We start from the raw sequence: 144,179 nt of genomic DNA on the forward strand, positions 1-144,179 counted from the left end.
GCCCCTGAGGACAACGAGGGCCAGATGCTTATGGTCTCCACGGAGGACGTATGGAAGTCATTCAAGGGTGTTAACCCTCGCAAGGCTGCCGGCTCAGACGGCATCCCTAGCCGTGCCCTCGCAGCATGTGCAGACCAGCTAGCTGTTGTATTTTCAGACATTTTCATATCCCCACCTGCTTCAAGATGTCCACTATCATCCCCGTGACCAAGAAAGGGAAAGTAACTGAACTGAATTACTACCGACCCGTAGCACTCACTTCCATCATCAACAAGTACTTCGAGAGGCTAGTCAAAGACCACATCACCTCCTCCCTCTCCGACACACTCGACCATCTCCAATTCGCCTACCGCCCCGACACATCCACGGACGACGCCATTACACACTGCCTTCACCCACCAGGAGAAAGGGAATGGCCTCATCTTCACTAGAGGCTGTTTGTTTACTAATCTCACTGCAACCCCCTCTCCGTGTCTCTGTTCGCTTACTAATCTCACTGCAACCCCCTCTCCGTGTCTCTGTTCTCTTACTAATCTCACTGCAACCCCCTCTCCGTGTCTCTGTTCTCTTACTAATCTCACTGCAACCCCCTCTCCGTGTCTCTGTTCTCCTACTAATCTCACTGCAACCCCCTCTCCGTGTCTCTGTTCTCTTACTAATCTCACTGCAACCCCCTCTCCGTGTCTCTGTTCTCTTACTAATCTCACTGCAACCCCCTCTCCGTGTCTCTGTTCTCTTACTAATCTCACTGCAACCTCCCTCCAGGTCTCTGTTCTCTTACTAATCTCACTGCAACCCCCTCTCCGTGTCTCTGTTCTCTTACTAATCTCACTACAAACCCCTCTCCGTGTCTCTGTTCTCCCACTAATCTCACCGCAACCCCCTCTCTGTGTCTCTGATCACTACTTTGTTTCCCTTTCTATCCATCTTCAATACCCTGGTGCTTGTCTACAGAGCAGTAAGGGGAACTGCACCTCCTTATCTTATTATCTTCTCATCACTAAAGGGTAAAAAAAAATATGTTTTGAGCAAAATAGTGTTTTTTAGACAAACTTCAAGGAGTATAGGGCATTCAAGGAGTTCTGAGGAAGTTTGAAGGTCAGAAGTGATGGCATCAGCCTCCTCCCTTGCTTGAGGAACAGTAGAGGACCAATAGAGAACAAAAGAGGAAAGTTCCACCCTTCCACTTGTGCAATGTCATGTCATGCCTGGACAACCTATTGAGATGTGCCTTTTGCTAAGTAAATAATTTGTTAAATGAGGTGAAAAGGAGGCTGGAGGAGGACTTTAACAATTCGGTGGCGTAAGGGAGACACTTCAGGCTACATTGTGATAATGTGCTACATTCACCCTTTAAACTTGCTCAACAGTTGAGCTGAGCGCAACTGTAGATCCAAGTCACTAGGTAAAACGGAGTCTGGTACTCTTTAATGTGTGGATAGGCCACTGGGAGTAAACTGATACCTGACTGCACTCTGGTCAAAGAGTGATGACAGACACAGAAGACCAGTCTGAGTTCAATGATGAACCAGAGTATACATGTGTTACTTGGTCAAAAACGCACAAATATCTCAGCAAATGAAAATGGTCTGATCTCCACGAAAGCCAACCAAACTGAGAAATACGTTTTGTTTTTATACTAACAAATGGTTGCCATGGTGAATAATCCAATAATAATTGGTAGGATGAATGAAAGGAAACATCAAAGAGTTGACCAGAATCTCAAAATGGAAATACTGGCAGATCAATAAAACGGCCTTGTAGATCTAATTGTAAATGGATATCTAAAGGGCTTTCACACACTAGGCACCATTATTCATCTCACCCCAAGGCGCAAACCCAGGACCTCTGCATCTTACCAGTCGGGTCATTCCTACAATGCTGTTGGCTCATTCAATTGGCTCATTCATCCACCCTCCTATCCCCTGTAACTACTCCACAGGTCGTTGCAGTAAATGAGAATGTGTTCTCAGTCAACTTACCTTGTAAAGTAAGGGAATAATTTAAATTAAAAAATCTGGTGCCTTTTCTGTCCCGAGGAAATATCATCTCATATTTAATGTAAAATGTGGATTCAAAAGGGCTTTAAATATAAAGTTAGGTGTCCCTTTACCATAAAAACTCAAAGATATGGATCTCAAAGTTAATTTTAGGCATTTTGTTTTCAGTGGATGTAGGCGTTTTTGCCATGTACCCCGGGTTATATTCATCAAATATAAGCCATTAAGACGTCTTGACTTTTTCCACATTTTGTTACGTTACAGCCTTATTCTAAAATTGATTAAATTGTTTTTTTCCCCTCATTAATCTGCACACAATACCCCATAATGACAAAGAAAAAACTGATTTTTGAAATGTATTTTGCAAATGTATACGTATATAAAAAGAATAAACTGAAATATTACATTTACATAAGTGTTAAGACTCTTTACTCAGAACTTTGTTGAAGCACCTTTGGCAGTGATTACTGCCTTGAGTCTTCTTGGGTATGACGCTACAAGCTTGGCACACCTGTATTTGGGGAGTTTCTCCCATTCTTCTCTGCAGATCCTCTTAAGCTCTGTCCGGTTGGATGGGGAGTGTCACTGATACTGCCACCCCCATGCTTTATCGTAGGGATGGTGCCAGGTTTCCTCCAGATGTGACGCTTGTCACAGATCTGGGGAAGGGTACCAAAACATTTCTGCAGCATTGAAGGTCCCCAAGAACACAGTGGCCTCCATCATTCTTAAATGGAAAAGGTTTGGAACCACCAAGATTCTTCCTAGAGCTGGCTGCCCAGCCAAACTGAGCAATCAAGGGAGGAGGGCCTTGGTCAGGGAGGTGACCAAGAACCCAATGGTCACTCTGACAGAGCTACAGAGTTCCTCTGTGGAGATGGAAGAACCTTCCAGAAGGACAACCATCTCTGCAGCACTCCACCAATCAGGCCTTTATGGTAGAGTGGCCACTCCTCAGTAAAAGGCACGACAGCCCGCTTGGAGTTTTCCAAAAGGCACCTACAGACTCTCAGACCACGAGAAACAAATATTCTCTGGTCTGATGAAACCAAGGTTGAACTCTTTGGCCTGAATGCCAAGCGTCATTTCTGGAGGAAACCTGGCACCATCCCTACAGTGGAACATGGAGGTAGCAGCATCATGCTGTGGAGATGTTTTTCAGCAGCAGGGACTGGGAGACTAGTCAGGATCAAGGGAAAAATGAACGAAGCAAAGTACAGAGAGATCCCTGTTGTAAACCTGCTCCAGAGCGCTCAGGACCTCAGACTGGCGCGAAAGTTCGTCTTCCAACAGGACAACGACCACTGAAAATAACATACGTTGCACTCAATAATCATTGTTTTATAATTATTTGAAGAAATAAATTAACCTTTGATGTCTTAGAAAATCTAAATCTAGCTATGTACATCTATTGTTAACACTTTGAGATAGTTATGTGTATGTCTCTAACAGGGTGGAAATATCTCATGGTCCATGTGTGAATAATCTGCCTATAATTATTAGGATTTAAGTCAGGGCCGGCTCCAGGCAGAGGTGACATAAGCGGTTACTTAGTACCCCCGGCCGCTAGGGTCTCAACTTACTGTTGAGAGTTAGAATAGTAGAATACACAAGGTGCCATTTCAAAATGTGGTTGGGCATCAGCAGTTTTTTCAATTAGCCATGTCAGCTAACAATTTTTGGATTGGAAAATTAGTCAAGCCAGCTATCTAAACTTGTAGTAATCATGGCCGAATACCGACCAGGCACGCAGGGCACGTGGCCAGGGGCACTGACCTCCAGGAAGCCCCCATTGATTTTGTAATTCACTCTCACTCAGATATCTTTAACCCCCTTTAGAGTCGATTGACGCACCGGTGTGTCAATCTACAATAAATTATATAACAAAAAATCCCCATCACAATGTATCAATTTAAGCTAGAAGTACTGTATCTTTGTTTTGTAATGATAATGGTGTTTAATCAGCTTCTTGATATGCCACACCTGTCAGGTGGATGTATCATCTTGGCAAAGGAGAAATGCTCACTAACGGGGATGAAAATACATTTCTGCACAAAATTGGCTAGAAATAAGATTTGTGTGTGTATGGAACATTTCTGGGATTTTATATTTTAGTTCATGAAACATGGGACCAACACTTTACATGTATATATATATATATAGATAGATATATACACACACATACAGTCGTGGCCAAAAGTTTTGAGAATGACACAAATATTAATTTTCACAAAGTCTGCTGCCTCAGTTTGTATGATGGCAATTTGCAGATACTTCAGAATGTTATGAAGACTGATCAGATGAATTGCAATTAATTGCAAAGTTCCTCTTTGCCATACAAATGAACTGAATCCCCAAAAAACATTTCCACTGCATTTCAGCCCTGCCACAAAAGGACCAGCTGACATCATGTCAGTGATTTTCTCATTAACACAGGTGTGAGTGTTGACAAGGACAAGGCTGGAGATCACTCTGTCATGCTGATTGAGTTCAAATAACAGACTGGAAGCTTCAAAAGGAGGGTGGTGCTTGGAATCATTGTTTTTCCTCTGTAAGCCATTGTTACCTGCAAGGAGAAACGTGCTGTCATCATTGCTTTGCACAAAAAAGGGCTTCACAGGCAAGGATATTGCTGCCCGTAAGATTGCACCTAAATCAACCATTTATCGGATCATCAAGAACTTCCAAGGAGAGCGGTTCAATTGTTGTAAAGAAGGCTTCAGGGCGCCCAAGAAAGTCCAGCAAGCGCCAGAACTGTCTCCTAAAGTTGGTTCAGCTGCGGGATTGGGGCACCACCAGTACAGAACTTGCTCAGGAATGGCAGCAGGCAGGTGTGAGTGCATCTGCACGCAAAGTGAGGCGAAGACTTTTGGAGATGTTCTGGTGTCAAGAAGGGCAGCAAAGAAGCCACTTCTCTCCAGGAAAAACATCAGGGACAGACTGATATTCTGCAAAAGGTACAGGGATTGGACTGCTGAGGACTGGGGTGAAGTCATTTTCTCTGATGAATCCCCTTTCCGATTGTTTGGGGCATCCGGAAAAAAGCTTGTCCGGAGAAGACAAGGTGAGCGCTACCATCAGTCCTGTGTCATGCCAACAGTAAAGCATCCTGAGACCATTCATGTGTGGGGTTGCTTCTCAGCCAAAGGAGTGGGCTCACTCACAATTTTGCCTAAGAACACAGACATGAATAAAGAATGGTACCAACACATCCTCCGAGAGCAACTTCTCCCAACCATCCAGGAACAGTTTGGTGACGAACAATGCCTTTTCCAGCATTATGGAGCACCTTGCCATAAGGCAAAAGTGATAACTAAGTGGCTCGGGGAACAAAACATCAATATTTTGGGTCTATGGCCAGGAAACTCTCCAGACCTTAATCCCGTTGAGAACTTGTGGTCAATCCTCAAGAGGCGGGTGGACAAACAAAAACCCACATTCTGACAAACTCCAAGCATTGATTATGCAAGAATGGGCTGCCATCAGTCAGGATGTGAACCAGAAGTTAATTGACAGCATACCAGGGCGGATTGCAGAGGTCTTGAAAAAGAAGGGTCAACACTGCAAATATTGACTCTGCATCAACTTCATGTAATTGTCGATAAAAGCCTTTGACACTCATGAAATGCTTGTAATTATACTTCAGTATCCCACAGTAACACCTGACAAAAATATCTAAAGATACTGAAGCAGCAAACTTTGTGGAAATTAATATGTGTCATTCTCAAAACTTTTGGCTACGACTGTATATATTCAGGTTTTTGTTATCCCCTAGATTTACTACAGACACTTAAAAACCTTGTTTCTTTTTTTTTTTTTTTTACTGTCCTTTTTTCCATGTATGAATGTGCTATTCAATGCATTTCTATAGGTTTAGTAGTAAAGGCCCCCTCCCCCAATGTCTTAGACTCTAAAGAATTAACATGGCATAAGTCATGGCAAACTGTGTAGAATTTAGGGCTGTCCCCGACTAAAAACAATCTTGGTCGTCCGAAAGTCGTCTGTTCTTTCGATCAATCTTGAAATGTCAAACGTGTATTTTTCCATATATAGACACACCCTATGTGTTTTAATAAAATTAACTATATGCATTGAGCTTGTCTGATTCTTAAAGCTTATGGTTTGATGAAATAAGACAATTGCCTCAGGATGGCGCCAGAGATCTAGATAACCAGAAGAAAAAAACCTTAAGCTGACCCAACTATTCTCCTCCCGCTCCTGTCCTCGTGTAACATATTACCGGCAACTTCAGGAGCGTAATGGCAGAATGGCAGCTCTAAATGAACTGCTCATAGTTGATACAATGTTTCAAGTTCGTTAAGAGCTGGCTTTCGCAGATTCTGCCATTACTCTCCTGAAGTTGCCGGTAATATGTTACAAGAGGAGTCAGCAATCTTTCTCATGTTGAATGCCAATGTATCTTACAATTTCTACCGATTTGCGTGCCAGTAATGGTTTTCATATGCACGTTTTCGTGAAACAGTTTCATTTAATTTATAATAACGTATTCGTATCTGAAAATCACTGTCATGTGGTTAGTCAAAATTCTATCCAAATCTAAATGAAAACGATAGAAACCTAAAAAGGAACTTCTATTGCCATTACCAACTATGTAAAAATAGCCTACATAAAGACAACACATCAAAACATTGCAGTTTGCATGTATAAAATATCCGGATAAAAATAAATATCCTATAAATCACATTGGCAAGCCCCATGTTCTTGCAACGACCTTGAAACATTGTGTCAACTATTAAATTGGGTCCAGCCCCGAGTTTGCGCTAGCGAACTTCCAACATTGCATAAAATGTTCTGGACACAGAGTTCCCACGCCAGTGAGGACCGGACAGACACAGCTGTAGCCTATTTGTGCAAGGGATAAGGAGCAGTGTTCGATTTGGGCAGGAGCTCACCGGAGCTGAGTGCCGGTCCTTCAAATGTTCTACTGCTTGAGTTCCTGTTCCTCTTCAGTGCTGGAAAGATTTTTCAGGTAGCCTATTATATAGGCCTACTTCTATGCGTGCGCGTCCTTACTCAACATTGACAGGAGCGCTCCACACAAAAGACAATGACTAAATTGACAAAACTCATAAATTGAATTAAATAAACCAAAACGTATTTCTCACAAGCGTAGCATAGGTTGTGCACTCTGCCAACAATGTGTCCACTCAGACAATGAGTACGGGAAGACAGGAATAATAATATTGAATGCATTAAAATAATTACCACAACTAAACGTTAGAGTATAGAAATTATAGGAATTAACGGTAAATGTAGCCTACTACTGGTGATATAAGTAATGGGAAATTGATATACACTAACAATTCACACAATGAAGTTATGAAACAATGAATGCGCACACATTGGCGGGAGAGAGCATATTTTGGAGAGAGAAGTGCATTGTGCATCTGGGACATGTTCAATCCGACTTCTGCATTGGTCATGTAGCATTTACCGTGATATGAGAAGTCTGGGTATTCTTACTCTTTGCGATTTTCCGAGCAGTGCAGAGCTGTTGTCAAGGAAGTGAGTTCGCGTTTGTACAGGATGTACCGCCCCCACCTACCGTCAACCAATCATGTCAATGAAGAGCCCTCCGCATTGTTACAACATTTGGGAGGCGCATGGCGATATGGAACGGAGCTCGATTTGGCCTCTGGAGGCTCCGCAATTGCTTCACCCCTTCATATGGAGCCTCCGACCACATTTTCGGATAAAGCATAAATTATCTTTTAGTCCAGGCCTCCGCAATGGATGAATTAGTTCACTGAGATGGGCGCAAAAATATATGATTCCATATGTGTTATTTCATAGTGTTGATGTCTTCACTATTATTCTACAATGTAGAAAATAGTAAAAATAAAGAAAAACCCTTGAATGAGTAGGTGTGTCCAAACCTTTTGACTGGTACTGTATATATATTTGTAACTGCTTGACTAAATAAATCTTTGTCGACCAACAGCCTAACGACCAAACAATCCACCAGTCGACTAATTGGGGTCTGTTTCTCAAACTAGACACTCTAATGTACTTGTCCTCTTGCTCAGTTGTGCACCGGGACTTCCCACTCCTCTTTCTATTCTGGTTCGAGACAGTTTGTGCTGTTCTGTGAAGGGAGTGGTACGCAGCATTTACGAGATCTTCAGTTTCTTGGCAATTTCTCGCATGGAATAGCATTCATTTCTCAGAACAAGAATAGACTGACGAGTTTCAGAAGAAAGTTCTTTGTTTCTAGCCATTTTGAGCCTGTAATCAAAAACCACAAATGCTGATGCTCCAGATACTAAACTAGTCTAAAGAAGGCCAGTTGTATGGCTTCGTTAAGCAGGACAACAGTTTTCAGCTGTGCTAACATAATTGCAAAAGGGTTTTCTAATGTTTAATTAGCCTTTTAAAATGATAAACTTGGATTAGCTAACACAACGTGCCATTGGTACACAGGAGGGATGGTTGCTGTATGTAGATATTCCATAAATAATTTGCCATTTCCAGCTACAATAGTCATTTACAACATTAACAATGTCTACATTGTATTTCGGATCAATTTCATGTTATTTTAATGGACAAAAAAAATGTTCTTTTTTTTTTGTTTCTTTCAAAAACAAGGACATTTTCAAGTCACCCCAAACTTTTGAACGGTAGTGTATATATATATCTCTGCCCCATGGCAGTACGAGTAGAATTGCATGAAATGTGTTAGAAAAGTGCTACATTTTCTCTCCACCCATGGCAAAGTGTGTAGATTTGCAGAACACGGCTTTAAAACAGCAACAATTTCTCTAAGCCCCATGGCAAAATGTGTAGAATTGCAGGAAATGTACTTAAAAACTCTCCACCATCAAGAGGGGGACCACAAAAATGTTTTGACTGTGAGGTGCTTAGGGCCCCCAAAAGGCTAGGACCGGCCCTGATTTAAGTGCCTGAACTTGACCAATATGTTCTTCTGAAAGTCAATAATGTCCTTTTTCTGATAGAATACAAAAATATATATACATTTCCTCAAAAAAGTTATGAGGTCCAAAAGGCACCACATTGTAGGAATGACCCAGTTGTTCGGCCAACGGTGCAAGTGGCGACACTTCAGGCTGACGAGTAAATTGCACACTTCCCGATGACCATAGACTGCTTACTGAGTAAGGAAACCAACACAACATTTTGTAATGTTGATGAAATATCCCTTTAATGTATCCTGTAAAAGCGTGTCATTTGCCTAGACACGCCCCCACATCTTTCTCCTGAAAACAAGTTGGCATTAAGTCAAGCAGCTCGAAAAAATATTTATTGACAAGATAAACAAAAACGATGTGAGTACTTACAGTAGCAAACTTCGGTAACTGCCTGTGAGAAAAATAAACTTGCTCGTCAACTTTATTGCCTTGCTGTGGTTTATAATATAAGCCAGGTTGCTAGCCAGCTAAAATGACATCGCTAACGTTAGCTAGCTAGCTCTGGCTAGCTCCTCTCAGTTTTTCCTCAGATGGCTGGAGAGCCGAAACACAGCAACCAGCTCGAGCAGTTCATGTTGCTGGCCAAAAATACTAAAGGGCCCGCTTTGATTGCCCTCATAAAACAATTACTGGAAGCTCCGGGGGTATATCTCTTCGGAGAATTCCTAGGACTTCCCTGCATTCAAGAGGTAACTTAGCTAGCTAACCAGAATTTATTTTCCTCTAAAGTGGAGTGACTTGTGTATGAATGTGGAGTGCATTCATTTTTCACTCAAATGTAATGGCTAACCCCACCGCTAGATGTCACTGTTTTCAAGGTATGTGATTGCGTACAATGTTGTCAATTTTTCCTAACTCACTGCCCTCCCTTTGTAGATGTCAAAAGGTCCCAATGAAGGCTACAGTCAACTGCTCAACATGTTTGCCTATGGCACATACCATGATTATAAAGGTAGTTGATCCTTTCATGCTTTTTTCTGTTTGTGTTATTCATGTTACACGGTAATGGTGCTATAGTATCCACAGGCTGATTTACATTTTTACATTTTTAGTCAATTTAGCAGACACTTATCCAGAGGGAATAACAATTAGATAGCGCATTCATCTTAAAATCCTTAAAGCTGCAATATGTGACTTTTTGGGCGACTGACCAAATTCACTTAGAAATGTTTTGAATAGTCTATAGATCTGTTATTCTCATTGAAATCAAGTCAAAGAAGAGGTAGATCTGTATAATGTGCGCTATTTCTATGCTTCCTGTTCATAAGTTTGGTTTTTGCATCTTTTTCATTTCTGTATTGTGTGCCAGCTTAAAACAGCTGAAAATGAAATATTTTAGCTTATGAAAAATATTTCACAGCAGTTTAGATGGTACAATTATTATCTACTCCAGAGGTCTCCAACCTTTTCTAGCATGAGAGCTACATTTTTGAGCTACTCATTTTTTTCTAGCTTTCAAATAGACACAATCTTCTCTCCCCTGCGACTCTTCCCCAGGTCCTTAGTGTACAATAGAAAGTAGTGCACAATATTTTCTGGAATATATTTTACCAGGTTGTTTTCTCAGTAAAAAAAATCCTGGTTTTAGTTTTTGGTTTTTTCAGTCTCAATCACAATTGTTCATAGAGAAACAACGAAATTGGATGTTCTGAGTGCATTTTTTTAAAATATTTTTTATTAGGTCTGGTAGAAAACATTTTGTTGCGTAATTCCCCGTTAGTTGTGCATCTGGCCCTTTAATTATGCATCTAGCAAGCAAGGAATATGCCATCAAATGTGGGTGTCTAGTGATGGTTCTGTACTGCTGTTGCTCATTTTACAGCAAAGTTTGCAGTAACAAATAATAGATACAAATGACATACTTATTCATTATATACTTCTGCCAGGTAAGCCTTCTCAGTTACCATTTAATTGAGAAGATTTTGGGGAAAGTATTTCTGTCAACCCACAAGATGGTTATTGCATCAACTGGCTACACACGGAGTGATAGAAAAACGCATGCACCACACAGGCAGACGGGCAATATTGCTGGAAGTTAATTAGCAGATATTGTGTTAGGTTTGGCTTTTTGAGCCAATAGTGGCTAACCAGGGGTGGGATAATGTCAATGTTGCATTGATTAGATAGTATCTTGGAGCTTGCGGTATCTAATACTTGGCAAATTGCATGTACATTCAGAATTGTTTAGAGATTTACTCGTATGTGAACCTACGAGCCACTGGTAGCTCGCGATCAACCTGCTGAAGACCCCTGCTCTACACTATACTTGCTTGTTTTACCGCATAAACTGAAATGATGCAAACTATTAGAATTTTAGCAAGCAGGAAATCGCAGAGCGATTTCTGCATAGTGCATCTTTAAGTCTATTGCTTCAATCTAAGTAACATTATTTAAAAAATCCCCATCAAAATCCATCAGTTTAACCTCTACAGGATCGGTGCCAATTAGGCACATTTGGGCAGTCTTGATACAGATATCTTGTATTTCAAAGATGATGGTACAAAACAAACACAAAAAACATGTTTTTTTTTCTTGGTATTATCTTTTACCAGATCTCATGTATTATATTCTCCTACATTAATTTCACATTTCCACAAACTTCAGTGTTTCCTTTCAAATGGTATCAAGAATATGCATATCCTCGCTTCAGGTCCTGAGCTAAAGGCAGTTAGATTTGGGTGTTGAAAAAAGGAGCAGATCCTTATTAAGCTAGTTGACAGTCTTTTTTTTTTGCCATTTCTATGGGCTATAGTAGTAATGGCCAAATTCAATATTTTATCACTTTTTTTATATTTGCTTTTTTTTATTCCTAAAGGGGTCCTACAATTCACAGTTGTAGCAAGTACATTGTCCCTCAATAATTAGTTATCAGCTAAATCTATGCTAGTAGGAAAATACAATTATTTTTGGTCCTATTTGTCCTTTCAGCATTCAAGGATACTCTACCCCCCTTGACTGAGACCCAGAAGAACAAACTAAGGCATCTGACCATTGTCAACCTGGCTGCAAACATGCAGGTCCGTACAGGACTGTCTACTGCAACAGACCCGAAGCAGCCCTAAATATTGTTTGTGTATTGTGGTGCAGTCAGTTTGATCAAAGAAACCAAGAGCAGTAGGCTTTCTTCCTATTCATTATTGGTCCAGCACCAGTTTGCAAATGTGTAATGTGCAGCATCACCCTCACACACTTCTGTTCATTATTATGGTGACTGCAGGTGATCCCGTACTCAGTGCTGCTGAAGGACCTGGAGCTGGACAGTGTGCGTGAGCTAGAGGACTTGGTGATAGAGGCTGTGTATGCTGACGTGATCCGGGGGAAGCTGGACCAGTGCAGGCAGCAACTGGAGGTGGACGCCTGCATCGGCCGGGACATCCGCTCCCAGGACATGGGCCGCATCGCCAGCATACTGGCACAGTGGTGAGGGGGGGGTGGTGTGTCTACGTATAGAACAGTTATGCATATTAATGTTTGAGATTATAGACCCGGTTATGTGTAGTTTTTTTTCCCAACAAAAGTAATGTTAGAATGTCATTGTCTGTATCTGATGAATCATTAATCATTGTATCATTAGTCCTGCTTTTCTACTGTATGTTTTATGCCTGTTTCTCTGTCCACATATAGATTCTGCTGATCTTTCTATTGTATGCGTGTCCACAGGTGTAGTGGCTGTGAAAGCATCTCTGTGTCCGTAGAGCAGGAGGTGGGCAGGGTGAGCCATTGCAGAGAGAGCCACCTCAAAGCTCTGCAGCACATCGAGACCGAGGTGAGGGAAACATTCAGAGAGGGTTGAGGTGGGTGGTAAGAAAGATGAGGGAAACATTCAGAGAGGGTTGAGGTGGGTGGTAAGAAAGGTGAGGGAAACATTCAGAGAGGGTTGAGGTGGGTGGTAAGAAAGGTGAGGGAAACATTCAGAGAGGGTTGAGGTGGATGGAAAGAAAGATGAGGGAAACATTCAGAGGGTTGAGGTGGGTGGTAAGAAAGAATAAGTGCTCCATTTTCAAGTGTGCTCTGTGGTGCATGCTTTTTAGTGTTGTCTCCCTGTCACTTTTCTGTCCTTCCTCCTCTCTCTTTCAATTTCAATTTAAGGGGCTTTATTGGCATGGGAAACATGTTTACATTGCCAAAGCAAGTGAAATAGATAAAAACATAATTTAAAAAAAATCACAAATGTTATGTTATTATGTCTATATACAGTGTTGTAACTATGTGAAAATAGTTAAAACACAAAAGGGAAAATAAATATTGGTTGTATTTACAATGGTTGCCCTTTTCTTGCGGCAACAGGTCACAAATCTTGCTGCTGTGATTGTACACTGTGGTGTTTCACCCAATAGATATGGGAGTTCATCAAAATTGGATTTGTTTTTCGAGTTCTTTGTGGGTCTGTGTAATCTGAGGAAAATATGTGTCTATAATATGGTCTCTGTCTCTCTCCTGTCTCGGTCAGGTGGGTAACATCCGTAGGATGATGTCAGCAACCACGTCTATGTCCACTCAGGACATGGACCCTCTGGGGGAGCAGGAGGGGGAAGGGGCCATGGCAGGCTCCGGGGCCGAGCGCAGGCAGACCCCCTTACAGATGATCTCCAAGGCCAAGAGCCTCAACAACCAGAGACACTGACCACTGTAGCCTGAGACGGGCATGCACTGTTTTATCAAGACATAGGCTGCTCAATGGTCTGAAGGGGCTTCCACGCCTTGTCTCCTTCCCTCAGTCTGCACTGCCTTTAAACAACTGAAAGGGAGGAGACAAGGAGAGTAAGACACTTTTGAGATTTATTCCATTGGTTTGTGACCTGGACTAGGAATCTTTTGTTTAAGGCACTATCCCCCTGTTTATAAAAAGGAGATGTAAAAGGTTGTTTCTAATTTGTCTTAAAAAAAAATTGGGATAAAGAGAGAATGTATTTCCTGTTAAATGTGCCGATTTTTGTCATTTTATTTGCTAATAACAAATATTAAAAGCTATGTTTTCAGATTCTGAACTGAACTTCATTATCACAAATCACTTGAATAAGCAAACAACTTTCATCAGCATACTGCTATGTAGTTTAGGAAATGTTGCTGATCAGTTCTATCCTGTCCCCCATCTAAATCTGTGATTATTCAAATGGAAACATTTTCCGCTTAAGTTTAAGCGTCCTACTAAATGTTCAAGAATGAAAGACCCGCTCCAGCCCTACACAGACCAGATGCTTTTGCTTGAGTTATTGTCTGGGGGCTGAAGTGTGTGTTTTTAGGTCTGTCTGTGCTGCCATGTTGGGAACCCCTTCTCTCCCCTGCCCAGCCCTGCGTACCCCGCTGACCTAGTTTTCAATTGTTTTCTGCCTGAGACAATGGGAGAAAATGGTTTCATAACCACACACAATACCTGGGTGTTATTCAACACGATTGTTGTTAAGGGTTCTCGTTGTGGCGTGATTGTGTGTAGAGCGTTGTGCGCTTTCTTTATGTAACCAACTTTATGCAGCCCCCCCCCCCCCCAGCGAGGAGTTTCAGTACCCAACGCCCTTTCCACACACACACACACTTTGTCCTCACCCTAGGGTCTCAAAGTAATTCTTATAGAGAGATCTCAAATGTCCCCGTTGACAGCCTTTACAAAACCTTTCCTTTCTCACGCCACTTACTAACTCATTCACGTTGTTGGTCTTTTTTCCAAAATCCAGCATGCGTTGTTTAGCAGAAAGGTTATGACCATTATTAGATCCTTGCCCACTGTAGTGTCTTTGTAGGGCTTGTGTGTGTTATGTCAGCACCATGTGTAACCTCCGCTGACCCCTAGGGCAGGAATCACGAAACCCAATTCTCCAAACACTGGGTTTCTTGTCTCAATGGAGATATGAACTGGCAAAAGCAAATCCTGTTTAGGCTTCTGCAATGCACTTCTTGTGGCAGTGAGATGTAACCCTTGATTGAGACTGCTGAAGTGGCCGGCTAGAGGAGATGGCTCTGGTAAGTGCGCCTCCAAAACCTCTCCATACGATGTCAGTCATGCCATGATTTAACAGTACATTAATGCACTTTCAAGTTAAGCTTTCTATGGATTTGTGTGTTTTCAATTTTAAGCGTATGGCTTTGGCTTGATTTAATGTTCTCTGATGTATTTCAGGTCTAGAGCAGCGGGGGTGCTGTCACAGCAAGAAGAGGCGAGAGAGGTGAGATGCCTGAAAACCACTTGTTTGTCTAGCTGTCCGCTCTCATTTTCCATTTATCTCTCACTTTTCCTTCTAAGACTGCTGACCTCTCCCTTCTTCAACCTTGCTTGCTGGTCTAGCTCTGTGTGGTCAGTGCCACTGACACTGGTAAAAGAGGTGTAAAGCTGAGCGATAGACTGGCAAAAAGAAAGGGGGGGGGAAGAGGAGGAGAAGGCTACATACAGTACAGTATGCCCACTCTAGCTAGCTGAGGGGGAGGGATGGGAGGAGCGAGTGAGTGGAGGCCAGATTAATCAAAGGACATCAAAGGGGGATGTAGGGATAGGATGAAAGCGTGCCGACCGTTTGTCCCATGCCATCCCGCTCTGCCTGAGCTGGCTTACAGATCTCAGGGCCATTGTGCCGCGCGGGTACATGGAGGGGGCTGGGACACGACAACACACATACACACTACCAACACAACACTACAAACTTATAAGCAACACAGACTCACACCATACCAGGACTGCTAATTAGCAGGGACCTCACGACACGATATTAGATTTGTGTATGTTGGGAAATTGTTAGATAGAAACAAGCATCTCGCTACTCCCGCAATAACATCTGCTTAACACGTGTATGTGACCAATAACGTTTGATTTGATTTATCACGATACTTAGGTGCCAATACTATATTTATAGCGATTCTCACTATTCTATTTGATATTGCGATTTGATGTTCCAAACATATTGCTCACTATATGTCTGCTGCAGAGAGGGAGATGAGAGAGAATGAGTTTTGATCAGTCATAATATCGTCCAAAATAATATTGCAAAATGTATTCTGTTTCGATTTCCCCCCCCAATCACTCCACACACACACACACACACACACACACACACACACACACACACACACACACAAAGTACTCAGAGAGCGGAAATTAGCGCTTTCCCCTCTTACACTTACTTACTGTCTCTCCTTTTTTCCTCCTTTTTCTCTTTCCATCCCCCAATGTGTGTCTCTCTCACACACCCATTCTCTCTGTTATGCCGCAACTTCATAGCACAGCCCTCTGATGTTGCCAAAGTCGGCCACTCACTCAAACTGCGGCACTGCCACTCATACACACAGTCACACACACTTCACACATAGCCAAATCCACAAATGTGTATATACAGTCTATTTCGGACACACCTGTTGCTGACAGGTGTAAAATCGAGCACACGGCCATGTAATCTCCATAGACAAACATTGGCAGTAGAATGGCCTCACTGAAAAGCTCAATGACTTTCAACGTGGCACCGTCATAGGATGCCACCTTTCCAACAAGTTAGTTTGTCAAATGTCTGCCCTACTAGAGCTGCCCCGGTCAACTGTAAGGGCTGTTATTGTCAAGTGGGAAAGTCTAGGAGCAACAACGGCTCAGCCGCGAAGTGGTAGGCCACACAAGCTCACAGAACAGGACCGCTGAAGCTGGTAGCGCATAAAAATCGTCTGTCCTCTGTTGCAACACTCACTACCAAGTTCCAAACTGCCTCTGGAAGCAACATCAGCACAAGAACTGTTCGTCAGGAGCTTCATGAAATGGGTTTCTATGGCCGAGCAGCCGCACACAAGCCTAAGATCACCATGCGCAATGCCAAACATCGGCTGGAGTAGTGTAAAGCTTGCCGCCATTGGACTGGAGCAATGGAAACGCGTTCTCTGGTGTGATGAATCACTCTTCGCCATCTGGCAGTCTGACGGACGAATCTGGGGTTGGCGGATGCCAGGAGAACGCTACCTGCCCGATTACATAGTGCCAACTGTAAAGTTTGGTGGATAAGGAATAATGGTCTGGGGCTGTTTTTCATGGTTCGGGCTAGGCCCCTTAGTTCCAGTGAAGGGAAATCTTAATGCTACAGCGTACAATGACATTCTAGAGGTTTCTGTGCTTCCAACGTTGTGGCAACAGTTTGGGGAAGGCCCTTTCCTGTTTCATCATGACAATGCTCCATGCACAAATCGAGGTCCATACAGAAATGGTTTGTCGAGATCGGTGTGGAAGAACTTCACTGGCCTACACAGAACCCTGACGGTATCCGCATCGAACACCTTTGGGATGAATTGGAACGCCGACTGCGAGCCAGACCTAATTGCCCAACATCAGTGCCGACCTCACTAATGCTCTTGTGGCTGAATTGGAAGCAAGTTCCAACATCTAGTGGAACGCCTTCCCAGAAGAGTGGAGGCTGTTATAGAAACAAAGGGGAACCAACTCCATATTAATGCCTATGATTTTTGGAATTAGATGTTCGATGAGCAGGTGTCCACATACAGTTCATTTGGAAAATATTCAGACCCCTTGACATTTTCCATATTTTGTTTACGTTACAAAATGACAAATAAGAATGAAATATCACATTTGTATACGTTTTCAGACCCTTTACTCAGTACTTTGTTGAAGCACCTTTGGCAGCGATTACAGGCTCGGGTCTTCTTGGGTATGACGCTGCAAGCTTTGCACATATGTATTTGTGGAGTTTCTCCCATTCTTCTCTTCTCCCATTCTTCTCTACGCTCTGGCAGGTCTTCAGAGATGTTTGATCGGGTTCAAGTCCGGGCTCTGACTGGGCCACTCAAGGACATTCAGAGACTTGTCCCGAAGCCACTCCTGCGTTGTCTTGGCTGTGTGCTTAGGGTCGTGGTCCTGTTGGAAGGTGAACCGTCGCCCCAGTCTGAGGTCCTGAGCGCTCTGGAGAAGATTTTTATCAATGATCTCTCTGTACTTTGCACCGTTTATCTTTCCCTCGATCCTGACTAATCTCCCAGTCCTTGCCGCAGAAAAACATCCCCACAGCATGATGCTGCCACCACCATGCTTCACTGTAGGGATGGTGCCAAGTTTCCTCCAGACGTGACGCTTGGCATTCAGGCCAAATAGTTCAATCTTGGTTTTATCAGACCAGAGAATCTTGTTTCTCATGGTCTGAGTCCTTTAGGTGCCTATTGGCAAACTCCAAGCTGGCTGCATGTGCCTTTTTACTGAGGAGTGACTTCCGTCTGGCCTCTTTACTATAAAGGCCTGATTGGTGGAGGGCTGCAGAGATGGTTGTCCTTCTGGAAGTTTCTCCCATCTCCACAGAGGAACTCTGGAGTTCTGTCAGAGTGACCATTGTGTTTTTGGTCACCTCCCTGACCAAGGCCCTTCTCCCCCGATTGCTCAGTTTGGCCAGGCGGCCAGCTCTAGGAAGAGTCTTGGTGGTTCCAAACTTCTTCCATTTTAACAATGATGGAGGCCACTGTGTTCTTGAACCTTCAATGCTGCAGACATTTTTGGTTCTTGTCCGCAGATCTGTGCCTCGACACAATCCTGTCTCGAAGTTATATTCTAACCAAATTCAATTGCTAACATTTCGAAAAACCTGTTTACGCTTTGTCGTTATGGGGTATTGTGTTTAGATCGATGAGGAAGAAAATACATTTTATCCATATTAGAATAAGGCTGTAACGTAACAATGTGGATAAAGGGAAGGGTTTTGGTCATGTAGTGTATGTTGTTGGCAGTGTGAACCCTGCCGTCAGCATTGGCCTGTGGGGAGGGTTGCAGCGGCACCCTTTGATGCTGTCCTGCTACTGTAGGAGCCGCGCTGCGTTTCATCGTTCAGCCGCTCACTTGGCTTAAAGATGACTCCAATTTGCGTCCCTCTTTTGGCTTACTGGTGCTTTGTATCTAGACCTCGTTTTATGTGGGTGTCTAGCTAGTGTGTGACCATAGACCACGTTCTCTCCACTAACAGTCTGTGTATGGGTGTACAGAACATTGTGTCTGTGTTGGTGGTATGGTCTTCTGTGGTTGCCGTTAGTGTCACATTTTGCTGTCGGTTCTACAGAAGTCTCAAGAAACTGGGTGATGGGTGTCTGAACAACTTGTGATTTTCAGAGGAAAATTAAAACTTAACACTAAGTTCCAACTTGGAAGTCACTTTGTTTAGAATCAAGGTCTGTGTTCTACTCTTGACCTTTATTTGACTTATTTGTAAAACCTTATAGATTGGGTTAGGAGTCTTTCCTGGCCATGTGACCTGCGCAGGAAAAGCCCCTGGTACTTCTGTTACAATATGCGTTAGTTCCTCTAGAAAATAACAGGTGCAAACATTTTGTCTAGTACGAATTAAGTCAGTCTGGCCAAACGAGACGTTATTCTTCCTTTTTCCACATATCCATTCCCCTTTGTGGTTCGTAACAGCTTAGCACTACAGTGGAACACACAAGTTTACATATGCTACCCCCAAATACAGGCAACTTATGTTCCACATTTTGCCCTGAAGTTGGGGTTCAATTCAAACCCACATTGCATTAAAAATGAAGATGCATACACCTTTTCCTGTTCCCAAATAAAATAGCAGAACGATTCACAGTACAGTAAAAATATCCGTAAACTGCCCTCACAGATATTGGCCTACTAGTTTTTAGAATAAGACGTGTGTGTGTGTGTGTGTGTGTATACACAGGGAGTAGTTATGTTAATAACAAAGATAAAGTACAAGATTTGGTTTGATTTAAATCTGGTCTTAATTACATTAATATCATACCGATAACAATGAATGCTGTTTTGGCTACTCATGCTGGAGCTGCAATGCATAAACATGCAGCAAAAAGTTACCAAGATTGAAACTTTTTCAATTGAAACCTAACTGGTTTGCTACTATAAGACACAACTTATTAACAACTCATGATGCCCACCATTCTTATAATGTATCTTTATATAACGATTGGTGAGTTCATCTGAGAAAGACAAAAGTGATGTGAACTGACAATATTTTAATGGGGGGGATAAAGGGCTGTAAGTGATCAATGGGGGCGGTGTCCGAGTGATTCCCGGGGGACGGCTTTGAAGTGGGCATCCTCTGAGAGACATCGAGCACAATGCCCTCTTTGACGGGCAGGGAGAATGGCAGACGCTCCTCTCTCTTCTCACTGTCCCTCCCCCATCTCTCTGTCCTCTGCTCTGTCCCTCCCCCTCTCTCTTTCTCTCATCTCTCTGTCCATGTTCTCTCTCTCTCTTTCTTCCTCTCATCTCCCCGTCTCCCTGTCTTCCCTATCTCTCTGTCACTGATACCCCGCTTTGCTCAGCCCTTTCACAACATTAACTCTGTCACACAGCCATAGCTCCACAACTAACTCTCTCCCTCCAATGTTAATGAATTCAAACACCCCCCATCACTCCACCCCCTCCCTCCTGCCTCCCTCCTGCCTCCCTCTCCCCCCTTTTCACAGAACCAAACCTCTTTGTAATTTCCAGCCTTGGCAAGTTGCACTCGATTTGCTGTCACAGTTTTAATGAATTCAGCTGTTTGTGCATTGGCCATGGGAGCATCTCTCCTCCCTCCCCCTCCCTCACTCTCGCCCCTCCTCCACCTCTCTGGTGTTTCCCGAGGGACTCTATATATACCGCAGACCACTCTACTCCTTCCTATTGTTCCTCTAAGGAAACTTGCAGACAGATGCCCCGCGGCAGCACAGTGTGTGTGGGTGAGTGCAGAGAGACAGCCGCGACAGAGACAAGACTCAAGACAATAGCTGGTGCTGCTGGACAGAGACTTTTACTACTACTACTACTACTACTACTACTAGCCCATTTCTTCTTCTGCGTTTTTGTTAGTTTTTTTGTTGTGATTTTTTTTCTCCACCGCTGAGTGGTGATCTGATGATCTGACGGCATGTTGCTGGTGTCACTGCTGCTGATGGCGATGGATTGCTGCCTTGGAGCTCCAGCCGGGAGAGAGGTGTACAGGATGCCTCAGAGTGCTCTGAAAGGTAAAAGGCCTGGTCTGTGTGTCATTTAAAGTGTCTCTTCGTGTTATACCTTTGCACACTGCGAGGGTTAAATTTCTCATGTCAATTTCTTGGCTATTCACTGAACAACATGCCACCTAGTGTGGATGATATAGAGCAGGGTTTCCCAAACTTGGTCCTAGGGTCCCCCCTGGGTGCACGTTTTGGTTTTTGCCCTAGCACTACACAGCTGACTCAAGTAATCAACTAATCATCAAGCTTTGATCATTTCAATCAGCTGAACCGATTTTGGGAAACACTGATGTAGAGAGTACATGTACTGTATACGCATATGCTGTAGGAGACTAGCATTAGTGGTAGTGATGACTTTTTCACTTTAATGATGCTTGGTTTTGCCATTGCAGTATCCAAGTCTACTGTTGCCACAAGTTGGTGTCACCACAGTTCAGAGGAGCTCGCCTTTATCTATCTGATCTTGAGCTTGCCACATGAAATAAAGCAAGATTTTCTTGGTAGTGCGAGGGTGATCTATTCTATTTAGTGTTTTGATCAGAAATTCTCTCTGTCCTGTGAAGGCACGGTAAACTATAGGCCTATGTAGCAATTTATCTGAGGTCAAAAGCCTAACCAATACAGATTAGTAAACTGGGTTCACACAGTGAACAGACACTGCTGTATAACATGGTGACATGTTCCAGACGTTAGTGACAGTAGTAAGTCGTTTGGTGTCTGTGTTTTAAAATAATAAATAACATATGCCATTTAGCAGACACTTTTATCCAAAGTGACTTAGTCATGTGTGCATACATTTCACGTATGGGTGGTCAGACACTGGCGCCATGCGGCATTGGAAAGCACAAACGTTACAATTACCAGGATCAGTAAGCATTTGATAGCAGAATAAGCATAGGATAGATAAAACAGTTTGTCGAAGCAGGCTTCTCTAATCCTGTTCACTGCAAGGGTTGCAAGAGTGCAGGGTATCTGCCGCCCCTGTCCTGCCAGCCCATGTCCCCTTTCCTCCATGCTTCGGGCCGTCTCTGCCATCTAATTAAGTCTTCTAATCAGCATTGTCGTTGTTAGCTAGCGGCCTGCCCTGTGATGTGGCGCGCACAGAGGAGGGGCGCGAGGGCGGCGGCACAATTGAAGTGCGTCCGCACAGCCCTCACCAGCGTGTTTGTGCGTGAGCTCGCTCCACTAACGCGCTGCCAAAGGGCTCAAAAGAGCATCATGAGAAAAACACACACACACACACACACACACACACACACACACACACACACACACACACACACACACACACACACACACACACACACACTGTACTTGCTCTTACAAGCACACACACAAACACAGAGTGCGGTCAACTACTCCCGACTTTCCCACACTCAAGGAATGTGTCGGTCGTGTGGATGTCCTCCGAATGTGCGTCTTATAATTATGTCTCCTCCGAGAGTGCCATGCTAACTTGCCTGAACGTTGTCTGAATGAAATACAAACCTGTCATAATGCCCTAACAGTATAAGACCATGTAAATGCAGTCTCAACTGTTCTGAATAGTCTAAAGATGTGCATTTATGTGTCCTAGTGCTGAGAGTCACATTGCTGACTTTCTACTGTTCATTTCAGCACTGACGGTTTGCTGTTGGTCGTACTGTTCTTCAAGTTTACCCAGCTTACAGATCCCTTTCTTGCTCCATCTCTCTTCTCTCTCTCTCTCTCTCTCTCTCTCTCTCTCTCTGTCTCTGTCTCTGTCTCTCTCTCTCTCTGTCTCTCTCTGTCTCTCTGTGTAGCTCTATCGGACCGGGGTACTGTGGTTCTGGAGGCGGCGTTGACCAGTGCTCTGTCGGCTCTGGAGCTGGCAACGTCGGAGCGGAGTCAGGCCGAGGCAGTCTGTAGAGACTGTGTACCCTGTCTCTTTCAGGACTGCGGACAGCGCACCGGACCCTGCTGTAAGGAAACATCCATAGCTTTTATCTCTCTTCTCATCACCCATGTGACATGAGGCTAGGTCTTAAGTGTTTTAATGTCTTGTTGTATTGATTTTGTGTAAGTGGATACAGAACGTTTGATGGAGTTAAAGAAGTTCATAACAATCACAGAAGATGAGAATAAGTGTTCATACATGGTGCCATTTAATCATTGTGGTTATAATCGTGGCCTCATCTCTACTTCCTCTTCCTCTTTACAGCCTCTCTGGACGACACATTGGCTGAGCCCAGCTGTGACGTCATTACCAAGGCTCAGAAAGTTCCGGAGGAGGGCGAGCAGAGCTGGGCGCTGAGCCAGGCATGTGGATACTACCGGCGGCGGTGCCCGCCAGGCGAAACAGAGAAGGAGGCTTGTGTGAGGATCATGGGCGAGAGCTGCAGTGCCCGCGTGCTCCAGTGTAGCCTCCTGAACACCATGCAGAACCTGGAGCCTGCCACACAGACACGCACACAGGGTGGGTGAGCAACACACACAATTTGCACTATAGTGGGTTATATTCATTAGGGCACACCGTAGCAAAAACGGTTTGCAATGTAAAACGAAAAATAAGTGTTTTTATTGGACAAGTTCCAGTAGTAGTACATCTCTGTTTCAGTGGGTTTTCTTCGGTTTGGTGCCTAATGAATATGAACCTGAGTTCTGTATTACTTTCTGCTGATTGAAAATGTGGAACTCTTCGGAACCCCCTTGACTCTCCCCCCTCTCTTTCCCAGCAGCAGTGTGTGGCCAGAGGCTGTCTGCGGTGCAGAACGTGACCCAGCCCCGCTCCCGTATTGTGGGGGGTTCCCCGGCCCCCCCTGGCAGCTGGCCCTGGCTGGTCAATCTGCAGCTGGACGGAGGGCTGATGTGTGGAGGGGTGCTGGTGGACAGCTCCTGGGTGGTGACCGCCGCCCACTGCTTCGCTGGGTAAGTGTGTAAGTGTGGGTCCTTTTGTACTGGTTGTTAAAACGGAGAGTGTGTGACACTTCTCTTCTAATTTTGTCTCTCTGAATGTTTTCCCTCAGGGTAAAAAGTTCAGCATAATTGACCTTCTCTTTCTCGCTCTCTCTTTCTTTCTTTCTTTCTTTCTTTCTTTCTTTCTTTCTTTCTTTCTTTCTTTCTTTCTTTCTTTCTTTCTTTCTTTCTTTCTTTCTCTCTTTCTCTCTTTCTCTCTTTCTCTCTTTCTCTCTTTCTTTCTCTTCTCTCTCTGTGTTTCTCTACTGTAGCAGTCGCAGTGATAACTACTGGACGGCTGTGGTGGGAGAGTTTGATATCACCAAGACCGACCCTGACGAGCAGGTGCTCAAGGTCAACCGCATCATCTCCCATCCCAAGGTGTGTTTCTCATACGTGTTTTCTTACTGTGCATCCTGCCTTCAGAGCTGCGTCTATACTACAGTTTGAGTGTTGTAGCACAGTCTGTTCTCTGAAGATCACATGTTCCCCCAATCAACTTAATCAATCCTCCCTCTCTGTGCAGTTCAACCCCAAGACGTTTAACAACGACATAGCACTGGTGGAGCTGACGTCTCCGGTGGTCCTGTCGGACCGTGTGACCCCTGTGTGTCTGCCATCAGGTCTGGAACCGCCTACTGGCAGTCCCTGTCTGGTGGCCGGCTGGGGCTCCCTCTACGAAGGTATTTTACCCATCATTAATATATAATTCATTCACCAAAGACGTGTGGCGCTATCTTAAGATGAATGCACTAACTGTAAGTCGCTCTGGATAAGTAAATGTGAGCTACAATACAACTGTATATATCATACAGTCTTACAAAGTGTTCTGTTTCTCAAGTAACTTATTTGGGCCAGGTTATTTACATGCATAGGGTTATAGACCTCATTTGTATAGAAAAGCAAATGCATTGACTTAAGGAAGTGACTAAATGGAACTTTGTTTGAAGCCATCACACACATCATGAGATGTACTCATTAAACTACTTCCTGTCTATCACCTCAGATGGTCCTTCAGCTGACGTGGTGATGGAGGCTAAGGTTCCTCTGCTGCCCCAGAGCACCTGTAAGAGCTCCCTGGGCAAGGAGCTGGTCACCAACACAATGCTGTGTGCCGGATACCTCTCTGGGGGCATCGACTCCTGCCAGGTGGGTGGTACTGCCATATCAATGGACTGAGATTAAGATAATGTCATTCCCAGGCCCCTTCCTAACATTGGACTGACAGAGTAATGAGATTTATGATTTAAGATTGTCTTTGCATTTGTTTAAATGTATTCAAAATGTAATCCAGAGCTTTGCTCCTGTGCATTTATATTGTGATGAGTGAGGTCCTCTGGTGTTCAGTTGGTAGAAAGCATAGCGCTTACAATGACAGGATAGTGGGTTCGATTCCCGGGACCACCCATACGTAAAAAATGTATGCACCGCATGCATGACTGTTAAGGTGTCAGCATGCTTCAGTTCAGCTGGCACCTAATGGAACTCGGCTATGTGAACCAAACGAGTGTGCTCGCATACTCCCTTAAAGTCTGACTATTTTGGGGAAGTGTATTATCTAAGAAATCTATCATTCATGTTTACTGATGAGATCTGTGTTGTGCAATTTTACGTCTAACTAATGTTTGGTGCAAAATAACATTTTTGCATGAAAACGAGGCGTCTCTCGTTGAATGACAACAACGACTTATTGAAGAATTCCTACTGTTGACCAATCACTGACGAAGGGGCGTAGACTTCGGCTACTGTCTCCGGCTTGCCTCCAAAAATACATTTTTTGTGCTCAGACAGCCAGAATAGTCCAAAACGAACAAAAACATCACAAAATGTCATCATAATATATGCACAAACTCTTCCGAACTGTTTCTTCTGGGAAGGATGCGGACGCCTTAAGTTGCTTTGGATAAAAGTGCCTGCTGAATGGCATATTTATGAGTTCATAGCAGAGTACTTCATAGCTGTAATACTGTCTGTGTCCTGTAGGGGGATTCTGGAGGGCCTCTGATTTACCAGGACCGTATGTCAGGTCGCTTCCAGCTGCACGGCATCACGTCCTGGGGAGACGGCTGTGGGGAAAAGGGCAAACCTGGGGTCTACACACGGGTCAGCGCCTTCTCCGATTGGATACTCGCTGAGATACAGAGTAACTCATTTTTTTTTAAGCACCATAATTTTTTGAAGCCGCTATGCTTTGCCATGCATTTAAATGATTGGTTCTAAAGCTTTTGAAGTGAAACATTTAAAACATATTATGTATCCTGATGTGAATCATGATACAGTACTGAACCAGCATTCTAACATTCACACCCTGGTTTACCCAGAGTCCTTTGGGAGTCGGGAGCCAACGTGTCCCGAGCTGCTGAAGACGTCGGAGCTGTCGGAGGAGCAGCAGAGGTCGGAGTTCGTCTCTCTGTGTCGCTTCTACGCCCACACCTGCCCCCCCAGCCAGGGGGTCGCCGCCTGCAACCGCCTCGTAGAGGAGAAATGTCTTTGCCGCTTCAAGAAGTGCCGTAAGTGTTTAACTTGTGACGTTGCTGTGAAGTGAGCATGAGGACCATGAACTTTCAACTGCCCTATGTTTAGTGCATTAAAAATGAACCAACCCCTATATTGCAGGGTTATTCAACTGGGGATCTGTGTAAATGTATGTGTATGTATATATATACAGCACTGTGTAAAAGTTTTAGGCAGGTGTGAAAAAATGCTGTGAAGTAAGAATGCTTTCAAAAATATATTATATTTATCAAAAAAACTAAATGTAAAGTGAGTGAAGAGAAGAAACATCTATATCAAATCAATATTTGGTGTGACCACCCTTTGCCTTCAAAACAGCATCAATTCTTCTAGGTTCAGTTTTTGAAGGAACTCGGCAGGTAGGTTGGCCCAAACATCTTGGAGAACTAACCACAGTTATTCTGTGGATTTAGGCAGCCTCAGGTGCTTCTCTCTCTTCATGTAATCCCAGACAGACTCAATGATGTTGAGATCAGGGCTCTGCGGGGGCCAAACCATCACTTCCAGGACTCCTTGTTCTTCTTTACGCTGAAGATGGTTCTTAATTACTTTCGCTGTATGTTTGGACTCGTTGTCATGCTGCAGAATACATTTGGGGCCAATCAGATGCCTCCCTGATGGTATTGCATGATGGATAAGTATCTGCCTGTACTTCTAAGCAATGAATTGATGATCATTTCTTAATTCTGACCAAATCCCCAAATCCATTTGCAAAAATGCAGCCCCAAACTTGCAAAGAACCTCCACCATGCTTCACTGTTGCCTGCAGACACTCATTTGTGTTCCGCTTTCCAGCCCTTCGGTGAACAAACTGCCTTCTGCTACAGCCAAATATTTCACATTTTGAGCACCTGCTGCCATTTTTCTGCACCCCAGCTCCTGTGTTTTCGTGCATATTTGAGTCGCTTGGCCTTGTTTCCACGTCAGAGGTATGGCTATTTGGCCGCAAGTCTTCCATGAAGGCCACTTCTGCCCAGGCTTCTCAGGACAGTAGATGGGTGTACCAGGGTCCCATGAAGGCCACTTCTGACCAGACTTCTCCGGACAGTAGATGGGTGTACCAGGGTCCCACTGTTTTCTGACAATTCTGACCAGGCTTCTCAGGACAGTAGATGGGTGTACCAGGCTCCCACTGTTTTCTGCCAATTCGGAGCTGATGGCACTGCTGGACATCTGATTGTGAAAGGAAGTAAGCATGATGTGTCTTTCATCTGCTACAGTAAGTTTCCTTGGCCAACCACTGCGTCAACGGTCCTCAACGTTGCCCGTTTCGTTGTGCTTCTTCAAAAGAGCTTGGACAGCACATCTGGAAACCCCTGTCTGCCTTGAAATGTCTGCCTGGAAGAGACCTTGCTGATGCAGTATAACTACCTTGTGTCTTGTTGCTGTGCTCAGTCTTGCCATAGTTTACAGTCAAAAGTCATACACCGTCTTCAGCAACCTCACTTTGGTAGTGGAGTTTGGCTGTTCCTCACCCAGTTTTATTCCTCCTACACAGCTGTTTCTGTTTCAGTTAATGATTGTGTTTCAACCTACATATTGAATTGATGATCATTAGGACCTGTTTGGTGTAATTGTTTAATCATACACCTGACTATATGCCTACAAAATCCTTGACTTTGTGCAAGTTTACCTACAAGAATTGATGCTGTTTTGAAGGCCAAGGGTGGTCACAAAATATGGATTTTATTTAGATTTTTCTTCTGTTCACTCACTTTGCATTTAGTTCATTGATAAATATAATCTATGAACATGTCTATTTTTGAAAGCATTCTTACTTTACAGCATTTTTTCACACCTGCCTAAAACCTTTGCACGGTATTGTGTGTATACAGTGCATTCGGAAAGTATTCAGACCCCTTGACTATGGTAGAGAGTCTGGCCACTCTACCATAGAGGCCTGATTGGTGGAGTGCTGCGGAGATGGTTGTCCTTCTGGAAGGTTCTCCCATCCCCACAGAGGAACATTGGAGCTTTGTCAGTGAGAATCGGGTTCTTGGTCACCTCCCTGACCAAGGCCCTTCTCCCCCGATTGCTGAGTTTGGCCGGGTGGACAGCTCTAGGAAGAGTCTTGGTGGTGCCAAACTTCTTCCATTGAAGAATGATGGAGGCCACTGTGTTCTTGCGGACCTTCAATGCTGCAGACATTTTTTGGTACCTTTCCCCAGATCTGTGCCTCAATACAATTCTGTCCTTCGATCTCTACGGAAAATTCCTTCGAACTCAAGGCTTGGTTTTTGCTCTGACATGCACTGTCCAATTGTGGGACCTTATATAGACAGGTGTGTGCCTTTCCAATCATATCCAATAAACTGAATTTACCACAAGTGGACTCCAAACAAGTTGTAGAAACTTCTCAAGGATGATGAATGGAAACAGGATGCACCTGAGCTCAATAGCAAAAGGTCTGAATACTTATGTAAATAAGGTATTTCTGTTTTTTATTTTTTATCAATTTGCAAAAAAAATCTAAACCTGTTTTCGCTTTGTCATCATGGAGTATTGTGGGTATTATTATTTTTTTTAAACAATTTTAGAATTAGGCTGTAACGTAACAAAATGTGGAAAAGGGAAACGGGTCTGAATACTTTCCGAATGCACTGTATGTACAGTACCAGTCAAGTTTGGACACACCTACTCATTCAAGGGTTTTTCTTTATTTTTACTAATTTCAACATTGTAGAATAATAGTGAAGACATCAAAACTATGAAATAACACATATGGAATCATGTAGTAACCAAAAGTGTTTAAATTTGAGATTCTTCAAAGTAGCCACCCTTTGCACACTAGGCATTCTCTCAACCAGCTTCACCTGGAATGCTTTTCCAACAGTCTTGAAGGAGTTCCCACATATGCTGAGCACATGTTGGCTGCTTTTTCTTTACTCTGTGGTCGAGCTCATCCCAAACTATCTCAAATTGGTTTGTGGTCGGGTGATTGTGGAGGCCAGGTCATCTGATGCAGCACCATCACTCTCCTTCTTGGTCTAATAGCCCTTACACAGCCTGGAGGTGTGTTGGGTCATTGTCCTGTTGAAAAACAAATGATAGTCCTACTAAGCGCAAACCAGATGGGATGACGTATCGCTGCAGAATGCTGTGATAGCCATGCTGGTTAAGTGTGCCTTGAATTCTAAATAAATCACTGACAGTGTCACCAGCAAAGCACCTCCAAACCATCACACCTCCTTCTCCATGCTTCATGGTGGGAACCACACATGCGGAGATCATCTGGTCACCTACTCTGCGTCTCACAAAGACGTGGCAGGTTGGAACCAAAAATCTCAAATTTGGACTCATCAGACCAAAGGACAGATTTCCACCGGTTTAAAGTCCATTGCTCGTGTTTCTTGACCCAAGCAAGTCTCCTCCTTATTGGTGTCATTTAGTAGTGGTTTCTTTGCAGTGGTCTCTTCAGAACAGTTGATGTTGAGATGTGCCTGTTACTTGAACTCTTTGAAGCATTTATTTGTGCTGCAATTTCTGAGGCTGGTAACTCTACTGAACTTATCCTCTGCAGCAGAGATAACTCTGGGTCTTCCTTTCCTGTGGTGGTCCTCATGAGAGCCAGTTTCATCAAAGCGCTTGATGGTTTTTGAGACTGCACTTGAAGAAACTTTCAAAGTTCTTGAAATGTTCCGCATTGACTTACCTTCATGTCTTAAAGTAATGATGGACTGTCATTTCTATTTGCTTATGTGAGCTGTTCTTGCCATAATATATGGACTTGGTATTTTACCAAATAGGGCTATTTTCTGTATACCCACCCCTACCTTGTCACAACACAACTGACTGGCTCAAACACATTAATAAGAAGGAAAGAAATTCCACAAATTTAACTTTTAACAAGACACACCTGTTATTTGAAATGCCATGAAGCTAGTTGAGAGAATGCCAAGAGTGTGCAAAGCTGTCATCAAGGCAAAGGGTGGCTACTTTGAAGAACCTCAAATATAAAATGTATTTTAATTTAACTCTTTTTTTGGTTACTACATGATTCCATATGTGTTATTTCATAGTTTTGATGTCTTCACTATTATTCTACAAAGTAGAAAATAGTTTCTGACATAAGACTTTGAAAAGCACCCGCAAATAGGCTACCAGTGCAGCAAGTGCTGAAAAGCTTTTAAAATAATTTGAATTTCAGTATACATCCTGAATTGAAATGGAATTGACCCCAACCCTGTGGCTAACCTTTGTGTAAACAGCTGCTCTTAGCGATACAATTTAGAGTTACCTTTCTAGCTAATAGGCTATGTTAGAGTTTACTCTTCCTCTTTCAATTGTAATGTTGGGATATCAAAATAATGAACTATCTACCAAATCTATTAATTTGTAAATGTTGCTTCTTCTTGCCATTATCATTCCCCTGATAAAACAAGATGTGAGATTTTAAATTTTTTGCTAACGTATGATGGTGGGTTGCCAGTTTGCCTGGGATGGGGTCCGTGGGCAAGAACAGTTTGAAGACTATTGTATAAAGAAATAATGGTGATACTATTGTTGTAGTGGAGATGGATATTGGATCTTGTAATGAGCTAATCCTCTGCATATTACTCAGATTAATCATGTCTCTCTCTGGTCTTTATATAATGCGTCCTTGATTTCTCTCTTCAGAGTTGCGTTCGTTCCTGCAGACCCTGCTGGACTTGCTCCAGAGAGCAGAGGACTATATCAGAGACAAGGTAGACCTGACCTTCTTCACCCAGACCCTGCCTCAACTGGTGGAACACATCTACAGTACAGCCTTCACCGCCAAGGAGAGGGAGAGGAGGGAGATCCCACAGGAAACAGGTACAACACATGCAGCCCACTACTGTACCCTTTCTAGCCCCCTCATACTCTCCATTCTGTTAATCACCTACATTCATCTTATCCCCTACCTCCACACACCCTACTACTCCACATCACAGTACTGTAAGCCCCTACACCCCTGCTACCCCCACAACCCCATTCCTCCTCAAAACCATGTCCAAAAAACACAATCTTACCCACACAGCCTACCTTTGCTTGTTTCTATAGGTAGTAATGCTATGTATTAATAGTATGTATGTATTGTATTATATTATTCATACAGAAGTGTGTCACATGGCCATTGTATGTGTGTAACAGGGGTATTATTTATTAAAGAACAGGTATGGGGTGCTGTCCGGTCAGGGTCAGAGGAAACTGGTCCTGGGTTGTTCCAGAAGGTAGGCCCTCTGGTGGCTGACTGGGAGAACTACCTCAGGGGCATCGCTGTGGAGTTGGACACACAGACACACGGACAGACAGACGGCTCCAAACCCCTAAGCCAAGAAGAGAGTCTTTTCCTCCAGGTAGGCCATAGTGAACTCAACTCTTCAACACTTTGTAAAGGTCATTTTCAGTCACTTTGTCTATCTTGGGAACTATCTTTATGATCCTCTCCCATATTGACCACTGGCTTATATGAGACTGTGTTGTACTCTTACTTTATATTCAGTAGCTATATCAACACTACTGTTTGCTTTACTGGTGTACTATGCTATACTGTTGCTGTACGTTATTGTTAGTCTGTGCTTTACTATACCCTCTTTATGATGTCATTTCCAGGCAGAGGACCCTTCTCTGCATCAGCTAAAGGGGAAGTACCAGACCATCATCTCAGCCTTACACTCCAAACTGGACTCCAGACCTGCTCCTCCAATCCTGCACCTGAATACAGCCCTCCTCCAGGAAAACTCTCCCAACATTCATGCTGTTCCCACTGAAGAGTCACCCACCTCATTCCCCCTTCAGGGGTCAGTGTCGCTCACAGCCCTCATCAGTGAAATCCGGAAATTTGGGACACAGAATGAAATGGCGACAGAAGATGCAGAAATTAGTGTAACATCTTTTGAAGAGGACACATTTTCTGATCCAACACCAGTCAGTTCAATAGAGACTACAGATTGGCTGAACGAAGCTGTGACCGAACAGACAACCTTACAGCGCCTGTTCCCGTCTCTGTCCACCATCGGCAGCACCATGTCTCCCATAGCAACGACCTTTGACTCCAGACAGACTCTACTTCCTGGTTCTCCTTCCCTCGACCACCGGAGACGCAGGAGTCTCCGCAAAAGGCAGATCCCTGGGGTTAAAGGTACGTGTCACAGCTAGTACTGTATGTCTGTACTGTATGTGTCTGTGATGGTAAGATGGAACAGCTCTGTAATCAACAGTGTCACATTATTACGACCCTGATTTTGTTTGAAATTTTTCTGACCATGTGACATGACTAGGAAACACTCTGGGCCCTAGATAGACTAAACATAAGGCTTGGAGTTTTTCCTGGTCAGGCCACGTGGTCAGGAGAAACCCCTAGCCCCACTCATAGCGTCTGTATATGTTAACATTATCAGTATTGGATATTAGCAACATAATAATAGGTTGTGGGTGTTTGACAGCTTGTCCAGGAGTAGCAGAGTCCACCCAGCAAGTGAGTGGTATCAGAGACACATACAAGTGGATCCTGGGCATCCCCACCAAGAACCTCCACATGAACTTCCAGGAGGTGAGTTATTCTCTGCACAGCAATATTTACAAGGTCTATTTATAAGGGATATAATTATGTAGATATTGGGATTGTGCATGTTATATCAGACAAGTCAACTCAAACCAATCAGACTTTTTCCATCACTTTTTCTCTATTCAAGTAATGTGTTACTGTCACTGAATAACGGTGTCATCATGTCCTGTGTTGTTGACCAACGTCCCTTTCTCTCGCACTCTCTTTCTCCACCTCCTCCTCAGTTGCTGGTGGACCTGAGCTCTAAGAACGATCGGGGTCTGTACGAGGCTCGGGTCAGGGCGGTGGTTGGGGGTCGACCTCTGACTTTCTACAGCCTGGTGGGTCTGGAGAATGAGTCCTTCTACCGTAGCATGCCGCGCATCATCGCTCTGGCCCTGGACGCTCTCAAAACGTAAACAATATCAACTTCAACAAAACGAACACATGTCAAAGACTCAGTGGTTCAGCGAAGGCATGGTCTAGTCAGCTTGTGGTGCCAGAGACCAGAGAGGGGGAACAAACCCAGTGTGACCTGGAAACTGGCGACTACTCATTCAGATGGGAGGCGAGGGGACTGGGCGTTCTAGGAGACCTAAACATTAGGAATGTAACACCTCACCAATACACATCGGGTCATGTTCAAATGTTTAAGATGCGAGTGCATCAAGTTTATCGGTGGGCGGGAGCCCAAACTGATCCAAATTACGTATGCATCGGTCAGAAAACCCATTTAAAAGGTTCCAAATTGACAGTTAACTGTTTTTTACTTTATATAGTGTTATTCCGGAAAAAAAAAACACTGATGCGTCCTCCTTCAGTTCAGTAGCCTATCAAACTTTAATGACGTAACTGCGTATGAGTGTGAGATAGCAACTGTGCGTGCAGTGCTGGAGACAGCTGCTCGCGCCAACGAGAGGTTGTTCTAATGGGCTATTCGTACATCTGCATTCAGATGCTTGTAATGGCTTTCACAATGTCAAATCATAGGCTTTATTAGTTGAGTGACAACAAATGTAATTTGGGTCATTGTTACCAAATGAGCTGTAGAATTTTTTTTTTTTTACTCGAGTTGTGTAGCCTACCGGAATGGATGCAACTCACATCCAACTGTTGATTTTGGGTTTTCAATCATTCAGATTTCATTTAGATTGTTCAGGTTCACTATAAGAAGTAGTTTTGGTAGTTTTGCTTTAAACAGTCAGTGTATTTGGTCACTTCAACATGAACAGGGTATGTTCGTTAAGGACAGCAATAAGTTTTGCCAGCTGCGCATGGTTGCGTTCATTCATTGGTCAAAGTGGGAGAAGCTCTCCATAGAACTCCAAACGGTCTGAACCATTCCCCTTTGAGACGGGGTAAAATCCAAAGCTGCATTATATTAATTGGCTAAATGCCATGCTAATTTCTAAAGATAAATATTGACATAGTACTAGCTCGAAACATGTTTAATCTGCAAAAATGACAAGTTAATCAGTGGGCGATGGTGATGTCAGAGAAAAAGTGGTGGGAGAAAAAGCATACATTTCCCCACTCCTAATCTGATAGTGGGGTGGTAGATGCTCAGTCTGCTCTATGGCTCAACTCAAGTGCCCACACACACACCACACACACACACACACACACACACACACACACACACACACACACACACACACACACTGAGGGCCACTCAGCTTAGAGAAGTCGTCTCAGACAGATCCAGCTCAGAGAGGCCCAGCTTCTGAGCTCCCATCAGCAGCAGTTATTAAATAAAAATGTAAAATGAATGTGTTCAATGCAACAACAAAAAAGTGCATTGAACCGAATTGCATCAATTCGTTTCCCTAATCAAACCAAATCGCACCGACTCGTTTCAAATTAAAACGTATCGTTCCTGTATTGTACTGGAGCCAATGTGTCCAAATGCGTATCAAATCGTCCGCGCAAATGGGCGCAAGTGCACACGGTGCACACACACACACACAATGTGTGACTCTGCTGGCAAACGCTGAAGAACAGAGACAGGAGAGTGACATTACAATATGACATCATGTCAACCCACCTGAGAGCCTGACCTCTATATGTACACACAGCCCTGAATGTATTGGACCATTCTGCCTAGCAACCATTCATGGAGATGAGTTGTTTTTTTTACATGGCTGGCGTATCGCAGTGATACAGCCATAGAAATAGATAGAGAACTCATTTTTGTATCTGTGCCATTAAAATGGCGGAAGCCCTCAATGGCGATGGCCATGCTAAAACGGGTTATATCCATGTGTCTATATCTATGGACGCAACCCATTCTAATTTTTGAGCCTGTATAAATAAATAAGTTATTCAAAATGTCGGTTTTTCTGCAAAAGGTTGAGCCTCTTGTGAAGCAAGCAAACTGTAGGCCCCTTCATACTGTACATTTGGTATATTATTTTTTGTTGCTATATTTATTTGTATAGAGAACTGCTTTGTATTTTTCTAATAAAATATCAATAAAATTGTTATTATTCTATGTCTGGTGAAGTGCACAGAGAATCCTTGTCCTCATTTCAACTCGGATTCATTCATTTGTAAAAAAATCTTTTTTTATGAAAGTCCTATTGGTCAGATAATATGTTGAATTATATTATGTGAACACACTCACTTATTTTGTCCATCTACACTAAAGCGGAATAAGTAATGACCCTTGACCCCAATCTTCTCTGTTGAACTCCGACTCATTAACATTAGCTTTCCTGTCAACACAGCAGCTGCTCTGGTCCATGATGGGGGGGTTGGGTCTCAGGGTAACAATCAATCCCACTCCTCTCCACTCTGAGTCTCCTAATTCCTCACCTCTCTCTCTCTCACACACATCCCAGACACTGGTCATAGAGCTGAGATTGTCTTTCAGGTCTGACATGATGATTTGAGGATTTTGTATACACACTATCTACAAGCAATTGTTTTGAATTACCAGAAGATGAACGATAACTGTGTTTCCAGACTAACTGTTTACAGATTAATGTTACCCTGATGGGAGACATTTGGGTAATGATGGTGGTTGGGGAAAGGAATAGCTCAGACTCGCTTTACATACTGTAGGCCTATAGCGCTGGACCACCACATGAAGGTATAAACGCTGGTAAGAATGTTAGTCTAATTTTCCTGTTAGCATGGCTGTTAATTGGAGGAAATTCAGTTTGTGTTTGGGAGGAATGTCAAGGTGTGGATCAGTAGCCTATAGATTTTCTGAGAGTGTGGCAGACGCGTTATGTAATAATGAGTTAAACGAAGCTTCCGAAATATTGCTTTCAGACACGTTTTGCTCGATTCAAGGTGAATGAATAGACAAATGCTTAGAATGAAAAAAGCAATGTTAGCTACAGTGTGTTGCCCTCAGGGAATCTGTATTTTGAGATGAATAATGTTTTTTGGGGGGGAATACAGTATACATTAATAGATCATTTTAGATCTGTGTATATTTCTACACCATTGGGGAAAGTATCCAAAGTATTTTTGCTTTAGCTGACAAAGCAAAGCCAGTGTGTTTACCTATTGGAAGTGTGAAAGGTCCAATGCAGCTATTTTTATTTCAATATCAAATCATTTCCGGGTAACAATTAAGTCTCTTACTGTGATTGTTTTCAATTAAAATGCCATCTACCGAAGAGCCCGCTCCATCATCGTCAACTACTTCCTCTTCGACTGGTAGAACTTCACCATGTTCTTCTGGTGTGGGCATCATACACACTCCCAATCAGAAAAACATCCCCTTAGCCAAGACATACCCCCCAACCTCTTCAGTGATTTGAGGCGTCGGATTACTACCTGTAAAAGCCTCGGGGTCGATCACCACCCACTCCACAAGCTGGTTGTCCTCCTCTGTTGTCCTCCTCTCCTCTAGTTCTATCTCGTTAACGTTGTAGGTCTGGGAACTGAACACAGGGGAGACACAGACATCCATAGACAGTCACAGTCATCCATTACTGTTTACAAGACAGCATGCTGAAAGGAGACATTAGCATGTTTGTTAGGAGTATTGTCCCTGGCCTGGCTGACAGGGAGAGATTGAAGAAAGACAGTGAATACATCTGAATATTAAAGTACCTTCCTTTCTTAAACTGTTATTTTCTTGGATTTTTTTTTTTTTATTAGGATCAGGTGGATGAATGCAAAAACACAGACCTTTCATATCAGTAAGCTGTCTATCATGTTGACCAACTTGGTCTTCCTCATATTTGTTGTTTAAATTACTGTGTGCTTATTGGCAGACCAGGTAGAGGCATTACCCGTATCCTCTATATATTTCCTAAAAACAAATACAAAGTTCTCTCAACACCCATCGCTCTCTCGTTCTCTCTATTTTTCTCTCTTTTTCTAGCCAGAATTGGATATTGTTCAAGGCAGCATATCTGGAAGTCATGACACTATTCATATTAACTCTAGCTCTCTACTGTTGCCAGAGAATGGGGAGTGGATCATCAAGTACAGGCCCGCTAAGAAGCTGATCAACCAGCTCTACACTAAAGATAAGTTAGAGTACCAGGAAGGGGTGTTCTTCCTGATCATCCATCAACTGACTGACTCTCTCTGTGGTTGTGGGGTTCCAGAAGTGCACCGTGTCCATCATGATCCTCCTGGCCCAGATTGTCTTCCTCATCCTCATAGCCAAGAATGTTCCAGAAACCTCCCAGGCTCTAATAGGAAAGTAAGACCAATTTAACCACAGAGATCCTATTAAATTAGTTATGTGTAGTATTATTGATGTTGTGAACCTGTATTGTTTCATTGGCTTCTGATAATATAAAGGTGAATATGTCTTTGCAGGTACCTGCTGTTTGTGATGTCTGTCACCACCATCGTAGAAATAAACTGAGTCATAGTGTGCAAAAATGTCTCTATGGACCCCCAATACCAACCTTGCCTCAGAGCATTTCGTATCATCCTGTACGTAAATCGGAGACAAGCAATTTAGTATGATATGATATTTCATATGGTATGTATTAATTAGTGGATGTCCATCAGGCATTCATATGATATGTTACGAATTACAACTCATATTATATGTTATGAATTTGCCAAACGTACAATATGTTATGAATTTACAAAACGTACAATATGTTACAAATTCACTATAGATGGCTAACATTAGCTAACGTTAGCTAGGTTAGGGGTTAAGGTTAATGTCAGGATTAAGTTTAGGAGTTAGGTTAAAGGGTTAGGGTTAGGGGAAAGGTTAGCTAAAAGGGTTATAATTAGAGTTAGGGAAAAGGGATACTGCCATCCCACATTGTTTATGAAAATGTATAACACTCCAAAATATACCGTAACCCTAAAGATCTTTATTTATTAAATGCATTTAAGTTAAGTAGTTGCAAAGTAGCTAAAAAGTATTGAGTAATTGAAAAGTTGCTAATTAGCTAAAAAGCTTCAGTTGTCCGTGATGAAATTCGAACTCGCAACCTTTGGGTTGCTAGACATTCACGTTGTACGCACACCACTCACCCCGACCAACCACCTTAGGTAACCATCTGTCTTATGTTATCATACTAAACGTAATATATCATACTAATTAGAGTGCCACGAATTTACTTTACTATGTTATGTCTAGTCTATGAGACCAGGCTGCCAATACATACATCATGACCAATAAAGTCAGGAAGGTAAGACTGTAAGACTGTGATCAGCAAGTTTGTCAAAAGCTTTCATGCCTCAAATACATGGGCCTCTGCATTATGAGATGGCTTGTTGTTAGGCCATAAAGGAACGTTTGGCTGCTCTGGTGGTGTTGACCTTTGACCTTGTTGACTTCATGTCCTGCTGAACATCCTGCCTCGGCTGCTGAGGATGCAGATCTGACCGGATGCAGATCTGACCATAGTCTGAGGACTATGACTTCAGTGATGGAACCAGTAATGGTCACAGTACCAATGGAGGGCGTAACATATTTCTAGTCCCCTGCCGGCGCTACAGCTCCCTGGGACTCATCCCCAAGGCAGAGGAATACGCCATGAATACAGCCCGGTTGGAACTCATGTTCTACAGGCTCAGAGAGAGGGACGGCCTGATGAAATCTGCACTGGAGAAGATCTGTGAGTAGGATTACTAGGATATTTTCCAGGGGAATATGGGGAATTGATGGGAATTTTTGGTTACACTGTACCTACCCTGCACTTACAGTTAAGGGTTGAACCAGGATGTTGACATGAAGCTAAGGTTAAGGTTTAAGGTTAGAGCTAGGGTTTTATTTTTTTATTTTTTATTTTACCTTTATTTAACTAGGCAAGTCAGTTAAGAACAAGTTCTTATTTTCAATGACGGCCAAGGAACAGTGGGTTAACTGCCTTGGTCAGGGTTAGGGTTACTGCTGTCAGTTGGGAGCACCGGGAGGGGAGCACTGGCCTGGGGGTCGTTTTTGCCTGCCATGAATAGTCAACTTGACCAGCGATAATATATCAAGCAGGAATGAGTTGACAGAGAATCCACGCATCAGGCGCGACTCTCACTCTCTCGCTGCAGTCCCCGCGCCAAAAATGACATCAGGTCTCTCTCTGCGACGCACATAGCAACCGTCTACCTGTTTCTCTACCGATAACATTTTAGACAAGTCGCACGACGAAATGGACGGTCAGAAAAAGAAAGGTGGAGCAGAGAGGGAGAGAATAAAAAAGAGAAAGGCCCTTGCCAAAGACGCAGCTAAATGCTGCAAAATAAACGACATGTTCGCCAGTAAGGGACCAGGTCAGTCAAAAACAGTAGCTAAAACACACACACTGACACACACACGACACCCAGCATGGCTAGCTAAGTAGCCTAGCTGATAATAGTGACACAACGACCGGTAGGCTAAACAGTTTGCACGTCTTCGTGGAGGAATTATATCATAGCAATGAGTGCAACATAGCGATCATAATATGACATTGAAGGCAATATGTTTCAACTAGTAAAAAATAGTAAACCTAGACTATGGACTTGCCAGCATTCGGTCATGACTCATGCCACAAAAGCTAGGGAAAGTGCACATACACTGTACAGTGAAACAGGCTACAGTAACGTAACCATAATACATCCATGAACGTAACACAGTAGCCTGTGTGACACAACACAGGAAATGACAAAGATAATTAGCGCCATCAGTACCAGCATTACAAGTTACAATAATATACAGCTCTGGGAAAGATTAAGAGACCACTCCAAATTAAGAGACCACTCTTAATTTTTTTACAGAGCTGTATTAATGTAGCCTACTGATACACTAATGATAGTATGATAAGAGTATTTTCTTTGTAAAGGTGGAGAAGGAAGCAGCAGCAGCACTAGAGCTTCAGGTGCTCCTGCAGAACTGGAGATGGTGGTCAGTTCATAGTCAGACTCAGAGCAGGAACCTTCAGGTACAACTTCAGAGCACAAACCTAAACATGTAAGCTATGATTATAGATTAATATGTGCTTTATTTATGAGATTATCAGTAGGACTGTAATCGGGGGCATACAATCGATGACTGCACAAGTAATACAATTTTAAGTTTAGGTTATTTACAATGTTAATCTCATTCTGCAGAGCAACCAGAGGTGCAGAGAGAGAGAGAGAGAGAGAGAGGTTCAGCGCCCAGTACAGGGAAAATAGAAAGGGACAGCGAATGCACTGAAAATCTATTTTATTAATTTGCCCATTCTCAGTCAAAGGATTTTGACTTATTTTTTCAGTACCACCCAAAACAAACCCCCCAAAGAGTCATTCCCAATGTATTCCACTATAAAGATGGCATAAACAGAAAATGGCCGACATACAATGAAGTAACTCACTCCTTGTTCTGCTCAGTATGTCTTGCATTCGCAAAACCTTCAGCCAGTGATAGTGCATTTGTCAAAGGAGGCATGCAGACCTGGAAACATGCCCATCAGAGAGTACAGGAACATGAACACTTTAAAAGTGCCTTCCTCACCATCTTAAATAAGCATGCCCCACTCAAAAAATGTAGAACTAGGAATAGCTATAGTCCTTGGTTCACTCCAGACCTGTCTGCCCTTGACCAGCACAAAAACATCCTGTGGCGTTCTGCATTAGCATCGAATAGCCCCCGTGATATGCAACTTTTCAGGGAATTTAGGAACAAATATACACAGGCAGTTAGAAAAGCTAAGGCTAGCTTTTTCAAACAGAAATGTGCATCCTGTAGTACTAACTCAAAAAGGTTCTGGGACACTGTAAAGTCCATGGAGAATAAGAGCACCTCCTCCCAGCTGCCCACTGCTCTGAGGCTAGGAAACACTGTTACCACCAATAAATCCACTATAATTGAGAATTTGAATAAGCATTTCTCTACGGCTGGCCATGCTTTCCAGCTGGCTACCCCTACCCCGGTCAACTGCCCGGCACCCTCCACAGCAACCCACCAAAGCCACCACCATTTCTCCTTCACCCAAATCCAGACAGCTGATGTTCTGAAAGAGCTGCAAAATCTGGACCCATACAAATCAGCCGGGCTAGACAATCTGGACCCTCTCTTTCTAAAATTATCTGCCGAAATTGTTGCAAGCCCTATTACTAGCCTGTTCAACCTCTCTTTTGTATCATCTGAGATTCCCAAAGATTGGAAAGCTGCCGCGGTCATCCCCCTCTTCAAAGGGGGTGACACTCTAGACCCAAACTGCTACAGACCGATATCTATCCTACTCTGTCTTTCTAAGGTCTTCGAAAGCCAATTTAACAAACAGATTACCGACCATTTCGAATCCCACCGTACCTTCTCCGCTATGCAATCTGGTTTCAGAGCTGGTCATGGGTGCACCTCAGCCACGCTCAAGGTCCTAAATGACATCATAACCGCCATCGATAAGAGACATTACTGTGCAGCCGTATTCATGGCCAAGGCTTTCAACTCTGTCAATCACCACATTCTTATTGGCAGACTCGACAGCCTTGGTTTCTCAAATGATTGCCTCGCCTGGTTTACCAACTACTTCTCTGATAGAGTTCAATGTGTCAAATCGGAGGGCCTGTTGTCCGGACCTCTGGCAGTCTCTATGGGTGTGCCACAGGGTTCAATTCTTGGGCCGACTCTCTTCTCTGTATACATCAATGATGTTGCTCTTGCTGCTGGTGATTCTCTGATCCACCTCTATGCAGACGACACCATTCTGTATACTTCTGGCCCCTCTTTGGACACTGTGTTAACTAACCTCCAGATGAGCTTCAATGCCATACAACTCTCCTTCCGTGGCCTCCAACTGCTCTTAAACGCAAGTAAAACTAAATGCATGCTATTCAATCGATCACTGCCCGCACCTGCTCGCCCGTCCAGCATCACTACTCTGGACGGCTCTGACTTAGAATACGTGGACAACTACAAATACCTGGGTGTCTGGTTAGACTGTAAACTCTCCTTCCAGACTCACATTAAGCATCTCCAGGTCGCAGTTGCAAATGAGAACTTGTTCTCAACTAGCCTACTTGGTTAAATAAAGGTGAAAAAAGAGAAGCAAGACCCATAGAGAAAGTGCAGAAGCCTTTCTCCTGAGAGTCAGCAAAGCAGACATCTGTACCCTTCTGAGTGATAAGCAAATGTCAGTTCAACGAGACCAGGTCAGAAAGAGGAGGCAGGTCATGTAACATGTGATTGATGTTGTTAAAGTTATTGGTAAATGTGGGCTTAGCTACGGAGGACACAGACACGAAGCTGCATATAACTTGGAAAACATGGCCGTCAATCATGGCAAGTTTCTTGAGCTTATATTGTTGCTAAGCAAATATGATGTCTGCCTACAAGAGCATGTTTGTAACGACTCTCGTTGGTGGTAGGAAGAGTAGACCAAAGCGCAGCGTGGAAAGTGTTCATGATTCCTTTATTCACAAAACACTTAAACAAAATACCAAAAGGCGAAAACGAAAGTGCACAGTTCTGTCAGGCACGGATCTAAACAGAAAACAAGATCCCACAAAAACCCAAAAGGAAAATGACAACTTATATATGATCCCCAATCAGAGACAACGATAGACAGCTGCCTCTGATTGGGAACCACACTCGGCCAAAAACAAAGAAATAGAAAACAGACTTTCCCACCCGAGTCACCCCCTGACCTAAACATAGAGAATAATAAGGACCTCTAAGGTCAGGGTGTGACAGTACCCCCCCCCCCCCCCAAAGGTGCGGACTCCGGCTGCAAACCTGAACCTATAGGGGAGGGTCCGGGTGGGCATCTACTCTTGGTGGAGGCTCCAGTGCGGGACGCAGACCCAGCTCCGCTTGAGGCTCCCCCCACTTCGGTGGCGCCTCTGGTGTGCAGGGATCGTCACCAGGACCTCCGGACCGTAGATCGTCGTCGGGGACTCCAGGCTAGGAACCCCCCCCTGTAAGCTCCGGACTGGGGCCCGTTGCTGGAGGCTCCGGACTGGGGCCGTTGCTGGAGGCTCCGGACTGGGGACCGTCGGTGCAGACTCCGGACCTTGGCTCTTCACTGGAGGCTTCGGGCCATGGATCATCACTGGAGGCTTCGGGCCATGGATCATCACTAGAGGCTTCGTGCCATGGACCAGGTCAGAAAGAGGAGGCAGGTCATGGAACGTGTGATTGATGTAGTTAAAGTTATTGGTAAATGTGGGCTTAGCTACACAGGCACGAAGCTGCATATAACTTGGAAAACATGGCCGTCAATCATGGCAAGTTTCTTGAGTTTATATTGTTGCTAAGCAACCCTAACCCTAACCCTAACTCTGACGATAGACAGCTGCCTCTGATTGGGTTCCATACTCGGCCAAAAACAAAGAAATAGAAAACATAGACTTTCCCACCCGAGTCACCCCCCTGACCTAACCAAACATATAGAATAATAAGGATCTCTAAGGTCAGGGCGTGACAATGTTAGTGATTGCATTGAGAAGTGCAAAAAGCAGATGGGAAGTAAAGGAAGCGGGTCCTTGGTAACTTTGATGTCCAAAACAACAGCAAATAATGTAATTGAAGTCATCAGAATGTTGATTCAGTGAGACAATTGCTGTTGAAATGAGAAAGACAGGGATGTTCTCAGTACAAATGGACACAACACAGGATTTAACATCCAAAGACCAGTGTGCAGTAGTTCTGCGATATGTCACTGATGTTGTCCACGAGAGACTCATTGCGGTCATTGACTGTGAGTCATCGACTGGACAGTACTTTGTGGACCTTGTGAAACAGACCCTTGCGAAGATTGACATAGATATCAAACAGGTGTTGGTAATGCAACAGACGGAGCAGCTAATATGCAGGGATAGTACAGGGGCTTCTCTGCATTGCTCACAGGAGAGTCTCCTAACCAAGTAACATATGGTGTTACTCACATGTCCTCAACCTTGTGCTAACTGACACCACTGAGGTTGTTGTGGCAAGTGAATCCCTTTTCTTACTACTGAATGACATTGCAGTGTTCGTTCGAGAGTCCTACAAGCGCATGAAGCTATGGGAGGAAACCAGTGAGGACAGGAAACACAGACGGCTTGATGTAATTGGGGAAACACGCTGGTGGGCCAAAGACAAGGCCTTGAGGAAAGTATTTGGAAGCTTTGCAAAGCCTGACTGTGCACTTTACACGGATATGGTCATCACTATGGAAAGAATTTAAAAGGATGTGACCATAAAACCTGCATTCTGAAGCAAGTCCCAAGGGTACAAGGATGCTCTCCTAAAGTATGAAACCATACTTACAGCTGGATTTTTGAGCAGACGTCCCCTCTCTCTAAATACTTGCAAACAAGTGGCATGGATATCGTAACAGCACAGCACTTGGTGACGGGAACAGAAGATAACCTGAGAAAGTGTGCCCGAGACTTTGAGGGTGTGAAGAGGGCAGCAGACGACTTTGTTGAGTGGGCCAATGGGATTCTGAAGGAGCAGAAGGACTGTGATGCCGAAGCTCAGACTGCTCTCCCAGAGAAGAGAACAAAAAAAACAAGAGAAAACCAGGTGAGTTGGCAGAAGATGAGCCCATTGCTAATGCAAACATGGATTACAAAATCAAGATCCACAATGTGGTACTGGACACTGTTGTTGAAAGTATTCACCGCCGTTATGCAGCAAATGCAGTGCTGTGAGCAGATGTCTCCTGCATGAATCCAAAGCATTTTCCTGAGATCAGAGAAAAGGGCCTTCCAAAGACAGCCATGAAGGAGCTCAGCAAATGCTTCCTGAAATTTGATGAACATTCCACTGTTGAGGCATTGCAGGCTGAACTGATCAGCCATGCACAACAGTAAGAAAGACTGAAACAGTCAGCATTGGAGGAGTACAACCAGGGCCGCTGCCGCCGCCAGTGATAAATCAGGGGAAGGCTTTGAGGATCTTGATGAAAGTGTGGAGTTGGTGAGCAGAAGTTGTTCCACATGTTAAAACTGCCCGATATGCTGCTATCTTCTCCTGTCTCAGTACAATCTGCTCACGGATGCGTATCACATCATTGGTTTGGGCTACAAGTTCCTCTGCACCCTATCCATCTCCCAGGTGGCTTGTGAGAGGACCTTCTCCACCCTGAAATTCGTGAAGAACTGCCTAAGAACCTCCCTCATTCAAGAGAACCTTGATGCGTTCCTTTTGATGGCAACAGAGAAGGAGATTCTTATGGGACTTGACAAAGATGACATCATTGACAAGATGGCAGAGAGCAGTGAGTTACTGCGCTGCCTACTGGTTTACTAGTGATAATTACTTACTGGTTACTCGTAGCTATGATATGACTCTTCCTTATTAACAGGCTGACAAGGTGAAAGAAAGTTTGCTGTGAGTTAAAGCTTTTGTACAGAGGCATGTTTTTTGGACTTTCGTATTATACTTGCAGTTATGTGCCAATGTTCAATTTCATTGACTCGGCGTATAGATGGGTTTATTGTGTGCTGTTTGCTTCATGGACACCAGTGAGGGAACATTGTAATCTAAACATTTTTGTAGAGGAGTGCTTTTTCGACTTTTGTATTATACTTACTTACATTGTTGTAGCTTATGTTCAAGTTCAGTGAATGTGTGTGAAGTTTTTGATGCTTTTGATATGCTTGAATATGAAGATAATCATTTGAACATTTGAGCTAACTCTGTATATCTCATTCTCTTTTTAAAAAGTGTAGGCTAATTGTTTTGTGTGTCTAGCCTTGTACATTTGTATGTGCTATGATTAGTGTATTCCTAGTGAGTTTTTGAGGGTGCACCCATAGCCATAGCATACCTTCAAAACTCAGTGTTCAGATAGGCTACATGTTGGTCAGTCGCAAATGTTTGTATTTTGTAATGTGGATAACTTTCTTCCCAGATGAACATAGTGGCCAAATGTATAACTAGTTTTGTACCCGTTACATCAACAAATAGGGTTAGCCTACAAAATTAGCGGTCTGGTGGTTTGCGTGAACAGGGTGGCTTGTGATGGAGTCAAATTCCGGGCCTGAATTATTGTTTCAGTCCGCCCCTGACAAGGAGTACTTACACTACTTGTTGCACTGTACTGACAGGAATAATTACGCATTAATAAGGACAGTGTAATGTTAAATGTTACCAATTTTTCAATTTTAGCTGCAAGAAAATTGCAAAAAATGTGTATCGGTTGATTCCTTATCACTATAGCTCTCTGTTTGACATTTAACCCTAGATATCGGTCTGGAGGGGGGTACGGCCCAAGAATTGGGGGCCATCCTGGCCTAGGCTTCACCGGAGGTGCGCCAGTGTTTGGCATCCTACAAACATATCGCTGAGAGTGCCCAGCAACAAAATTACTTCGAGAGTGTGAGTCTCCCCAAACTGTTGCACCTACCTGGGTGATGCACGGCTACTACTTTGTGCCAGAAGATGTGGTTCCTGGCTGGACAGGTGATTGACAGGGTGTGCTTCATCACCATGGCGCTGTCGTTCCTCATGGGTACCACTGGAATCTTCCTGACGGGGCATTTCAACCAGCCGCCCTCCGTGTCTTTCCCTGGTGATACCAGGAAGTGCCTTCCTCCGTTAGGGAATAACATCACCAATCCCTCTAGGAATGAAACTGGAGCAAATCTACTGGGGTAACACTATATGAAAGGGCATGACATATCCATAAACAAGGAGGCATATAATGAATGGGGTTTAGCACAGGTTTTTGTGGCTAGAGAATGCTTTGAAAGATCTATGGTTATGTATGCACTGGGGGTCTGAGACTGAAACTAAACCATGTGGGTCTGTCACAGGTTTTGCAGTCTATGAGTTTGCTCATTCACTGAGATGAGAAGGGTTTTGGCAGTAGATATCCGTGCTGTATACAGAGGGCTTGACCATAGGCACTGATGCCTTATATGCTAGAAGCATGATATGTGTGATTCAGAGCAATGGTTGAAGGTGTTTTTTAACAGAGATATTACCACTGAGTAATATGCAAAAATTGTATCACACTGTTAACAATTCCAAGATGGCGTAGCAGTCGGACATGTGTTTGTCTTGTCCCATGTAAATAGTCTGTTTCTTCTGGGGTTTTTGTCGTATATATTTTAATCTCACTTTCCTTCTACGAACTAAATATACTTTCCTGTAACCCGCCTCACCCATTGTGGTACGGATCTGCTATTTTATACCTTATAACTGGAACCTCCATCAGCAGCTAGCCAGCTAACTAGCTACTAGCTAGTAGTCATTGTTAGCCACTGCTAGCAGTCTTCACTTTTAGTTTGGACACCAGCCAGCCTCAGCTCGGTCAAGACCTGCCAGTCTGCACAGCGAGATATCAACCCAGAGCATATCGGACTGCTTTTCTCTACCACATCACCGGATTCCTGCCGCAAGCTCTGGACCATTATCGCGGCTAGCTAGCTGCAACCGAGAGGCTATTGTTGGCTAACGCCTCTGTCCCTAAGCAAGCACCAGTTAGCCTTGAGCTAGCCTCGAGCTAGGCCCATCTCCCGGCTAGCCGACGAAGTATACCAGCTAATTCTTGGGCTACAATACCTCTTTTGCCAATTGGCCTGGACCCTTTATTGTCGACACGGAGCCCCGCCGATCCATCATGATTCGTCTGCCGACGTAATCATCATATGTGGTTTCAACAGGCTTTTCCATTGTGATGTCGCCGAAGACCCATCTGCTAGCCCCGGCCCGCTAGCTTTCTGAACGCCGTGTCTCCCGCTCGCCTAGCGTAGTAGCGACTACCGAACGGCTCCCTGACTCACCTATTGCTGCTCATTGGACCCTATGATCACTCAGCTACACAGCTGATGGCTGCTGGACTGTTCACTAACAAGGTACATCACTTTGTTTATCAGCCTCGAACTCAGGTCCTGTGTGTACCTAACTCACCCTCTCTGCCCATTCATCGCCATTTACCAATTGTTGTCTTAGCTCTCCTGATCAACTCCTGTGATTGCTTTATGCCTCTCTCTAATGTCAATATGCCTTGTCTACTGCTGTTTCAGTTAGTTCTTATTGTTTTATTTCAGTGTAAAGCACTGCTTTGCTTTATCTTGGCCAGGTTGCAGTTGTAAATGAGAACTTTTTCTCAACTGGCCTACCTGGTTAAATAAAGGTGAAATAAAAAATAAATGTACTAACTTTAAGGCAACCATCATTCTTCATGTTTTTTGTAAAATGGTTGACTTTATGATTTTTACTTTATTTGTTTTTTGTTCAAATATGAACTTTTTCTCATTAAAAGTAATGGTATAACAACTTTTTGTGATAGGAGCCATGTTCACACTTTCAACAACATAATTTCTAGAAATCAGCCAAACCTCCATGTAAGGATCAATGCCGTTCATCATAACCAAATGCCAACCAATCACATTGGGGTTGTACAAATTCCGGAGGCATGGAGAGAGATGGGGGGTGTCTCCCTATACGCCCTCTCTCACACAGCCATCCCCCGATTCTCTCCTGCCCCCCTCACCCCACCACCCACCCCCTCTCCCAGAAGCAGGATCTCAATTACATGGGTGAGTGGTGCCTTTCTGGCCCAACAAAAGAAAAATCCGGCTGGTTGGGATGGAAACTGGACAGGGGGAGACAGAGTCAGAGAGACCAGTGGGTTGAGAACCCCCCCCCCCCCCCCCCAGCCCTCCATAACACTCATCCTCGCAAACACACACACAGACACACACACACACACATGCTTGAATGCTAGATAGAAGCCTACTTCACCCATCCCTTTTTCAAAAACCCAGATGCTTGCCTGCTAGACACTAACTTCAATCAAGAGATACCAGGGGGTGGACCTTAGACGGTAAGAGCTTGACAAATGGCAACATTTGTTTAAAAAACATACTCACTTACTTCCATCTATATTAATTGTAAACCAGCAACACTGTACATACTTTGCTGTTAAGTAACTTATCATGAAAATAATGTTGTGGAGGATTTTTTTATTTCTTTTACCATATGAGCAGAAAGACAGACATAGAGAGGTTGTTTCTCACTCCATTGAATAGCGTTGAACACTTGTTGCTTCTGGAGCGGAGTACACAGAGCATTCAAATAGAGGTTGTCACCACTACTGTTAAAGGAACAACTGTGCAATATGCTACACTTTGCTGTGAGTCCATGGAGACAGAGTATGTGCAGTAGGTTTCAGACATGGGTTAGATACATTGTAAATGGCTCTTATACCTCTGTAGTTACACTAATTACTCAAGTAGCAACAGAAGCAATACCTTAATACAATGTTGTTACTAGAGTAACTACGGTGTAACTACATAGGTTTGAGAAACACGAAGTGTAAAGAGCAACTTAAAGTGTCACCAAATACAAATCAACAGTGGTATATTACCATAGAGTTGAGTGTCTGAACCAGAGGTATTGTAGATTGTGACAGGTTTTCAATAGGAGATGGATGTAGTGGTTTCAGTGATGCTGTGACGTGAATATGAAATAGCCAGGAGCTGGCCACTGTGTTGCTTCCACTCCGTCTTCAGAGAGGTGAGATTGTTCTGGTGCCAGGGATGTGTTGACTGTGGAGTAAGAGGCAGACACATACTTAGACAGACACGTATTTTTATTTTTTTTCATTTTGGGGTCTAATCCTTTGGATTGTTTGAGAACCTGATCTAAATTGCAGATTATTGGGGTTAATATTGGGATGATATTGGGATAAAGTGAGTGATAGACAATTCCATCTCAATTCCAGTCAATTCTGAAAGTAAACCAAATTCCAATTCCAATATTTCCTCATTGAAGAGCATTGATGACAATTGGAATTGGAATTTCAGTGTACTTCCTGAATTGAGAATAGACTGAAATTCAAACGTAATTGACCCATAGAGAATGATAGAGGACTCTTTTATTTTTTATCTGTCTCATTTTGGCGTCTGTGTGCGCAGAGTCCTCTATTTATATCTATAAATTAGCCCCAACCTTGAACAGTACTTCCTGTCATTACTTCCTGCATCCTGTCCCAGACTATGTCAGCAGTGACCGCCCAGCCCCTCCCCTTCGGCCGTCTGGAGAGAGAGAAGCACATCGAGAGCCTCTTCAGAGCCTTCCACAGTCGAAGGAGGCTCTCCGCCGATCCCCAGGGTTTGCCTGGCTCCATACCCCACCACGGGCCACCTGACCTGGGCTCAGAAGACCAGCAAATGGGTCTAGGCCCTGGAGGTCCGGGGGGTAAAGGGGAGAATGGCCACGTGAGGCCCAGGGCTTCTGTAGGGCCAGAGATAGCAGGGGAGCAGTGGTTGAATGGTGTGGCTGGACAGGAGGGTCTGGCTCTCCTGGACGCAGTCAGCCAACTACGTATCACAGCCAGGCCAGAGCTGCAAGGTTAGTGCAACTTCATGTGTGAAATATACAGTTACATCAGAGTAAAGAATGATTTTGTGCTAACAATTTGCCTATTGATTCTATGAGACAAGGTATGATGTGTGTATTAGTGATAGTCCCTCTGACCTGGTCATGTCATGCTGCTGTGTTCCAGGTCCACAGTGTGTCCCCCGCAGGACCTACAGCATTGCCACCGGGGACAGCAGTGAGCAGCTCTTTGTGGCTGTAGAAGGTACAATAATAACAGTAACATACAGCCATTACACTTGTAGATCCTGAATGTGTCTGTAGACAGACAGAGCTGTGGCCATAGAATAGAATAGTATCTATAGAATAGAATTGAATTTTATTGCCCACCTGAGATGGACATTTTTCTAGTTACCATTTCATTATTGAAACTGGGCCCTCTGTTTCTCCTTCTCAGAGAGTTCCTGTATGTGTCTGCAGTGCTGCGGCCCGGCCCGGTCCTGCTCCCTACAAGGTTTTGACCGCCAGGCCCGCCAGGTCTTCCTGTTTGAAAGACCCCTCAGGGTGGACGCGTGCTGCCTTGGCTGCTGCTTGATGGAAATGAGGGTCTACACCCCCCAACGGCAGCTCTTAGGGAGCGTACGACAGAGGTATGTCTATTCTGAAATCAACCTCCAACCTCTACCTCTCTCCCAGAATATTTCTCACATTTATCCCTACCCCCACTCACTCCAGAATCAAAATGCTGTGCAACGGACAACGAAAAGAGTGTTTGTTAATGTTCAGATAGTCCCTCCATTTCAGACTGTTTCTTCTTTTTGGGGCTTAATGAATACGACCCAGGACTGTAAATAGAATGGGTGGTGCTCCTCTCTCCTCACTCCCGCCCAGTCTCCAGGGAGGCTAAACTGGGGGTAGTTAGCACATAGCACAGCTGTCTGGATGGATGGAGCCAGGCTAACCTGGGTTTCTGGTGTCCTGGGTGGGGAGGAATGTGGCTTCATTCCTACTAGGAAAAACAGCTTTGTGTCTGGCGGCTGCGCCTCTTGTTTTCCCTCATTACATCACCGTGTCCACACCACTCAATCAAAATGGTGGCTAAATTCAGTGGAAAAAATGGAAAAGACTAGGCCTAGTTATTTTTGACCAAATGACCACCCCCTCTCCATCGTTTCCTCTATTTCTCTCTCTCTGAAATGCCCACCCCCTCTCCATCGTTTCCTCTATTTCTCTCTCTCTGAAATGCCCAACCTCTCTCTATCGTTTCCTCTATTTCTCTCTCGCTGAAATGCCCACCCCCTCTCCATCGTTTCCTCTATTTCTCTCTCTCTGAAATGCCCACCCCTCTCCATCGTTTCCTCTATTTCTCTCTCTCTGAAATGCCCACACCCTCTCCATCGTTTCCTCTATTTCTCTCTCTCTGAAATGCCCACCCCCTCTCCATCATTTGAAATGCCCAACCTCTCTCCATCGTTTCCTCTATTTCTCTCTCTCTGAAATGCCCAACCTCTCTCTATCGTTTCCTCTATTTCTCTCTCTCGCTCTCTCTGAAATGCCCAAACTCTCATACGTTCCCCCTCTCTTTCCCTCGCTCTCTCTGAAATGCCCAAACTCCCTCTTGCGTTCCCTCTCTCTTTCCCTCGCTCTCTCTCTGAAATGCTGACTCTCTCTCCCAAGTATTTCTCTAGGGTTAGAAGAGGTCTCCTTTGTGTGTTTATTTAGTAGAGCTTGCAGACAAGGCCACCAGAATCACTGAATCCAATTAACAGAGCTCAGAGCAAAGTAGAAGTTTAAATTAGCTCTGTGTTGTATCTCTATTCTACAGTATGGAGGGGTCACCCCGGGAGACCTCTTATGATACCAAGTGGACAATGGTCTCAGTGGTGCAATGCAATAGAAAACTGACCAGCTGAAACCTTGATCATCCATCCGACCATGCAACCAATCAACCCACGCTAGGAAATACAAAACAACAAGAACAATCACCACCCAGGATTGGTCTCTTATCAGCGTCTGTGAGTGGGTGCAGGAGAGGTTGTGTATATGGAGGGAGGTGTGTGTTCACCAGTTGTACCTGTTAACAGATGGAGTATGTTCACCCCTCTCCTGGAAGTGTGTGATTCCGATGGAACCTCCACTATAAGAATCCAGGGATCGTGCTGCCCCTACCGATGCCTCTCTAACCAAGAATTCCAGGTCATTATTATTTCAGGTCATTACCAGCCATTATCTGATTGACTTTGATTGGTCGGATATTTGGTTGATTATCATATTATTTAATTCATTTTAGAATAATTATTTCATTAGGTAATTTATGCCATATGCAAATATCTGTTTCACCACTTCCATTCTACTGTATGCATTTTTATCGCTTTGTCAAACATCAGGTGGTCTCAGCCATCGGTGAGAAAATTGGCTCCATATGGAAGAAATGGCCTGGGTTTAACGAAGAATGCAACATGGATCATGAATACTTTGGGTTAGAGGGTGAGTTATCCTTCGTTTACACCCGAAGCCATATAGCTAAACCTTGGCTTAATAGCTTTACCTTCAAAACAAATAGAAGTATCTACTGTTCGAGAACACTGCAAAACCCCCTCTCCTCCTAAAATCTCTCAATCCTGCAGTTCCACAGGATATGACATCACAGACCAAACTTCTTCTGCTGGCGGCCACGTTCCTACTGGTAAGCATGAAGAAAAATTCTCCCACAAAAAACACCCCAGATAAAATACTGTGGGAATCAATGAATACAACTTGAACCTGACAAACTCTGTACTCCCTACATTGACCCTTCCATCTCTCTCATTCTCTCCCTCTCTCTTTAGAATTATATGTTCTTTGAGATGAGCTGAACTGGCACCAGACAATCAGAGATGAGAAAATGTAGGTAATCAAAAGTGGACTATGAGAACTGCAGAGGCCAAATGACCATCGGCGAGTTTCACAGCTTCGCCCGATGCCACACCGCAGCATCATCAGAGATAGAACACATGGACAGTTGTTTGGGGGAGGGGTGCAAATGTTAGCGACACCAAAGATGTACTAGTCTGCATGGCATGACCTCCTTTCCTTTATTTAGTTCTCATGTAGTTGTCCTAGTAGAAGAGATACATCCAATTAAACTGAATAGATACCTTGCATTGGCTTATGCTCCCATCACAACAATTTGACTGATTGACAATCAGTTCATACTTTCTTTGTTTGGAAAAATACATGTTTTCCTCATCATACATACGCCACCGGTGAATCACAGAATAGAACACTGAAGCCATTGGTTAGCAGCAGATGCATAATCAACATTTATTGCTATAATCCATCAGGTGTATATCCATCAGACAGTACTTTCCTCGTTTTGACAAGACACCCTTTTTCCAGCACCACCCACCCAATCCTAGGCAGTATATCATCAGGGGGGAGAAGATGGAAGGAGCCCCAAGCTCTGGCCTGGGACCAGTTTCTGTTCTGTAGCACTAAATGGTGAGGGGGTCAGATGAGCTGATCCAGGTCAGTGTTCAGGGACTCCTTCTACCCGGGGGAAATATCACAGCAGGGCCACCATTCTAGCCTGGTCCCAGATCTATTTGTGATTTTGACTAACTCCATGATCATTGTCAAGCCAAACTGTTTTGCATGACAATTCCATAAGGTGTTGGCAAGAGAGCAGAAACAGACTGACACCCAGGCTACCACCATTCCACACTGGAGAGATTATGTTGTCACAGATAACATTGTTACAACATTATTACATTGTTGTTAAAGTTGTAATTTTATGTCCATCTTCACTGTGGGATCTTGAAAGGCATTTTGAATGTTTAATCTGGGTTGGGTCCGTCTCGAGGCCAGGCACAGTGATATAGGCAGCTAGGCAGTCCATTCTAAAGAGGCCGTTTCACGTTACCCGCGGTCCCCCTTTAGGATGGTCCCCATCCTTTGGGTTGAAAAGTTCCTGGTCAAAGGTAAAGAATCAAGTTCTCGATTCTCATTAAGTAAATAGAGTTCTCAAAAGGACATATCTTTTTCTAGAAATATATTTTTGTACGTAATAATATTTCTAGTTTAAATAACTAGAGGCATTGTAGTTAAAATACTGCACTATAATAAAATAACTTCCACCAGCAACCCTGTTTAGTTTCAGAGTTAAAAAAAAACAGATACATTTTCTCTGCTGTACATTTAAAACTCTACCAAAGGGAACTGTGATTGTGCTACACAATGATGAATATACTGTATATACCTATTTATGGGAAGGGTTTGGTTTAATATTCTGTTAGAAGAAGATTCCGTCAACAGTCATTGGCCAAAGTCTCCCTCTGTTGGCAGATCAGGGACAGTGTAGCTTGAAAAACACCCACTGAGGTTTCATTAATCTCTGACTGACAGGCAGATAAAAAAGCATTTTTCTTATTTGCTCCAACCAACCGACAACCGGCTTGGTTCCGTGTTCCGTACAGTGGATTTTCTTTTTCAGTTAAGTTCAAATGGGTTCCATGAGCCATAGAAAGGAAGGAATGCTCTTTTGCCACTGTCCCCCCTCTCTTCATCTCTCTCTATCTCTCCCTCGCTGTCGCCATGTAAAACAGTACTGATCCTTAAAAAGGTATTATTCCTCCGGATTTCATCCAAAAGACACTACACACAAATCTAGAGATATGAGAGAGAGACAAACATAAACAGAGACAGTTAGGTTATTGAAACACTCAGTTCCTATAATTGACTACTAGCGTACTAATACAGTAGTACTAATAATAGTACTGATCATGACTAGTGTCATGATTTCCATGCACAGAGACACAACAGAAGTAAGAACATGAGGCAAGCCAGTGTGTAGGAATATGAATTAAGACATAGCAGCTCCTACCCTTGGCAGAAACTCACAGCTTTAGAGACTAGCGACCACCAACAGCGTTCACCAGACCATGGAAGTCCTCCCAGGCCCTGAGAACAGACAGAACCCCCCAGGTATCACAGACTGTTTTAGCCTACTGAGCTAAAGCCGAGTAGCTCAGGCATTAGCTCTGTGTTTGTGTGTGTGTGTATTTACTTGATGCTGTCGGTGTGTGTCTTGTACTCCATAATGGTGTTGGGGGGTAGGTTGAGGACCCTACGTAGAGTGTCTCTGATCCGGGTAATGGTGGCCTGGTCACTGGCTGTCTTGTTCCAGATGGAGATTATGTCCTCCTGGAGGAAAGACATGAGGGAAGCATGGTGTTGGCAACAATAGACACTGGAACAGAGAATGTGTGTGTGTCTGTGTGTGCATGCGCGCGTCTGGCTCTATGTATGTGTGTACCTGGAAGCGTACAGACACCACAGCGCCACAGATCTCCTCCCCCACCATAAACTGTTCCCCCAGCATGGCCAGAATCAGATTCTCCCAGCAACGAGACGCCAGGCCCTTCCTCAGCCGGATAATCCACTTCCCACCTAGCTTATTGGCATCGTCCTAGAGAGACACAGAGAGAAGATAGACATGGGCATTAGGCAGGAAACAAATGTGTCATATTCATTAGGGCACACCGAAACCAAACATTCTGCAATTGAAAAAGAAAATGAGCATTCCTAATTAGTTTAGGCAGTCCCTTCCTGATCCCGTCTGTTTTCTTCTATTTGCTTCCTAATGAATACAACCCTGGTAATGGGGAACAGGTGAAGACAGTGATCTAAGGTCAGCTGAGTGAGCTCATAAAGATAAGGATAGATCAAAAGAATACAGGAAGCGAGACATCCCACTCCCCCAATGAAAAGAAAATGAACTAAGTAGACAAGACCCAGCTGCTATCGCATTGGTGTCTATGGGAGAGCCACCCACTTTAGACAGAAACTGAAAAAAATGTTAAATGGTAAACAGCCTGAGTGAACTATCTCCATTTATCCACCATCTTTGCTACCCACCTCCCACATGGGTTTGATACCTTCCTTGAAAAGGTGGAAGTCGCTGTGGCCTGTCAGGTCGCCCGGACGGATCATGTGACTGTAGAAACGCCAAAACTGCTCCACCTGGTGGACCGGAGGACAGATTTAGTCTAGAACCCTAGATACATACTAAACTAGATCAGTTGAGTCTAGAAACTGCAAAGGTGAAAGGCAAAGAACAACGGTTCCCAATAGGGACTAACCGAGGCAAAGCTGCCGATCTGTTTGATGTTGGATTCGTAGCTCTGGGTGCTGGCAGGCCGGCCGGGGGTGCGCCTGGAGTACCAGAAGGAGTAGTTATACTGGAGGGGGTGCTCCCCTACCCCTGGAACTGCAATCTGAACAACAGAGCAGAGACAGACAAGATATGATCAGGCACTTTTATCCTAAAGCAGGCACTTTTATCCTAAAGTAATTTTAATTTATCCTTTATTTAACTAGGGAAGTCAGTTAAAAACAAATTCTTATTTACAATGAAGGCCTACCACAACCAAACCTGGACGACACTGGGACAATTGTTCACCGCTCTATGGGACTCCCAACCACGGCTGGAAGTGATACAGCCTGGATTCGAACCAGGGACTGTAGAGACGCCTCTTGCACTGAGATGCAGAGCCTTAGACCACTGCGCCATTTATTCACACTTACAGTGCCCATGAAAGTATTCACCCCTTGACTTTTTCCATATTTTGTTGCGTTAGAGCCTGAATTTAGAATATATATCACTGACCTACAAACAATATCTCCTTATTGTCAAAGTGGAATTATCTTTTTTGAAAAGTTTGCTAATTAATAAAAAATTAAAAGCTGATGTCTTGAGTCAATAAGTATTAAACCCCTTTGTTATGGCAAGCCTAAATAGTAAAAATGTCCTTAAAAAGTCACAGAATAAGTTGCATGGATTCACTCTGTGTGCAATAATATCATTTAACATTATTTTTTATGACTACCTCATCTCTGTGCCCCACACATACAGATAATTGTAAGGTACCTCAGTCGAGCAGTGAATTTCAAATACAGATTCAACCACAAAGACCTGGGAGGTTTTCCACTACCTCGCAAAGAAGGGCACCTATTGGTAGATGGGGGAAAAAAATTAACAGACATTGAATATCCCTTTGAGCATGGTAAAGTTATTAATTACACTTTGGATGGTGTATCAATTCAGCCAGTCACTACAAAGATACAGGCATCCTTCCTAACTCAGTTGCTGGAGAGGAAGGAAACCGCTCAGGGATTTCACCATGAGGCCAATGGTGACTTTAAAACAGTTACAGAGTTTAATGGCTGTGATATGAGAAAGCTGAGATTGGATCAACAACATTGTAGTTACTCCACAATACTAACCCAATTGGCAGAGTGAAAAGAAGGAAGCCTGTAAAGAATAAACATATTCCAAAACATGCATCTTGTTTGCAACAAGGCACTAAAGGAATCCTGCAAAAACATGGGGCAAATTCAATACAACACATTACTGAGTACCACTCTCCATATTTTCAAGCATAGTGGTAGCTGCATCATGTTATGGGTATGCTTGAAGTAAAAAAATGAAACGGAATGGAGCTAAGCACAGGCAAAATCCTAAAGTAAAACCTTGTTCAGTCTGCTTTCCACCAGACACAGAGAGATGAATTCATCTTTCAGCAGGAAAATAACCTAAAACACAAGGCCAAATCTACACTGGAGTTGCTTACCAAGAAGACAGTGAATGTTTCTGAATGGCCGAGTTACAGTTTTGACTTAAATCAACTTGAAAATCTTTGGCAAGACCGGAAAATTGTTCTCTAGCAATGATCAACATCCAATTTAACAGAATTTTGAAAGAATAAAGGGCAAATGTTGCACAATCCAGGTGTGGAATGCTCTTGTAGACTTACCAAGAAAGACTCACAACTGTATTCAGTGCCAAAGGTGCTTCTACAAAGTACTGACTCAACGGTGTGAATACTTATGTAAATTCGATATTTCTGTAGTTATTTTCAATAAATTTGAAAAAATTTATAAAAACATGTTTTCACTTTGTCATTATGGGGTATTGTGTGCAGATGGGTGACATAAAAAAAATCTTGAATACATTTGGAATTCAGGCTGTAACACAACAAAATGTGGAATAAGTCAAGGGGTATTTATACTTTCTGAAGTCATGGTAACTCCTTTATTCAGTACACCATATGAGACAGGAATTGTACTCATAAAGCTTGAAGTTCAGATATCAACATTGTGCTCCAAACAGGGACGGCTTGCCGAAATGACATGTGCCCTGGGGCCCACAACCTCCAGGGTCATAAGCAATGGCAAAATGTGTTGAATTGCAGGAAATTTGCTTTGAAACTGTAACATTTTCTCTCAGCCTCATGGCAAAATTAGTAAAATAGCAGGAAATGTGCTTTTCATTTTTTTTTTTTTAAATAGCATGAGATTAGCTATAAAACAGCAAATGTTTCACTCTGCCCCATAGCAAAATGTGTAGAATTGCTGGAAATTTGTTTTAAAATGTAATACTTTCTGTCAGCCTCAAGTCAAAATATGTAGAATAGCATTATAAAACTGAACATTTTCAATGAAAACAACTTTCTGTCCCCCCCCCCCAAAAAAAAAATATATATGTGACTTGTTTCAGGAAACTAAAATTGTTTTTTGGCAGACATTCCTTCTGGAACATCAAATGTGCTGTCTGAAGCCTTTAGTCCTGAACCAGAGCTTCTTTACAGGCCTGCTTTCTTCAACAACAAAAAACCCCAAGTAAACCGGCCGTATTTTAATAATAAAAAAAAGAAAAGAGAATGTAGTTATCAACAGCAATTATAAAGAATGTTATTGAAATGCGACTGAAAAAACAATAATGCATTTAAAACAGAGTTTGCGTTTACACACTACTAGTTAGTCATTTAGTCTTAAGGCAGATTTTCTTTTCTTTTTGATTATTAAAATACGGCCGGTTTAGTTGGTTTAATATTCAGCTTTTCTTCTAACTAATTCCCAAGATACTTATAGGAGCCTAGTTGGTTTAGCCACAGAAAAAGTCAGGAACCTTCCAGCTAGTCATGATTGGCTGAGATAATGGAAAGGCTGGACATGCCGAGAGATGAGTTCGGATTAGTCTGCCATGTAGCACGTTTCTGTCTATAACATGAGCTGCTCAGCTTTTTAAAAATATATCATGAAGAACTGCATAAGTGTTGCTAATGCTCTCCACTTTCTGGAGGACCGAGTTTTGAAATCAGTGGAATACCCAGTGGAAGCAGAGTATGATAGCTAAGGAGATGGAGAAAATTCTGGCGTTTGATTGCAAATAACGGAGGGATTACAAAATAGAAAAGAAGAATGCTGTTGTATTGCACCTTCAAACTAAGGGCAACCATGGAATCCGTGACAGAGAGGGAGAAGTATTCATCCATTTATACAGGTAAGAGAGTCTAGCTAGCTACATTTTCAGATATTATACGTTTCTAATTTTTTCAGAAAGTTGTTTTCATTGAAGTTAAAGCATACTGTTAGCTAGCTAGCTAATGTTAGCTGGCTGTCTCGCTAGCTAATGTTACATGTATGATCTGTATAGTAATATTATTTGTATCTCAGAGCCATTTGCATTGCTAGTTATAGCCTAATGTTAGCTAGCTAACATTACATTTACATTTAAGTCATTTAGCAGACGCTCTTATCCAGAGCAACTTACAAATTGAACCTAGTTGGTTGGTTAGCTTTAGCTACCAGCAGATTCATGAAGGGTAGTAACGTTATGAGTTGGGATTATGGTTCATTGTTTAGCTAGCTAGCTATCTACATGTCTAAACAAAAGACTCCACTATGCAAGTACTGTCAACTAACCCCATTCCGTACAAATTTGCACAACTGTTGCATTCAAACGAGGCTGAAATGAAAACTATTGGGACTGTAGCGACTGTGTTGGCATCAAAATCTGGGGTGTGAACTAAAATTATATTCAAGCGTTGATTGACATGGTATCTGCCAATAGTATTGGAGAAAAGTTTAAAAAACGGACCCCTCCGACACTACGTTAAATGTTGACGTGTCATGAAGTAACGTACAGTACGCATAAACCAACTCATTCTGTGTCGTACAGCCTCTCTCCACCAGGTGTAGCGCTTCTCACGCAGTTTAAAAATAACAAAGGGACAGGGACAAGGTACGTGGGGATACCTAGTCAATTGTACAACTGAATGCATTCATTTTTGGCATCATTACTGCAAGCCATCATGACTCTCAAAAGCCGCAACAGCCGCTGTTTATTTCTGAAGATAACTTTAGCGCAGCCCTAAAAACCTGGTTCAAATTCGACACAAACCTTCCAATAGGTATGTAATGACACATTATATAAACTCTTGATAGTGTTTTATTTACATTTTAGAGGTGATAAATTGGACAGATCGGGTGAAAAAAAATACATTTCCCCACATGGCTTATCTCCCCCTTTCTCTATCACGCAGTAAGTTTCGTTTCCCCAACCGTCATTTTAAAAAAGACCCGACGGAGCTCATTGCCTTCTTCAATCATGCAGAGCCGGGCAGCAAAAAAGAGGAGAAATTGTGCTTTACAATGGTATTCATATTACAGTTGACCTGGAAGTATTATGTTTGTGGGGTGCTAAAATAAGGTCAATTGTACGTTACAGCGTGATGTACAGAAGTGCATTAGCTTACAGCAACCATTTCATTGTACCGTTTACACCTACTGTATCCTGTGCATGTTACAAATAAACATAGATTTTATTTGATATGTGAGTTTTCCAGAGACGGTAATGTGAAGAACAAAATGACCTACACCAAAGTCAAATTAGGGTATAACGTTAGGAGGACGAGACAGTAACCATGTTCTAAAATTCTTCGGTAGAATGCCCTGCTTATATTTCGTCACACTCACAACCGTAAGCTATTTTCTGTAATTCGCTCGCCATTAACTTGTAAATAATGATCTTGTTGAGAGTTTATTTTCCTGTAATAGCGAATACAAATGAGCTAAAGCTAAGACGTTGTCAGCTATATGATGTGGTTAATGTTAGCTAGCTAACAAGCTAGAAACTTAACAAAACATTGTCTATAAAGTTGCTTTTATTTGCCTGGTTTGCTAGATTGACATATACCAATTAATTTTTTAACTAATGAGCTTATTGGTGTTAAAATACACCAGTTATGCTATTTTGGACCATCATGCAACCTGTCGTTTTTTGTGTTTATACTTTTTCATATTTTTTAAATACTTTTTTTTTATGTCGGACGACAATAGAACATTCATTGATGTCACTGTGACAACTGTCTACATACATGTCAATAGACGTAGTATAAACCAGCCTTTAGTCTTGAAATCTTTGGTTGTTTAGTACAGTACCATACTCACTCTGTATAGCACATGGCCTCATGTGAATCCTTAAAGAGATGGGTGGGGTTAAAGCTTAAGAGGGTGTGAATGATGCTGAATGGATGTAGACAAAGAAGACCTCTCCAGTAGGTGTACCAAAACATTTTCTCAAATGTATCAAGAGACATTTTCTCAAAAGTGGGGTTTTCAAGCTTATCAACTTTCAAAGCAGAATTACTTTCCCATTGTTACCCAACTGTAGTGTATGATATACAATTGTTTTTCTCTGAGTCTCTACTTTTATCCAATGTTAAAAACACAATTTCAAATTTTGCTACATAGACTGAATCGAGCGGGTCGGTCACATATATATATTTTCTTTTTTGGGTTGTGGGGTGGTGCCCCGTGGCCCCAAATGCAGTAGTCCGGCCTTGGCTCTAACAAACTGAGCCATCACATCTATAATGTATCTCATTTAGAAAGCATAACAAACTAAGCCATCACATCTATAATGTATCTCATTTAGAAAGCATAACAAACTGAGCCATCACATCTATAATGTATCTCATTAAGAAAGCATAACAAACTGAGCCATCACATCTATAATGTATCTCATTTAGAAAGCATAACAAACTGAGCCATCACATCTATAATGTATCTCATTTAGAAAGCATAACAAACGATACATACTGTAGCATTATATTTGGGCGACACACACACCTTCTTCTTGGCAGTGTTCTGATCATTGTCCTCATCATTGTCATTTTTTTCCTTCTCACAGTCTTTCTGTGAGCCTTGATCCTGGTCGTGGTCCCCACTGTCATCATCTTTCAGACTGAACACACAGAATCAAAATCAGAATTGCCTTTATTCACCAGGTGCACTTACATATACCAGGAATTTGACCTTGTGAGATAATAAACTGAATGCAGATAAAACATATAGAGGATAAACAGTACACAGACAGAATATATAGAGGATAAACAGCAGAGATAGAATATATAGACGAGAGGAAAGGGAAAGTGGATATCTAGTCAGTGAGGAGAACAAGACTAGAGGTTGACCGATTAATCGGAATGGCCGATTAATTAGGGCCGATTTCAAGTTTTCATAACAATTGGTAATCGGTATTTTTGGCCACCGATTTGCAGATTTAAAAAAAAAAATGTGTACATCTTTATTTAACTAGGCAAGTCAGATTAAGAACACATTCTTATTTTCAATGACGGCCTAGGACCGGGGGTTAACTGCCTTGTTCAGGGTGGATTTGGGGATTCGTTTTTGCAACCTTTAGGTTAGTAGTCCAACGCTCTAACCACCTGCCTTACATTGCACTCCACGAGGAGCCTGCATGGCAGGCTGACTACCTGTTACGCGAGGGCAGCAAGAAGCCAAGGTAAGTTGCTAGCTAGCATTAAACTTATCTTATAAAAAATGATCAATCTTAACATAATCACTAGTTAACTACACATGGTTGATGATATTACTAATTTATCTTACGTGTCCTGCGTTGCATATAATCGATGCGGTGCCTGTTAATTTATCCTTGAATCATAGCCTACTTCGCCAAACGGGTGTTGATTTAACAAGCGCATTTGCGAAAAAAGCACTGTCATTAAACTACCGTACCTAACCATAAACATCAATGCCTTTCTTTAAAATCAATAAACAAGTATATATTTTTAAACCTGCATATTTAGTTAATATTGCCTGCTAACATGAAATTGTGTCACATCTCTAGCGTTCATTGCACGCAGAGTCAGGGTATATGCAACAGTTTGGGCCGCCTGGCTCGTTGCGAACTAATTTGCCAGAATTTTACGTAATTATGACATAACATTGAAGGTTGTGCAATGTAACAGGAATATTTAGACTTAGGGATGCCACCCGTTAGATAAAATACGGAACGGTTCCATATTTCACTGAAAGAAAAAAACGTTTTATTTTCGAGATGGTAGTTTCCGGTTTCGTCCATATTAATGACCTAAGGCTCGTATTTCTACGTGGTGAGTTGATGCCTATTCGGCAGCTAGTTAGCTAGGTTTGTATGCGTTGCTACTTTGTATGCGTTGTTGGTTGGCAACCTTTTACTTTATGTTTTTCGGAACAGATTCCTGTTGGAACGTTCCACAAATTATACCCACCCCTTCAAGCCTATCAACTCCCAAGATGAGGCTGGTGTAACTGATGTGAAATGGCTAGCTAGTTAGCGGGGTGCGCGCTAATAGCATTTCAAACGTCACTCGCTTTGAGACTTGGAGTAGTTGTTCCCCTTGCTCTGCATGGGTAATGCTGCTTCGAGGGTGGCTGTTGTCGATGTGTTCCTGGTTCGAGCCCAGGTAGGAGCGAGGAGAGGAACTGAAGCTATACTGTTACACTGGCAATACTAAAGTGCCTATAAGAACCTCCAATAGTCAAAGGTATATGAATTACAAATCGTATAGAGAGAAATAGTCCTATAATTCCTATAATAACTACAACCTAAAATTTACCTGGGAATATTGAAGACTCATGTTAAAAGGAACCACCAGCTTTCATAAGTTCGAATGTTCTGAGCAAGGAACTTAAACCTTAGCTTTTTTACATGGCACATATAGCACTTTTACTTTCTTCTCCAACACTTTGTTTTGCATTATTTAAACCAAACTGAACGTTTCATTATTTATTTGAGGCTAAATAGATTTTATTTATGTATTATATTAAGTTAAAATAAGTGTTCATTCAGTATTGTTATAATTGTCATTTTTACAAATACATTTTTTTTTAAATCGTCCGATTATTCGGCACTGGCTTTTTTGGTCCTCCAATAATCGGCATCGGCGTTAAAAAAAATCATAATCGGTCGACCTCTAAACAAGACCATAAGATACTGTACAGAACCTTGTCAAAAATACAATGGGACATCATGACAAGACTAATCCATCCATCCACACAAATTCTGTACTCATACACATAAGCCAGGTATGATATTGAACTGTAATTACTTACAGCAATGAAGGTCCTTGTTGAGCACACACTTTGAATAGTCTTATCTAACTAGGTTATTGTAAAATATGAGTTACTACATTGAACAAAAATATAAATGCAACATGTAAAGTGTTGGTCCCATGTTTCATGAGCTGAAATAAAAGACCCCAGACATTTCCCATACGCACAAAAAGCTTATTTCTCTAAAATGTTTGTTTACAAATTTGTTTACATCCCTGTTAGTGAGCATGTCTCCTTTGCCAAGATAATCCATCCACTTAACAGCTGTCGCATATCAAGAAGCTGATTAAACAGCATGATAATTACACAGATGCACCTTGTGCTAGGGACAATAAAAGGCCACTCTAAAATGTGCAGTTTTGTCACACAATACAATGCCACAGATGTCTCAAGTTTTGAGGGAGCATACAATTGGCATGCTGACTGCAGGAATGTCCCACAGAGCTGTTGCCAGAGAATTTAAGGTTAATTACTCTACGATAAGCCGCCTCCAACATCGTTGTAGAAAATGTTGCAGTACGTCCAACCGGCCTCACAACTGCAAACCACGTGTAACCACGCCAGCCCAGGACCTCCACATCCAGCTTCTTCACCTGCAAGCCACCCGGACAGCTGATGAAACTGTGGGTTTGCACAACTGAAACATTTCTGCATAAACTGTCAGAAACCATCTCAGGGAAGCTCATCTGAGTGCTCATCATCCTCACCAGGGTCTTGACCTGACTGCAGTTCGGCATCATAACCGACTTCAGTGGGCAAATGCTCACCTTTGATGGCCACTGGCATGCTGGAGAAGTGTGCTCTTCATGGATGAATCCCGGGGTCAACTTTACCGGGCAGATGGCAGACATCATGTACTGTATGGTGTCATGTGGGCGAGCGGTTTAATGATGTCAACGTGTGCCCCATGGTGGCGGTGTGGTTATGCTATGAATAGGCTTAAGCTACGTACAACGAACACAATTGCATTTTATCGATGGCAATTTGAATGCATAGATCCTGAGGCCCATTGTCGTGCCGTTCATCTGCCGCCATCACTTCATGTTGCAAGGACCTGTACACAATTCCTAGAAGCTGAAAATGTCCCAGTCTGTCTACGGCCTGCATACTCACCTGACATGTCACCCATTGAGCATGTTTGGGGTGCTCTGGATCAATGTGTACAACAGCGTGTTCCAGGTCCAGACAATATCCAGCAACTTCTAACAGTCATTGAAAAGGAGCGGGACAACATTCTACAGGCCACAATCAACAGCCTGATCAACTCTATGCGAAGGAGAGGTGTAGCGCTGCATGAGGCAAATGGTGGTCACACCAGATACTGACTGGTTTTCTGATCCACACCCCAACATTTTTATAAAGGTATCTGTGACCAACATATGCATATCTGTATTCCCAAATCCATAGATTAGGGCCCAATTTATTTATTTAAATTGACTGATTTCCTTATATCAACTGTAACTCAGTAAAATCTTTGAAATTGTTGCATGTTGCATTTATATTTTTGTTCAGTGTACATGTACTAAGTTATTACATTGTAATAATCACTATATACATGTGAATACTATGGTCACAGTTGTCAGCTGAAAGTGATTGGCTTTTCATTGCTTGGTATTTTTGTATAGTAACAGGGTCTTGTCAACATCTCTCACTAGCAATGTGGTCGAATGTGCAGTGTTGACAGTTATAAGCATGCATTCACCAGTGCAACATTGTAGCCTCGCCAGTGGCCACTTTGCAACAGTGGTTCCACAGTGGTTCCAATATACACATAACACACGGTTGCTTGTCGCTGTCAACGTTTCCAAGTGGAATAGCGTATTAACATTTGCTAAATAAAAACCTTTCCCCATCTGTCCCTCCTAAAATAACTAAATGTGATCAGGGGCATGGGGGATAGTTTTAGCCGACTCTGCGCGCACCTGCCCCTGACTTTCAACCACTTGCAAGCCGAGGATTCAGCCACGGCCCGCGGGGCCTCGACGCTAAAAGGGCTATCGCAAGAAGGGACAAGCATTCCCTATTAAACGATTGATCCGTTGTCACCATGAATCTTGTTATGTGAAATGCGTAACTACGATGAGACGTGACAAGCACTCGCGTGTCCCCCAGTCCCTGCAAGGCATGCAGACCAGACCGGACACACCTCTTTTTCTCCAAGCAACCCACGAGCAAGGCATAGGCCTAATCGCTCAACGAATTTGCATTCACAGCGGGGCGCCCATTGTCCACCAAATATTCAAAAAGCTTTGATTACTCACGCATCAAATTTGTTGTTCATTATTCTCTAGGTGGGGTGGGAGTCTTCAGAGTCCGACCACAGCTCCCTGAATTCCGCAGGAACGGCGGCGCGCACGAACGAAGCGGGGGATGCGCACGTAGGCTACGGTACAGTGCGATGTTGACGTGCCCGAGTGCATATTGTCTACTGATTAATGAGTAGATAGCCCTACAGTAGCAGAATACAGTTTGTGTGATGCAGAAAAAGTACTGTCCCTCATCTGTGGACATTAGGGTATACGGAGTAGTGTAAAGCATTGTGTGGTATTTTGATATGGTCCAAAAATCATCATTAGATAACACAAAATAATTCAATCATGATGGTCACAGCTGAAGTGTGGTTTGCAGGAAACAACTTTATTATAGTTCCATCAGCACCTGCATCTTCTGTATAATTAAACACACAAACACACTGAAAACAAAAGTACAATAACACAGTAATACTCTCAGATAATAAAACCATTGTCATCAGTCAACAGTTGGAGTGGCAGTGGTACCCAAGTTACCCCACCAGCAACACACAAACACAAACAAACATACACACACCCTGCCTTTTCAGCCACTGCGTGCAGAGCCAAAACACTGGCGGCTTCTTCCAAAGAATCTGTTGCCTAAGTAGTGCCGCCTCGGCCCATATCGCCCCCTGTACTTCCCCCTCAGCCTCATCTGTTCATCATGCAGCCACTTCAAACAGCAGTCCGGGTCAGGTCCAGTTCTAAGGGTGATAGGGATGGGGGCTGCAGGAGAGTCTCAGGTGTGGGGGTTGTGGGGTGAGGGGGCTACTCTGTTTTTGGTCGGAGGGCAAGGGCTTGATGTTAAAGCTGTCCTTAGCCACATATTTATAATCACATTCACCATACCCATAATCCTAAACTCAAACATTAAGGGGATGACAAAATATCAATGGTTAGGGGAAACTTCTACCTACTCTGGGGGCATGGATGAAGGCAAAGTTCAGTCACAGGCAGCCCTGGGGTTTGGGTCTGAGGCTGGGTGGGTGCACTGCAGTGTGGTGAGGTCCGACCCCTTGCTTCTGCCCTCTCTGCTCCAGCAAGGAGCTCCATGAGTGGGCCCTTTGTCCCAGGCCAACGGGCCAGCGAGTGAGCATAGTGAGCGGGCCTCTTCAATGGCGGCTGTTTGTTTACACCGGCCAGCCCCGTCAGCTCCCATTAGCGCCTGGCCCAACGACAACCTGTGATGTGCTAATCGCAGCCGGGAGAGAGAGAAAGGGAGAGAGAGAGACAGAAAGAAGAGATGCCGATCGGCTCCCTGAGCCTCGCCAGGCTGGGGATAAAGGCCCTGAGCCCAGGCTGTGCGTGCGCACACAAACACACACAGTGTTCGGCATGGGGAGGAGGGGGGAGACCCGCTCCTTTCATCTGTGGCCAAGGGCCGAAGTGATGTGAGCCCACGTCAGCAGAGCGGCAGTACAGCTCCCAGAGCTAACTACGCATCACAGATATGTGAGAGACCTGTCGCCAGAGAGAGAGAGACCTTATAAAATCCATAAATGTATCATTTTTGTGCAATTTATATCTACAGGCTAGATTGAGGTTTTTCTTTAATTATTGGAGGTTATCTGGTATTAGTATGTTATAATATGCTTTAGAGCCGAACTGCACACTCGCAAAATAGCCAACACGCCAATCGCCAAATGCCTTTGGGAACGCGCAAAAAGGAAACGTCTGAGTTTAATTCAATAAGAGAAAATCTGCAAAATGGAGAGTTGAAAATAAAGAGAAGGGTATGTTTGGGAAAGACTTGGTGACGTGGTAAAAGAGGATGATAGCAGTGTGATGTGGGATGATTGTGAAGTGCAGTCACAAGATGGGGACTTCATATAGGCCTACGGCACGTCAAGGGAACTATAGCCTACTGTTCAGATGGGTTAAATGGAAACTGACTGGGCACTGACTGTAGGTCTAGAACCTCTCACATAGCCTCACTTAACTCCTGCAGAACTAAGCATTTCTTGCAACAAAATTTTGACTGGGGAACAGGAGTGGAGAAATATGATTACTTTCTTTCAGCATCTTGAGAGAATGCGCAGTTACCACCTCTACAGATGATATCTATCTTTATCTGCATCACAAAATCTGATAGTATTTCAACCACATAAAATATGCACCCAACTCGAACTGAAATCTCATCAGAAACATGTTGGGTTGTTTTCATAGATTTCCATTTCCCTACAACCGGTCAAACTGATGTCATTTGGACATTTTGCTCTGCGAAAGAAGCAGAGATGACAGAGAACTTTAGATTCTATAGATTATTCTGGTGAGCAATGTGTTTATTTACTCTTCTAGGGCAATAATTACAGAAGAGAAGCTGCATGTATCTAGTTATAGTTGAATAACAAATAGCCTACCAAAATGTAGTAAATTAAAAACAGAAACATTTCAAATCAGGCAAAATAAATCCTGCACCCCCTGTCAAAACATCGTTCCGCCGTCTCTGAATGTAGCCTACGGCACATTTTCTATATTAGCGGGTTAGGGTCTCTGAATGTAGCCTACAGCGCATTTTCTATATTAGCGGGTTAGGGTCTCTGAATGTAGCCTACAGCGCATTTTCTATATTAGCGGGTTAGGGTCTCTGAATGTAGCCTACAGCGCATTTTCTATATTAGCGGGTTAGGGTCTCTGAATGTAGCCTACAGCACATTTTCTATATTAGCGGGTTAGGGTCTCTGAATGTAGCCTACAGCGCATTTTCTATATTAGCGGGTTAGGGTCTCTGAATGTAGCCTACAGCACATTTTCTATATTAGCGGGTTAGGGTCTCTGAATGTAGCCTACAGCACATTTTCTATATTAGCGGGTTAGGGTCGGGTGCGGGCCTCAGATGTTCACTTTATCACATCGCAATTGCGGGCGGGTGCGGGGAACACACAACTGACCCGAGCACCACTAACAGACATTGATTAAATACTGCCATTCAACACAGTTGAAAAGTGTTTGTGCACTATGGTACACTAAATTGGTTTAGGAAGTGTGTTTGTTGCAAAGTATAGGTCTTGTACACATAGCCCCACACTCACTCACCTCTTGAATGGCTCTCCCCAGACTTTCCTGACTCTTCACCACTCTCCTGAAACACAAGTACAACACACCATCATATTATCCCCCAAAATAAAATAAAAAATTAACACAATCACAAGGTCATAGGGCCTAGGAGAAGGTATTAAGAGGGTAGGGAGTGGAAGAGAACCAGGTCTACCTGTGTATTTTGCGAGCCACAGTGAGGGTGAACTGGCCTGGGGAGTCAGGCTGGTAGGTGGAGGGCACTATGACATAGGCCCCTGGAGGAAGGCAGCAGGCCAGACTGACAGCCTGGGTGTAGCAGTGAGGAATGCAGCTGGCCACCGGTTCCTCCTCCCTGGGTACTGTCGACACGGCCTGCTCCTGTCCCACTGGAGCCTGGATACACAGAGAGGTTCACATGTAACTAGTCACAACATAATCATCTTCATATAGACACATTTTTAAGGAGGATTAAAACAGCATATCAACAGGCTAAACCATAGATTCTACATTAAGGACATCTTTTAGATAGGCTAACCACATACTGTTGATAAACCAGGGTCATATTTTATTAGGCACCAAACAGAAGAAAATGGACTAAAACAAGGAGGGACTGCTTGGACTTCTTCAATAATAAACTCATTTTGTTTTTTACATTGCAAAACTTTTTGCTAGAGTATTCCCTAATGAATACAACTCAGCTCACCTTGTACAGGTGAAAGCCGATGGCCTGGAGGTCAGTGTCAGGGCAGTTCTGGTGGAGGGTGACCCTAACATTGAGCCCTGTTGACCCCGCTAAGTTGTCACCCATGGTGACTGGGAACCTGGGATTCTGCCAGTGAGACGGGAAGTTCCTGCTCCCCCCGGCCGATGACCCTGTGACCCATGCGCCCCGTAAGTAGTTTGTCTCCCACTCCCCCTCTGTTACCAACGGCAAAGAGGGCCCCGGGGTCTTCACAGCACTGCAGGAGGATGGGGGAACATATAGATCCAGTTTCCTAGACTTGTAAGATAACATGATCTACAAAACAAATGGCATGATATATAAACCACTTTTGATGTATGAAAAGCAAAACTTCTGATACATTTTGATTCATCCTATCCGTATTTGGTCCTGGCTCCCCATTTGACCCATCTCTTTATGGTCACAGTCTTCTGCTAAATGACTAAAATGTAAATGTTAGTCCCACTGACCTGAGTGAGGTGGGGGAAGAGGAGAAGACCCTGAGCAGGAAGCTCCCCTCACCCCCCTGGAGGAAGGTACTGGGGATGAGCAGGTGGAAGCCAGGGTCCAGGTGTGTGTGTAGCACCACCTCACGCTCGTAGGCGTGGCAGTGTGTGGAGGCACAGGGAGGGCTGTTCAGAGTCCCAGACAGGTTCAAACACTTCTTCTCTACCTGGGGATTGACAGACAGACATATGTATGCATTGCATGTGCACACACACACACACACACACACTCTTATTTTAACATTTATCAGCTACAAGGCTACAGTGCAGTACCAACCTTCCACATGTGCAAAGCGATGGCCTGGTAGTGCTGGTGTTGTGTGGTGCTGCTGCCCTCTCCTGGTGACTGTGTGTAGTGATGTCCTGTGTTCCTGCTATACCTTCTGTGCTGTAGCAGAGACACCAGCACCTCTCCCCTCTCAAACACCCGCAGCCAGAACTGAGGGTTGCTGCCAAAGCTACTGTTGTTACGGCAACCACCTGCTGAGTGACCTTTGACCCAGCGATCGCCCGTCTGGTGGCTGTGAGTCAGCAGCTCTCCTATTGGACAGATAGGGGCTGTGAATCACACAATCACAACAGCACTGGCTTTGCTTAGCTTTCCTTTTATGAAGGGATAGTTCAACCCCAAACCAAAGATCGTTAGACTTTCTCATACATTCAAAACTATTAAATGTTGTCTAATGCTTGTATAAATGAGGAAGTATTGAGTGAGTATACCAGAATAGATGCTCTGCAGGTGTCCCTCCTCATTGATAGGATACCCCACTGTGACATCATCAAACTGCAACAGGAATTCAGTCTCGTCCACCCAGAACTCTGCCTCCTGGGCCCGGCCCAGCAAGTTCAGAGTACAGGCCGGGTCCAAAGAGTTCCAGCCTTCTCCACTGCCAGGTGAGAGTGGCCAATTTATTACTGAGACAGAGGTTCTTAAGAAAATAATTATAGATGGATCCAGGCTCAAAATGACACAAAAGACACACACACACACACACACACACACACACACACACACACACACACACACACACACACACACACACACACACACACACACACACACACACACACACACACACACACACACACACACACACGGGGGCGAGCCCTGCACGGGCATGAATTTTAAGCCCTACTCATGCCAGTGGTGTTCAGGCCCTACCCAGGCCGATTGCTTCTGCCAAATTTAAGGCCCAGCCCTGCCCAAAATAACATAATTAGTACCCAATTAGCTGTTCTTCTGTCTGTTCCTCGCTCCCTGCGCAGCATACGCTGTGTGCATGGCTCTGCTCTGCTTGTAGTTCTGCAGTGTTGCCAACTTAGAGCCTTTGTAATTATATCTAGTGAGTTTTTTCAGACCCTTCCAGTGACTTTAAATCGGTAAAGGATTCTAGCTACACATTTCCCACTAAATTCTGCTGCAAATGAGAGTGGGAGAAGCTGTCTGCGCAACAGAAGTCACAGCAACGGCGCACACACAGGCAGAAAAGCAGAAGGGGAGGGGGTGTCTGGTGGGAGAGGGGAGAACACTACCGCTGGGACCTCAGCTGTGCGGGCTCGGGTAGTACAGCTCTAACACACACACACCCTACCTCTCTCTCCATGCTCCCTCCCAGCAGCGCCTGCCCCAGGGGTTTCTGATCCTGATTAGACGTACTCCTCCCCGTTCCACCGTCCTCACGTCCACCCACTCCATCACACTCAGGGCATGGAACTGCCCCAACTCACTGGCACCTAGGGTGTAAGGGGGCACTTGGGGTAAATATAGCCCTAAACAATATTTTAGCTACTGGCCTATTAGCAGACTTGTTGGGGGTGTGCCAGTACCTTACTTTGAAAGGTCAGTCACAAGATTTCAATGGAAGGCTTTCAGTAAGATTCTTAGAAAACTGCATTCCTTTTCCATTGGAGAACAATGGTCTGCACAGCCCAGAGCTATTTTTGTGTTTAAAATGCGAAAACAGCAGACTATTCCCAGACCAGTCATTTTTCCTCCTCACCTCCGGGGGCACTGTGTACAGAGCAGCTGACTGAACAGCCCTCTCTGACCGCATGCAGCAGGTCCAGATCCAGCCTCCTCCTCCTGACCCAGTCACTGTCAGATGATCCCCGACCCTGGTCCTCCTCTGTCCCACAATCCCCCAGGCTCCAGCGCTCCGCCAGCCCCCCTGTCAGGTCTACCAGTGCCTCAGAGACCTGCCCTGCCCATAGGCGCTCATATGACCCCTGCAGCCTGGGGGAGGAGTAGGGACAGGAGACAACATGGGTGTATCAGAGAATGTCACAAAACGGAACTACAGTATTGTATGGTATGGAATGGATTAGTATGGAATGGTATGTGATTGGAATAGAATATTTGGAGACCCAATATTAATGACTAGATGCAGAAACGCTGTTAGTAATTTTTTTGAGGTCACTTCCACCTGTCACTCACTTGGCGTAGGCCTTCTCCAGCAGAGCAACCCAAAAAGCAGTGGGGGATTGGCAGCGCGAGAAGCAGAGCTTTCCGCTGAGGCAGGGCAGCCGGTCGTCAATGGTTACCTCTGTCCAGCAGCCATGCTGCCAGAGACGGAAGAGGAAGGAGCCCCGGTACCCCCTCTCCCCCCACTGGGGCTGGGCAGGGGGTATCACCTGGGGGACAGAAAGGGTACAGGGCACTGGGTTTTTCACAGTATTTTGGTATTGATAAAAGTCACCAAGTACTTAATGGACTAGGTCAGTGGCAGAAGCATAGTGTATTTGCTGTAAGACTTGAATTTGTGGTAGTAACCTACAGTTGTAGTTTTACTGTTCACAGCAAAACCTTAAAAGCAACAAAATACTTCAATGCAATAACATATGTGACTCGTTTCAGGAAACTAGACATATGTCGCTGCTTCACAGGAGCGCCATTTGAACGTAACCTTTTTTTATTTTTATCAAAATGTGTTTTTTGGCAGAAATGCCTTCTGAAACATCTGAACTTTCATGTGCCTTAATAACAAATGTATGCAATCTGTGAATACAAAAACTTTTGTTAAATTACGAGCCTAGTTGGTTTAGCCATGGAAAGAGACAGGAAATTTCCCGCTAGCCATGATTGGCTGAGATAATGAGTGGGCTGGACATGCCAAGAGATGAGTTTGGATTGGTCTGCCATGTAGCATGCTTCTGTCTATAAAATGAGCTGGTCGGTATGTGTAGGTAATCCTTTCTAACGCAGATTTTTTGGAAGATATCATGTAGTAGAACTGCATAAGTGTTGTTCTCCACTTTCTGGATGACCAAGTTTTGAAATCAGTGGAATTGGAGTATGATAGCTAAGAAGATGGAGAAAATACAGCCGTTTGATTGCAAATAAGCAGACGGAGTCAAAAAGAGAACACAGCAGGCTCCGGATTACATCTTCAAGCTAAGGGCAACCATGGCATCCGTGACAGAGAGGGAGAAGAGTCCATCCATGTATACGGGTAAGAGAGTCTAGCTAGCTACATTTTCAGATATTACACGTTTCAAATTTTGTCAGAAAGTTGTTTTAATTTCAAGTTAAAGTGTAGTGTTAGCTAGCTAGCTAATGTTAGCAGGTTGGCTAGTTAGCTAACATTACATGTATGATCTGTGTAGTAATATTATTTGTATCTCTGAGCCATTTGCATTGCTAGATATAGCCTAATGTTAGCTAGCTAACATTGAACCTGGTTAGCTACCTGCAGATTCATGCAGGGAAGTAACGTTATGACTTGGGATTATGGTTCACTGTTTAGCTAGCTAGCTACATGTCTAAACAAAAGACTCCGCTATGCAAGTAACTATTCCAATAGAATCTGTATGATGTCACTGCAACAACCGTCGATTGATGTAGCTGGTAAATTCGCTCTGGCTATCTACTCTGATTTCAGAGCAACCTCGTCTGACTGTGCCTGACTGTGCCAGAGAGCAGAATAACTGACGAATTTACAAACGCTCAACACCCATTGAATATGGCCGGTGTCAGTAAACGTTGGCAAAAAAGCATAATTAAATTTTTGCCAGCAGCACAGTTGCATTCACCAACACTCTGGATAACATGAAAACAGCCTAAACAGCTCTGCTAGTGCGAGTATAATGGTCAGAGTGAGCTGTTTGCTCATTTGTGTCTGTAAGTAGCTAGCAAGCTAGCCAACATTAGCTGTTGACTGCTGTTGTTAGGACAGAACGTTCAGATCAACCCTACTCCTCGGCCAGAGCGTTCTGGACACTCCGTGAGCGAAACGCTCTGAATTTACGAACACCCAGAGCACACTCTGGCACTCCAGATAAAATGTACGAACACACCCATAGTATAAACCAGCCTTTAGTTTTGAAATCTTTGGTTGTTTAGTACATAGCCTCACATGTGGGGCTAAAGCTTAAAAGGGTGTGAACGATGCTGATTGGGTGCAGACAAAAAGAGCTCTCCAGTAGGTACCAAAACATTCAAGGGCCATTTTCTCAAAAGTGGGGTTACAAGTTTATCAACTTTCAAAGCAGAACTACTTTCCCATTGTTCCTCAACTGTAGTGTATGATATACAATGTTCTAGCTCTGAGTCTCTACTTTTATCCAATGTTAAAAACACCATTTCAAATTTTGCTACATAAGACCGAATCGAGCCGGTCAGTAACATATACATTACAAATTTGTGGAGCTTTACCTTGTTCATCAAATGCTGGTACTTCAGTAAGATTGTGCAGGCACAGAGGAACCAGCAGTCTCCCAGGAGGCCTTGCTTTGCATGGCCGTCATTGGTGTTGTCAGGGAAGAGTGCAGGAGACGGGCAGATCTCCTGGAGGGACAGAGAAAGAAATATGTCACCATTAACAGACACACAGAATCATTGTGAGCAGATTGGACATGCTTGCTTCCATTATGTGAGCAAGTGTTCACAAGGTGTTGAGGAAAAGGAACATATAATATAAATCGCTTATACAGTGTCTTCGGGAAAGTACTCAGAACCCTTTTCACTAACGACAAAGTGAACAAAAGGTTTTTATAAATTTTGGCAAATTTATTACAAATAAAAAACAGAAATACCTTATTTACATAAGTATTCAGCCCCTTTGCTATGAGACTTTGAGCTCAGGTTCATCCTGCTTCCATTGACCATTCTTGAGATGTTTGTACAACTTGATTGGAGTCCACCTGTGGTAAATTCAATTGATTGGACATGATTTGGAAAGGCACACACCTGTCTATATAAAAGTCCCACAGTTGACAGTGCTTGTCAGAGCAAAAACCAAGCCATGATGTTGAAGGAATTGTCCGTAGAGCTCCAAGACAGGATTCTTTTGAGGCACAGACCTGGGGAAGTGTACAAAAAAAATGTCTGCAGCATTGAAGGCCCCCAAGAACACAGTGGCCTCCATCATTCTTAAATGGAAGAAGTTTGGAACCACCAAGACTCTTCCTAGAGCTGGCCGCCCAGCCAAACTGAGCAATCAGGGGAGAAGGGCCTTGGTCAGGGAGATGACCAAGAACGTGATGGTCACTCTGACAGAGCTCTAGAGTTCCTCTGTGGAGATGGGAGAAACTTCCAGAAGGACAACCATCTCTGCAGCACTCCATCAATCAGGCCTTTATGGTACAGTGGCCAGACAGAAGCCAGTCCTCAGTAAAAGGCACATGACAGCCCACTTGGAGTTTGCCAATAGGCACCTATACTCTCAGACCATGAGAAACAAGATTCTCTGGTCTGATAAAACCAAGATTGAACTCTTTGTCCTGAATGCCAAGCGTCACGTCTGGAGGAAACCTGGCACCATCCCTACGGTGAAGCATGGTGGTGGCAGCATCATGCTGTGGGGATGTTTTTCAGTGGCAGGGACTGGGTGACTAGTCAGGATTAAGGCAAAGATGAACTGAGCAAAGTACAGAGAGATCCTTGCTCCAGAGCACTCAGGACCTCAGACTGGGGCGAATGTTCGCCTTCCAATAGGACAACGACCCTAAGCACACAGCCAAGACAACGCAGGAGTGGCTTCGGGACAAGTCTCTGAATGTTCTTGAGTGGCCCAGCCAGAGCCTGGACTTGAACCCGATCAAACATCTCTGGAGAGATCTGAAAATAGCTGTGCAGCAATGCTCCCCATCCAACCTGACTGAGCTTGAGAAGATCTGCAGAGAAGAATGGAAGAAACTCCCCAAATACAGGTGTGCCAAGCTTGTTGTGTCATACCCAAGAAAAGTCGATGCTGTAATCATTGCCAAAGGTGCTTCAACAAAGTACTGAGTAAAGGGTTAGAATACTTATTTAAATGTGATTCCAGTTTTTTTATAAATCAGTAAATATATGGGGTATTGTATGTATATTGATGAGGGGGAAAAAACTATTTAATCATTTTCAGAATAAGGCTGTAAAATAGCAACATTTTTTTAAGTCAAGGGGTCTGAAAACTTTCAGAAGGCACTGTATATTATATTATGAGTGACCTAAGGCCAATTCTGATTGGATAAGTTGTAGGCCCGGGTCTCACCTGTGGCCGGAGCCATGTGATGTCATCCTGGAACCTGGCGATAGGGGTGGAGTAGTCTGAGAACAGGGAGGAGTCCTCACAGATGAAGGCAGGGTCCTCAAACAGACCCTTGTATTCTACAGCTAAAACAGTGATGAGATGGAGGAGCATGTTATCAACACTAGAAGGGATATTCAATTCTATTTTATAAAATGTAATTTCCTGCAACATATACAGTTGAAGTGGGAAGTTTACATACACTTCGGTTGGAGTCATTAAATCGCGTTTTTCAACCAATTTCTTGTTAAAACCTCTTTGGGCTAGGGGACAGTATTTTCACATCCGGATGAAAAGCGTGCCCAAAATAAACTGCCTGCTACTCTGGTCCAGAAGCTAGGATATGCATATTATTAGTAGATTTGGATAGAAAACACTCTGAAGTTTCTAAAACTGTTTGAATAATATCTGTGAGTATAGCAGAACTGATTTGGCAGGCAAAACCCCGAGCACAATCCATCCAGGGAAAACAAAATTTGAGCTCAATCTGTTTCTCAATTAGTTTTCTATGGCAATCCCTTTTTAATAGAAATATGCTTGCAGTTCCTATGGCTTCCACTAGATGTCAACAGTCTTTAGAAATTGGTTGATGTTTTTCCTTTGAGAAATGAAGAAGTAGCCCTTTACTTTCTGAGAGTCAAGCCAAGTGTACTTTTTTGTTTGGGGCGCACGACCTGGAACTCGCTCCACTTTCATTTTATCCGCTATTGAACACAGTATATTCCGTCATACATTTTATCGATTATTTACGTTTTAAAATACCTAAAGTTGGATTAGGAAAGTTGTTTGAAATGTTTGGACAAAGTTTACAGGTAACTTATCAGATACTTTGTAGGCATGTTGGGCGAGTTGGAACCGGTGTTTTCCTGAATCAAACGCGCCAAATAAATGGAAATTTTGGGGATATAAAAAAGCTATTTATCGAACAAAAGGACCATTTGTGATGTTTATGGGATATTTTGGAGTGCCAACAGAAGAAGATCTTCAAAGGCATGAATTATATCATTATTTCTGACCTTTGTGTAGCACCTGCCTGGTTGAAATCTGATTTTCATGTGTTGGTATGCTGGGCGCTGTCCTCAGATAATCGCATGTTCTGCTTTCGCCGTAAAGCTTTTTTGAAATCTGACACTGCAGCTGGATTAACAAGAAGTTCATCTTTAAACCGATGTATAACACTTGTATGCTTTATGAATTCTTATTATGAGTATTTCTGTTTTTGAATTTGGCGCACTGCAATTTCACTGGGTGTTGTCAAATCGATCCCGCTAAAGGGATTGGCGCACGAAGGGATCCATAAGAAGTTAACAAACTATAGTTTTGGCAAGTCGATTAGGACATCTACTTTGTGCATGACACAAGTACTTTTTTCCAACAATTGTTTACAGACAGATTATTTCACTTATAATTCACTGTATCACAATTCCAGTGGGTCAGAAGTTTACAAACACCAAGTTGACTGTGCCTTTATATGGCTTGGAAAATTTGCTTGACATCACGGGAAAATCAAAAGAAATCAGCCAAGACCTCAGAAAGAAATTTGTAGACCTCCACAAGTCTGCTCAATCCTTGGGATCAATTTCCAAACGCCTGAAGGTACCACGTTCATCTGTACAAACAATAGTACGCAAGTATAAACACCATGGGACTACGCAGCCATCATACCGCTCAGGAAGGAGATGCATTCTGTCTCCTAGAGATGAACGTACTTTGGTGCGAAAAGTGCAAATCAATCCCAGAACAACAGCAAAGGACCTTGTGAAGATGCTGGAGGAAACAGGTACAAAAGAATCTATATCCACAGTAAAATGAGTCCTATATTGACATAACCTGAAAGGCCGCTCAGCAAGGAAGAAGTCACTGCTCCAAAACCTCCATAAAAAAGCCAGACTACGGTTTGCAACTGCACATGGGGACAAAGATTGTACTTTTTGGAGAAATGTCCTCTGGTCCAGTGAAACAAAAATAGAACTGTTTGGCCATAATGACCATCGTTATGTTTGGAAGAAAAAGGGGGAGGCTTGCAAGCCGAAGAATACCATCCCAACCGTGAAGCACGGGGGTGGCAGCATCATGTTGTGGGGGTGCTTTGCAGCAGGAGGGACTGGTGCACTTCACAAAATAGATGGCATCATGAGGGAGGAAAATTATGTGGATATATTGAAGCAACATCAAGACATCAGTCAGAAAGTTAAAGCTTGATTGCAAATGGGTCTTCCAAATGGACAATGACCCCAAGCATACTTCCAAAGTTGTGGCAAAATGGCTTAAGGACAACAACGTCAAGGTATTGGAGTTGCCATCACAAATCCCTGACCTCAATCCGATAGAACATTTGTGGGCAGAACTGAAAAAGCGTGTGCGAGCAAGGAGGCCTGTCAGCTCTGTCAGGACGAATGGGCCAAAATTCACCCAACTTATTGTGGGAAGCTTGTGGAAGGCTACCCAAAACGTTTGACCCAAGTTAAACAATTTGAAGGCTACGCTACCAAATACAAATTGAGTGTATGTAAACTTCTGACCCACTGGGAATGTGATGAAAGAAATAAAAGCTGAAATAAATCATTCTCCCTACTGTTATTCTGACATTTCACATTCTTAAAATAAAGTGGTGATCCTAACTGACCTAAGACAGGGAATTTTTACTAGGATTAAATGTCAGGAATTGTGAATCTGAGTTTAAACGTATTTGGCTAAGGTGTATGTAAACTTCCGACTTCAACTGTAATTGAGCCTTCAACATAGCAGTAAAGCGAAATAAATACATAGGCTAATAACAGCAGTACACAGGTATAGGGGCAACATAATGTCAAGTTACCAACAGTTGTTTACTAAAAAGAGAATGTCAGCCTCAAACTTACCCCGCTCATCTTCCTCCATCGCCTCCCTGTCTTGTCCGGGAATCACCCACGATGCACTACTTCTCCTCTACAACCAAGGAGCTGGGTTTTTCATGACCCCACCATTCTTGAAAATACAGCATTAGGTTTCCTACAAAATAATCAGAACAGACTGTAATGGCAAGATAAATTGGTAGCCAGCATTTGCATATCAAAACAAACAGCCAGATAAACAGATGGGCTGTGATGTAAATATAGACTATCAGATAGATTCACCATTGCTCTATTTAAACCATGCGCCTGTACTCTTGAATTACCATATCCTATAGTGATTCCCCTTTTCATTGGTTATGGCCATAGGCTAAAGGGGTCTACACAGAATACGCCGATGGAGCGTTTTATGTATTTAATGTAACCCTTATGGTGGTGAGAGGAAGCCCAGTGGCCGGTAGTGGGGGAAGATGGAATGAGATAGATTTTGGACGACATTCGGCAAATTTTCTCATCGATTAAACATTTGAGCTCAATACAGTTTTCTGTTTCCAAAACTAGAACTGTTCTGAACAGAGTGGACTAAGTTTTGTAGACTTTACCCTTTGCCAAAGTAAAAATATAAGTAGTTGTTTAGGAGCGCAAGGGCAAATTGAGTTATTGCACAAGCGCACTTCACAGACTAGGCGTTCCCTAATGGAAATATGCAAATATATGCTAGAACGTGCTTGTCTCTGCCGACCTCCTTGCTGGTTCTGCCCACTATGATTAATTTGCTCCCATTGGAAACGGCAGGCTGTGGTCATTATTGGGTTAGTTATAAAAGCTTTGACCGGGTGTATAATACCTACATGTTTCAAGCAGACCACCATAATCCCAGTGCCAAAGAAAGCGAAGGTAACCTGCCTAAATGATTACCGCCCTGTAGCACTCACGTCGGTAGCCATGAAGTGCTTTGAAAGGCTGGTCATGGCTCCCATCAACACCATCATCCCGGAAACCCTAGACCCACTCTAATTCGCATACCGCCCCAAAAGATCCACAGATGACGCAATCTCAAATCGCACTCCACACTGCCCTTTCCCACCTGGACAAAAGGAACACCTATGTGAGAATGCTGTTCATTGACTACAGCTCAGCGTTCAACACCATAGTTCCCACAAAGCTCATCATTAAGCTAAGGACCCTGGGACTAAATATCTGCCTCTGCAACTGGATCCTGGACTTCCTGATGGGCCGCCCCAAGTGGTAAGGGTAAGCAACAACACATCTGCCACGCTGATCCTCAACACAGGGGCCCCTCAAGGGTGCGTGCTTAGTCCTCTCCTGTACTCCCTGTTCACCTACGACTGTGTGGCCAAGCATGACTCAAACACCATCATTAAGTTTGCTGATGACACAACGGTGGTAGGCCTGATCAATGAAAATGATGAGGCAGCCTATAGGGAGGAGCTCAAAGATCTGGCAGTGTGGTGCCAGGACAACAACCACTCCCTCAATGTGAGCAAGACAAAGAAGCTGATTGTGGACTGCAGGAAAGGGAGGGCCGAACAGGCCCCCATTAACAACAACAGGGCTGTAGTGGAGCGGGTCAAGAGTTTCAAGTACCTTGGTGTCCACATCACCAACAAACTAACATGGTCCAAACACACCAAGACAGTCGTGAAGAGGGCACAACAAAAACATTTTCCCTCTCAGGAGACTGAAAAGATTTGGCATGGGTCCCCAGATCCGTATTCGGTATTGTGTGTAGGTATTGTGTGTAGATTACTGAGGATTTAATTTAATTTAAACCATTTTAGAATAAGGCTGTAACGTAACAAAATGTGGGGAAAAATCAAGGGGTCTGAATACTTTCCGAAGGCACTGTATATGGCCAATATACCGCGGCTAAGGGCTGTGTCCAGGCACTCCGTGTTGCGTCGTGCTTAACAACAGCCTTAGCCGTCGTATATTGGCCATATACATATACCCCCTCTGGCCTTATTGCTTAAATAACCTAGGCTACACTTTTACATGTAGACTAATTATTTATGTATTAGAGGTGAACCGATTAATCGGAATGGTCAATTAATTAGGGCCGATTTCAAGTTTTCATAACAATCGGTAATCGTTTTTTTTTTTTACACCTTTATTTAACTAGGCAAGTCAGATTAAGAACACATTCTTATTTTCAATGACGGCCTAGGAACGGGGGTTAACTGCCTTGTTCAGGGGGGATTCGTTTTTGCAACCTTCAGTTACTAGTCCAACGCTCTAACCACCTGCCTTACATTGCACTCCACGAGGAGCCTGCATGGCAGGCTGACTACCTGTTACGTGAGGGCAGCAAGAAGCCAAGGTAAGTTGCTAGCTAGCATTAAACTTATCTTATAAAAAACTATCAATTTGAACATAATCACTAGACATGGTTGATGATATTACTAGTTTATCTAACGTGTCCTGCGTTGCATATAATCGATGCGGTGCCTGTTAATTTCTCATTGAATCACAGCCTACTTCGACAAACGGGTGTTGCTTTAACAAGCGCATTTGCGAAAAAAGCACTGTCGTTGCACCAATGTACCTAACCATAAACATCAATGCCTTTCTTTAAAATCAATACACAAGTATATATTTTTAAACCTGCATATTTAGTTACAATTTCATGTTAGCAGGCAATATTGTCACATCTCTGGCATTCATTGCACGCAGAGTCAGGGTATATGCAACAGTTTGGGCCGCCTGGCTCGTTGCGAACTAATTTGCCAGAATTTTACGTAATTATGACATAACATTGAAGGTTGTGCAATGTAACAGGAATATTTAGACTTAGGGATGCCACCCGTTAGATAAAATACGGAACGGTTCCGTATTTCACTGAAAGGAAAAACGTTTGTTTTCGGGACGATAGTTTCCGGATTTGACCATATTAATGACCTAAGGCTTGTATTTGTGTGTTTATTATATTATAATTAAGTCTATGATTTGATAGAGCAGTCTGACTGAGCGGTGGTAGGCACCAGCACGCTCGTAAGCATTCATTCAAAACAGCACTTTCGTGCGTTTTGCCAGCAGCCCTTCGCTGTGCTTCAAGCATTGCGCTGTTTATGACTTCAAGCCGGGTGGGTATAATTTGTGTAACGTTCCAACAGGAATCTATTCCAAAAACTTCGTAAATAACAAGGTTGCCAAAAAACAATGCATACAAAGTTGTATAGCGGCAGAATAAGATACCGGGTAGTGAGTGGTCTATTTCATTGTGTTTTTCACTCATCATGTTTATTCCGAAAAATGTCTGTCCTCACTCTGGTTGGACAAACATTAAGAATAAGCTACGTGGTGAGTTGAGGCCTATTCGGCAGCTAGGTTTGTATGCGTTGCTACTTTGTATGTGTTGTTGGTTGGCAACCTTTTACTTTATGTTTATTGGAACAGATTCCTGTTGGAACGTTACACAAATTATACCCACCCCTTCAAGCCTATCAACTCCCAAGATGAGGCTGGTATAACCGATGTGAAATGGCTAGCTAGTTAGCGGGGTGCACGCTAATTGCGTTTCAAACGTCACTCGCTCTGAGACTTGGAGTAGTTTTTCCCCTTCCTCTACATGGATAACGCTGCTTCGAGGGTGGCTGTTGTCGATGTGTTCCTGGTTCGAGCCCAGGTAGGAGCGAGGAGAGGGACGGAAGCTATACTGTTACACTGGCAATACTAAAGTGCCTATAAGAACATCCAATAGTCAAAGGTATATGAAATACAAATCGTATAGAGAGAAATAGTCCTATAATTCCTAAAATAACTACAACCTAAAATTTACCTGGGAATATTGAAGACTCATGTTAAAAGGAACCACCAGCTTTCATAAGTTCCCATGTTCTGATCAAGGAACTTAAACCTTAGCTTTTTTACATGGCACATATAGCACTTTTACTTTCTTCTCCAACACTTTGTTTTGCATTATTTAAACCAAATTGAACATGTTTCATTATTTATTTGAGGCTAAATTGATTTTATTGATGTATTATATTAAGTTAAAATAAGTGTTCATTCAGTATTGTTGTAATTGTCATTAGTTTTGTCTCATTGGAATAAATGTTGTGGATCTTAATGTTTTTCCTCATAATCCTGGACTATCGGACCACCATTTTATTACGTTTGCAATCGCAACAAATAATCTGCTCAGACCCCAACCAAGGAGCATTAAAAGTCGTGCTATAAATTCTCAGACAACCCAAAGATTCCTTGACGCCCTTCCAGACTCCCTCTGCCTACCCAAGGACGTCAGAGGACAAAAATCAGTTAACCACCTAACCGAGGAACTCAATTTAACCTTCAGCAATACCCTAGATGCAGTTGCACCCCTAAAAACTAAAAACATCTGTCATAAGAAACTAGCTCCCTGGTATACAGAAAATACACGAGCTCTGAAGCAAGCTTCCAGAAAATTGGAACGGAAATGGCGCCACACCAAACTGGAAGTCTTCCGACTAGCTTGGAAAGACAGTACCGTGCAGTATCGAAGAGCCCTCACTGCTGCTCGATCATCCTATTTTTCCAACTTAATTGAGGAAAATAAGAACAATCCGAAATTTCTTTTTGATACTGTCGCAAAGCTAACTAAAAAGCAGCCTTCGCAAATGGAGGATGGCTTTCACTTCAGCAGTAATACATTTATGAACTTCTTTGAGGAAAAGATCATGATCATTAGAAAGCAAATTACAGACTCCTCTTTAAATCTGGGTATTCCTCCAAAGCTCCATTGTCCTGAGTCTACACAACTCTGCCAGGACCTAGGATCAAGGGAGATACTAAAGTGTTTTAGTACTATATCTCTTGACACAATGATGAAAATAATCATGGCCTCCAAACCCTCAAGCTGCATACTGGACCCTATTCCAACTAAACTACTGAAAGAGCTGCTTCCTGTGCTTGGCCCTCCTATGTTGAACATAATAAACGGCTCTCTATCCACCGGATGTGTACCAAGCTCACTAAAAGTGGCAGTAATAAAGCCTCTCTTGAAAAAGCCGAATCTTGATCCAGAAATTATAAAAAACTATCGGCCTATATCGAATCTTCCATTCCTCTCAAAAAATTTTGAAAAAGCTGTTGCACAGCAACTCACTGCCTTCCTGAAGACAAACAATGTATACGAAACGCTTCAGTCTGGTTTTAGACCCCATCATAGCACTGAGACTGCACTTGTGAAGGTGGTAAATGACCTTTTAATGACGTCAGACCGAGGCTCTGCATCTGTCCTCGTGCTCCTAGATCTTAGTGCCGCTTTTGATACCATCGATCACCACATTCTTTTGGAGAGATTGGAAACCCAAATTGGTCTACATGGACAAGTTCTGGCCTGGTTTAGATCTTATCTGTCGGAAAGATAGCAGTTTGTCTCTGTGAATGGTTTGTCCTCTGACAAATCAATTGTAAATTTCGGTGTTCCTCAAGGTTCCGTTTTAGGACCACTATTGTTTTCACTAAATATTTTACCTCTTGGGGATGTCATTCGAAAACATAATGTTAAATTTCACTGCTATGCGGATGACACACAGCTGTACATTTCAATGAAACATGGTGAAGCCCCAAAATTGCCCTCGCTAGAAGCCTGTGTTTCAGACATAAAGAAGTGGATGGCTGCAAACTTTCTACTTTTAAACTCGGACAAAACAGAGATGCTTGTTCTAGGTCCCAAGAAACAAAGAGATCTTCTGTTGAATCTGACAATTAATCTGGATGGTTGTACAGTCGTCTCAAATAAAACTGTGAAGGACCTCGGCGTTACTCTGGACCCTGATCTCTCTTTTGAAGAACATATCAAGACTGTTTCAAGGACAGCTTTTTTCCATCTACGTAACATTGCAAAAATCAGAAACTTTCTGTACAAAAATGACGCAGAAAAATTAAAAATTACTCCATGCTTTTGTTACTTCTAGGCTGGACTACTGCAATGCTCTACTTTCCGGCTACCCGGGTAAAGCACTAAACAAACTTCAGTTAGTGCTAAATACGGCTGCTAGAATCCTGACTAGAACCAAAAAATTTGATCATATTACTCCAGTGCTAGCCTCCCTACACTGGCTTCCTGTTAAGGCAAGGGCTGATTTCAAGGTTTTACTGCTAACCTACAAAGCATTACATGGGCTTGCTCCTACCTATCTTTCCGATTTGGTCCTGCCGTACATACCTACACGTACGCTACGGTCACAAGACGCAGGCCTCCTAATTGTCCTTAGAATTTCTAAGCAAACGGCTGGAGGTAGGGCTTTCTCCTATAGAGCTCCATTTTTATGGAATGGTCTGCCTACCAATGTGAGAGACGCAGACTCAGTCTCAACCTTTAAGTCTTTACTGAAGACTTATCTCTTCAGTAGGTCCTATGATTAAGTATAGTCTGGCCCAGGAGTGTGAAGGTGAACGGAAAGGCTGGAGCAACGAACCGCCCTTGCTGTCTCTGCCTTGCCGGTTCCCCTCTTTCCACTGGGATTCTCTGCCTCTAACCCTATTACAGGGGCTGAGTCACTGGCTTACTGGTGTTCTTCCATGCCGTCCATGGGAGGGGTGCGTCACTTGAGTGGGTTGAGTCACTGACGTGGTCTTCCTGTCTGGGTTGGCGCCCCCCCTTGGGTTGTGCCATGGCGGAGGTCGTTGTGGGCTATACTCGGCCTTGTCTTAGGACGGCAAAGTGGGTGGGGTTATATCCTGCCTGTTTGGCCCTGTCCGGGGGTATCATCGGATGGGGCCACAGTGTCTTCTGATCCCTCCCGTCTCAGCCTCCAGTATTTATGCTGCAGTAGTTTATGTGTCGGGGGGCTAGGGTCAGTCTGTTACATCTGGAGTATTTATCTTGTCTTATCCGGTGTCCTGTGTGAATTTAAATATGCTCTCTCTAATTCTCTCTTTCTCTCTTTCTGTCTTTCTCTCGGAGGACCTGAGCCCTAGGACCATGCCTCAGGACTACCTGGTATGATGACTCCTTGCTGTCCCCAGTCCACCTGGCCGTGCTGCTGCTCCAGTTTCAACTGTTCTGCCTGCGGCTATGGAACCCTGACCTGTTCACCGGACGTGCTTGTTGCACCCTCGACAACTACTATGATTATTATTATTTGACCATGCTGGTCATTTATGAACATTTTAACATCTTGACCATGTTCTGTTATAATATCCACCCTGCACAGCCAGAAGAGGACTGGCCACCCCTCATAGCTTGGTTCCTCTCTAGGTTTCTTCCTAGGTTTTTGGCCTTTCTAGGGAGTTTTTCCTAGGGAGTTTTTCCTAGCCACCGTGCTTCTTTCACATGCATTGCTTGCTGTTTGGGGTTTTAGGCTGGGTTTCTGTACAGCACTTTGAGATATCAGCTGATGTACGAAGGGCTATATAAATAAATTTGATTTGATTATTACAAATTTAAAAAAAGTAAAACATATGTTTTACAATTTGTTTTTTTAAATCTGCTTTTTTGGTCCTCCAATAATCGGTATCGGCGTTGAAGAATCATAATCGGTCGACCTCTATTATGTATATTTATGCACAACATATGTAGATATTATTGTTGGCCATTTTAGAGGCAATTTTAAGTGAATTTCTGGCTCAGTTGACAATTCCATTTATTTATTTTAGTAGTAGGCTACTCTTATTAGCCTTTTAAATCACTATGAATGACCTATATGTTATAGAGTAGACCCATGTTGGTATATTAAAAAAACAAACACTTATTTGAATTTGGGAAGTTTATCTTCAGTTTGGGACAATTTAAATTGCACTTCAGGACAATTCTGGGACGGTGATGAAAAAAGTTAGTCTTGAGCCCTGTTTGTAGCAAGCTAGCTAACTAACATTGGCTAGAAAGTTGAAGTCAGAGGAGAGAGAGAGCGGCGTGCAGCAGTGCGGAGCACAGCGGAGGTGAGGACAGAGAGGAGCCAATTAACTCACTTACTGACTATTAAATAGTCAGGGGTGGCAGGGTAGCCTAGTGGTTAGAGCTTTGGACTAGTAACCGAAAAGTTGCAAGATCGAAACCCAGATCTGACAAGGTAAAAATCTGTCATTCTGCCCCTGAACAAGGCAGTTAACCCACTGTTCCTAGGCCGTCATTGAAAATATGATTTTTTTTTAACTGACTTGCGGTCAGTCAAATAAAATGATAATAGCTGTGATTGATTGATTTATTGATTGATAGTAGAATACAACTCTTGATGTACTGGACTCATGATGGATCTCCTGTCGCTCTTCCCTTTCCATCTTGCTCCACAGGGATGGATGACTGGGACATCAGGCTGCCTGCAGCCACACATTCATTTACATTTTGTATTAAATAAAAGACAAATAGCAAAATGTTGGGACTTTTCGGTTTTTCACTTCTATAGTTCATATTAAATAATTTGGTGTAAACCAATAAGAAAGGGAGATAAGCAGAGAACAATTTAAAGTTAGAGAAATTTTACCAGTTGTATTTACATAGATTGTCATTATAGAGACACCTTTGGAAACGTGCCAACTCGACCTGCTGCGTAAAAATGGGGTACTAGTTTTCAAGCCTTGTGAGCGGGTTGGGTTGTCATGCGTCATAAATTATTGCTAGACCTGGCAATCCCGCTGCTACTCCAAAAATCACACGTGTACGCACGCACGTATATCAACGGCATGGTTTGTCTCAGGAGAACAGTGGTAACGCAGAACAAAGAGACAGATATTTACCGGATGTATTAAATGTGACGCATTCAGTTGGCGTTTCCACTCAATACCAAATACGGTGACGGGCGGAAGCCCAGTGGCCACATAGTTTTACATGACCAAAACTAGAATGTGTAACAAGCAGAGTGGGCTGCGATATGTAGACTTTACCACTTTCCAAAGTTTCAAAAAATTGCGTTGTTTAGGAGCGCAAGCACAGACAAAGGGGGTAACCGAGACGCGTCACAGGGGCTATAAAGATGAAGCATCGTTTAGACCGTTTTCTAACCACCGAATATGGTAGTGGGAGGCAGTCCAGTCGCGGGTATTGGAAGAGGATAGAACTAGGTGAAACTGGCCGATATTCTGCAAATTCTCACCGATGAAACATCTCAATATTTTTCCCAAAACTACAAATATGTTACCAACGCAGTGCACTACGTTTTATAGACTTGGCACTTTGCCAAAGTTTAGTTCTTTTTTTATTGCGTTGTTTAGAAGGAGTGTAAGGTTTAAGTTTGCACGCTTTTCACAAGTGAGGCGTTCCCTAACGGATATATGCAAATAAGTGATAGAACGCGCCAATAGGATCTCACTAGCTCACGCTTGGCTCTGCCCACTACTATGATTCATCTGCTTCCATGGGAAACGACAGGCTCTGGTCTATCTTGGGGTGCTTATAAACATCTTTGGTAGTAGGCTAGCTATAGAGGTAATCCCATGCAGAAACAATAGAGAACAAACACAATGGCACGCGTATCAGACTAGTCATTAAAGAGCCCAGCCTCAGAGTGAGAGATCTAGCTAGCTACTTGCCAAAGTCGTGCATCGTTCTATGCACTGCAGTCAGCGTTTTTAAAATAATGTGGATGATGGCTAGCTAGCTAACGTTAGTTAGTTAGCGTTAGCAAACCAGCTAGCTAGCTAACGTTAGTAAACTAGGCATGTTAGCTAACTACGTTATTACATCGCTATTAGACAATGATAAAAGCTACTTGAAACGCTGAAATCACATATTGTTTCCATAAGAGTGCATAAATACAATTGAGAAAACTGCAAAGAAACGTAGCAGGTAAATACCTGAATATAGTCCTGCCAAATCTCTACCGGAAGGACAGTGACAGCAAGCTGCCCATTCATAATGCGAATCCTTCCAGTTTGCGAGTTTTGGGTATTATGGTGCCACCCCGTGGCTATACATTGCATTACATAAGGTTTATCTGGAATGGGCAGGCATCACATCACATGATATAACAACTTTGGCTTGCTTGGATGGAAGTTTAGATATAAGAAAACAGGTTGAGGTTAAGAGGGTTACTGCTGTAGGCTACTTCGAATAATATGTAGCCAACGTTTAGCAGACGCTCTTATCCAAACCGAATTACAGGAGCAATCACAGTTAAGTGCTTAATGATCTTGAGATCAATGCCCTCTCCTGTTTCTTAATATGTGTTTGCACACAATCCGGCTGCTGCCCTAAACAGGATATTTCATTCTGATTTGTATTCTGAATCTGATTTGGACTTGTCCTTTTGTTTTTGTGTCTTCTTTAGGGCTTCACTGAAGGAACCTGTCTAAGTGCCCTAGACAAGACATGCTCAACAGAGACCAATGACTGCTTGCTCACACCAAAGTAAATTACTCTAACACCCTCTACCAGAAAACATGGGTCAATCAAAGAGTTCAGAATAAAAGATAAAGGAAGAAAGGCAAATGATATCAGATGAACTCAAAATACTTTCCAGATGTGGACATAGACAAAGCTCTGCTGCAATTCTCAGGTCCTAGGTCATTGGAGAAGCTGATCCAATACTACAAACAAAGAGAGATGGAACTGATTGAAAATGCTGCAGCGTGGATAAAGGACCTTACCGAAAAGCCTGATGCGGCAGGCTTGGGATCCCTGGTTATCTCTATAGTAATAGACAGATCTGTAGCTGCCATAGAGCCCCCAGAGGATAGCACAGATTATCTGCTGCTTCGTATCTTTGCAGAGGAGAAGGCCTCCGCTGTGAGAAACCAAATGCATGAGTACCTCAAGAGGCACCTCATGCACATACACAACAAGGCAGAGCTTAAGAGTGACATCCAGCACGTGGAGCGTAACCTGAGCTTTGCCCTGACTCAGTTGAAGAACTCCATGCTGCCGGACGGACAGATGAGCACGTGGGCACTGAGGATGTGGGCTCTGAGGATGTGGGTCAGCGGAGCGTCCTTCCATATCCAGATGCTGATTCACCTGGCCAGACTGGATGGGGCTCAGTGTGATCGGTCATCACTACCTACCAGAGCAATCTAGAAAAGCTTCTATCTGGATACAAGGAATTAGTCAAACATCATCCTTCACAGTGCCACAGTGGTTCCTATGAGACAGTTTCAGTAAAGTTCTGGTTTTGCTAGAGCTCTGAGATGACTAAATTACATCCAGAATATAGTGGTTTTTAGATATTACCCTATGGTGTGTGTTGAGGTTGGTTATAACCCTGTAGATCCATTTTGATCCCAAGGTGTACTGTCTATGTTCTGTATCATTGTTTGTGTGTCCAGCATAAAACAAGTAATGGTCAATTGCAACCAACAGGCAGAACTTTTAGCGCTAGATTTCTTGAAACGTGACTAACGGGAGATTACATGCACCTGCGTGTTAAAACAAACTTGCTTGCAACCAAAAACCCACAAGAATAAACCAGCAGATCAGTTGATCTCCCGTTGTTACTGTGTCAAACGAGTTTGATATCAGACAGCTGTGTCTAGGTTCTCTACTCCAGGCCCCAATGAAATACGACCTATCAGGACCATTGAAAAAAGCAAGGCTGGTATTTAATAAAAAATATTTATTGTAAGAATATAGACCCCGTGAATTGTAAGAAACTATAGTACAGTATAGTTCAGTACAGCTCCGTTCTTGTGTATTGTATTCCTCGTGTTACTATTTTATTTTTAAACTCTGCATTGTTGGGAAGGGCTCGTAAGCAAGCATTTCACAGTAAAGTCTACACCGGTTGTATTCGGCGCATGTAACAAAATCATTTTTATTTGATTTTACAGGAAAGTATAGTTCAGTACAGTTTAAATCAGTATAGAAAAGTAGAGTACTGTACTGAACTATACTGCACTGATCTGTACTGTACTTTCCTGTACTGTACTGCACTGCACTATACTTGAGTTTACTGTAAAGTACAATACAGTACATTATAGAAATCTGTTTGGGCCACATTAGAATATACTAATGTCATTTGACATACCTTTATTAGATTATAATTGAATGAAAATAGATTTGACAGTATTAACTCAATCATAATTGTCTTCATTAAGTTACTAATTTTAGATGTAGACAGTACAGGAATACTTTATTTTTCCCTTTTGATAAGAAATGACCATACTGTATTAAGGTTTTATTCATGGGTTAAATGATTTGGAAATTACAAGTAAGTATACCAACATAAGCTTTACATTAATAAAATGTGTAGAGTAAATCGTCACAGTAGATTCTCTCTGGTAAATGAGGAAATACCTTATTTCAATTGTATGAAATTATGTGAAATAGTTAAATTTGGACTTAGTCTGCTCAAATATTAGATTTCATTTATACCGAACATTATACCCACTAGAGGCATAAATAGTCTTGAAAAATGTTGGCGGCAACCAGGACTTAAAGTTAAACACCGACATCAACTGTAGGGAGCGATAATATGGTGGCCAGTAATGGCTGCAATTGAGATCAGCTGTGTGGGTGATTTTTGCGCATATTGATGTTTTAACGAGAGATTATCTTGTGTTGAGCTGGTGCTCTGTGTTGGTTTCCATTGACCTGTAGTATTCAGTGAACCACACCATGATTAAAAAAATATAGCTACATTATAACTTCTTATACTGAACATTTACATCTTGACATTGCAGTACTTTTTCCAGCCATAACTACACATTCAATAACATATTAAACGTAATTCAAATGTTGTTCTTAACAGTGGACAGACAGACACCATAACTGGGAAAGTGTTACGGCTTGATAATTGTGGAGGAGGAATGAGGCGCAGGAAGCAGCGAACCCAGGGTAGTGGTGTTTTTAATATACACTCACAAAAAACAAATGTTCCCACACACAGGGGAGAAAATACATACGGCGTACAACAACGTCGACATGAACACAAGCCGTCTCACAAGAAACAATCATTAATCCCGCACGAACAGGAGCGGGCCAGCTAAACTAAATAGCCCCTCTAATGGCTAATTGACCACAGGTGTCACAAAATAAAAAAAAGGGAAAAGCAAAAGGGAATCGGTGGCAGCTAATAGGCCGGTGACGACGACCGCCGAGCGCCACCCGAGCAGGAGGGGGCGCCACCGTCGGTGGGAATCGTGACAGTACCCCCCTCCTGACGCGCGGCTCCCGCAGCGCGCCGACACCGGCCTCGAGGTCGACCCGGAGGGCGAGGGGCAGGGCGATCCGGACGGAGGTGGAACTCCCTCAACATAGATGGGTCCAGGACGTCCGCCGCCGGCACCCAGCACCTCTCCTCCGGGCCGTACCCCTCCCAGTCCACGAGGTACTGTAGGCCCCTCGCCCGGCGTCGCGAGTCCAGAATGGCCCGTACGCTGTACGCCGGGGACCCCCCCGATGTCCAGAGGGGGCGGAGGGACCTCATCTTCGTGAAGGGGACCAGCTACCACCGGCCTGAGGAGAGACACATGAAACGAGGGGTTAATACGGTAATAGGAAGGGAGTTGCAACCGATAACACACCTCGTTTATCCTCCTCAGGACTTTGAAGGGCCCCACACACTGCGGCCCCAGCTTCCGGCAGGGCACGCGGAGGGGCAGGTTCCGGGTCGAGAGCCAGACCCTGTCTCCCGGTGCGAACACGGGCGCCTCACTGCGGTGGCGGTCAGCACTCCTCTTCTGCCGTGCACTGGCCTCCTTTAGTGAGTCCTGGACGGCTCTCCAGGTCTCCTTGGAGTGCTGGACCCAGTCCTCCACCGCAGGAGCCTCGGTCTGACTCCGGTGCCATGGTGCCAGGACCGGCTGGTAACCTAACACACACTGAAAGGGTGATATGTTAGTAGAGGAGTGGCGAAGTGAGTTCTGGGCTAACTCAGCCCAGGGAATATACCTCGCCCACTCCCCTAGCCGGTCCTGGCAATACGACCTCAGGAACCTGCCCACCTCCTGGTTCACCCTCTCCGCCTGCCCATTGCTCTCGGGGTGATAACCGGAGGTCAAACTGACCGAGACCCCCAGCCGCTCCATAAACGCTCTCCAGACCCTGGATGTGAACTGGGAACCTCGATCAGAGACAATGTCCTCCGGCACCCCGTAGTGCCGGAAGACGTGGGTAAATAGGGCCTCCGCAGTCTGCAGGGCCGTAGGGAGACCGGCAATGGGAGGAGACGGCAGGACTTAGAGAACCGATCCACAACCACCAGAATCGCCGTGTTCCCCTGAGAGGGGGGAAGATCTGTCAGGAAGTCAATGGACAGGTGCGACCATGGTCGTTGTGGAACGGGGAGGGGCTGTAACTTCCCTCTTGGTAGATGCCTAGGAGCCTTACTCTGGGCACACACCGAACAGGAAGAGACATAGGACCTCACGTCCTTAGCTAAGGTGGGCCACCAGTACTTCCCCATTAGACTCCCCACTGTCCTCGCCTCACCAGGATGACCCGCAGTAGGTAGCGTGTGCGCCCACCGAATCAAACGATCACGAACACCGAGCGGCACATACATGCGCCCCACGGGCACCTGCGCAGGCGCAGGTTCCAACACCAATGCCCGCTCGATGTCCGCGTCCACCTCCCATACCACAGGTGCCACCAGCCTAGACGCTGGAATGATGGGAGTTGGATCGATGGGCCGGTCCTCCGTGTCATAGAGACGGGACAGCGCGTCGGCCTTAGTATTTAGGGAACCCGGTCTATAGGAGATGGTAAACCTAAACCGGGCGAAGAACATGGCCCACCTCGCCTGACGTGGATTCAGTCTCCTCGCTGCCCGGATGTACTCCAGGTTTCGGTGGTCGGTCCAGATGAGAAAGGGGTGTTTAGCCCCCTCAAGCCAGTGCCGCCACACCCTCAAAGCTTTAACCACTGCTAGCAACTCCCTGTCCCCCACATCGTAGTTACGCTCCGCCGAACTGAGCTTCTTCGAAAAGAAAGCGCAGGGGCGGAGTTTCAATGGCGCACCCGAGCGCTGTGATAGCACGGCACCCACCCCAGCCTCGGATGCGTCCACCTCCACTACGAACGCTAAAGACGGGCCCGGGTGCGCCAACACGGGTGCGTCGGTGAACAGCGTCTTCAATTTCTTGAAGGCTCCGTCCGCCTCCGTCGACCATCGCAAACGCACCGGCCCCCCCTTCAGCAGTGAGGTAATGGGAGCCGCTACCTGGCCAAAACCCCGGATAAACCTCCGGTAGTAATTGGCAAAGCCTAAAAACCGCTGCACCTCCTTCACCGTGGTTGGAGTCGGCCAATTACGCACAGCCTTAACGCGGTCACACTCCATCACCACCCCCGTGGTGGAAATGCGATAACCCAGAAAGGAGACGGCTCGTTTGGAAAACTCACACTTCTCAGCCTTAACGTATAGGTCATGCTTCAGCAGTCTACCAAGCACCTTGCGCACCAGGGACACATGCGCGGAGCGGGTGGCGGAATATATCAGAATGTCATCAATATATACAATCACGCCCTGCCCGTGCAGGTCCCTGAGAATCTCGTCAACAAAGGATTGAAAGACGGCTGGAGCATTTTTCAACCCATACGGCATGACGAGGTACTCATAATGGCCCGATGTGGTACTAAAGGCGGTTTTCCACTCGTCTCCCTTTTTGATACGCACCAGGTTATACGCGCTCCTGAGATCCAGTTTTGTGAAGAACTGCGCTCCGTGAAATGATTCCACCGCCGTAGCGATGAGAGGTAGTGGGTAACTAAACCCCACCGTAATAGCGTTTAGACCTCGGTAATCAATGCACAGACGCAGACCTCCCTCCTTTTTCTTCACAAAAAAGAAACTCGAGGAAGCGGGTGAGATGGAGGGCCGAATGTACCCCTGTCCCAGGGATTCCGTGACATATGTCTCCATAGCCGCCGTCTCCTCCTGTGACAAGGGGTACACGTGACTCCTGGGAAGCGCAGCGTTAACCTGGAGATCTATCGCACAATCCCCCTGTCGATGAGGTGGTAATTTAGTCGCCCTCTTTTTACAAAAAGCGATCGCCAATTCGCCGTATTCAGGGGGAATGCGCACGGTGGACACCTGGTCTGGACTCTCCACCGATGTGGCACCTATGGAAACTCCTAGACACCTACCTGAACACTCCTCTGACCACCCCTGGAGAACCCCCTGTTTCCACGAAATACGGGGATTGTGACCAGCCAGCCAGGGGACCCCCAGCACCACCGGAAACGCAGGCGAGTCAATAAGGAAAAAACTAATGCGTTCCTTATGATTCCCCAGCGTTACCATGTCCAGTGGCACCGTAGACTCCCTGACTAGCCCTGACCCTAATGGTCGGCTATCTAGGGAGTGCACGGGGAAAGGGGAATCTATCGGCACCCGCGGAATGCCCAGCTTAATGGCAAGTCCACGGTCCATAAAATTCCCAGCTGCGCCTGAATCGACTAGCGCCCTATGCTGGGAAGAGGGAGAAAATTTAGTAAACAAAACAGGTAAAAACACATGACCAACAGGGGGTTCTGGGTGAATCTGGTGCTGACTCACCTGAGGTAACCGAGAAGTGTTCTGCCTACCATCTCGACTCCCAGACTGGCTCCTCCAGCACCGGTCGGCCGTGTGTCCTCTCCGACCACAGCTGGTGCAGGAGGAGCCACCTCCTCCGGTGCCCCTTGGCACGGCCCCCCCTACCTCCATAGGGGTAGGGGCGGGGGTGCACGGGGGTGGAACGGGCAGGACCCTCTCCGAACGCCCGCGGGCAGCCAGCAAGTTGTCCAGTCGTATGGACATATCTATCAGTTCGTCCAGGGACAGAGCTGTGTCCCGACAGGCCAGCTCCCTGCGGACGTCCGCCCGGAGACTGCAGCGGTAGTGGTCTATGAGGGCCCTGTCGTTCCACCCCGCCCCAGCAGCCAAGGTCCTGAAGTCCAGCGCGAAGTCCTGGGCACTCCTCGTCTCCTGCCTGAGGTGGAACAGCCGTTCACCCGCCGCTCTTCCTTCCGGAGGGTGGTCGAACACGGCCCGAAAGTGGCGGGTGAACTCCGGGTAGTGGTCCCTCGCCGAGTCTGGACCGTTCCAGACCGCATTAGCCCACTCCAGAGCTCGGCCCGTCAGGCAGGAAACGAGGGCACTCACGCTCTCCTCCCCCGTGGGAGCAGGTCTGACGGTGGCCAGGTACAGCTCAAGCTGGAGCAAAAACCCCTGGCACCCAGCCGCCGCCCCATCGTACTCCCTCGGGAGCGCCAGACGAAGCGCGCCAGAGCCAGACGTCATGGGAGGCGAAGATGGCTGTATCGGGGGAGGTGGAGGTGGAGAGAGGATACCACTTCTCTCCCATCTGTCCATCCTCTCCATCATCTGGTCCATTGCCGATCCGATGCGATGGAGGACTGTCGTGTGGTGGAGTACGCGTTCCTCCATCGAGGGCAGAGGAGTGGCCGCTGCTCCCGCTGATTCCATGCCTTCTATCAAGTTGCGGGATTCTGTTACGGCTTGATAATTGTGGAGGAGGAATGAGGCGCAGGAAGCAGCGAACCCAGGGTAGTGGTGTTTTTAATATACACTCACAAAAAACAAATGTTCCCACACACAGGGGAGAAAATACATACGGCGTACAACAACGTCGACATGAACACAAGCCGTCTCACAAGAAACAATCATTAATCCCGCACGAACAGGAGCGGGCCAGCTAAACTAAATAACCCCTCTAATGGCTAATTGACCACAGGTGTCACAAAATAAAAAAAAAGGGAAAAGCAAAAGGGAATCGGTGGCAGCTAATAGGCCGGTGACGATGACCGCCGAGCGCCACCCGAGCAGGAGGGGGCGCCACCGTCGGTGGGAATCGTGACAGAAAGAGACTTGTGTCATGTCTGCCATCACCCAACAGATTGTTTGTGTGGATGCCATCAAGTTCAGGCTGCAGTCCTTTCGTTCCTTGGGAGGAAAACAGAGTGTTTGGTCATTTACAACATCATATACAATTCAAACATTTTTGTGTTACTGTTTAATAAAATGGAAAAGTGTTGCTACTGTGATGGGTTTATCTTATTTTATGTGCTAGATGGCATCCTGTACCCACTTGCTGTCGGGGTCAGCACAGACATGTCTGTCCTTCACCGTGGTGGAACTATTATAAAAGAGAGGAGAGGTGGATTTAGAAACGTTACATCAGATTCAATAATCAATCCAATAACGTCACTTGAACATTCTAAAAAACAACCTATTTTCCTGTTTCTATGTACTGAAACTGTTTAAAGACAAATAATATAGCTATATGCTTATATCACAGCATTGATGTCGCAGATCCCAGTCTCATGTTGGATTCTGTACTCTTTCAGCTTTTGTCACAGGGATAGCCTTCTCTGTGTATTCTGTGCAGCTTCGAGTGGACCTGCACAAGACAGACAGCATCACAGATATTTAGACTTATTAGTAGAAAAGACAATGTAAAAATTGATTGTCATTTTCAAAGTAAAAAAAACAAACAAAGCATAGCTCAAAACAGAAGCAATGCACAACCTTTTCTCTACTAAATTATGACTAAACCCACAATAAATGACAGTTCGTGTCCTACTTACTACTTTCACACAGAGTCATCAGTGCCACCAGCAGCACATGCAGAGTAGAGAGAGTCACCAGAAGCTTTGCCATCTTGTCAGGTTCAGAGTTCTAGGCAGGCAGTGAAGTTGGATAGAAACATGTAACTCTATTGTCCGAATAAGATACAAAGATAATCTGATACAATGATCTGGCATTGTAATATAGTTTAAATACTTACACAGTTGGAAATATGCTGCCTTTTTGGACCGCACTCAGTGGTTGAAGAACAAGGTGGAAAATTCTCAGATGGGAAGAATGACACACAGGCCGCATTATTGGTAACTTGATACAAAACCCCCTTCCACTCTGTCTGCATCAAGAATTTACAGCAACTATACGTTGATTTGTCGTTAGCTAAAATTTAACGAAGAAGTTATTCTTGTACTAGATTATTACATAATGTTAGGATTGTGTGACATAATGTGATGTACAGTTACCTTAAAATGAGCTGGAGTGTTCAATTCATACAGACAAATTGTTGATCATTGTGATTAGTAAGCCTGTGTATGAGTCACTTGTCCATGATGGGTAGTCCTATTTAAACGCCTGTAATTTTCATTTAGGGAGAGAAAGAAATAGAGACAGGTCAGCATGCTGCTGGGTTTTGTTTGAAGGACGCTATTTGATCCAGTTAATTATTTTTGTAAATACTTGTACATTTTGCTGGCTATTATCTTCACCTTTGCTAATAAAATCCCTCACCCTGGGCAGAAAGTCAGCTCTACCTTGTTGCCTTCTGCCTTCTCACTGTTAAAATCCAACCACGTGATAAACCTCACACATGGATTACGGGCAACATTCGCACTGAGCTAAAGGCTAGAGCTGCCGCTTGCAAGGAGTGGGACACTAATCCGGAAGTTTATAATAAATCCCACTATGCCCTTGACGAACCATCAAACAAGCAAAGGATCAATACAGGACCAAGATCGAATCCTACTACATGTGTTCTGATGCTCGTCGGATATGACAGGGCTTGCAAACAATCATGGATGACAAAGGGAAACACAGCTGCGAGCTGTCCGATAATGCAAGCTTACCAGATGAGCTTAATACCTTTTCTATGATGCTTTGAGACTAGCAACACTGAACCACGCATGAGAGCACCAGCTGTTTTAGACGACTGCACGATCACACGCTCTGTAGCCGATGTGAGTAAGACCTTTAAACAGTTAAACATTCCCAAGGTCAGCATTCTGGAGTCGCCTCTTCACTGTTGACGCTGAGACTGGTGTTTTGCGGGTACTATTTAATGAAGCTGCCAGTTGAGGACTTGTGGGGCATCTGTTTCTCAAACTAGACACTCTAATGTACTTGTCCTCTTGCTCAGTTGTGCACTGGGGCCTCCCACTCCTCTTTCTATTCTGGTTAGAGCCAGTTTGCGCTGTTCTGCGAAGGGAGTAGTACACAGCGTTGTACGAGATCTTCAGTTTCTTGGCAATTTCTCGCATTGAATAGCCTTCATTTCTCAGAACAAGAATAGACTGATGAGTTTCAGAAGAAAGTTCTTTGTTTCTAGCCATTTTGAGCCTGTAATCGAACCCACAAATGCTAATGCTCCAGATATTCAACTAGTCTAAAGAAGGCTAGTTATATTGCTTCCTTAATCAGAACAACAGTTTTCAGCTGGGCTAGCATAATTGCAAAAGGGTTTTCTAATAATCAATTAGCCTTTTAAAATGATAAACTTGAATTAGCTAACACAATGTGCCATTGGAACACAGGGGGGATGGTTGCTGATAATGGGCCTCTGTACGCCTATGTAGATATTCCATTAAAAATCAGCCGTTTCCAGCTACAATTGTCATTTGCAACATTAACAATGTCTACACTGTATTTCTGATCAATTTGATGTTATTTTAATGGACAAAAATGTGCTTTTCTTTCAAAAACAAGGACATTTCTAAGTGACCCCAAACTTTTGAACGGTAGTGTAAGTAACCTTCTGTCTTATGTAACCATACCAAACATAACGTATCGTACTAATTTCAGTGTCCTGGATTTACATTTACTATGTTACGTCTGGTCATTGAGACAAGGCTGAGCTTTCATATGGTAGTTGTTTAAGGTTAAGTTGTAACAACAGCAGTTTTCACATTGTACCTACCATTGTAATAACCATGCAAATACATGTTTGTAGTGCTAAAGCAACACCAACATTTTAAATGTTTCAGTATTCATATGAACATGATAAAATGTCCCAATTAAAGCATTGTGTGACATATGCATGGGTAAAAAGGTTGTGGTTGTCACAGGGACAGCTATGATGCAACAAATGAAGAAGAACTCAAAACCACTTCATAATGACCTATTTAGTTGTCACAGCAACACTTCTCTGTGTTCCTCTGACCTAGAAAATAACCATATTATAACCTCAAGACAACCTACATGCAACAGCCCACATCCATGCAAGTCACACACACACACAGACATGACTATTAGATTGAACAGATAAGATATTACTTTTCTTTGTCTTTCAGTATATTGTATTTCAGTGCTGTGTAGATTTACAGCACTACCCAAACAAATTTACACATGAAAGTTCCCCTCATAACTCCCCCATTCTCCACAGGTTCGAGGAGGGATCCTATAGTGTGGACAATTATTGTTTTTTGTATTTGTTAATTTTATTAATTTTTTTAATCTCTTTTTCTCCCCAATTTCGTTGCATCCAATTGGTAGTTACAGTCTTGTCCCATCGCTGCAACTCCCGTACGGACTCGGGAGAGGCGAAGGTCGAGAGCCGCGCGTCCTCCGAAACGCAACCCAGCCAACCTCACTGCTTCTTGACACAATGCCCGCTTAACCCGGAAGCCAGCCGCACCAATGTGTCGGAGGAAACACCGTGAACCTGGCGACCGTGTCAGCGTGCATCGCGCCCGGCCCGGCACAGGGGTCACTAGTGCGCGATGGGACAAGAACATCCCTGCCGGCCAAACCCTCCCGTAACCTGGACGACGCTGGGCCAATTGTGCGCCGCCCCATGGGTCTCCCAGTCTCGGTTGACTGTGACAGAACCTGGACTCGAACCAGGATCTTTAGTAGCACAGCTAGCAGTGCGCCACTCGGGAGGTGGTAGTGTGGAATTTTGACCATACATCAGAGCTCTGAGGTCATTATGTAATCTTGTCTATGTAAACAGTTCAACAGTTGTCATACGTTTTGTAAGCTTATAGTTTTTGATCATCCTCAGTGTGTAACCGTGTAGGTTCCATCCCTCTCTTCACCCCAACCTGGGCTCGAACCAGGGACCCTTGCACACATCAACAACAGTCACCCACGAAGCATCGTTACCCCTCGCGTCCACAAAAGCAACGCAAGGGGAACAACCACTTCAAGTCTCAGAGCGAGTGACGTCACTGATTGAAACACTATTAGCGCGCACCACCGCTAACTAACTAGCCATTTCATATCGGTTACAAGTGCAACACTCAACCTGAATTCCTAGTTTTCTTACGGGTTCTGTGGTGCTATTATGGTTTATTTGCTATCTTACAGATCACATGAACTAAGCAAAAAAAGAAACGTCCTCTCACTGTCAACTGTGTTTACTTTCAGCAAACTTGACATGTGTAAATATTTGTATGAACATAGCAAGATTCAACAACTGAGACATAAACTGAACAAGTTCCACAGACATGTGATTAACCTGTTATGGCTAGGGGGCAGTATTTTCACGGCTGGATAAAAAACGTACCCGATTTAATCTGATTATTAGTCCTGCCCAGAAACTACAATATGCATATAATTATTAGCTTTGGATAGAAAACACTCCAAAGTTTCAAAAACTGTTTGAATGGTGTCTGTGAGTATAACAGAACTCATTTGGCAGGCCAAAACGTGAGAAGATTCTGTACAGGAAGTACCCTGTCTGACCATTTCTTGAACTTCTTTGTCATCTCTATCCATTACAAAGGATCTCTGCTCTTACGTGACACTTCCTACGGCTGCCATGGGCGCTCAGAGCCCGGGAAAAAGCTGAATGACGTAATTCAAAGCCCTGGCTGAAACACACGAGCGCTTTTGCTAAGTGGTCTATCAGAGGACAAAGGGCTTAGGCGCGTGCACTGGCTGCCCCCGTCTTTCTCTTTTTCCCTCTATTTACCGAAAAGCAGATTCCCGGTCGGAATATTATCGCTTTTTTACGAGATAAATTGCATAAAAATTGATTTTAAACAGCGGTTGACATGCTTCAAAGTACGGTAATGGAATATTTAGAATTTTTTTGTCACGAAATGCGCCATGCGCGCGACCCTGATTTACCATTTCGGATAGTGTCTAGAACGCACAAACAAAACGCCGCTATTTGGATATAACGATGGATTATTTGGGACCAAACCAACATTTGTTATTGAAGTAGAAGTCCTGGGAGTGCATTCTGACGAAGAACAGGAAAGGTAATAACATTTTTCTTATAGTAAATCTGATTTTGGTGAAGGCTAAACTTGCCGGGTGTCTAAATAGCGAGCCCCTGATGGCTGGGCTATGTACTTAGAATATTGCAAAATGTGCTTTCACCAAAAAGCTATTTTAAAATCGGACATATTGAGTGCATAGAGGAGTTCTGTATCTATAATTCTTAAAATAATTGTTATGCTTTTTGTGAACGTTTATCGTGAGTAATTTAGTAAATTGTTAGTAAATTCCCCGGAAGTTTGCGGGGGGTATGCTAGTTCTGAACGTCACATGCTAATGTAAAAAGCTGGTTTTTGATATAAATATGAACTTGATTGAACAAAACATGCATGTATTGTATAACATAATGTCCTAGGTGTGTCATCTGATGAAGATCATCAAAGGTTAGTGCTGCATTTAGCTGTCTTCTGGGTTTTTGTGACATTATATGCTAGCTTGAAAAATGGGTGTCTGATTATTTCTGGCTGGGTACTCTGCTGACATAATCTAATGTTTTGCTTTCGCTGTAAAGCCTTTTTGAAATCGGACAGTGTGGTTAGATTAACGAGAGTCTTGTCTTTAAAATGCTGTAAAATAGTAATATGTTTGAAAAATGGAAGTTTTCGGATTTTAGAGGAATTTGTATTTCGCGCCACGCCCATCATTGGATATTGGAGCAGGTGTTCCGCTAGCGGAACGTCTAGATGTAAGAGGTTAACAGAAATGGAAAAATGTGTCCTTGAACAAAGCGGTGGTCAAAATCAAAAGTAACAGTCAGTATCTGGTGTGGCCACCAGCTGCATTAAGTACTGCAGTGCATCTCCTCCTCATGGACTGCACCAGATTTGCCAGTTCTTACTGTGAGATGTTACCCCACTCTTCCACCAAGGCACCTGCAAGTTCCTGGACATTTCAGAGGGGAATGGCCCTAGTCCTCACCCTCCGATCCAACAGGTCCCAGACGTGCTCAATGGGATTGAGATCCGGGCTCTTCGCTGGCCATGGCAGAACACTGACATTCCTGTCTTGCAGGAAATCACGCACAGAATAAGCAGTATATCTGGTGGCATTGTCATGCTGGAGGGTCATGTCAGGATGAGCCTGCATTAAAGGTACCACATGAGGGAGGTGGATGTCTTCCCTATAACACACAGCGTTGAGATTGCCTGCAATGACAACAAGCTCAGTCCGATGATGCTGTGACACACCGCCCCAGACCATGACGGACCCTCCACCTCCAAATCGATCCCGCTCCAGAGTACAGGCCTCGGTGTAACGCTCATTCCTTCGACGATAAATGGGAATCTGACCATCACCCCTAGTGAGACAAAACCACGACTCATCAGTGAAGATAACTTTTTTCCAGTCCTGTCTGGTCCAGCGACAGTGGGTTTGTGCCCATAGGCGATGTTGTTGCTGGTGATGTCTGATGAGGACCTGCCTTACAACAGGCCTACAAGCCCTCAGTCCAGCATCTCTCAGCTTATTGCGGACAGTCTGAGTAGCGCTGCCTTAGGCATCTCACAGTAAGGACATTGCAATTTATTGCCCTGGCCACATCTGCAGTCCTTATCCCTCCTTGCATCATGCCTAAGGCACGTTCACGCAGATGAGCAGGGACCCTGGGAATCTTTCTTTTGGTGTTTTCAGAATCAGTTGAATGGCCTCTTTAGTGTCCTAAGTTTTCATAACTGTGACCTTAATTGCCTACCGTCTGTAAGCTGTTAGTGTCTTATCGAGGTGCATGTTCATTAATTGTTCATGGTTCATTGAACAAGCATGGGAAACAGTGTTTAAACCCTTTACAATGAAGATCTGTGAAGTTATTTGGATTTTTACGAATTATCTTTGAAAGACAGGGTCCTGAAAACTTTTGCTAAGTTTATTTTCTGAACAATATCACAATCTCAAATGTGCCATTCACCAATTCATAGGCCACAAACAGCGGCAATCCCTTGGTATGACTGTATAGCCTTACCCACTGGGGTAGATGAACTGAAAAATCTGATAACTGTATATACACACTTTTAGAAAAAAAGGTGCTTTCTAGAACCTTAAACAGTTCTTCAGCTGTCCCCATAGGAGAACCCTTTAAAGAAACCTTTTTGGTTCCAGATAAAACCTTTTTGGTTCCAGGTAGAACTCTTTTGGGTTCCATGTAGAACCCAAATCACTGCAAAGGTGTGCATTTGAGACCAACGTTTTGTTCTGTTTGAATATAGGCCTTGATTTGGTTATGAGGCCAAAAGTGCATTATACTGTGACACTTTTTTGTTGTTGTAAGGTTTTGTAATTGTTTTTATGAACAATACAAAACATACACATACAAACGACACCATCATACAAACATCAACTACATCACATCTGCCCAGACCCACTAGCACACATCCCCATATCCAATGCCCGCGTCCCTTTACACCACATGGCCTCAAACTGCACCATTTTGTTTTTCTCGGTAGCCCACGCACTTACATTTCTTAGATAATAAAGCATTTTACCTTACCATTGCGTTAATGATGGAGGATTGGTTAATTTCCAGTTTTTAAGTATACGTTTATTTAAGATGATTGACAAGAAAAGTATCGTCCAACCCATGGGGTATCTCACTGTTCCATCATATGCCATGTCTTGAAATATGCAGACAGACGGATTAAAAGTAAACTTTCTATCTGTCACGACTGCTCCCCTCGTCTGGCGCTCATCATTACGCACACCTGTCACCATCGTTACGCGCATCAGCGCTTCCTGGGATTTTCCTTGACTCAGCCGGCTCGTCCAGCTCCCACGCCTCGGCCCGGCCTGTCAGGCTCGACCAGGTGGGATGCCGGGTGGAGCCCCTTGGGGGTGGGTACTGTTACTCCTGCTCCCCCTCTCTGGCACTCGAGGGCACCAGGTGGCCCATCATTATGCACACCTGTCTCCATTGTTACGCGCATCAGCCCTTCATGGGACTCACCTGGACTTTATTACTTTATTGATTACCTCCCCTATATCTGTCACTTCCTCAGTTTCTTCCCCGTGTCTGCATTGATGTCATTAAATGTGCACTTCCTGTACTTGCTTCTCGTCTCCCAGCGTTGGTCCCTACACTAACTCCACCCATAACTTTTGGATTTTATAACATTCCCAGAAGGCATGGATTATTGACTTATTATTAGTTTTACACTTCAGACATGACTCTGCCGTTGTGCTGTAGAATTTATGAATTTTGTCTTTTGTATAATAAATTCTATACATACATTTATGCTGTATTAAACATACATTTTCGTTAACTGTAATCTTGTTAGTTATGTTCCAACATTCTCTCCATCTTGTGTCAATATCAGTTATTTTCAAGTCTTGAATCCAATTGTTTATATTTTTTTCTAAGAGTCAGTTGGATAAACTGAATGCATAAATTCTTTGCAAGTTTGTATAGCTTACCTATCATATGAATATCATTTTCTGACTCAAATAGAATTCCCTCAAGATCTGATGTCCAAAAAATGTCAAGTTGAAATTTGGGGATTTTTTCAAGTCAAAATGTGATTTAATTTGCATGTATTTGACAATATCTACATTGGCCAATCCAAAATTGCTTTTTAAAGCTGTCATGGAAATAAATGTATTTCCTATTACCTAGTCATTTACGGTTTCTATGCCTATAGTTTTCCATGTGGGCCAATTTAACTGTGAATTCTGAAAAAATATTCAAGGATTATTCCATAAGGTTGTGTTTTTAGGGAATGATATTGGTTCTTGTAAAACAAAAAAATGTCTCCACGTATTCTGAAAATATTTTTAGCATTGAGTTTTCAGTATTGGTCAGGTATATCAGGAGATCATCTCTAAATAAGTTTAGTTTATATTCACTTTTACCAATACTGATACTTTGGTTTGGGTGCTGTCTAATTCTTTCTGCAAGCGGTTCAATTGCCAGTGCAAACAGGAGGGGGGAGAGGGGACTTCCCTGTCTTGTGCCCCTTTCTAAAGCAATTTTATCAGATAATGTATTATTTGTGTATATTTTAGCTTTAGGACATGTATATCATATTTTCATCAAATGTATTATTTCAGCTGGAAAGTTGAAAGCTTCCAAAGTTATTTAAACTTTACTTAACTGTTCTTAAGTCAATTAAGAACAAATTCTTATTTACAATGACGGCCTACCCCGGCCAAACTCTAACCCGGACGACGCCGGGCCAATTGTACACCGCCCTATGGGACTCCCAATTACAGGCAGTTGTGATACAGCCTGGAATCAAACCAGGGTCTGTAGTGATGCCTCTAGCACTGAGATGCAGTGCCTTAGACCGCTGCGCCACTCGATAGTCTATACTGTAAAAATGTTCAGTTGACACTTGGAAATATGTTTGACTAGCTCATAAAGGATCATAGGATAGAGTATCAACTCATTGTACTTTGTAGTACATTTTAACCATCTGAGGATAAATGTTTGAATAAACAAATAAAATTTGTGTTAAAACATCCCTTGTTGTCCCTCTTGAGTAATGTTGTTCCCTTTTTTGCTCAACGTGGGTTAGTGATGGGGAAATTCTTTCGTGGGACGTTGCCATTAAGGGGTGGGTAAGAAAGCCCATTCCACCTGCAGAAGGAGTATATATATAGAGTAGGACCTCACCCAGCCACTGAAGCTTTCTCTTTGAAGACAAGACAGCAGCTCAACTCAGCTCATTACTAACCACAGCATCACAGAAGAAGAAATGGCCCAGATGAGAGCCCCTGTGATTGTACTGCTGGTGCTACTGGCTTTGGGGCTCTTTGCTACGGAAACTTCTGCAGCTAAACGACGTAAATATTCTGCTGTGAAAGTTTTGTCTTAGTCTGTGTGTCTCTGTGTGTAATTACTGAAAAACAGAAATAAACAACTGGACAATTAGGGTAATATTTTGTGTTTCTCAACATTCCTCGTAAATCCTTTATTTGTTCCTTTTTGACAGCACGTCGTAGGAGAGGATGCTGTGAGAGTTATACTCTTCGTAAAATACCTTTCGCAGTTATCGAAGGCTATACCATACAGACCATATCAGAAACCTGCCGTATCTTTGCCATCATGTGAGTGTCTTTGGAGTATCTGATTGCATTGTATGGCAAGTAATAAAGCCAGAAGAATGCCATTATAGCTACTATAAATAGCATACTATACTGTAGTTTTAGCAATCAAACAATTATATAATGCTGTAAGTGTAAAAACAGAGAGTTGAAAATGAACTTATGCTTTATGTCTCTTCCAGATTCCACACTAAAAAGGGTAATGATGTGTGTGCAGACCCTGACCAGAACTGGGTGATAGAGCACGTCAGCCGACTGGGGTGAGAATCATTCTCATGAACAGAGAACTGTAAGACTAAAAGTGTGGTTGTAGCCGTGACAATACAAATTAATGATATCCATTTTACATGTTATATCTGTTTTAGGACCAAAGCGGCTCACATCAAGACCTCACAGGCCTAATCCAATGATGCCATTACAACTATCAGAGGGGGACTCAGGATATAAAGGAACAGTACGCAGTCAAAAACTGAACACAACACCTACTGTTAATCTTTCCTCTCAGCACCAAGAATCAAATCAATGACAAGGGTGTCACAAGACCCAGCTACCTGTTTCTTCTTAGTTCTATATTTTCTGGGGTGATTTTATGTACATATATGTTGTAAATATGAAGGATATTGTTATAACACATTTTTTTTATATACAAGAGGGTTATGATCTCATTGTAAGAGTGTCAGAAAATTCATACTTTGCATGTTTTTATTCATAAACTTTTGTTACTTCTGTTACATTTTTTCATCTATAATAAATGTCTTATATTTTACTAAGAATACTTACCTGTGTTTTCATCTTGTGTCTGGTGAAAGGAAGAGGAACCATGGAAAGCACAGTGACAGATAACAACAGATAAAGCAGATAGAGAAGATATTGTGTAGGCCTAGTTACTGTGTGAAGTGCACTACACCATGAGAGTTCACCAGTGGATGGATCACTTATAGTGCTTCTTATAAAGATAATCCTTGTATGCACTGTTAAAACAGAAAAACTCAAAACACCATGATCGTGTAGTGAAACCATGAAAGTAGTGCATCCTTAGCTGAGATCTGGTGTTTGGAGGGTGTTTGAATGTCACCCCAATGTAAGTGTTATAATACACAATGTATTTCAAAACAGAATGGAAGTACTCTGAAACACCGAAAGTGGTCCTTCAATTAGAATATTGGTGTGTTCTTGTTAGTACTGTGAAAACCATTGTTGGTGTTTTAGTGCATGTATAAGGCATCATCAAAACACAAAAATTATGTTTTCGCAGTCTCTCACAATCAAATGGTTTTAAATTGCAAAGGATTTATAGCGTAAATATTGATTGACGATAATTTCAGAGAATATTTAAATTAATTGTGGCGTACAGCAGGTCAGCCACCAGGGGAAGAATTGTAGAGGCCTGGTGACAGACGGAGTCTACATCACGAGCCGATGGCTCCCTCTGCTGGACGTGCCAGGTCTCGACGGGCTCTCCGGCCAGGACTAATTGTGGCTGATTGTGGTTAGTGAGTAATCAAGGGGCTGATTGCTCACCAGCTGGACGAGTCCCATAAAGCTGCCGGAAGGGCAGCACATGGGAGAGGGGACTGAGAGAAGAGACGTTGCTACTGTATAGTCGTGCTCAGTCCCAGGGATAACAGAGGGAGCTCAGTATTGTTCCCCACAGGATACAGCAAGACCCGGAGCCCAGAAGACGGTATCCCGGAGAAGGTCTTCTGGGGGAGACCTATTCTTTTCTTTTCGTTTGTTATTTAAATTAAACACCCTTGAAACTGAGCTAACCCAACTCTGTCCATGTCTGATCTGTGTAAACGTCTTGACCAAACCCCCTGGTCTGCCACAAGTGGTGGTGAACGCGGGCATTCTGATAACGTCGTCAGATCAGGGTTGACGTTTATGCAGCATCAGCATGGACGAGTTGATAGCTCAGTTCGTCCGGGACCAACAGGCACAACAGGCGGTTCAGGAACGAACGCTGGAGAAACAGGGGCTAGAAAATGTTCGCCACATTGAGGAAATCAGGAAGCTCCAAGGAGGAGCGTCTACTGAATCACATCCAAACCAGTTTTTAATCAAGCTAACAGAAGACGACCACATCGAAACATACCTCCGCACGTTTGAACGGACATCACTACGGGAAGGATGGCCAAGGCCGAAGTGGGCAAGTCTGCTGGCCCCGTTCCTCTCCGGGAATGCCCAAAAGGCATATTGGGACCTTAACGACAAACAAGCGGCTAACTACGATGGACTCAAATGGGAGATACTCAGCCACTACGGGTACAGCCTGGCCCATCGGGCCCAACTGTTCCACAACTGGAGGTTCGTGGCTGACGCATCCCCCCAAGCCCAGATGAGTGGCCTACTGCACGTCACCAGGGCATGGCTCCTAACCAACGTATCCACCCTCTCCATCCTGGATCGCTTCTTACGGGCACTACCCCACAACATGAAGAGAGCAGTGAGTCTATGCACGCCCCAGACCTTGGAGGGCCTCCTGGGAGCAGTGGAGACACATCAGAACACTGAGGCCCTGCTGAGTGGGAGCCGGGCCGATTTGGGGACCCGTCCGAGGGGACGGAAGGACAGCCCCACCCCTGTATACCCCGAACCAACAGCCAGCAGGGCCAAAAGGCCGCAGACCGGTGGAGAGATGGCTGGGGGAGAGCCGACCCGACCGGCCCCTGACGCCCCCTGGTAGATGGAGACCAAAGGAAGTGTTTTGAGTGTGACCTGGAATTGTCCGGCTCGAGAAGAGTCGATGCTGTCAGCAAGCCCTGGAGGCGAGGTGGGCTACGCAGTGAAGCACGTCACCTCCTGTTGGGCGCACCACGAACCAACGGCAACCATGGTCCCGGTGAAGGCTGACGGACACGACACGGAAGCTCTAGTAGACTCCAGAAGTATGGTTACGCTCGTAACCACGAGCCTGCTGAACCAGGGGACCGAATGTGGTAGGGAGATGTCCATTTCCAGTGTCCAAGGTGACACAAAGCGTTATCCAACCGTACGGGCTAATATCGTGACACCACAAGGGAGCTACAAAATGATGGTGGGTGCCATACCGGTGTCGCCGGTACCCCTCCTTGTGGGACGAGATTGTCCTCTGTTCATGGCACTGTGGAGGCACGACCTGAGGAAAAAGGTATGAGCTGGCCGAAGACGAGAGCGAGGACAACCCGTCGCCTGCACAGCCCGGAGCAAGCGGTTGACAAACCCAGATCTACGTGTCCAGAGTCGGAAGGGGCGCCGGAACCCGAACCCCTGGTGAACCACAGGAGGAGGAGCCCATCCTCCCCCGCCTCGATTTCAAGGGACCAGTCAAGACACCCACTGGGTGCCAGCTGAGGGGGACAATTACTGCCCAGTGGGAGGATACGAACTTGAAAGCCACCGCAGCCCATAGCGGTGGATGGACAGCTACTTCTGGGGGTGAGTGACTGGCGATACCCCCGCTTCCAAATCAAGAATAACCTTTTGTATCAGCTGTCGCGCCAATAGGGGGAACTTCGAGAGGTACTGTTGCTTCCCCGATGGTACGTGGGAACCGTTCTTCAGCTGGCTCACACCCACCTGTTGGGTGCGCACCTGGTAATGGAGAAGACCCGGGAACAGATCGCCACCTGGTTCCACTGGCCTGGGATGAGGAGGGCCGTGGAAGACTATTGTTGTAGCTGCCCGGAGTTTCAAATCACAGAGAGAATCCAGAGCATTGTCAGATTGTCCGTTTGTAATTTCAGAGTGTTTCGCTCTCAGAGCATTCATAGCACACAATGGACGCTCTGGCCAAGGAGTTATGGAAACCCAAAAAGTTCAAATCCTCTTATCCGGAACATATCTTAACACATTGTAATTATAATTTCTCACATGCTTTTTTCAAGTGTCAAATGTAATTTTCTTTACATGTGTTTTTTCACTTGTCCATTGTGTGCTTACAGGTGATTTAAACACTAGTAATACAAATGTTTTACTTGCTTTATTCAAGTGTCAAATGTTTTTTTTTTTTATTTCAACTTTATTTAACTAAGCAAGTCACAAATTATTATTTACAATGACGGCCTACCCCGGCCAAACCTTAACTCGGACGACGCTGGGCCAATTGTGCGCCGCTCTATGGGACGTGATTTTCTCACCTGTCCAGTGTGTGTTTACCGTGGATTAGAAAGCTTGTTATGGTCATTTTACAGGTGTTCAACACACCTGTCCAGTGTGCATTTACAGGGGATTAGAAAGCTTGTTATGGTCATTTACACGTGTTCATTACACCTGTCCAGTGTGCACTTACAGGGGATTAGAAAGCTTGTTATGGTCATTTACACGTGTTCATTACACCTGTCCAGTGTGCATTTACATGTGATAAGAACGCTTGTTATGGTCATTATATCCACCTAGCTCCCTGCACTAGGGAGATCGAGGGATGGGAACGACCCAGGGAGAAGGGGGTCGTTGTAGCGATTACAGCAATACAGCCTCGAGTCTACTTGGGTATGACGCTACAAGCTTGGCACACTTGTATTTGCAGATCCTCTCAAGCTCTGTCAGGTTGGATGGGGAGCGTTGCTGCACAGCTATTTTCAGGTCTCTATTTTCAAGTCCGGGCTCTGGTTGGGCCACTCAAGGACATTCAGAGACTTGTCCCGAAGCCACTCCTGCGTTGTCTTGGCTGTGTGCTTAGTGTCATTGTCTTGTTGGAAGGTGAACCGTCGCCCCAGTCTGAGGTCCTGAGCGCTATGGTACAGGTTTTCATTAAGGATCTCTCTGTACTTTTCTCAGTTTATCTTTGCCTCAATCCTGACTAGTCTCCCAGTCCCTGCCCCTGAAAAACATCCCCACAGCATGATGCTGTCACCACCATGCTTCACCATAGGGATGGTGACAGGTTTCATCCAGACGTGACGCTTGGCATTCAGGCCAAAGAGTTCAAGCTTGGTTTCATCAGACCAGAGAATCTTGTTTCTCATGGTCTGAAAATCTTTAGGTACCTTTTGACAAACTCCAAGTGGTCTGTCATGTGCCTTTTACTGAGAATTGTCCTCCGTCTTGCCACTGTACCATAAAGGCCTGATTGGTGGAGTGCCGCAGAGATGGTTGACCTTCTGGAAGGTTCTCCCATGTCCACAGAGGAACTCTAGAGCTCTGTCAGAGTGACTATCGGGTTCTTGGTCACCTCCCTGACCATTGCCCTTCTCCCCCGATTGCTCAGTTTGGCCGGGCGGCCAGCTCTTGGAAGAGTCTTGGCGGTCGCAAACTTCTTCCATTTAAGAATGATGGATGCCACTGTGTTCTTGGGGACCTTCAATGTTGCAGACATTTTTTGGTACATTTCCCCAGATCTGTGTGTCACGTCCTGACCAGTGAAAAGGGTCATTTGCCATAGTAGAATGGTCAGGGCGTGGCAGGGGGGTTGTTTTGTGTATTTTGGGTTTTTTTGGTTCAAGGGGAATTTGTTCTAGTTTTCATTTTCTATGCTTCGTTTTACAGGTTTGGCCGAGTATGGTTTCCAATCAGAGGCAGGTGTCTTTCGTTGTCTCTGATTGGAAGCCATACTTAGGCAGCCTGTTTTCCTTTGGGTTTTGTGGGTGGTTGTTTTCCGTTTAGTTGTTTTACCTGACGGAACTGTTGGTCGTTTGTTATTTTGTAAAGTGTATTCATTAAAGAAAGAAGAATGAGCACTATTCACGCTGTGCCTTGGTCTAATCCTTACGACGCCTGTGACAGAACCACCCACCATAAGAAGACCAAGCAGCATGGGAGGAGGTACGTTGAATCATGGATCTGGGAGGAAATCCTGGATGGGGCAGGACCGTGGACAAGGCCGGGAGAGTATCGCCGCCCGCTGGAGGAGATAGAGGCAGCGAAGGCGGAACGGCGTTACTGGGAGGAACGGCTGGAACGGCAAGAGGAGGCTGAGAGGCAGCCCCCAAAATTTATTTTGGGGGGGCATACCGGTAGTTTGGCTAGGTCAGGGGAGCCCTGACCTAACTTCCCGGGCGTACAGGAGAGAGCCGTGGAGCAAACCAGAGCCAATAAAGGAGTCAAGCGCTGAGTTCGACGTGAGATTCCGGGAAATTTTACTGGCGGAGAGGGCACTGCGGAGCGGACGTGCAGAGGGGCGAGAAATGCATTACGGGGTGATGCGCACTCTCGCCCATCCGCACGCACAGTCCGGTGTGGTCGGTACGGACTCCGCAGTGTTGCCAGGCGAGAGTTGGCCGGCAGCCAGGAAGAAGTGCGCCGGCTCAACGCATCTGGTCGCCAGTGCGTCTCCTCGGCCCAGTTTATCCTGCGCCTGCTCTACGCACGGCAGCCCTCATTACCCAGCACAGCCCAGTTCGCCCTGTGCCAGCGCTCCGCCCGTGCCGGGCTACAGTGACCATCCAGCCAGGACGGGGTGTGCCAGCTCTGAGCTCCAGACCTCCGGTGCGCCTCCACGGCCCAGTGTGCCTTGTGCCTGCTCTGCGCACCCAGTCTCCTGTGCGTCTCCCCAGTCTGGTGAGACCGGTTCCAGCTCCCCGTAGAAAGCCTCCAGTAATGATCCATGGCCCAGAGCCTGTAGGGTTAATCCATGGCACGAAGCCTCCAGTGATGATCCATGGCCCGGAGCCTGTAAGGATGATCCATGGCATGAAGCCTCCAGTGATGATCCATGGCCCGGAGCCTGTAGGGATGATCCATGGCACGAAGCCTCCAGTGATAATCCATGGCCCGGAGCCTCTCAGCCCAGAGTCTTCAGCGACGCCTCTCAGCCCAGAGTCTTCAGCGACGCCTCTCAGCCCAGAGTCTTCAGCGACGGTCTGCAGCCCAGAGTCTTCAGCAACGGTCTGCAGCCCAGAGCCTTCGGTAACGGTCTGTAGCCCAGAGCCTCCAGCGGTGGTCGGCAGCGCAGAACAGGGGCTACGCCCGGAGCCAGAGCCACCTCCGTAGCTGGAGGATTGGCGGAAGGGCTTGGGGTGTAGCACAGGAACCGTCGTCGACAGTGGCTACCCTCCCTTCCCTCCCTTTAGGTTTGGGGTTGTTTTTGTGGGTTTTTGTTTGGGGTGCAGTCGGGGTCTGCACCTTCGGGGGGGGATACTGTCACGTCCTGACCAGTGAAAAGGGTCATTTGCCATAGTAGAATGGTCAGGGCGTGGCAGGGGGGTTGTTTTGTGTATTTTGGGGTTTTTTGGTTCAAGGGGAATTTGTTCTAGTTTTCATTTTCTATGCTTCGTTTCACAGGTTTGGCCGAGTATGGTTTCCAATCAGAGGCAGGTGTCTTTCGTTGTCTCTGATTGGAAGCCATACTTAGGCAGCCTGTTTGCTTTTGGGTTTTGTGGTGGTTATTTTGCGTTTAGTTGTTTTACCTGACGGAACTGTTGGTCGTTTGTTATTTTGTAAAGTGTATTCATTAAAGAAAGAAGAATGAGCACTATTCATGCTGCGCCTTGGTCTAATTCTTACGACGCCTGTGACACTGTGCCTCTACACAATCCTGTCTCGGAGCTCTAAGGACAATTTCTTCGACATCATGGCTTGGTTTTTGCTCTGACATGCATTGTCAACTGTGGGACCTTAGATAGACAGGTTTGTGCCTTTCCAAATCATGTCCAATCAATTGAATTTACCACAGGTGGATTCCAATGAAGTTGTAGAAACATCTCAAGGATGATCAATGGAAACAGGATGCACATAAAGGCTTCGTCATTCATAAAGGTCATGTTAAATGACTGATATTATCTCATAGAAGAAAACGTAGACGATCTCCTAAGCCCGGCTTAACCTCAGACCTTATTTTCAGCGTTTAGTCATATGTCATATTTCTACCATTGTAACATTTACATTTTGGTAATTTAGCAGACACACTGGTATTATTTAGCTAAATACATATAACTCACATCTCTGGGCCATCTTTTAGCATTTTCCTCACATTAACACACATTTTCAACCCTTGTTGCTCTTACTTGAAAATAGACTGCTGTGACTGATTTTACACTAAATCTACATATGATGACTCTATGAAACTTTTCCAATGGGAATGTTGGTGTAGTTATCATCTTGGCTACCATGTGATAATGAAGCACATCCCAATACTGGCCATTCTGTCTCAATATATCCCAAAATGCATAGAGGTATGACTTTTGACCTCCATTAACATTTCAATTATTACATACGTTCATTTGTGTTGTATTATCAAATGAATAACATATCAATTGCCTTATTTTGGTACTGGTACTCCTTGTATATACCTCGTTATTGTTTTTATTGTGTTACTATTTCTTTTTTATTTAGCAAATATTTATCTTACTTTTTAGCTCTGCTTTGGTGGGAAATGGGCTCATAAGTATGCATTTCACAGTAAAGTCTACACCTGTTGTATTCGGCACATAATAATCTTTTATTTTGCAACGATTGTTCCCTGATAATACAAAATTACATTTCATACCCCCTATCCTCTTGACCCAAATAACCAATGCCAGTGATAACCACATTTAGATTAGTCACATGCACTGGGTCTCAGGTGTAGTTGCAGGGCACAGTGAAATACTTCAACGCCCTGCTCCAACAGAGCATGAGTGAAACAATAAAAAATAAATATATTATAATTTTGTATCCTCCCATAAGTAGTTACCATACCAGAATATGACCCACAGACATGGACCTTTGTGAAAATCATCATAAAACTTTATCACCCCGTCACGTCTACTCCCGCTCCCCCTCACTTGCGCTCGTTGTCACCAGTTCATTCATTATTACGCATACCTGTGTCATGACATTGCCCTCTCTCTGGGAACAGGGAGCACAGTTGACCCCCTCCCCCTTGCACCATCCCCCTACCTATCTCTCCCTACCCAGGCCCTGTCAAGGCGGTCGTAAATTCCAAAGGAAATGTCCTGCCTAACAGGCCCAGTTGAGACAGAGAGGGGTTTCATAGAGAGACAAGGAAATTCTTCCAACTCACAGAATTGGGGAACCGAACGACATTTATGTTCTGGAGAAGGTATAAAAGATCGGTGAAGAATCCAGCTACGAGCTATTCCGCTTGGTACAATTGTGTGATACTCAGAAGAGACAATATAGCCATATTACCATAAAACTGTTTATATAATAGCCTCAGCTATGGGACTTGCATCTAAATGGTTGTATAAAATGTATTAATAAGGATAAAGCTATTTGGAATACGTTGAGATGCTATGTACTGATGTTAATGTGATAGAATGTATTTCTGTTCAAAGCTTAAATCAGTCATCGGCACGCCCCCCAGGGACACAGACAGGACCAGGCGTCATGTGACTTATCCTGTTCTATGTTCATGAATAAAACCCCCACCCTGATTTTCTTTCATCAGACCAGCTTACCTCAGAAGAGAGAGCCAAGGTTTGACCATCCAATTCCTCTACTGAAAGTTAACTATACCACGTGGTTAAACTTTTAGACTATCGAGACCAACAGAATAATAACAAGTCTTTGATATTAATTAATAGTCTGCAGCTAGAAATTATATCATTGAACGCGAAGACCGACAAAACATCCATTCTATAACGACATTAATGAATGTCGCTTTGAAAGATCCATTCTAACCGAGAGAGAGAGAGAGAGAACAGGACAAAAACTCTCCAACAAAGATCCCGACAACACACTGAGCGTAAATATATATTGATTGCAATTGTTCCCGAATGAGTGAGCGTTCATGTGCAAAGGATTAGCATATCAATTGTTAATATTTATCAACTCTGTAGTGTCTTCTCAGCTGCCCTTTATGACCCTTTGTTTAACAAGACACCAGCCATGCCTGTTTAGCCCACTAGGGCACATTACTCTACCAATTCTTTGTGACGATAATTACTGTTTGTATGCTTTCTGTGAATTACTTAGTTTAGTAAATAAATGATTTTAAGACAATTGATGTATGGATGACTTTAGTAAAGGCTGGATTCGTGCAGATACAACAATTTACGACATTTGGAATGAGACTGGACGCGAGGTAAAATACACCATTTAAACCAGAAGATAATCGGCCTATACTATAATATAATATAATATAATATAGAATGTTATAATATAGGAAAGTTATATTAGGAAAATTATAACTTTGTAATCTGAATATTTTCCTTGGTGCCCCGATCTCCTAGTTAATTACAATTAAACGATTAATCAGTTTAATCGTGTGATAATAATTACAGGGAGTTATTTGATAAACATGTCTTCAAGTTAATGGTGCCCAAAGACACGACACCTGCCAACATCTTTATGCGCACCTGCGCCTCATGAGACTTACCTGGACTCCATCACCTTCCTGATTACCTCCCCTATATACCTCCCCTTGGTTCTGTCCTGAGGTGTTATTATTTCTGTTTCATGTCTGTACGCTACTCATGTTTCTTGTTTTGTTCCATGTTCGTTTATTTATAAAATTCACTCCCTGTACTTGCTTCCCGACTATTAGCGTACACGTTACAACCCCAAGGTGGACAAATAAGTGAAACAGTTTTGGGATGCTTACAGTGACTCAAATTAAGAAAATGATTTTTGTCATGTCTGTCCTTGTCCGGCAGTGTGTAGTCCATATTTTTCTCTATGTGTGTTTAATATGCATTTTTCTGCTGTTAAATTAGAATCCATTCAGTTTATGTATAATGTGAGCAATACAAAGTCTATTGTCATTGATATCATAAAAGTGTGCTAGTGGTTAGTTGAATGACTGACAAAAAGCTCTACACAGACTCCCAGTGATGACAATGCAATTCTAGAGCTTCATCCTAAGATTTGAGTTGATCGTTTTTCATTTTAATTAGCAATCCATCATTTTTCCTTGTCTGAAGTATCAAGTTGTACGTCCATTTTAATGACACTTTCCATCCACCTGATGGGGTTATTTTGAGAAAAGATCGGGTCACTATCAGAGGCCTCATGATGGTGTGTCCTTTTTCTAGGAGTTGAGGGAGACTCTGGCAACAATGGAGGTGGTGTCATAAGGGTACTTGTGTCAAATTATACACTTTTATTCTGAGGTCTTGTCTGACAAGCTGTGAAAATAGTAAATTAATAGTGAATGTAATGGTTTTTGGAGGTTGCTAAACCATTGCTAGACATGTTATGATACCCACCTGCTCCTTCTGGTAGGTCCTGGCATCCACACAATTTTTTTAAACCTTTATTTAACTAGGCAAGTAAGTTAAGAACAAGTTCTTATTTACAATGATTGCCTACCCCGGTCAAACCCTCCCCTAACGACACTGGGCCAATTGTGCGCCTCCCTATAGGACTCCCCATCATGGCCAGTTGTGATACAGCCCAGAATCGAACCAGGGTCTGTAGTGACACCTCTAGCACTACAATGCAGTGCCTTAGACCGCTGCACCACTCGGGAGCCTGACCAGGGAATCACTCTAGCACCCAATTATGCACTTTGTCAGGCAGAAAAACAGGGTCAGCGATTGTCATCCTCCCTCAATTATAAACATAGCTCGAGAAATAACATAATCTCATTTGGAATATAATTATATTCTTTACAGATGTAGACTGACTGGCTCCAAATTGGATAAGATTCAGGTTGGTGACGCTGTTACACTATGCAACCAACTTTGACATGTTTTGCTATCGCCCTCGGGTTGGTTTGAATTTGTTGCTGCTAGTTGTAGTCGGACATGAGTTAGCTATACCACCATACAGTAGCTGCATTCAATATTTATTTGTGGCCTAGACATGGGTTACACCTCAGAGGCTAATGACTGTTTCATCTAAATTACACTAGCTCCACAATAAAATAGGGTGCAGGCCAGGCAGCAGGCTGTTAGCCAGCCTGCCAGCTTAGTGGAGTCTGCCACTAGCACAGTCAGTGTAGTCAGCTCAGCTATCCCCATTGAGACCGTGTCTGTGCCTCGATCTAGGTGGGCTAAATTAAAAATGGCGGTGTTCACTTTAGCAATCTCACTAGTATAAAGACCTCCTCCATTCCTGCCATTATTGAAAGAGATTGTGATACCTCACATCTCAAAATTGGGTTACTTAATGTTAGATCCCTCACTTCCAAGGCAGTTATAGTCAATGAACTAATTACTGATCATAATCTTGATGCGATTGGCCTGACTGAAACATGGCTTAAGCCTAATGAATTTACTGTGTTAAATGAGGCCTCACCCCCTGGTTACACTAGTGACCATACCCCCCGTGCATCTGGCAAAGGCGGAGGTGTTGCTAACATTTACGATAGCAAATTTCAATTTACAAAAAAAAAAACAATGACGTTTTCGTCTTTTGAGCTTCTAGTCATGAAATCTATGCAGCCTACTCACTCACTTTTTATAGCTACTGTTTACAGGCCTCCTGGGCCATATGCAGTGTTCCTCACTGAGTTCCCTGAATTCCTATCGGATCTTGTAGTCATAGCAGATAATATTCTAATTTTTGGTGACTTTAACATTCACATGGAAAAGTCCACAGACCCACTCCAAAAGGCTTTCGGAGCCATCATCGACTCAGTGGGTTTTGTCCAACATGTCTCTGGACCTACTCACTGCCACAGTCATACTCTGGACCTAGTTTTGTCTCATGGAATAAATGTTGTGGATCTTAATGTTTTTCCTCATAATCCTGGATTATCGGACCACCATTTTATTGCGTTTGCAATCGCAACAAATAATCTGCTCAGACCCCAACCAAGGAGCATTAAAAGTCGTGCTATAAATTCTCAGACAACCCAAAGATTCCTTGATGCCCTTCCAGACTCCCTCTGCCTACCCAAGGACGTCAGAGGACAAAAATCAGTTAACCACCTAACCGAGGAACTCAATTTAACCTTGCGCAATACCCTAGATGCAGTTGCACCCCTAAAAATTAAAAACATCTGTCATAAGAAACTAGCTCCCTGGTATACAGAAAATACACGAGCTCTGAAGCAAGCTTCCAGAAAATTGGAACGGAAATGGCGCCACACCAAACTGGAAGTCTTCCGACTAGCTTGGAAAGACAGTACCGTGCAGTATCGAAGAGCCCTCACTGCTGCTCGATCATCCTATTTTTCCAACTTAATTGAGGAAAATAAGAACAATCTGAAATTTATTTTTGATACTGTAGCAAAGCTAACTAAAAAGCAGCCTTCGCAAATGGAGGATGGCTTTCACTTCAGCAGTAATACATTTATGAACTTCTTTGAGGAAAAGATCATGATCATTAGAAAGCAAATTACGGACTCCTCTTTAAATCTGGGTATTCCTCCAAAGCTCCATTGTCCTGAGTCTACACAACTCTGCCAGGACCTAGGATCAAGGGAGATACTAAAGTGTTTTAGTACTATATCTCTTGACACAATGATGAAAATAATCATGGCCTCCAAACCCTCAAGCTGCATACTGGACCCTATTCCAACTAAACTACTGAAAGAGCTGCTTCCTGTGCTTGGCCCTCCTATGTTGAACATAATAAATGGCTCTCTATCCACCGGATGTGTACCAAGCTCACTAAAAGTGGCAGTAATAAAGCCTCTCTTGAAAAAGCCGAATCTTGACCCAGAAATTATTAAAAAAACTATCGGCCTATATCAAATCTTCCATTCCTCTCAAACATTTTTGAAAAAGCTGTTGCACAGCAACTCACTGCCTTCCTGAAGACAAACAATGTATACGAAATGCTTCAGTCTGGTTTTAGACCCCATCATAGCACTGAGACTGCACTTGTGAAGGTGGTAAATGACCTTTTAATGACGTCAGACCGAGGCTCTGCATCTGTCCTCGTGCTCCTAGATCTTAGTGCCGCTTTTGATACCATCGATCACCACATTCTTTTGGAGAGATTGGAAACCCAAATTGGTCTACATGGACAAGTTCTGGCCTGGTTTAGATCTTATCTGTCGGAAAGATAGCAGTTTGTCTCTGTGAATGGTTTGTCCTCTGACAAATCAATTGTAAATTTCGGTGTTCCTCAAGGTTCCGTTTTAGGACCACTATTGTTTTCACTATATATTTTACCTCTTGGGGATGTCATTCGAAAATATAATGTTAAATTTCACTGCTATGCGGACGACACACAGCTGTACATTTCAATGAAAGCCCCAAAATTGCCCTCGCTAGAAGCCTGTGTTTCAGACATAAAGAAGTGGATGGCTGCAAACTTTCTACTTTTAAACTCGGACAAAACAGAGATGCTTGTTCTAGGTCCCAAGAAACAAAGAGATCTTCTGTTGAATCTGACAATTAATCTGGATGGTTGTACAGTCGTCTCAAATAAAACTGTGAAGGACCTCGGCGTTACTCTGGACCCTGATCTCTCTTTTGAAGAACATATCAAGACTGTTTCAAGGACAGCTTTTTTCCATCTACGTAACATTGCAAAAATCAGAAACTTTCTGTACAAAAATGACGCAGAAAAATTAAAAATTACTCCATGCTTTTGTTACTTCTAGGCTGGACTACTGCAATGCTCTACTTTCCGGCTACCCGGGTAAAGCACTAAACAAACTTCAGTTAGTGCTAAATACGGCTGCTAGAATCCTGACTAGAACCAAAAAATTTGATCATATTACTCCAGTGCTAGCCTCCCTACACTGGCTTCCTGTTAAGGCAAGGGCTGATTTCAAGGTTTTACTGCTAACCTACAAAGCATTACATGGGCTTGCTCCTACCTATCTTTCCGATTTGGTCCTGCCGTACATACCTACACGTACGCTACGGTCACAAGACGCAGGCCTCCTAATTGTCCTTAGAATTTCTAAGCAAACGGCTGGAGGTAGGGCTTTCTCCTATAGAGCTCCATTTTTATGGAATGGTCTGCCTACCAATGTGAGAGACGCAGACTCAGTCTCAACCTTTAAGTCTTTACTGAAGACTTATCTCTTCAGTAGGTCCTATGATTAAGTATAGTCTGGCCCAGGAGTGTGAAGGTGAACGGAAAGGCTGGAGCAACGAACCGCCCTTGCTGTCTCTGCCTTGCCGGTTCCCCTCTTTCCACTGGGATTCTCTGCCTCTAACCCTATTACAGGGGCTGAGTCACTGGCTTACTGGTGTTCTTCCATGCCGTCCATGGGAGGGGTGCGTCACTTGAGTGGGTTGAGTCACTGACGTGGTCTTCCTGTCTGGGTTGGCGCCCCCCCTTGGGTTGTGCCATGGCGGAGATCGTTGTGGGCTATACTCGGCCTTGTCTTAGGACGGCAAAGTGGGTGGGGTTATATCCTGCCTGTTTGGCCCTGTCCGGGGGTATCATCGGATGGGGCCACAGTGTCTCCTGACCCCTCCTGTCTCAGCCTCCAGTATTTATGCTGCAGTAGTTTATGTGTCGGGGGGCTAGGGTCAGTCTGTTACATCTGGAGTATTTCTCTTGTCTTATCCGGTGTCCTGTGTGAATTTAAATATGCTCTCTCTAATTCTCTCTTTCTCTCTTTCTGTCTTTCTCTCGGAGGACCTGAGCCCTAGGACCATGCCTCAGGACTACCTGGTATGATGACTCTTTGCTGTCCCCAGTCCACCTGGCCGTGCTGCTGCTCCAGTTTCAACTGTTCTGCCTGCGGCTATGGAACCCTGACCTGTTCACCGGACGTGCTTGTTGCACCCTCGACAACTACTATGATTATTATTATTTGACCATGCTGGTCATTTATGAACATTTTAACATCTTGACCATGTTCTGTTATAATATCCACCCTGCACAGCCAGAAGAGGACTGGCCACCCCTCATAGCCTGGTTCCTCTCTAGGTTTCTTCCTAGGTTTTTGGCCTTTCTAGGGAGTTTTTCCTAGGGAGTTTTTCCTAGCCACTATGCTTCTTTCACATGCATTGCTTGCTGTTTGGGGTTTTAGGCTGGGTTTCTGTACAGCACTTTGAGATATCAGCTGATGTACGAAGGGCTATATAAATACATTTGATTTGATTTGATTTGATTTGACTAATGCAGAGTGATATGGAAATACGATGACATTGCTGAAGTAGGCAAATCATTTGTAGGAAACAACTTTGCCATATTATGATGTTGTCAAATTTACTTTAGAGAGATTTCAATCTTGGCATAACTGTTACTAGCAAATTTGATCAAAAATAACTAGCAATACTAATACGGTTGTCAAGATGTGTGTGTAGGTGGCAGAGAAGTCAAGCGCAGGAGAAACAAGCTTGGTGGAACTGGAGTAGTTTAATAAAGTAAAACAAACTCCAAAAACCAAAGTACAAAAACAAAGGAAACATGGGCACCAAAAATGACAACACGCACAAAACAACAAACAATCTCTGACAAGGACATGAGGGGAAACAAAGGGTTAAATACACAACATGTAATGAATGGGAATTGGAACCAGGTGTGTAGGAAGACAAGACAAAACCAATGGATAATGAAAAATGGATCAATGATGGCTAGAAGACCGGTGACGTCGACCCCCGAGCACCGCCCGAACAAGGAGGGGCATCGACTTCGGGAGAAGTCGTGACAACGGTGGTCCCCGCAATCTTAGTTAGCTGGCTTAAGTTATCCTGCATCTAAAGTTAATCTGGCGACATCACAATCATGAGAAAAGGTTTTCCTATTAATTATTTGCCTTCTTGTGAAATGTTATCGTGTTTCCTAGCCAAATCTAAGTCATATTGAGGCAGGCTAACGTTAGCCAGCTAGCTAGTTTCAAATGTCGGTGATCCTTTGAACACGTTGGATGGGGGCGATGAAAGAAAGGATCCCCATTCAATGAAGGGAAGCGAAGTGGACAGAGGGGCGATTTGCACTTGGAGCTTGGCAAAAGGGAGCATGATTTGTTGACACAATTGTAATCCAAACCCAACCTTAATTTACTTGTTGTGACACACTGAGGTTCCAAACTCCATTTTAGACAATACTGACTTCATGACTATAATTATCCTATTTAAACTTTGTAGTCAATTTTGACTCATCTCGATGCCACAGGCCATTTCAAAAGGATTAATTGATTTATAGGGGCTGTCGCTCCTAAACATTGGTGGCAGCTCAGTTGCCACTAGTTCCATTTCAGTCAGTCAACTTCATTACAACATACTATGGGGAGTCGCACTCTTGCGACTTCGGTCGAAAGATCTACAATCAAGCCTGACAAGGCCAGGTGATAAGGTGAGGCTTGGATTCATTCCTTCAATTATTCCGCTCTTCACCTCGGTGCAAACAGGAACGATTCACACTACTAAAACAAACAATTAGTTATTCTTCAATTTGCTGGTGCACTGAGTAAGATGGCTAAGAAAACGACCGAGACGGTGTTGCCTAAGACGGGTTCGGGGTTAAGCACATGCCCCCAGAGTCATGCGGTTATAGCATTTCTCTGAAAGATACTCCCAATCTATGAGCAGTTTGTCTTGGCTTGGATCACACTCAGGCGGCCCTCGCTCGACCCAGTCCTGTGCACCAGTCCATGTGCACATTGTTACGCACTACGTGCAAACTCCCTGGAAAGACGTGTAGCATTCTTGAGGAAGCTTGTAATTACCAATGGCGACTTTCCCCAGATGCCGGTACCTCGGCTGGGAGCAAGGCACAGGAAGCAGAGATTGATTGGGTGATCAGAGCAAATATCTGGTCTGCTTGGACGTGGGGTTGTTTGGCCCCGCATCGCTCAAAATCTTCCTTTTTGGGGAGTTTTTCCTTGAAGTCTTCTTTGCTTGCTGCTTTGGGTGTTTGGGCCAGAGTTGCTTATAAGCATGTTGTTATAGATGCATTTGAAATGGAAACATTTAGATACAGTATATTGTCATTTACAATAGCTATCTAAAGATTGCAAAATGAAGAGCAGCAAACAACAACAGCACTGAGATGTAGGGCCCTGCACGAGCATGAATTTTAATGCCCCTGACACCCCAGGCCCTACTCTACCCAGCCACGAATGCTTCTGCCAAATTTAAGGCCCGGCCTGAAGCCAAAAATCAAAAAGTTAGTAAATCGATTTCCTGCTCCTCTATATCTGTCACTTGCTCCCTGCAATCAGCTTGTTCTGCATGTGCTCTGCTCTTATCGGCTCTGAGTATATAAGTATCCATAGCAACGGCTGCACTTGGGCTGCTCAATTAAGAGACATGAGACAACAGTAAACAATTAGCTACATTTTGTCACTCTAAAGTCAGGTTGAAGCATTTCTGACACCATGTTATGATCTTAGTATCAAGAATCAAGGTAAGACCCAGACACGTCGAATTGACAATGGTTTAATATTCCAGCAGGGGCAGGCAATAGACAGGTCAAGGCAGGCAGGTGTCAGTAAACCAGAGGTGGGGCAACGGTACTGGGCGGCAGGCAGGTTCAGGGTCAGGTTAGGCAGAGTGGTCAGGCAGGTGGGCTCAGAGTCAGGACAGGCAAGGGTCAAAACCAGGAGTGCGAGAAAAAGAGAGACTGGGAAAAGCAGGAGCTGAGAACAAAAACCCTGGTTGACTTTTCAAACAAGAAGAGCTGGCAATGGACAAACAGAGAACACAGGTATAAATACACAAGGGATAACGGGGAAGATGGGCGACATCTGGAAGGGAGTGGAGACAATCACAAGGACAGGTGAAACAGATCAGGATGTGACACTTAGTCAGCTATGACTGTACTGCGCAGCAGAGCACACGTAAATGGCTCAGGTTCAAAATGTTAGTGATCAATTTAGTGATCTCTGAGCCCTGCGTGTACCCCAATTATTGATGAAAAACAGGCCCGACCCGGCCCTAACCCGATGTATAATGTCTTGAATAGCAGAGCTCTACTGAGTTGTCAATCACTGGTTAATTCCCATATTCCCAACTGTCACAAAACACACTATTATCTCAATTATCGAAGCAGTAAAATTTCAGTTCATGCAGGACCATGGAATTCCCTCACTAAAAATATTTTTCTGTTGTTGTCATGCCTAAGAGGTACAAAGGTTATTTGAAGGTTTTACTAAAATAATAGACGTCAAGAGAAGAATGCTTAAGGGAGGTGAAGGTGGACACTGGAAAGAGACAGTATAAATTATTATTATCTCGCTCTCTTTACTGACTGCTAAGATTTTTCAAGTGGATATAAATGACTCTGCCATATTGATTTATCACCACGTTTCATTATTGTAATTTAACCAGACTGCTGCAGGATTGTGCAGGGAATTGCTGTAGTACAGGCCACCAACACTAGATGGTAGTATAGTACCATTGCATTAGGCCTGATAGGTTGGCCATGTTGGGTTCAGTACTACCCCTCAGTCATTTTTTGTTTCAAGTACCAACATCACAAAATGGACTGTATTCTATTCATGCCCTGGTTCCCTTCTAGCAGTCCCCAATGTTAGAAAATAATATGTGAACGATTGTGGATAAAGGATCAGTCTGGTGAATAGGGCGCTGCTCAACACATTTTTTTTAATGTATTTATTTAACCAGGCAAGTCAGTTAAGAATAAATTATTATTTACAATGACAGCCTACCTCTGCCAAACCCTAACTCGGACGACGCTGGGCCAATTGTGTGCTGCCCCAAGGGACTCCCAATCACAGCCAGTTGTGATACAGCCCATAATTGAACAACTGTCTGTAGTGACGCCTCTGGCTCTGAGATGCAGTGCCTTAGACCGCTGCGCCACTCGGGAGCTCCTAATCACTTCCATCTTCATCTTTGGACACATGTTGATGCCTGGCTGGTGAATAATGTGGTGACTGCCAAGGAGTTTGGACAAGTTTTCGACCTTCTCAAACTAGATACTTTAGTATTTAGCTGTAAATGTCAGCGAATAATTGAAGAGGGGCCAAACTATACTAGCCACCATCATTGTAAGAGAGGGACCATCTCTACAGTGGCCACGTTCCTCCAATCATGTGAAGCCTTCCCAACTGATGCTCTCCACCCACACACAGTCATTATTACATCACCATGATCACCATTTCTGCACGACTTAGCAGAGTGCCTCTCCATGAATAATACAGGGGACTGGGGACAGGGATGAGAGAGAGAAAGACACAGAGAGAGTGAGAGCTGAGAGAGCAAAAAAGAGAGAGAAATAAAGAGATAGAGAGAGAAAGAGCGAGAGCAGAGAGTGAAAAAAAGCGAGAGAGATAGAGAGAGAAAGATAGAAAGAAGAGAGAGAGAGAGAAAAAGAGAGATTCCCTGCTGGGACAAAGGACACACATTCCTTCAGTAAGCACCCATCATGCTGTCACCGCTCTCTATGGCTGAAGTACACTACCATTCAAAAGTTTGGGGTCACTTAGAAATGTCCTTGTCTTTGAAAGAAAAGCAAAACACCAGTCTCAACGTCAACAGTGAAGAAGCGACTCCGGGATTCTGGCCTTCTAGACAGAGTTGCAAAGAAAAAGCCCATCTTAATCTTTTCTTTTTATTGGCCAGTCTGAGAAAATATTAAGATGGGCTTGTTAATAAACATCTTGGACTCTAACCATCTGCCTCCTGTGTCTGCATCTGGGTCTCGCCTTGTGCCCTTACACATTGTTGACGTTGAGGCTGGTGTTTTGCGGGTACTATTTAATTAAGCTGCCAGTTGAGGACTTGTGAGGCATCTGTTTCTCAAACTAGACACTCTAATGTACTTGTCCTCTTACTCAGTTGTGCACCGGGGCCTCCCACTCCTCTTTCTATTCTGGTTAGAGCCAGTTTGCGTTGTTCTGTGAAGGGAGTGGTACACAGAATTGTACCAGATCTTCAGTTTCTTAGCAATTTCTCGCATGGAATAGCCTTCATTTCTCAGAACAAGAACAGACTGACAAGTTTCAGAAGAAACTGCTTCCGGGGCGGCAGGTAGCCTAGTGGTTAGAGTGTTGGACTAGTTAACCCACTGTTCCTAGGCTGTCATTGAAAATAAGAAGTTGTTCTTAACTGACTTGCCTAGTTAAATAAAATTAAATAACATTTATTTCTGGCCATTTTGAGCCTGTAATCGAACTCACAAATGCTGATGCTCCAGATACTCAACTAGTCTAATGCAGGTCAGTTTTATTGCATCCTTAATCAGAATAACAGTTTTCAGCTGTGTTAACATAATTGCAAAAGGGTTTTCTAATGATCAATTAGCCTTTTAAAATGATAAACTTGGATTAGCTAACACTATTAGCCATTGGAACACAGGAGTGATGGTTGCTGATAATGGGCCTCTGTACGTGTATGTAGATATTCCATAAATAATCAGCCGTTTCCAGCTACAGTAGTCATTCACAACATTAACAATGTCTACACTGTATTTCTGATCAATTTGATGTTATTTTAATGGACAAAAAAATGTGCTTTTCTTTCAAAAACAAGGACATTTCTAAGTGACCCCAAACTTTTGAACGGTAGTGTACATAGTCTACTTTAGAGTTTAGTTTAGTTTATAAAGCAAGTTTCTAGAGCTAATGGATCAATGCACTTTCTTATACTACAAATCTACCATTCCAGTGTTTTACTTGCTATACTGTATTTACTTTGCCACCATGGACTTTTTTGCCTTTACCTCCCTTATCTCACCTCATTTGCTCACATTGTACATAGACTTATTTTTCTACTGTATTATTGACTGTATATTTGTTTTACTCCATGTGTAACTCTGTGTTGTTGTATGTGTCGAACTGCTTTGCTTTATCTTGGCCAGGTCGCAATTGTAAATGAGAACTTGTTCTCAACTTGCCTACCTGGTTAAATAAAGGTGAAATAAAAAATAAAAATAAAATAAAATGTCTTACTTATGTCAAAGTACGAATCTATTTGTCCTGCTAGGAAACACTACATGCGCTGGAATAAAGGAATGAGAATGAGGCACAGATCTCAACATTTTATTAAGCAGTTATTACAAAATACTAAATACAAATCAAACCAAACGTCAAATGGAAAATGTAATTATTCCAATGTGTGGTCATGATACTTTTGGATCTTAGATCATACCCCCATGTTATGAGCTTATACTGTATTTGTGTGTGTAGGTGCGTGAGGGTGCGTGTGTGTGTGGTGAGTCAATATGGGTGTAAAAATAAATACAAATATAAGATGTTTTATTGTCACATACACTGGATAGATGCAGTGAAATGTGTTGTCATAGTAGTACGGCATCCCTGGAGCAAATTAGGGTTAAGTGCCTTGCTGAAGGGCACATTTCACAGATTTTTCAACTTGTCGGCTCAGGTATTCCACACACACACACACACACACACACACACACACACACACACACACACACACACACACACACACACACACACACACACACACACACACACACACACACACACACACACACACACACACACACACACACTCACACTCATACTCTCTCTCTACCGCTGCCCAAACACAGATAATGAGGCAGGGAATGAGAGAGCATAGTCTTGGGTTGTGTGTGAGCTGAATTCATTGTAACAGAATATTTTTGCACACACCCCTTCATCTTTCGCACACAAACACAAACACACATAAATACAACAACACATTTGTGCTCCACACACAGACACACACTCACACATACACACACACAACTCACACATACACACACACAAATACAACAACACACTCGCTACACACACTACACACACACGCTACACAGACACACACACAGTAAGGGAGCAGAACAGCTGAGGATGCGGCAGGCACCAGCTTTACTGAGGGCCATTTCAGTAAGCTCTATCACAGCCCACTGTATAATCCACACACACACACACACACACACACACACACACACACACACACACACACACACACACACACACACACACACACACACACACACACACACACACACACAAAGAGAGGATGAAATAGCTAAAGAAGAAGATACTCCAGATGATTACACATTCACTCGGCTTCCTTCCCCCTCACTGCACACACAACCACCAATTAGAGGAGAGGAAGATGAGGATGAGGGTGCAGTCCCAGACAAAGACTCTATTTAAGTCTCTCCCTCTCCCCCCTGAAGACATCCAGAGCCAGGGTGAGAGAGAAGAGATGGAAAGAGAGAGAAAAGGGAAAACAAGACATAAAATAAATTAAGAAATCAGAATGTGGTGCATCCAGGATGATCTGGCAGAGATGTTCCATCCGATGTTAGTCAGGGAAAAACTGGGCCACAGTTGCACTCATTGTTCAGTGAGCTTTTTCACAGAGTCCAACCCAGCGACAGCAATGAATGTTGATTGTGACCTTTGGAGTTGAGAGGCCTTTGGAGGGGCTGGACTGGGGGACGAGACGGGGAGAAAAAAAGACTGTGTGTGTGAGTGTGCGTGCATACTTGTAGTCAAAGAAAGAAAGGCAGCCTGTGGCATGTGTGTGTTTGTACACATTCACCTCCCTCCAGGTTTTCGTCCATCGTAACCACCCCAATTCTTCAACTCTACTCTGAAGTGGTCAGGGCAGGCCGCGGGGCACAGTCAACGGTCGATGGTTTTTATGTGATCCATACCAAACTCACCGACAGCGTTGAATGTTCACCGAGGTGAGCAGGACCGCAGTGAGTGCGTGAGAGTGAGCAGAGCTGACAGATGTGCTTACTACGGGCCGAGGGGAGGGGACAGGACAGGAGGGAGACAGCAGGAGACAGGAGGGAGGCACAGGTACATAGAATGATAGAATGACAGAATTAGTGCAGTGTCTACAGGGTTGGATGCACATAACACAGAAATATACAGCCACAGTGCTCTATTAGATACATTGAAAAGTTGATTGTATCTAGATATCCCATCAACATTATAACCAATGAAAAAGCTGTGACACAATAAGAAAGGCAGGATCCATGGCCACACTGTCCGGAGCATCCATAGAAGCACCTGAAATAGATCAAGAAGAAGAGCATTCCTTTAGTATGGCTGAATCCGTGTGAAGAAATGCAGTGTGAAAAAGCATTACAGATCCTGTATAGACAGTTTGCTTACATCAATATCAGCACAATGGGGGATGTGTCCACTCCAAACTGGTATATGTTGTCTCGGGGGTTGGATATTTAAATGTATATATTCTTATTCCATTCCTTTACTTAGATTTGTGTGTATTAGGTAGTTGTTGTGGAATTGTTAGATATTACTTGTTAGATATTACTGCACTGTCAGAACTAAAAGCACTAAACACTCACAATAACATCTGCTAACCATGTGTATGTGACCAATACAATTTGATTTGATTTGATTTGAAAGATGCAAAATTACTCATTTCCCTTCTCCACGAATGGACAAAGATTTTCTATTGTTGGAATATTTCATTCTTCTGCTAGCACAAATGGACACCCCGTGTAAATTGAATCCCGGAGTTAGAATGATATTGTTGGAGAATGATATTGTTGGACCATTTTTCCGGCAGTCACAGTTTTAATAGATTTGCTGCATGGGGAACAATACAACAGACTCACACTGTGCTGTCCCTGCAGTGAGACTGAGCTATCCTGTGTGTGTGTGTGTGTGCGTGTGTGTGTGTGTGTGTGTGTGTGTGTGTGTGTGTGTGTGTGTGTGTGTGTGTGTGTGTGTGTGTGTGTGTGTGTGTGTGTGTGTGTGTGTGTGTGTGTGTGTGTGTGTGTGTGTGTGTGTGGACATGTTTAACCATACTTGTGAAGACCAGAACTCCCCACAAGAATAGTAAATGAACAACAAATCTACCAAACTGGGACATTTTCGGTCCCCACAAGGAAAAAGGGTATTTCTATGGGGGTTAGGGTTAGAATTTGGGTTAGGGGTTAAAGGTTTAAGGTTAGCAGTTAGGTTTAGGTTTAAGGTTAGGTTTAGGTTTAGGGATAGGGTTAATGTTTAGGGTTAGGGGTTAGGGAAAATAGGATTTTGAATGGGAATCAATTGTGTGTCCCTACAAGGTTAGTAAAACAAGACTGTGTGTGTGTGTGCGTGGGTGCGTGCTTGCGTGCGTGTGTGCATGCGTGTGCCTGCGTGTCTGTGTGTGTGTATCTCCCAATCCCCTCACGAATGAATACTCCCATTGTCATTGACAGGTCACTGCTTGGTGGACAAACGACCCCTGCCAGCCTCCTGGCCAGCAAGACAGCAAGATGGGCCGAGGCTGAGGTCATGATGCTACATGCTAATGCGCTCATTCATCAATCTCTTTCATAGACTTAGAGTTAACGTCATGGTGATGCTAGCCTAGCGTGCCCACTGCTCTGGGAAACTCATTGACTGGGAAACTAACGTCATGCTAGCATGCTAGTAGCTTTACCACAATGGATGAATGAAGGACTATGCTAATATGCTAGCAGTCTTGTTACCACACTTCACGAACTGGAGTATATGTCATGCTTGCACGCTACCACTCTAACAATGCTTTGTGGATTGAGGTAATTACTGTCAATGGGATAATAATGCTAATATGGTTATCGTTCTCCCTCTCTGACTATGACAAATTCCCATAGTCTCTTTATACTATAGAAGGCTTATTGGTTGTTTGCTAAGACCTCTGCTGCTTAAATGACATTCAAACTTGAAGACATTAAAAGAATATTACAGGGAGTGTGGGTTTTTTCATTTTTTCTTATAGACACCAACAGGTGAAGGGTTCTCTCTGAGATAAATAACCAAATTCATTCACCATCCTTGATAAGAGGCCAGGATCAAGGCCTTATAATTATACATAATAATCTATATTACACACAAAAACACACACAGACACATTCCCTTTGTCCCCCAATGAGACCTGAAATGAGAATCAGTCGCAGGGTGGAGGGAGGGGAGAAAAACGGTTTCTCCATGGCAACCTCAGTGTCGGCCAGGCATTTCTTAATCCCCCCGTTCATTGTCGCACCCTCAGAGGTGGGTGGGGGGCAGAGCGGAGGACCCTTATTCTACAGCTGAATGTTGCCATTGTGTGTGTGTGTGTGTGTGTCGAGGGGAGATCATAGCTAACCCCTGCTGAATGAGGGGCCAAGCTGCAGGCTGAAGAGTCTCGACATTACACAGGGGGCACCGATTAGAGGGGATCACCCCCCCCAGAGATAAACTTCAGAAATAACTTCATAATTACACCATATGGCAAACAGCAGGGCTTTCCTTTGTGAAGCGCCTATTACAGTCCAACCCATGGTTTCTGCTTATTCACTTATGAATATGATAGTGTGTCTCTCTCTGCCTGTCTATACAGGGACACTTTCCCTCTCAGACAAAAGAGCTTTAGAGGAGGGGAGGGTGTAGAGAGGCGTCAGATGATAGACTAAATAAAAAGGCTCTATTTGTGATGCACAATAAACGTCGGCCATCTTGGAAAAACTCCACAGCTGCCACAAGATTGGCTTTCATTACATTTCGGGCAGGAAGGGAACTATTTATTTTGACTGTACTTCACTGGACATGATCAAAATTGGCTTAATTAACTCAACGCATAATGATAGTGTAATGGCTAAACCAGTGGATCTATGTGAGTGTTATGCTAACAAAAACACATCTCGAAAATCAAGAACCAAAGGCATGTGTCAGAGTGTCTTGTTACTATTGAATAATGACTGTACAGTCTATTGTGCTCTACAAGCCAACTAATGTGAGAATGGGTATCTGTGTGTCCAAGCTGTTATACTTTATGGGGCTGTTTCACAGACACAGATTAAGTCCTGGACTAAAAAACTAAATAAATTTAGATTTTCCATCCAAAGTGCTTTATATTCCAAGACTATGCTTAATCTGTATCCAGGAAACCAGCCATTGTGTCTATCCTGGGAAGAATTACCTGAGTTTAAATGTTGTTCATGGATTCTCAGATGGCTGATTCTTGTAGGCACCTAATGTGAAACACAGAAAGATATGAATTAATATATTTCTGATCAAATGGGATCAAATCACCCCGTTGTTTTATATTTAAGCGATGAACATCTTCTCCAACAATGTAACCGTATATTCAAACAGGAAGTCATAAAAACATTTCCCTGAGGACCAGCCAATGAAAACATAACAGGAAGTGCCACTGGTCTGTCTCTAGGATGGTCTGCCGTGGGCGAAGCTTTAATGTAGCTAGCTACAGTATGTCCCATACACTGTATACATCTATTCATAATGACTTACAGACTCACCGACCTACAGTTTGCCTGGAAGGGACACACACAGAACAGACTTCTGACACATACATAGTACACACAACCACACATCACATCCTAAAAAAGAATTAGACAAACATTTGCTGCGTTTTGGATGTGGTCTTTAAAAAAAGACTTCTGTAGTAATGGCCTCTAAAATATGTCCCATTACCGAAAACTATATTTGTCCCCCAAAATAGATTTTAAAAAGACTTCTGTAGTAATGCCCTCTAAAATATGTCCCATTACCCAAAACTATATTTGTCCCCTAAAATAGATTTTAAAAAGGCTTCTGTAGTAATGGCCTCTAAAATATGTCCCATTACCCAAAACTATATTTGTCCCCTAAAATAGATTAAAAAAAGAAATACAATGCATTGGCTACCCTTTTAGTACCCTCACACGAGTCAGAAAACTGCTTTGCTGCTGTGGAGTACCTTGTTACAGCCCTAAAACAGTGAACATTATATACTGAACAGTAACCTTCATAATGCTTTCTTATCCACTTCTAGGCCTACTCAGAGTGACTACATGTATTGCAGTCATTACAGCACAGGGCCATAATCAGATGGGATTGGAGAGACTGGTTCATTTTGATGGTTAACTACCTAAAGAGGGTCTGGCCTTTGTAAACATGTGGTAAAGTTATTGCCTGTGGCATACAACACACGAGACCAGGACCCTGTTTCAGTTCAATCTACATTTGTTACCACTGTCAGGGAGTTTTTATCATACAGAATGACAAGGGCCAGTTATTCTTGCCACAGGAAAAACCACTGGCCCTATAGTCTAGCTACTGTTTCCACTTCACTACAACTACTTTAAACATCTGACAAAAACAATCCTTTTGAGGGTAATGTTGTTACTGTTTGTTACTGATACTGCTATTTCCTGTCGTTGCTGCATCTGCTGAGTAGGATCGGCTTCTCACATCATCCTCTCTCTCTCCCTTATCCTTTCTCTCTCTCTGAGCCCAGCAGGATTAAACTACCTGAAGGCAGATTTATCCTAACTCCTGTTTGAATATGCAATCACCTCTCACTATCACCATGAGGTGAGAAAGTTATTTTAGGCTCCATTCGTCAAATCAAAGCCGTGAAAAGCAGATTTGCTCATTCGTCTCATCCAAGCAGTAAAATTTGTAAAATTGTTAATGCTTGAGCCGCAATGGCTGGCATATATCAAAAGGAACAGAAAGGGGGAACTAGTCTATGTGTCTGTCAGTTATATCAGAGAACAATGGGATAGTAGTGTCAGACAACCACAAAGTATCCTTTCTAGTCAAGTTACTTTGTTCGTAGTCCCCCCTTGAAGAGCCCCAAAGCACCATCTGAGTGTGAACGTCCTCTCTCCTGAAGCCTCTCTCTGTAAATCCTCCTTATTGTCCTCAGCAACCTGAGGCTTTGTCAAACAAAAGACATCACCAACTCTAACAACGTGGCCGGTTCAGTCTTAAGCAGTAAGCAGTTACTAAACATGTTTCTTCTTCATTGACTGTGTGTAAGCCAGAGAAATATGGGATTTGGGACCCAGTCTTTATATATACAGTACCAGTCAAAAGTGTGTATACTCATTCAAGGGTTTATCTTTATTTTTACTATTTTCTACACTGTAGAATAATAGTGAAGACATCAAAACTATGAAATAACACATATGGAATCATGTAATAACCAAAAAAGTGTTAAACAAATCAAAATCTATTTAATATTTTTCAAAGTAGCCACCCTTTGCCTTTATGACAGCTTGGCACACTCTTGGCATTCTCTCAACTAGCTTCACCTGGGATGCTTTTCCAACAGTCTGGAAGGAGTTCCCACTTATGCTGAGCACTTGCTGACTGCTTTTCCTTCACTCTGCGGTCCAACTCATCCCAAACCATCTCAATTGGGTTGAGGTCGGGTGATTGTGGAGGCCAGGTCATCTGATTCAGCACTCGATCACTCTCCTTCTTGGTCAAATAGCCCTTACACAGCCTGGAGGTGTGTTTTGGGTCATTGTCCTGTTGAAAAACAAATGATAGTCCCAAAAAGTGCAAACTAGATGGCATGGCGTATTTTTGCTGAATGCTGTGGTTGTCATGCTGGTTAAGTGTGCCTTGAATTCTAAATAAATCACAGACAGTCTCAGCAGCAAAGCACCCCCACACCATCACACCTCCTCCTCCATGCTTCACAGTGGGAACCACACATGCGGAGGTCATCGGTTCACCTACTCTGCGTCTCACAAAGACACGGCGGATGGAAACAAAAATCTAAAATTTGGACTTATCAGATTTTCCACCGGTCTAATGTCCATTGCTTGTGTTTCTTGGCCCAAGCAAGTCTCTTCTTCTTATTGGTGTCCTTTAGTAGTGGTTTCTTTGCAGCAAATCGAACATGAAGGCCTGATTCACGCAGTCTAATCTGAACAGTTGATGTTGAGAAGTGTCTGTTACTTGAACTCTGTGAAGCATTTATTTGGGCTGCAATTTCTGAGGTTGGTAACTCTAATGAACTTATCCTCTGCAGCAGAGGTAACTCTGAATCTTCCTTTCCTGTGGCGGTCCTCATGAAAGCCAGTTTCAATTTCTCTTTGCTTATTTGAGCTGTTCTTGCCATAATATGGACTTGGTCTTTTACCAAATAGGGCTATCTTCTGTATCCCACCCCTACCTTGTCACAACACAACTGATTGGCTCAAACGCATTAAGAAGGAAAGAAATTCCACAGATTAAATTTTAACAACTCACACCTGTTAATTGAAATGCATTCCAGGTGACTACCTCATAAAGCTGGTTGAGAGAATGCCAAGAGTGTGCAAATCTGTCATCAAGGCAAAGGGTGGCTACTTTGAAGAATCTCAAATATAAAATATATTTTGATTTGTTTAACACATTTTTGGTTACTACATGATTCTATATGTGTTATTTCACAGTTTTGATGTCTTCACTATTAATCTACGATGTAGAACATAGTAAAAAAAAAAAAAAAAACATTGAATGAGTAGGTCTGTCCAAACCTTTGACTGGTAGTGTATATACAGTTGAAGTCGGAAGTTAACATACACTTAGGTTGGAGTCATTAAAACTCGTTTTTCAACCACTCCACAAATTTCTTGTTATCAAACTATAGTTTTGGCAAGTCGGTTAGGACATCTACTTTGTGCATGACACAAGTCATTTTTCAAAAAATTGTTTACAGACAGATTATTTCACTTATAATTGACTGTATCACAATTCCTGTGGGTCGGAAGTTTACATACACTAAGTTGACTGTGCCTTTAAACAGCTTGTAAGACCAAGACCTCAGAAAAAAATTGTAGACCTCCACAAGTCTGGTTCATCCTTGGGAGCAATTTCCAAATGCCTGAAGGTACCACATTCATCTGTACAAACAATAGTACGCAAGTATAAAGACCATGGGACCACGCAGCCGTCATACCGCTCAGGAAGGAGACGCGTTCTGTCTACTTGAGATGAACGTACTTTGGTGCGAAAAGTGCAAATCAATCCCAGAACAACAGCAAAGGACCGTGTGAAGATGCTGGAGGAAACAGGTACAAAAGTATCTATATCCACAGTAAAACGAGTCCTATATCGACTAAACTTAAAAAGCCGCTAAGCAAGGAAGAAGCCATTGCTCCAAAACCGCCATAAAAAAGCCAGACCACGGTTTGCAACTGCACATGGGGAAAAAGATCGTACTTTTTGGAGAAATGTGCTCTGGTCTGATGGAACAAAAATAGAACTGTTTGGCCATAATGACCATCTTTATGTTTGGAGGAATAAGGTGGAGTCTTGCAAGCCGAAGAACACCATCCCAACCGTGAAGCACAGGGGTGGCAGCATCATGTTGTGGGGGTGCTTTGCTGCAGGAGGAACTGGTACACTTCACAAAATCATGAGGGAGGAAAATTATGTGGATATACTGAAGTAACATCTCAAGTCATCAGTCAGGGAGTTAAAGCTTGGACGCAAACGGGTCTTCCAAATGGACATTGACCCAAAGCATGCTTCCAAAGTTGTGGCAAAATGGCTTAAGGACAACAAAGTCAAGGTATTGGAGTGGCCATCACAAAGCCCTGACCTCAATCCAATAGAAAATTTGTGGGCAGAACTGAAAAAGTGTGTGCGAACAAGGAGGCCTACAAACCTGACTCAGCTTCACCAGCTCTGTCAGGAGGATTGGGCAAAAATTCACCCAACTTATTGTGGGAAGCTTGTGAAAGGCTAACTGAAACGTTTGACCCAAGTTAAACAATTTAAAGGTAATGCTACCAAATACTAATTGAGTGTATGTAAACTTCTGACCCACTGGGAATTTGATGAAAGAAATAAAAGCTGAAATAAATCATTCTCGCTACTATTATTCTGACATTTCACATTCTTAAAATAAAGTGATGATCCTAACTGACCTAAGACAGGGAATTTTTATTACATGTCAGGAATTGTGAAAAACTGATGTAAACTTGTATACTTCCGACTTCAACTGTATATTATAGGCAGCCTGCCTCTTTCCTTTCTACACCCAAACCACTAGCCTAGGTATCAGTCACTTGGCTCAGGTTAAAAGTAGTACATAATACAGGGAATAGAGTGTCATTTCAGATTTGCATCACTGTAGCACTGTAAAACCCAGATCTGAAAGATCTCTAAGTTAGTAGCTTCAGACATCTGTAGTGTCTAGCTCCAGAGGGGGGCCACAAACAATCTGGTGGTGGTGAGACATACAGAGAAGAGACCCAGACAGACAATTACTGTGCAGGTATGTCGGTTATATCCACCTAGGGCTGGCCAGAGGAAATGGAAGGGTTTATGATGTCATAAAAGAGGGCCAGAAGAGAGGTCTCAAGGAACCGGTTGTCTCAGGACTGTAGGTTGTCTATGACCATAAAAGACTCCTGTGGTTTTACCTCCCCCAGGCTACAGAAACTGCCAATGCACTGTGTGCTGCTGCTACTGTGCAGAAACAATTATAGTAAAGTCTATGTCTGGCTGGTAAGACTGGGACAACATGCTTTTTTGTGTTACATCCGATACTGTACTGTATATGGCTCCAATACTAACAAAGACATTGGGTCTGACTTTTTTGCTAACTATGTGTCTTTGTTACATGTAAATAGAGATGTAGGCTTCAATTATTTTGTAAATGTTTTTTTTTTTAAGTACAAGTATAAAACATTTAAAATTGCTTATATTAAGCAAACCAGATGGTACGTTTTTAATTTTTTTATGGATAGCCAGGGGCACACTCCAACACTCAGACATAAGTTACAAATGAAGCATTTGTATTTAGTGAGTCCGCCAGATCAGATGCAGTAGGGATGACCAGGGATGTTCTCCTAATAAGTGTGTGAATTGGACACATTTCCTGTCCTGCAAAGCATTCAAAATGTAATGAGTACTTTTGGGTGTCAGGGAAATGTATGGAGTAAAAATGACATTCTTTTCGTTAGGAATGTAGTGAACTAAAAGTAAAAGTTGTCAACAAGTAAAGTAAAGTACAGATGCCCCAAAAAATTACTTAAGTAGTGCTTTTAAGTATTTTTACTTCAGTACTTTACACCACTGACCATTTATTGTTTCGTAGTATGCAACCAAATATTGCTTACATGTTGTTATTTTCCCATCCAAGAAAACAGGTGATAAAACCCTCTTCATTTTGGACTCACGCCTTACAGTGGTTGGGAAGAATCTTAAGCTAAAGAGTGAACATCTGTGGGGCAGGAACCTGAACACGTGGATGCTAATACTAACATCTATTGATGACACCTGTTTTGTGCCCGACAGAAAACCCTTCACTACTCCACATAGCATTCTAAAGGCTAAATGCTACGTACACCACTCTCTCTCTCTCTCTCTCTCTCTCTCCACACACACACACACACACACACACACACACACACACACACACACACACACACACACACACACACACACACACACACACACACACACACACACACACACACACACACACTCCCTCTCTCTTACACTGACACAAAATCACACAGAGACACAAACAGATACACTCACGGGGCTTGTTAAAAAGGGGAAGAGAGAAAGGGGGTTATTTGTTCTACAAGCGCTACAAGGTTTCCCATTGTAAAAAGGGGTGGCTGCACGGCCCCTGTTTCCTTTCATCCCCCTCCTCAAGGCCCCCCCTTTGTCTGGCGGGGGATGGACGGAACTGTGGGCTGCCGCGATACACTGGTCAAAGAACCGGGAACTACTACCACTACCTGCACAGTGGGACTAAATAACAAGAGGAGGAGGAGTAGAGGAACGGGAACGAGGGACGGGTGTGTGTCTTTGTGTGTGCGTGCGCGTGTGCGTGTGTGCATGTGTGTAGGAACCGAGAACAGCTGGAGAGGGAAGAGGTTGTGAAATAAAAGCTGTTATTAAATCCAAAAAAGTTATGGTAGGAGGAAGAAGATGAGGAAGGGTGGGGGGGGCTGGGTGAGAGAAACACTAGTACATGTAGCCCATGGGACCATGTAGTCTGAATAGAATGACAACGAATGATAGAGGAGGTCCAGATTTAAGACTATGGCCTGGTGTATTTTGAAGGGCCTTTCTTCATGTAAATAAATGCATTTTGTGTCACTTATGAATGGCCAAATGTACCTTTTCTTACAGTAAAAATGCACCACTCTTGCCCAAGTAACCTCTCTTTTCGTTCTCTCTCAGACACACCCACACACACATACGCTCTCTCTAGTTATGAGTGTCACTGAGGACATTGAGGGTGAAAGAGGGGAGTCAAACATTATTTTTCTTCTTTCGTTTCTGCACTTTCCTGCCACCTCAGCAATAGCAAAGGGGTTTGTGAAACCAGAAGAGTTGAATCTCCTCCCACAACCACCAACTGAATGGCTGACTGAATGTAAAGCTTTACAGTGTATAAGTTACAGCCAGCTCTGTCTTGGCTACGATACTGTTCTGTAACACCGCATTAAGTAACATACAGAGAGCTATGCAGTAAGGCAAGGGAAATGAGAGGCAAACCAGGACAAATGGGGGCCTACAAGGTTGTTCTACCACTGGAATTAAACAAATAGAACCTATATTGATACTAAAACTAAACCTCACTGCTTAACAGAAACATAGAAGGCAAGGCCTACTATTAAAATGTCAAGATCTGTAAACATTTTTACATTTAAAAAGTTTGTAATTTAGCAGATGCTCTTATCCAAAGCAACTTACAGCAGTGAGTGCATACTGGTCCCCCATGGGAATCAAACCCACAACCGTGGCATTGCAAGTGCCATGCTCTACCAACTGGGCCACACAGGACCCTGAGCAACATACCTGCAGCGTCACTTAATTTACAGGCAGGGGCTTTCTATCTGCACCAGAGTGACTTTTCAAGATGCCCATTAGTATACTTGGTATAAGTGTGCAGGGAAAACATTGAGTATGGAATTAGGGCAAGTGACCTAAAACGAAAACATCACTAAAAGGGTTCTTGACTTCATCTCACAGCAGAGACAGAACCGATTGTGTCTTCTGGTTACCCCCTGTACTCCAACCCAAGTTTATTTTTGAATCCTCCATAAAGAATGCCTGTCATTTCCTGCATCCATGCGAAACCCCCTGTTTTTTTTTTTTTTAACAATGGGAGAGATTCAAAACTTTCCAAATGGAATTTTCTCCAATGGTGACAGTATTACATAGACTCTGATTTCTTCAGAGATGCTTCTCTGATAACTTTCAAGACAGCATGAGGAGAGTAGAGTATCTCAATAAATGGTAGTCTTACAGAATGAGTATCCTGCAGGGATGATAATGGAAAAGAGGCTTGCCTTGAGTCTTCATGACCTAACCGATTAGCAGCTCTTTGGCCATTTATTTTAAATGCTGAACATTGGTGGCTCCAGGTTGTCGTAAGAATAACTCTCCATTATTCCACCATTTTGCCTTTACTGTATCTCTGCTATCTGTTTTTGATGCTACGCTGTGGTGTCTCTCAGTTCATTCAGTGTTATACCATAAGGTGTCAAGGGGAATGAAAGGTGACGCTCACACGCCGCAACAGTTTTAGAGTCAGTTTTAGAGAGCAGATGTTTTCAGACACAGCTAAGCCGCTCGGGTTCTGCCAGGTGAGAGGGGTGAGGAGTCGGTGAATTGAGAGGTGAAGTGGTGTGTGGGATAGTTGGGTTGGGGGGTACCTCTAACCACCTGATCATGGGTCACTTGGCCCTGGGGAATAGCCAGGTCTTACCTGTTATACAGGTCATTTGTGAAATCAATTTAGGAGGCTCTCACACACACGCATGGGCGAGCCACACACACACACCACACAATTGTTCAGTTATCTGAGATATACCATTTGCATACTGACCCTGACAGCTTTACAATAAAGGGTCAAAGGGACCAAAGGTCAAAAGTTAAATGCCACCGATGTGACCAACCAGCTCCTGGGAACTGGAGCGATGACACAGGAGGGACACCTGGCTAGCTGTAGGGTTACACCTGAGAGTTACCTCAGCCCATTGGGTATGCAAGAGATCAGAGGTGACACAGTCATCTATACTGACGTAGAGGCTGAAGCCCGAGGCGCAGTGCAGAGGTTCATCCATTTCCTTAACTCATTAATTTACATTTACATTTACATTTAAGTCATTTAGCAGACGCTCTTATCCAGAGCGACTTACAAATTGGTGCATTCACCTTATGAAATCCAGTGGAACAACCACTTTACAATAGTGCATCTAAATATTTTAAAGGGGGGGGGGGGTTAGAAGGATTACTTTATCCTATCCTAGGTATTCCTTAAAGAGGTGGGGTTTCAGGTGTCTCCGAAAGGAGATTGACTCCGCTGTCCTGGCGTCGTGATTTACCTCGACCCTTAGCCCCCCCTCTAAAAATAGCAACTACTTAAAGCC

General features: G+C 43.7%; 6 protein-coding genes, 2 long non-coding RNA genes and 1 pseudogene across 13 annotated transcripts in view; 6 read left to right on the forward strand and 3 right to left on the reverse strand.

Annotated features, from left to right (window-relative positions):
- The first annotated feature begins 9,212 nt into the window (after positions 1-9,212).
- Positions 9,213-13,928, forward strand: LOC106600578 (COP9 signalosome complex subunit 7b). Of its 3 annotated transcripts, none has more exons than XM_014192053.3 (7): positions 9,213-9,304; positions 9,467-9,636; positions 9,824-9,899; positions 11,876-11,964; positions 12,165-12,367; positions 12,608-12,713; positions 13,398-13,928. In XM_014192053.3, the coding sequence occupies exons 2-7, from the start codon at positions 9,478-9,480 to the stop codon at positions 13,569-13,571; spliced, it is 807 nt and encodes a 268-aa protein (XP_014047528.2). In that variant the 5' UTR covers positions 9,213-9,304; positions 9,467-9,477; the 3' UTR covers positions 13,572-13,928. The 3 variants fall into 3 exon arrangements, with proteins under 3 accessions (XP_014047528.2, XP_014047526.2, XP_014047529.2); XM_014192051.3 differs by having other exon boundaries at positions 9,216-9,304; positions 9,447-9,636; XM_014192054.3 differs by having other exon boundaries at positions 9,243-9,304; positions 9,457-9,636.
- Positions 13,929-20,455: 6,527 nt separating this feature from the next.
- On the forward strand, positions 20,456-34,415 carry prss56 (serine protease 56). Its single transcript, XM_014192050.3, has 14 exons — positions 20,456-20,890; positions 22,663-22,821; positions 23,061-23,315; positions 23,578-23,767; positions 24,067-24,175; positions 24,321-24,477; positions 24,801-24,943; positions 25,778-25,937; positions 26,116-26,304; positions 30,926-31,102; positions 31,439-31,626; positions 31,883-32,411; positions 32,716-32,822; positions 33,062-34,415. The coding sequence occupies exons 1-14, from the start codon at positions 20,794-20,796 to the stop codon at positions 33,233-33,235; spliced, it is 2,634 nt and encodes an 877-aa protein (XP_014047525.3). The 5' UTR covers positions 20,456-20,793; the 3' UTR covers positions 33,236-34,415.
- A 2,990-nt stretch (positions 34,416-37,405) lies between these two features.
- On the forward strand, positions 37,406-46,957 carry LOC106600532 (acetylcholine receptor subunit gamma-like; annotated as a pseudogene).
- Positions 39,309-41,834, forward strand: LOC106600576 (uncharacterized). The gene is made up of 3 exons (XR_001327845.3): positions 39,309-39,518; positions 40,070-40,168; positions 40,338-41,834. It is a non-coding gene; the product is annotated as an uncharacterized LOC106600576 (long non-coding RNA).
- Positions 46,958-48,917: 1,960 nt separating the features above from the next.
- pls2 (Phospholipid scramblase 2) lies at positions 48,918-53,610 on the forward strand. Its single transcript, NM_001140951.1, has 8 exons — positions 48,918-48,973; positions 50,145-50,502; positions 50,657-50,734; positions 50,927-51,119; positions 52,554-52,665; positions 52,857-52,956; positions 53,097-53,155; positions 53,298-53,610. Exons 2-8 carry the CDS (start codon positions 50,148-50,150, stop codon positions 53,322-53,324), a joined length of 924 nt encoding a protein of 307 aa, NP_001134423.1. The 5' UTR covers positions 48,918-48,973; positions 50,145-50,147; the 3' UTR covers positions 53,325-53,610.
- A 137-nt stretch (positions 53,611-53,747) lies between these two features.
- eif4e2 (eukaryotic translation initiation factor 4E family member 2) lies at positions 53,748-67,087 on the reverse strand. Of its 3 annotated transcripts, none has more exons than XM_014192046.2 (8): positions 66,951-67,087; positions 62,422-62,536; positions 56,589-56,723; positions 56,365-56,469; positions 55,763-55,915; positions 55,514-55,650; positions 55,331-55,407; positions 53,748-55,113 (listed from the first exon to the last, which is right to left on the reverse strand). In XM_014192046.2, the coding sequence occupies exons 1-7, from the start codon at positions 66,968-66,970 to the stop codon at positions 55,359-55,361; spliced, it is 714 nt and encodes a 237-aa protein (XP_014047521.1). In that variant the 5' UTR covers positions 66,971-67,087; the 3' UTR covers positions 53,748-55,113; positions 55,331-55,358. The 3 variants fall into 3 exon arrangements, with proteins under 3 accessions (XP_014047521.1, XP_014047520.1, XP_014047519.1); XM_014192045.2 differs by having other exon boundaries at positions 55,348-55,407; positions 62,392-62,536; XM_014192044.2 differs by having other exon boundaries at positions 62,392-62,536.
- A 218-nt stretch (positions 67,088-67,305) lies between these two features.
- On the reverse strand, positions 67,306-90,389 carry capn10 (calpain 10). 2 transcript variants are annotated; one of them, XM_014192043.2, is made up of 14 exons: positions 90,301-90,389; positions 80,593-80,722; positions 77,696-77,817; positions 75,877-76,008; positions 73,660-73,856; positions 73,226-73,458; positions 72,818-72,959; positions 71,946-72,112; positions 71,503-71,765; positions 71,190-71,392; positions 70,702-70,957; positions 70,192-70,391; positions 70,017-70,062; positions 67,306-68,441 (listed from the first exon to the last, which is right to left on the reverse strand). In XM_014192043.2, the coding sequence occupies exons 2-14, from the start codon at positions 80,609-80,611 to the stop codon at positions 68,412-68,414; spliced, it is 2,010 nt and encodes a 669-aa protein (XP_014047518.1). In that variant the 5' UTR covers positions 80,612-80,722; positions 90,301-90,389; the 3' UTR covers positions 67,306-68,411. The 2 variants fall into 2 exon arrangements, with proteins under 2 accessions (XP_014047518.1, XP_082829659.1); XM_082973533.1 differs by lacking the exon at positions 90,301-90,389 and adding an exon at positions 76,257-76,364.
- A 17,626-nt stretch (positions 90,390-108,015) lies between these two features.
- Positions 108,016-109,215, forward strand: ccl20a.3 (chemokine (C-C motif) ligand 20a, duplicate 3). The gene is made up of 4 exons (XM_014192103.3): positions 108,016-108,179; positions 108,329-108,443; positions 108,623-108,700; positions 108,806-109,215. The coding sequence occupies exons 1-4, from the start codon at positions 108,092-108,094 to the stop codon at positions 108,840-108,842; spliced, it is 318 nt and encodes a 105-aa protein (XP_014047578.1). The 5' UTR covers positions 108,016-108,091; the 3' UTR covers positions 108,843-109,215.
- A 20,876-nt stretch (positions 109,216-130,091) lies between these two features.
- Positions 130,092-144,179, reverse strand: part of LOC106600573 (uncharacterized) — a 22,216-nt gene continuing 8,128 nt past the window's right edge. Inside the window, exon 2 of the long non-coding RNA XR_014391906.1 lies at positions 130,092-135,023. This is a non-coding gene — a long non-coding RNA (uncharacterized LOC106600573). The remainder of the gene's footprint in view (positions 135,024-144,179) is intronic.

Source organism: Salmo salar, chromosome 03 (assembly GCF_965601325.2).
Source record: "Salmo salar chromosome 03, fSalSal1, whole genome shotgun sequence".
Taxonomy (NCBI): Eukaryota; Metazoa; Chordata; class Actinopteri; order Salmoniformes; family Salmonidae; genus Salmo; species Salmo salar.

Bases quoted from the DNA above. Each gene is read 5' to 3' on its own strand.
- eif4e2 (XM_014192045.2), bottom strand. From the start codon at position 66,970: ATGAACAACAAATTTGATGC. The intron at 55,916-56,364 runs GTGGGTAGCAAA...GTGTCTCTCTAG, and splicing joins GTATCAAACCCATGTGGGAG to GACGATGCCAATAAGCTAGG. The intron at 55,408-55,513 runs GTAAATACACAC...GTCTGTTCTCAG, and splicing joins ACACACACCGACAGCATCAA to GGCCTGGGAGGACTTCCATG.
- capn10 (XM_014192043.2), bottom strand. The intron at 73,857-75,876 runs GTAAAGCTCCAC...TCTGTCCCCCAG, and splicing joins ACCAGCATTTGATGAACAAG to GTGATACCCCCTGCCCAGCC. The intron at 72,960-73,225 runs GTGAGGAGGAAA...CTTACACCCTAG, and splicing joins TGTACACAGTGCCCCCGGAG to GTGCCAGTGAGTTGGGGCAG.
- prss56 (XM_014192050.3), top strand. From the start codon at position 20,794: ATGTTGCTGGTGTCACTGCTGCTGATGGCGATGGATTGCTGCCTTGGA. The intron at 24,176-24,320 runs GTGTGTTTCTCA...CTCTCTGTGCAG, and splicing joins GCATCATCTCCCATCCCAAG to TTCAACCCCAAGACGTTTAA. The intron at 25,938-26,115 runs GTAACTCATTTT...TGGTTTACCCAG, and splicing joins GATACTCGCTGAGATACAGA to AGTCCTTTGGGAGTCGGGAG.
- pls2 (NM_001140951.1), top strand. From the start codon at position 50,148: ATGTCAGCAGTGACCGCCCAGCCCCTCCCCTTCGGCCGTCTGGAGAGA. The intron at 50,735-50,926 runs GTACAATAATAA...TCTCCTTCTCAG, and splicing joins GCTCTTTGTGGCTGTAGAAG to AGAGTTCCTGTATGTGTCTG. The intron at 51,120-52,553 runs GTATGTCTATTC...ACCTGTTAACAG, and splicing joins TTAGGGAGCGTACGACAGAG to ATGGAGTATGTTCACCCCTC.
- ccl20a.3 (XM_014192103.3), top strand. From the start codon at position 108,092: ATGGCCCAGATGAGAGCCCCTGTGATTGTACTGCTGGTGCTACTGGCT. The intron at 108,444-108,622 runs GTGAGTGTCTTT...TGTCTCTTCCAG, and splicing joins TGCCGTATCTTTGCCATCAT to ATTCCACACTAAAAAGGGTA. The intron at 108,701-108,805 runs GTGAGAATCATT...TATCTGTTTTAG, and splicing joins GAGCACGTCAGCCGACTGGG to GACCAAAGCGGCTCACATCA.
- LOC106600578 (XM_014192053.3), top strand. From the start codon at position 9,478: ATGGCTGGAGAGCCGAAACACAGCAACCAGCTCGAGCAGTTCATGTTG. The intron at 9,637-9,823 runs GTAACTTAGCTA...CTCCCTTTGTAG, and splicing joins GACTTCCCTGCATTCAAGAG to ATGTCAAAAGGTCCCAATGA. The intron at 9,900-11,875 runs GTAGTTGATCCT...TTGTCCTTTCAG, and splicing joins CACATACCATGATTATAAAG to CATTCAAGGATACTCTACCC.